Below are 108,198 nucleotides of genomic sequence, written 5' to 3'. Positions count from 1 at the left end.
AGTTCAATCCTAGCCAGGAGTTCACCATGATCTTTAATACTGAGAAGAATTAGATTGCTTGTGGTAGAAATCAGTGCGTTCTTTAACTTCTTCAATTCTAACTGAGGTGAGTCTCTTGTCTTCTCTCTGGCTGTTAAATTTAAATCTTTCCACTTCTCTCTGGCTGAAATTTTTCCTCTATTCTCTGGCATTCCACCTATTCTTTTTAAATAAAGCATTTCATTATATAGGAGACGAGGGCTGGTGTGTGGAGGAATCTGGCTTGGCCTACACAGAGAACATCTCTGCTAGGTAAAAATTCTGCTTCAAACAGAAGGTATATATTTTATTTACCACTGTCCTGGTAAGCAGTACAGTGTGTTCTTGAAAATAAATTAGTACAGTGTATTTTTCTTTCTTTGAATATATTTCTTCTTATATGTATAAACTATTTTAATAAAATCTAAAGAAAAATTGCCAACAGCTCCTTACATGACTTCTTACATTCTGGACCTTATGGACACTTAGAGCAAGTAAAGAATGTTGCTAGAGTAATTTAGCTAGTTTCCACAGTGTTTCAATCTTATAGCAATACAGAACTGGAGCAAAACAAATGTAGAGCAAGTTACAACTTGCTACGTACTACTTTCCGTACTCAGTGTCCACATCATTTTGAAAATAGTTTTTCAGATGTTTTGTTCATTATTATTTGGCACCAAACTTTTATTTTAGAAACTGTAATAACTTTTGAGTGGTATATAATAAAACAATTACCATATTTTTCCATCTATAACACACCTCCATATATAGGACGCTCCCCTACTTTTTTTTAACCCCAAATTCAGAAATTCAGCGAAAAGTGTCTCAAGGGATGGGGCGGAGCCTGCACATAAAGGCGGCAGCCTAGGGCCAAAGTGCCAGTGGAATGCCAGATGGTCAGAAAGGGTGCTGAAGCAAACAGGTGTCCTGCCTGCAGTGCCTATGCCGGATGCCCCTTCCCCGCCAGAGCTGGAATGCTGTCGTGTTTAAGTGCCGGTAGATGCCAGCCTTCCCTCCGGTGGGCCTCAGCAATTGCTGGATAGAGACGGGCCTGTTTCAGCATCTGGTGCCCAGAGGCCCTCACTTGCTCCAAGCATTTCTTTGCCTATTTGATTTCCAGCTCCATCGCATTTCTTGCCATCATGTGCAAGGAAACAAAAGTTCATGGGACTAAAAAAAATAATTCCAACTTCGCAAGATCTTTTTTTTCACGAGAATTTGGAATTGATTGAACTTTTTTTCTAGTCCCACAAACTTATTTCTCTGCACACAACGGCAAGAAATGCAATGAAAAAATGCGACAGAGCTGGAAATCAGGGAGGGAAAGAAATGTTTCAGAGAAGTGAGGGCATCTGCAGCATGGCACTGTGCTGCAATGGAAAAATGGGAAACCAAGTAGCTGGCGCAAGGGAAGGAGGCTGCTTTCCCTCTTCTCCCTCCTACTTCCCTCATGCCGGCCACTCCATTTCCCATTTCTCCATTGCAGTGCAGCACACCAGATCTACTTTCATAGCTGGGGGTGGGGTGGGTGTAATTTAACAACTGGGTCAGGTTGGTCACGGTGGGAGACTCGTCCCACATGTGTGGCAGAGCTGGAAGATGGGGATGGGCCATGCCTCCCACAATGGCCAACCTGACCCTGGACAAGTGGTTGTTCTCTCAGCCCCCCCCCCCGTGTATAAGACATCCTTCCATTTTTAGGTAAACTTTTTTTTTAAAGTATTGTCATATACACAGAAACATACGGTAAAAGACAATAAAACATACAGGGCCACCAGCCACTCTAATGTAAGGCCTGGAGAAAAATCCAAGTTTTCAAACTCTTGAACATATCCTGAGGAAGAGTCAGTTATATTTGAGGAGGAGGTAGAGCAGGATGTTGTTCCAAAAGAGAATGTCTCAACCCACTTCCTAGATCCCATCAGGTGACATTGTTAAATAGATGTAAAGGGTAATAATTCAAATGATTTAAAGGTAATAACCAAAAACACAATTACCTCTTCCTAAAAGAAGACTGTGGAACAATTATGTTTTAAACCTCTAAGAGAAAAAAAACAACCAGTACCTAGACTGCAGCAAAAGGACTACTGGTGTTTGAAACATAAAACAAGCCTTTTAATTTTTATATATTCTTAAAATTCTTGCATTTTTGGTAAGACAGTTCAAAGTAAGGTGAGACTATTGTATGGTTATGAGTACTATTTAGCATTTAGTATTAATTTAGTATACTTTTCTCTCAATGGCTGATATTTCATTCTAAATCACAGAGCTGAAAGAATAAAAGGCAGACAAATATTCTTCAAATTTCAGGTTATTTGGAAAACATGGCAAAGAATAAATGGAATGAAAGTTAAGATAGAAAACGGAATAAAAAGCACAATTATGTCCCTATAAGAGGGTTGTGGAACAAATATATATCTTTTAAATGTTTAAGAGAGGGAAAACATTTAAAGGAAAAAAGAAATGCTCTTTAAAATATAGGAAACAAAACTCAAAAGTGGTAACAAATCTGCAAATACATTTGATTTGTTATGGACCCTGAGGACTTATATTAAAAAACACACTTCATTTTTTAGGATTAAAAGACAGTGCTTCAGGGCATAATGAGAGACAACTCTCGAATCATCAATGCATGCACGTGATCACTTTCAGGTGATATGTATCCCAGGTATTGGTTGAAACCCATACATACAAAGCTGGCCAGTAGAATTTCTTGGATTTCCTGCTCCTCACTATTCCTCTTCTTGCAAAGGATCTCATACCTCCCCAGCTCTTTGGGCAATGATATGACAATAACAATTTGACAATAATTTAAAGTGGGAACTAGGAAGGTGGTAAAAAGTGGCAAGGAGATGGGTCCATGTAGGATCGTTTTAAGTAGAACAGCGCCCTCAAGATGAAGCTGTTATCCTCTAGAGTCTAGAGAACCGGGGGGTATGTCTCACGGAGAGGTTGCCATAATCAAACTCTGGATGGAACTCATCCTGTACTTGGAAGGAAAGTTAAAGGGGGGAGGGAAATGGAGCGATGCAGTTACGGTATAAAGAGGGGGGGGTGTCCTTCCAATAAAGGAAAAAAACGGGGTGAACCGAAAAGACGAGGAAATAGAAGGGCCCAAAGAAATAGTAATAGGCGAACGTTTCCATAGAAGAAAGATGGAAACCCCTCCTGACGGGAACGCTACTCTCTGGGTACCGAAGAAAGAACCGACAGAGGAACGGCCTTGATCTCCTCGTACATCGCTCCACCCCTCAGACATCCACCCGCAAAGGATCACGTCATCCTTTTTGCTCACTGCACATGTGCAGCATTGCGGTTCTTGCTTCCATTCCTAACCCCCCCTCCTCGAAACATCTGGGCAGGGAGGGAAGGAGGGAGGGCGAGCGGGAGGGGAGGGGGCGGCGGCGAGGGAGCGTCCTGTTATGCGTGTTTGTCCGCTGGTCTGTCGGGCCTGCTTCACAGCCCGGCGCGCGGCCCTGGCCGCTCCGTCATGGAGGCAGCAGCGGCGGCGCCGGCGGCAGAAGCGAGGGCCGTTGAAGCAGGCACAGCCAACGGAGCGAGCGCCGCGGCGGTGGCGGCGTCCCCTAATCTCTTCTTTCCCCGCCGGACGACTTGAGCTGTCCCGCCTCGCGGGGGCTTCTCCAGCATGAGCGGAGGAGGGGGAGGAAGCGACGGGGTCGGTGGCGGCGGCAGCAGCTCCTCTCCATCTGCTCCCGGCCGGTTCGCCGACTACTTCGTGATCTGTGGGTTGGACACCGAGACTGGCCTGGAACCGGACGAGCTCTCCGGTGAGTTACTCAGCCCCGCAGTCTCTGGAAGCGCAGCAGCTTGGACGGACCCGGGAATTTGCTGCCGCCGGATGCATGGCGTCGTTTGGATGCCCTGGAGGAAGGGAGGAGCGGGGACGACTGTAGATGGTGCTTTGCCCCTCTTAGGGCCCGGGCAGATAACGCGCACTTTCTCTCTCCCCCTCCCCGTACATCTCTTTCTCTCGGTCTCTCTTATACGGACATACCGTACACACACACACGCACACACAGTGAGAGAGAGTGAGAGAGACAGAGGGAGAGGAGAAACACGCACGGGGAGGGGGGAGAGAAAAAGAGTGTGTGGAGAAACACACACACACACACACACACAGAGAGAGAAATACATACACACGGAGAAACAGAGAGAAGGGGAGAGGGGGAAAGAGAGGGAGGGAGGGACACACACACACATTCGCTTTTGACAACCACACTAACGGAAAAAGCTTCACAAATGCCTTGGGTGTGCTGCGTTGACCCCGCCAAGGGCGGCTTAGTTTAACATAACGGAGCTCGAACTTCTTTTGAGCATCGATCCACCCTCCCTCGGGCTGCCTAAGAGGACAGTGACAGATGTGGGTGGGTGGGGAGTATGGGGGTTCCCCCTGCTTGGTGCGGAAAGCGAAGGGTGCTCTCTGGGATGAGGCTGAAAACAGCTGCTGCTTTGTTTTGGCCACAACAGGAGCTTATTTTTTCCTCTCCTTGAGCTATCAGAACTCCCTAATTGCTCCAGTTGGTACTTTGGAGGGCAGAGCCTGCTTTTTAAGATTGTGGCAGTCACCACATAAGATACAGGAAACACTTTTCTTGGTTTTTCCTGTTTTCAGATTAACAGTCTTTGATTTGTGTATTTTTGACTTAACATCCATTTCTGTGGAGAGTGGTGTTATACTTAAACATATTAACTTGACACATTTTTTAAAAGAAATGATTAAATTGCATGCAGAAGAGAAAGAAGAAGTAGAAGAAGTTACAGAAGTATTGCAAAACTATTATGGCTTTTGGGGCATCTGCCAATATTTTAAATTATTTTCTATCTTCTGCACATATTCAAGAATGGCTGGATAAACTAATCTCCCAGTTGAGAGAGTAACACTTATGTAGTTAGGAAATGGATTCAGTATATAACCATAATATTTTCTAAGCTAGCATAAGAATTACTAAAAATATATTTTAATTTTGTTCCATTGTTATGTGTGAAGTACTTCCAGGATTTAATTACTTTGTATAATCATATTATATTTTTTAAAGTGAAATATAAAGGATTGGGAATATAACTTTCCATTATAATGCAATCAACTTTATATATACTGCCTTTAATAATGTTCTATATTAAAATGATAGGCTTGTGAAATCATTTACTTTTTACAACCCCAGGATCTATCATAACAGCATAAAACTAAACTAAAATGTGGTATAAACATTTATTGTTTAATACAATATTTAATTAAGCAAACCATAATGTGGCATTTTAAGAAGACAACCATATAGTCAACATTTCTCCAGTTTGAAGTAGTATGCCATTTACCATCCTATCTGGATCAGGATGCTTTGATCACAATACCACTTCAACCTGATTAAATACTGTTCTATATGGGTTATAATTGTAGAGAACATGGAATCTACTACTGGCACAAAATTTAATAGCTAAAAGAACATGCCATGTAAAATAATAATAATCCCTTTAATAAAGTTACAGTGTAATATATCAGTAGTTTTTGGGACCCAATTTAAAGCGCTGATCGCTGATAGTCACACAGAGGTTTTTTTAGTATTGGTATGGGTTATGAAAATTGTTAAATATGTAAACAAGTGTAAAGAATCCTAACCCATATAGTTTATTTCAAAAACAGTTTAAATAAGTATTTACTGTTTATAAAACTGAGTGGAGCTGACAACCCTGAACATACTCTCATATTCCTGGTTATAACAGTCTTATTTTTATCAGCAGCATACAGTACTGTATAGATTATGGAAGCATTTCATTATGGATCCTATCTGGAGTTGAATATCCTTGCTAATGTACTTCAAATCACCCAGAGCTTGTCAAATGAATACCAATCTGACTTTATTCTTTGTTCATACTTATGAATAACTTAAATTACTGTAATTTCTGAAATATTATGTGGAATAACACTGTTAGTTCCTTTATGTTAATTTTTTATTATAAAGTATTCTTGTTTAACATAAAGGATATTTTTTTCATTTACTGTTAGCAATATTTTAAATTTTGGTTCTCTTGTTAAAATGATATGTATGTTTATCTGTCAGGTTCATGCAGTGATAGAATTATTTTCAAAATATTTTGATAAAATTCATGAAAGTCAGGTGTTATTTTCTTCCTGTGCTTTCAAAGATTATATGTAATTATATTATATTTCCCTTAAAATGTTTAAAGTGTCTAGGACAGTGGTTCTTAACCTGTGGGTCGGGACCCCTTTGGGGGTTGAATGACTCTTTCACAGGGGTCGCCTAAGACCATCGGAAAACACATATATTTGAAAAAATACGGAAAAATAAAATAATTTTATGGTTGGGGGTCACCACAACATGAGGAACTGTATTAAAGGGTCACAGCATTAGGAAGATTGAGACAAACTGGTCTAGGAGAAAAAAAATCACAAACTGTAAAGATATCAGTGTGCATGCCAAGCTGAATCACTTAGTATTTCTTGCTTCAATACACTTGAAATTTTTGATTGTCAGTATACTGAATTAATTGAATGTATGCAGTAAGATCCCATTGGATCTCAAACCATATGCAGCATTATATTATAGATCGGGGGTTCCCAACCTTTTCTATATCCCGCACCCCTAGAATGCTTCTGATATATTCTCGCACCCCTTACAAAAGTAAAAAATTATATGCATATACTTATGCATATACACTACAATTTTGAAACTTCTAAACCCAAGTTTTTTCATCTCGCGCTCCCAGTTGAATTCCCCTGCTATAGATACTCTCATTCTGTGAGCTGAAGCTAGCACAATCTGTAATTCAGATATTAATTGGAATCCAAGGAGAGTGGGAAAGGGCCAACGTAATATGAAAATAATCAGTCATTGCTTATGTAACATCATTTACTATTTATATTAAAATTTATCATACATTTCATGTTTTTGTGTTCCATATAATTGCTTTGCAAATCATTGTATCCTTACAGTACATGAGCTTATATGGTGATGTAATGAAGGCATAGCTTCTAAAGAGATACTATATAACACTTGCCCCAATCCCTTTAAAATCTTTATGAATACATTACCTTGCACCCTTCAGTTCTCATAAATAGACCTTTCTAGAGAGTGCCTCATCTAATAATTAGCCTAAGTTTGAATTAGCCTGTTTTTGTTTCTATATATAGTGTACGTTCAATAGAGTGTACATACAAAAAATTGAGAAGAAAATGTATTATAAGAACCCTGTGGTCTAATGTATTGCTGTCTTGTCTGAAAATATTTGTCTTTATTAGTTCTTAAAGCAAAGACTACTTTTATGCCACTTGCAAATGTTGCATTTTGTTCATATTTCAATAAGCTAAAATAAAGGGGTGCAGTAACATATTTTGGTTTTGCACAGTTACTTAGATTGGAGTATTAATTGTTGTTCACTGTATTTATGTTTTGTGTTTCTTTCCTCTTGCCATTACTTTACCATTGACAACTTACTACTGAATAGGCATTTAAAATTGCATGTCCATACTGTTAGTACTATCAGATTTGGCCTTAATGAAAATATAAAATGAGTTAGTACCTAGAAGATCTGATTAATTTCTTTAACCTGTTTTATTTTATCCAGGGATATTTTGTGAAAATGATTAAGACGTAAACTTTCTGTAACCTATCATAGATGAAATATTATCCTAGACACCCTTATCCTCAAATTTTAATATAATTACTAGGAATTTTTTTTGCAAATTAATCTTAAATGTAGAAATCATTGCTTTATTACCCAAGAGTTTTTGTAGTTCAAACAAAGTGATCATTTCTACAACTTCTGCTTTTAATTTCCTTTTGAATTTCATGTTTAGAAATCTTCTGTTGACTCAACCATGAGTGAATATTCTCAGTGCATTGTAGCGCATAGTAAGAATGTCATGTACTTATACAGTGAAGTAGACTGATTGACTATTTGTACATAAATGTAGTTCTTGGGTTACAACTGCAATTATAACACTAATTTACATTGTTAAGCAATGCGGCCACAAAGTGTGTCATCACACTTTACCACCATAACTCCAGGATTATGTAGTTCGGTAATCAGGAAGAGGCGGAAATTCCAAGCAAAGAGTGCACGGGTGTGCTTAGGGCTGCGGGGCGGAGGGCTGGTACACACAGGTGCTATAGAGTGAGATGGGAATTGAATTGAATTAAATACTTTCTTTGGCCAAATGTGATTAGATACACAAGGAATTTGTCCATGGTGCAGAAGCTCTAAGTGTACATGCAAAGCAATAGAATAATGATAATCATAATAATAATACCAATAAGAGGGGGAGTGAAGATAACAGAAGGATAAATAAAGATATTTATTTTATAAAAGATAAAGGTCTGCAGGTGATGTGAGATGATGTCGTGCAGTGACTTCTAAGAGCAAGCTAGGTGGCGAGGGCCTCTACAGAGTGCAGATAGCAATAGCAATAGCCAGGGATGTAGGGTTACAATAACGTATGAGATCCTCAAGATCTCATTCTCCATAATGGAGCTCCCTGGGAGAAAAACCAGCAGGGTCAACTTATAGGAGAACTTGCAACCTTCCCTGCTGGTTTCCCCATTGACCTTCCTTGTTGGAAGCTAGCAGGTAATGTTACAAATGATGATCATGTGATCAGGCAGGCTACAATGTTGTAGTCACGAGCTGGATAACTGAGCACCCAGATCATAATCATGATAATGTGGGAATACTCCAATAGCTAAAACTACATACCACTGTAAGTCTACCCCCCAGGAAATTAAATCCACTTGAATTTTAAACAATAAATTGTTTAAATACTGAGTGCTCATAACGATTACTAGCATTCCATGATTTCTTGATTAATGATCCTGAAATTAGCTACAGTTAGGTCTATATAAAGTGCTGTATCACAACTATGCAAAGTAAATTTTGTATTAGTATGAAGTAGGAAGGGAAAAATGAAAATAAGCAGAATATTTCCTTGTGTTTTTTTTAAAGGATATTTATGTGTACTAAATATTAAAACAGTTTGTCTATTTATGCTTATGCTTTAGATTTAAGAGTTATATGGATTTCTGCTCAAATTTGTTCCAAAATCCGTTCTTTGTTCAGTAGACGCTCAGGCTTCTTGAAATATATCCTACTGGATATATTGTGTAGCTTTTCCTCCACTGTTTGTATTTTTAATTATAGAAAGTTCTCTGTGCTATTCAAACAGTTTATCTTTTAAGTGGCAATTATTGAAGTAAAAGTTGGCATTTCAGTGGAAAAAGGCGGAGGGAAATAGTGTTCTAAATAAAGCAAAATGACTCCTAAGTATAAACAGTAATCTGACATACATAGTAGGCAGTTTTGGGTTAAGTGTAACGTAATGTTCTCAGAATAACTAAATTTGACTGTGGGAACGTTGTCATTTATTGCTAGGATCACTAACAATGATAAAAGACATTTGTTGTTGCAAAGTTGTAATAGAATACTGTGCCTTCCTAGATGCCAGTTGGTTTAAACTGTTTTTATTCATTGATTTGTTAGATATTACATTCTGTCTTTTGTTCAGAGGCAAAATGTAACATACATAGCTCAGTTTTCTCTCATGTTTTCCCAGCCAGAAAGGGATGGTTTCTGAACTTCCAGTTGGCCTGTTGGGCCTGTTTTTCGCCCTCCCCAAGCTCTGAAAGCCTTTTCTGAAACCTAGGGAGGGTGAAAACGGCCTCCCCAGGACCTCCAGAGGTATTCCAGAAGCTGGAAAAGGATCACTTCTGAACTTCCGGTTGACCCATTGGGCCTGTAGAAAATACAGGTTGTGGTTGCAGCTCAATTAATCAATAATTTAAAAAGAATTTAATTCCAACTTGTGTGGCTGGTTCCAATGTAACCAATCATGAGGTATACATTTTAATAAAATGTTAATTTTATTTTTCCTTTAAGAATTTAATTTTAATTGTTTTTTATATCTAGTAATAAAATACAATTGTTTTTCAGTAATCCACAACAAAATAATGCTGTAATTCCATCAGCAGCTCCACCAGCTGTACCACTATTTAATATAATCTTAATAATTCATAAACCACATACAAGCAATTAAATTTTTCCTAAGTAAAGCTATGAACATCACAAGAACATGATTTTAAATTGAGCATCTGTGTCACATGCTTTAATTTCATGTGCTGCATATACTCGTATACAGCCCATCTGTAGATAAGCTGATCCATAAATTTTTAACCAAAATACTCTATAAAATGTACCACCACAAATAAGCTGACTCTTGAAATATTTGTAGTTTAAATTTTCACAATTGACTTCTTTGTGGGTAATTAATGGATAATCCATTTTTCATGGCATTTTTTTTAAAGTATTATCATATACATTTGGAATATAGGTAGTCCTCAGTTTATGGAACCAGAATTTGTGTTGCTAAGCATGAGAGTTGTTAAATGATTTATGCTCCCTTCAACAACCCTTTTTTGTCACAGTTGTTAAGCGAATCACTGTCATTGTTATAGGAAACACACAGTCATTAAGTAAATCCAGCTCCCCTATTGATGTAGTTTATGAAAAGCAGGCTAGAAAATTGCAAATAGCGAGTACATGATCTGAGATGCTGCAACTACCTTGAATACATATTGTTTGCCAAGCACCTAAATTTTGATCACATGCCTATAGGGCGGCTGCAAAGATTGTAAGTACAAAGAGCAGTCTTTAGGCACTTCTTTCAGTGTCCTTGTAACCTTTAATGGTCACTAAATGAATGGTTGTAAGTCAAGAATTACCTGTATTACTTTTTTAAAAGTATACTAATGGATAAGCCCACCTGCAGGTTTTTTGGATGTATTTTGACACCTAAAATTCTTGGCTTACTTACAAGTATTGGCAGTCTTTGACTTACAACACATTTTTTCACACTTACGACCATTGCAGCATTCCCATGGTCACCTGATCAAAATTGGGATGCTTGACAACTGGTTCATATTTGTGACAGTTGCTGTGTCCTGGGTCATGTGATCACTTTTTGCAACCTTCTGACAAGCAAAGTCAATGGGGAAACCAGATTCACTTAACAAACTGCTTACTAATTTAACAAGTGCATTGATTCATTTAACTGTGGTAAGAAAAGTCATAAAATGGGGCAAAACTCACTTAAATGTCTCACTTAGCAACATAAATTTTGAGCTCAATTGTGGTCATAGGTTGAGGACTACCTGTATCAAGAATTACATACTAGGAAATAATTAGCTTCTATATTATAGAGAAGAAAGAAAGGACATTTTGCTCTGGAAACTTCATCTGAATCAGAATGGTGTTACTGAGTTTTTGGAAATCTTTTATTATGAAGATGGAATTCTTTTGTTACAGCAGTTTTCTTCATTTCCCCTTTTTTAATTTCAGTTTAGTGAAGTCATCTGTTCTCTCTCATTTACTGTATCTGATAGAGACTCACCTCTGGAAGTCCAAACCTCTGGGCTGTTATTTTAGGCAACAGTTTGTAACTGCACAGAAGTACTGGTGCTACCATACCAGTTATATGGCTGCCTTCTTTCCTTTGATTTGTTTCTATCACTATAAAAATATTCCTTTTTGTTGAATAAATCACTTTAGTTTCCCTTTTTTTGTTTTTTATATATCTCTATATTTATTGTTTTTCTTTTCCTACTATATTTGCTGTTATATATGTTCTTAATGGTACATGCTGAAAGCTACATTTCATTTTTTAGTGAAAAACAGGATTTAGGACTAGAAACTTCTATTCATAATTTAGTTTATCTATTTAAAAATAGTAGCACAGATTGCTTCCAGCAAAAATGGATTTTTTAAGTTTTAAAAGAACTTATCCATTGCATATCCCTGTAAAACATGAAGTCCACCCTATTAGAAGAGGCGTATCAGTTAAGTACCAACGCCCTATTTCTAAGCATAAACATTTGAACATGCATTTCTCACATTCATGACAAATTTCTCTAGTTGTAATCTGGCTTTGGTGGAAGAGACAATATTTTCCTGTAACAGGTTATGAGCTCATTCCTCCAAAAATCAGTAATGTAAGATATTTCCATGGGCAATTTAGCTAATAACTCAGTAGAAGTCTGTATCTTAGTATCTTATCAGAACTTCATAAAAGTTCACATATTAGTACATTTCTCTACTGAGTCAATTTTTCCACTGTTTTTAAGGGTACATTACTGGTAGGAGTGTTTTGTGTAAGTGTTAAAATTTGTTTCAGTAATATTAAAAATTACTGGGTAGTTTTTGTATAAACTGGAGTAGTTTTATTTTGGTAGCGTTGCAAGAAAATGAGATTAGAATCGTAATGACATTTAAAAATGAATTTGTTGTAGATCGTTTATTCTCTCTCTCTCTCTCTCTCTCTCTCTCTCTCTCTCTCTCTCTCTCTCTCTCTCAAGAACGTTGTGTTGTATACCATGTTCTGAACACCAATGAGTTCTTTTGTTTTAGAAGTAACTGAGACGGACGTGATATGGTAGCTGATACATTGGGGAAGAATGGTGTAGCTGATGTAACAACAGCTGTGCTCAGTTAAAGTGTTTTGGAGCTGCAGTACAGTATGAGAGTGTTGTTTATGGCTAACATGACAAAACAATTGTGTGCATGGTTGTATTTATAATCCCAAAGGGAGATCAAGATTTTTAAGAATTACATGATTCCTTTAATTCTCTAAGAAACTTTTATAAATCTGTTTTTATTCATATGTATATTGTTGACTAAATTTTGTAATAAACTGTCCTTTTTGGGGAGGGATTCTTCCCCATTCCCCCCTCTGCATAAGCAGAGCGGCCTGCATATTCTAATTACATCTAGAAATATGTTTTATTGGCCTCCTATACTAGGGGACGCTGCAAGCTCAGGGTAGTTAAACTAATAAAAAATGGTAAGCACAAAAAGTTAACTCAGATTGAGAAATGGTATAGAATTATTAAATATCGCTCATCAGTCTTCATTCACAATTCTCTAATAGTGTTCCTATGCCTGACCTCTGTTTCCCCAGAGAAGGAGGAGGATTTTTATTCCTCTCCATGTGCGGAAGAGAACTGCTCTGGTAGCCTCAGGAATGGAGCTACATTTTCTTCACACTGCCAGAGTTCAGCTCTGCTCAGTAGACAGCTCTTTCAGCCAGCCTCCAGAAATGAGAGGGAGTCATTTCAACAGACAGCAGCACTTTGCAACCTTCCATACTGGCTTCCCCATTGACTTTCTGGGAAAGCTGGCAGAGAAGATTACAAATAGCAATCACATCATTGTGGGACACTTGGCCACAGGTCTACATGTAACAGGTTGCCAAGCTGTGATTGCAGGGGGGGGGGAGCCACATGATGTTTTATGATGGCTGGAAGTGCTTTATGGGCTGTTTAGTTCCCTTCCGGAGGTTGTTGTAACTTTGAGTGATTTTTAAATGACCAAATGTAAATCAGATAAATCTATACCTTTAACACGATCAAACAAAACATCTGTCTATCCTAGATTCTTGGGAAGTACTCAATAGGTGAATAAATATGCAAATTCCAATGTAAACATCTGGGTGATTTTGTGATCAACCATAATAATAATTAGTTATGCAATAATCATTCAGAATGTTCACCAAAGTTACTTCTTGATCAAAAATGTATGTTCATTCTCTCAGATTTGTTAAGATCTAAGTGTTCTTCCATATTTTCTTTTACAAAAGTCCTGATACTATTTCAACAAGAAAACACATTGAATCTCTATAATGGCTACTCCTGCTAGTTTTATCAGTGTTAGTTATATAGTTTACCAGTATTATAAATATTAAAATAAATTTAACAAATAATTATTAATGGACTAACGCTGAATTTATATTTAATCTTTCTTGTAATGTTCACGTTATGATTTTGTCATTGTTTGCATAAAAGAATACATGCACTAAAATATGAACAAAAATATTATTCTGAACACCTGTAACTGGTTCTCAGACTGTGAAGGATTTAAAGAGCAGTTGCATAAATAATTCAGTTTGAAGATTTATCTTGTATAAGTGAAAGGAACAGACTATAAGGAAAAGGAAGAAGGCTGAGAGGAAAAGATTGAGGAATTCTCTATCTCTCACTTGGTTCAAACATTGCACTTTGCAACAAACCACACAATGACTTTCTCTTTCCTTTTATATATACAAGTCAATTAAAGCTTTAGTGCATTTGAGAAGCTGTTCAGTTTTTGATTTTTAAAATATTTCATTGAATTATAATTTTAGATATTAGTGATAAAGTGCTATCATTTCATGTTTTAAATATTGCATGCTTTGAACTACGTCATTGGCTAATACAAATTAAAATGTATATGTCTATGGAGATTCTCAGTCATCCAGGTTGTCCCAAAAGTGCTTTTTCAAAAGGCAACTAGACTTATTTTTTTCCTTGAAACTTATATGTTATCAATATAAGTATATATAAACACATTTCATTCTTTCGGGCACTATTTCATGTATACAGAGTTATCTCATTTAATGTTTCATTTTTCATAATCAGTTTTATGTTTGTGAAGTTGTATGTTCTTATGATAATTGAACATTTTTGTATAAATAATATAAGGTTTTCCAAGCAATTTGAATAAGGATATAAGCTGAAACTGAAATCATTTTAACTAATTAAAGACTCTAACAGCAACTGTTCCAAAATCAGCACTGCTTGCCCCTTAATCAGAATGCATTGGACAATAAATGGTTCCTCCACAGTCCCACTATGCAGATGGTGATAAAAGCTTTAAGCTTTTTGAAACATGCTTCATGTATTCCTCCTCTATTGTTTTAACAGCTGTCACACTTGGCATACTCATTGCCTATTCAATTTGTGAAGGTGACAACTTTTATTTTTGGAGTTAAAAATCCCTTCCTTTTAAGATTTCATTCCTAGGAAATAAAGTGTGACAAATATTGCTGTAAAAATATTGGCTTTATTAAATTCTCTTAGTATGTTTCTGGTTTAAGTTTCTTCAGTGGTATTTAAGATTACTGTACTGTTTTTCTTGTAAAATTTGCCGATGCAGTATAGCTATATAATGAGGAGCTGTTTTACCAATAAAGCATTTTTAGATAATATAACTATATGATATTATTTATAATATGTCATTTCAATTTTGACATAGTAGAATTCTTTGGAAGTCAGATTCGTGTTATCTTTTGAAACCCATATTGCCAGTAGGGTGTTCCTTCTGTTAGTTTGAGGGATTGCTGGACCTGTTATTCCTCCTCTTTGCTATTAGTACTTATTTATATGCCTTTTAAAATGCTAACTACTTGGTTTTATAGTTGCAAAAGAAATCATGATTTGGTTCAGGTTAATCCAGAAGAAGGTACAAACAAACGAGCAGTTGCAACAACGTTGAAAAGAAGAGATGTGTGCATTCTGAATTCTAGAGAATTAATTAATTCTGTTAATAATAGCTGTATGAGTATTTATTTGGACAGTTAATCTAGATCAAGGGTGGTCTACTTGTGGCTTTTAATGTCAACATTTTTTCAGAAGTTATTTACTATTGCCTACTTCTAGGACTGAGAGAATGAGTGATTGGCCCAAGGTCACCCAACTGACTTTGGGCCCAATGTTGGACTAGAACTCACGGTCTCCTGGTTTCTAATTTGGTATCTTAACCAGTGGTGGAATTCAATTTTTTTTACTACTGGTTCTGTGGGCGTGGCTTGGTGGGCATGGCTTGGACATGGCAGGGGAAGGATACTGTAAAATCTCTATTCCCTCCCCACTCCAGGAAAAGGTTACTGCAAAATCCCAATTTCTTCCTGATCAGCTTTGACTCAGGAGCCAGAGAATAGATGGGGGTGGGGCCAGTCAGAGGTGGTATTTACTGGTTCTCCAAACCACACAAAATTTTCGCTAGCAATTCTCCAGAACTGGTCAGAACCTGCTGAATACCACCTCTGATCTTAACCACAACATCAAACTGGCTCTCTATAAAAAACTGCAGGGATTATTCAGGCCAGGAGTCAACACTTACTAGAAGGCACATACATATATAGCAAAGATGGGTTCCTACCAGTTCAGATTGGTTCGGTCGAACCAGTAGTGGTTTGGCGATCTGGGTCGCTGGAAGCAGCAGCAACCCAGGCCTGCCTCACCCCCAAACCAGTTTTCCTACAGGGCTGCCATCTTTATTTTTGGTTCTGCGCGTGTGCAGAACAATTGTAATTGTACAAATGTATTTTTTTTCTTTTTTTAACATGCACATGCACAGAGCAAAATTTTTGTGTGCACTGAACCGGCAGTAATTCCGGAAGCAACCCATCCCTGATATATAGCTTTCCTTTCCCCATTATATATGAAATTACATTGATTGCACAAAACCATACATTCCTAAGGAGTATATTCCTTTAGTAATTTTAATAACCAATTAATTATAGCTGGGAGAACGAATGAGTTTTTATTTATGAGTTATCCTAGAACAAGGGTGTCTACTTTTGGCCTTTAAATGTCAATGAGCTATAGGCTCCCAATACCACATGCTAGCCATAACTGCAGGGAGATGAAACTCGGCAAAAAGAGCAACAGGTTGCCCACACCTGACCTAGAATGAATTTTATAGTTAATGATCTAAAGTTATTACTCCATATTTAAAGTGAGTGTTTCTGTTACATAGCTTGCTGTAAAGAATGCAGCTGATTCTTTTGTAAAATATGTAGAAATTACAGTATCTCTTCTTTTAGATATTACTTTGTCTAAACATATTCAGCAGACATAGACAAAATACAGTGGAATTAGATAATAATAATGATTATTTTTCAATAATTTTTAAGAAATAGATTTGTAGACATATTAAGTATTGACGCTATTAAATTATAACACAGTGTTCTTTTTATTTGTTATATAGCTTTATGCCAGTATATACAGGCCTCTAAAGCCCAAGATGGTGGTGGCCGTTTCATTTCAAGTTCAGCAGAAGGTAAAAACCAGGAGGAAAAATAATCAAAACTCTGGTTCATATTTCTTTTCTAGTATTTCTGTCCCTTGACCATCTGTGCCTTCTTGATTTTTCTTCACAGAATTGTTTTATAACGGATGATGGATTCCAGCCTTATAAAAACCAAATAAAATTAAAATTGATGCTATGTATATTTAAAGTTTTTATTTAAGTTTTGCATCTTTTATCAATATGTGCTTTTCCTAACTAATTTGAAAGTGGGAATTGGTTTTAAAGTACAAATAAATATTTAAAATAAATGAAGTAGCTTGTGTTACATTTATATAAGGAAAAGCGCAATGAGATAATTATATGCAAGGCACTAGCAATACTATAATTTCATTCTGCTTCCTCTTTCTTGCTAATAACTACTTTGCACTTCCTGCTTCTATTAAAAGGACTAAATTCAAATATTTCTTTACTTCCTAATTATGTTCTTTCTAGCATCTACATTAATAACGTTTGAATGAAAATACTGTGACTGATCACTTCTTTTTCAATTTTTCAGGTGAAAATTTTGAACAAACTCCATTAAGACGCACATTCAAATCCAAAGTTCTGGCTCGTTATCCAGAAAATGTAGAATGGAATCCCTTTGATCAGGATGCCGTGGGAATGGTTGGTAATTTATATTTTACACCCCATTTTTGCTCTTGAATCAATATGGTGTGATGATGAATATATATATATATATATATATATATATATATATATATATATATATATATATATATATATATATATATATATATATATATATATATATATATATATACTTAAAGTCACAACCCCTGGTATGCCCAAGTGTGGGAGGAAGGTCACACTTCCACTCTCTGTCATTAGGCTCGTCACAAGAGTCCATCCAGACAGAAACCCAATATTTTTACTGTTGCCTTTGTTATATTTGTGTTTTTATTTGTGCTGATAAATAAATAAAGGAAGACTAGTATATGGCTAGCTGATGAGAGCTAAATAGCTTGAAATAGATCTATACTAGTCTTCCTTTATTTATTTATCAGCACAAATAAAAACATATATATATATATATATGTCTGTTAAACAATCACTACATTTTTCAGAATTGTATGCACCTCTGTATCATTTTCTGGATTCTGCTTCCATCCACATATACGTATATGCAATAAAACAAAATATAGCACATGTCTGATGTTGAACATAAACTTCAAACTACCTTCTATACCTACTTATCCAGTACTTAAACTACAACTGAGGTACAGAACATGTACCCTTTCGATTGCATATAGATTGTCAGCAATTATTTTTCATCCCTTTGGGTTCCCCAAGAATTAGAACAGGACCAAAAATTCCTAGGAGTATTTAAGATATTTATTTTAAAGTTATTTATTTTAACTTTAATCTGTTAAATAACTTAAGAATGAACACTATTCCATAAAATAAAGTGAAACGAAATAAAGATTTGTCTCCCAAATGATAGAAAAAGGAGGAAAAGTCAATTTAGAGATGCAAAATGTCATATAGATAAAATCTTTTTATCTCGTCCCAACTCTGTCATTTCCCCATGATCTATTTTAAAGGTTTTTCTTCTTACCTGTTTAAATGATAGAGAACTACTTTAGGGCACAACTATAGGTTTATAGTTGGTTTATAAGTTCCTTAAATACAAATGAGATAGTTTTGTCTGGGTGCATGTCTGTGTAGCATGCTCATCATGTTTATTTTTAATCTGTGGGAAAGAATTACAGTTTTTAGAGGGTTTTTTTAGTGTTATAGCTAAGACAAGATGAGCACTTTGGTATTTTTACCAATATTTTAAAAATTGAAGCTTATTTTATTTGCAGAGGAAAAAATGGAAAATGTGAAAAAAAGCTTAAAATTAATATTTGTAAATTTGGGGTGGGGTTAAGACACTAATGTGAATAGAATTCAGAATAAGAATTTTCAGAGCAGTTATAAAGTTAAATCCACTTGTTCTAATATGTGGCAAATTAAATAGTACTAATAAATATGTTGACCACAAATCTGTCTCTCTATTTTAAGAGGAACAAGTGCCCATTTACATTTCTGTCTATTTAATGATGGTTTGGAGGCATTTTTAAAAATAATAGGAATGATTTTGGATTCAAGATTTTATTTCCCTGTTTGACATTTTAAGGAATATATAAGGCTGTAGATTTGATCAAAAGAGGTTGTTCATGGGAATATGAATGCACTATTTGTCTACAACTCATTAAATCAGCCACTTCTCACTGATGAAACACAGTCCTAATACAGTGCAGCATTTGTGCCCTTGTATGTTCCAAAGCACCTCTCCTGAATTGAATCTAGAGCATTGTGCAGTCTTATTCCAAATGAAATCTGATGGTTTTGAACCTGAGCTGTTCCTTTACTTATTTGAATTATATTGGGTGTGGTTTTTATAACTTCTTCAGTATCTTTACTCCTCTTGCACTATATCTCACAGTATTTTGAAAGGTTTGGCTAATAATTTTTTTTGGGGGGGGGGATGTTGGGAGACTGCAAATGGGAATGAGGACAAAGGAAAGGTTTCTTCTATAAATATGAACCGTAGGAAGAAACATAAGATTCAAATCAATTTTAATACTGAGAGTTAAAAATGTATTCAAGTAAGTGGTATATAATTTTTTCTCTCCAATTTTTCTTTCTCTCTTACCTAGCTATGTATGCCTAAAGGTCTGTCTTTCAAGACACAAGCTGATGCCAGAGAACCTCAGTTTCATTCATTCATCATTACACGTGAAGATGGATCACGGACATTTGGATTTTCTCTAACGTTTTATGAGGAAGTTACCAGTAAACAAATCTGTAGCGCAATGCAGACATTGTATCTCATGCACAATGCGGAATATGATATTCTTCATGCTCCATCCACCAATGATAAAGATAACCTTAGCACTATAGAGGATTGTAATGGTACTTCTGTATCGAAACTACAGCGATTTAACTCATACGACATTAGTAGAGACACGCTCTATGTCTCTAAGTGTATTTGTCTGATCACTCCAATGTCTTTCATGAAGGCATGTAGGAAAGTGCTTGAACAACTCCATCAAGCTGTAACTTCACCTCAGCCACCACCATTACCATTGGAAAGCTTTATCTACAACATTCTGTATGAAGTTCCTCTCCCTCCAGCAGGAAGATCTCTAAGGTTTTCAGGAGTTTATGGACCTATAATCTGCCAGAGGCCAAGCACCAATGAATTGCCATTATTTGATTTTCCAGTCAAAGATGTTTTTGAGTTACTCGGAGTGGAGAATATGCTTCAACTCTTCACCTGTGCTCTTTTGGAATTTCAGATATTGCTTTATTCACAACGTGAGTATAGCTGTTTTAAATCTCAAATGATGGGCAAGTTCATTAAAATACTACATTGTTGTTGTTGTTGTGTAGTCAGATGTTTAGACCGGATTTGGCATTTTTATTTGCCTGTCAAGCCCTTCCCAAAGACCTAGGATAGGCAGATGTTGTTTGATGATGTTAAAGGCATCATTACAGGAAGTGAACTATTTTGTAATTGACTGGTGATAATTATTGTTGATCAGACAGTCAGCCAGATGTTTAGACTGGATTTGGCAATTTTATTCACCTTTTAAATTCTTCCCAAGGACTTGGGATAGGCAGATGTTATTGTTTGATGGTGTTAAATGTATTGTCATAGAATGTAAGCTGTACCAAGTAAAGCTGCCTTTTGTAATTCACCAATAATGATTTTGTCAATGCCAATTGTGTTCAAGTGATGCTACAGATGTTTTGGGATTTCACCCAAGGTATCTATTACCATTGGTACTATCTTTGCTCTTTTGCTACAGACATTCTTCTATTTACAGTTTGTTTGGTTTTTTGCTCCAGTTCTTTGTCTTCTCTTCTGATGTCTCCAGGTACTACAGGATTCACTATCCTGACTTTTTAATCTTTCTTATCGATAATTGTTAAGTCTGGGATGCTTTTGCCAGCTACTTGTCTGTTGGAGTGCTAAAGTCCCAGGGTACTTTAGTTTCTTCATTTAGTTCACTTTGTCTATTTGGTAGTCCCACCAGTTTTCTATTTCTTAGTTTTGTTTTATTGGCTTTCAATAAATGAGTGGTCCCGAATGAGAAAATGTAATTGGTCGTTTTATTTTTTGCCTTTTCTTACCAAACACAGAATAAAGACTTGAACTTAACTCTGAGCAGCTACTTAGAATATGTATATTTTATCATGCTTCACTTGTTTTAAAATCTTTTGAAAGGGAAAAGGCTGTTTTCCATGAATATCTAAAATAATCCAATAAAGTTTCAAAGACACAAGATATGGCTTTATTCCTTGCCCTGCTTCATGCTGAAGCAGAAAAAAATAAAACGGAAAAGTCTACCAAACCAATATAGTCATAATTTAAAAGCATGCAAACTAATTTTCTACACAAACATTTGCATAATAATGTGTTCATTTTGCTAGATTCTGTAATGAAAAAGTATTTGACCAAATATATATTGCACGATTGGTAACCTGTGCAAAATGTCTTCAGGTAATATTTGGCTGTTGTTATAATGTTGCACTGCTTTATCAAAGTCTCAGCCAGTAGCAACACCTGGGAGATCCCCAGGGGACACCAGGGCTATAGCTCTGTTGGGAAGCTTAAGAAACATCTCAGAAGAAAGTTATGTCTACATATCATTATTAATAAACATGTTCTTAAAAGTGATGTTGAGAATGCTACATCAGAGATGTTGCTGCTAGCCTTATGCAGTACAAACTGATTGTCTAGTTTGCAGTTTAGTATGTTGTATGAACCTAATGAATAGGTTTATTCTACTCCTCACATAGGCATGGATGTTGGATGACTTTTCCTGTCCTACTTTCCCTGTCTTAGATTGGGGAATTGAAAAACTCCTCTTTACTAAACTGCACTGGATTTAGTATATTGGACTTTGGTCCATAACCACAATGAAGAGGCATTTATCCTGCAGTGAATTGATTCAGTCTGATTCCAATAATTGTAAAAATTTTGGAATCCAGCAATAATTGTAAAAATTTTGGAATTGGCTTAGAGATAGAACGGGGAGAATTAATTGCCACTTTGATTCTGAGTACAATTCAAGGTTCTGGTTTTGACCTTTAAATCCCATAATGACATGCTGATGTTCAGAAAGTCCCTCAAGATCTGGCTTCATCATCAGACTTGGGGATTCCAGGGAACTGATAAAATCCTTTGACGGTTGTATCACGCTCTCCTGTGCCTTGTGATTTTTTTTTTTAATGACGACTGCTTTATACTTCTAATATTGATTGTTTTATGTATTTATTATTTTAATTGATTGTTCTACACTGGCAGCCCCTAACCTCTCCAACTTTGTGGACTGACAGGGGGGAGGGGATGGTTCCATGTGAGCAACAGGTGCACATATCAGCAGCACACGCAAATCCATGAAATTTCGTACACGAGCATGAGCACCTGCTGCTCGCACAAATGGAGATGTGCACACAAGTGGGAACACCTGCTGCTTGTGCAAGCAGAGCTGCGCACACCTCTTCTCTTGCCCACCACTTGCACAGCCTGGTTTCCACGACCCGGGGGTTGGAAACTCCTATTATACACTCCCCAGGGACACTTTTTGTGAGATGGGAAACCATATAAATGTGATAAATAAATAAGCTCTTTCCCTCTGCCCCCCAATAATTGTAATATATAGTAACTTGTGCTATTGAAATCATGTTGTATTATGAGGTATATGGTTAGTTGCTATAGAAATAGAACTAGCCAAATAGTCATTTGGTTTGATACAGTATAATAGAGAAAATCTATGTGGTAGCTAAGAGTCAATTTAGTGGGACATAATCAATGAAATAAAATGTGATAAGGCATGATTTTTTGGTGTTCTCTCTGTACGGTGGGTTGCAGGTGGGACACCTCGGTACGCTCGTACCGGTGCCTGCCAGAAGCAGCAGCCACCGTACCGGAACGGTGCTTTGGAGGGCCCGCCCTCATTCCTTACCTGTATTTGGAGGAAATGGGCCATCTGCGCATGCATGTGCAGTGTACAGCGCCTGTGCGACGCTCTGAGTAAAGAGCTTGTCAGCTTGAACGTTCAAGACCAAAATACAGTTTGGCCTAGTACAATAGGCCTGAACCAACTGAAACCTGTAGGAGTACAGAACTATTTTCTACATCCAGACCTAAGCAGCATGTACTACCCAACAGATATTTTACATTCTTTTTTGCATCAATTTGAAGGTGTATCATTTAATACTATTAATAATAATACTTTCATTATAATAATTATAATTATAACAATATTTCATTATTTATATATTTTACATATATACATTACCTTATATACTTTTATTATTTTATTACTAATACATGCACACACATACCGTATTTTTCGGAGTATAAGACGCACCTTTTTCCCTCAAAAAAGGGGCTAAAAATCTGGGTGCTTCTTATACACTGAATACAGCATTTTTTTGCCTCTTGAAACCCCGCCCCTTCACCAAAATGGCTGTGCATAGCTTGTAGGAGGCTTTCAGAGAGCTCCTGGGGGCTGGGGAGGGCAGTAATGAGCAAAAAAATGGGCCGTTTTTTGCTCAATTTTGCTCCCCCAGCCCCAGGGAGCACTCTATAAGCTTCCTAATGCCCTTTTTTGAGAAAAAACGGACCATTTTTTGCTCGTTTTTGCCCCCCCCCATCCCCCAGGAACACTCTACAAGCCTCCTAAGAGTTATTCATGCCCTTAAAAAAAAAACGGCCTGTTTTCACGAAAAACAGGTTGTTTTTGGGAGGTTTGCAGAGTGCAAAAACTTCAAAATCTTGGTGCATCTTATACTCCAGTGCATCTTATACTACGAAAAATATGGTACATACATTTTGTCATAGAGCTTACACACTACCATTACAAGACTAGACAAAAGAAATATATGGTAAATAAATTTCTGAACCAGGCTTCAAAGTTAATAATAATGGTACTATTGATTAATGACTTGTATTAAAACGGAACATGAAACTTATAGGAGAATATTTTAAATGTGATGTTTTATTATTTATACTCATTACTTATTAAGATTGGAGTTTGTTAGCTTTATTTGGATTGTGTAGCATAAAAATTATATTAAAGTTAAGCTTTAGGAGCTAAAGGTAGTTAGTTAAAGTATAGTCAGGGCTGATTACTGAGCTTACAATTACTAAAGACATACAGTGCTTCAGTGTTGAATGAAAGTTCCTGCTAAACTCAGGAATATTTTGCAAAATTCTGTATATTTAAATATTTTAACTGTTCGGTTTTCAATGTCTTCTGAATAAAGCAGATGATTTTTAATGGTTGTTTTTAAAAACTACCTTGATAAAATTTCTCAGGTATTCAGGTATTAGATAATACCTGAATAGAAGTGTACAATGCTTACTAAAAATTAAATCCCACCAAGTTCATTAGATACTGAATTAATAACCTTTAGTGAAAAAAATATTGATAGAAGTCACTGAGTTTTCCAATTATCTCATTATTAAAATATTCAAATTGAGCTTAGTATGATTTTTGGAGGGTTTTCAAAGCAAAATGTGGTTGTTTTTTTTCAGATTTCTTCTTCTATATATGCTAAATATATATTAAGATTTGAGAATAATATTTCTGGGGCAGGAGTTGCATCAGGACCAGGGTTTATTGGTGAATCTGCTATGGCTGTATTTGTTCTAAATTGTTATCCAGGGAATGCATAATGACAAACGTAGTGTAGTGACGATGTATCAGCAAGGTGCATGTATTCAAGTACTGCATAGCAGTAGTTTGGGAGGAAAGAGGTGCCTCAGCGGTCACATATATTCCATAGCTACAATACTATAATTGTGAGTGCCAATTCCTTCTGTGTTTTTTGCATTAATTAATGTAAGCTTTCAAATATGCATTTGACCTAAATCTAAATATTAATTGTATTAATAGTTTCACATCTATGTGTATATGTATTAGGATTGTTTTTAATCACTTACTTCCTCTCCCAGTTTAGAGCACAGTATGCAGCTTTCTGGCAGTTCTGAGAAATAACTGTTGAGCTAGGTGAAGGAATTGTTTTTATCTTAAAATTTCTCAAATTTCTTGTCTCAACAGTGTTCTCCTCTTTTATAGTGCTTATCAGAGTTTTAGCTGCTCCAACCATGATTTCCAACAATCAGATTCTTTCCCCCAGGTTATATAGGATCCAAGCCAATGAAATAGTTTCACCAGTAGACTGATAATACTATAGATTTCAAACATATTATGCTGGGTAGCAACAGAAAGTATAGTTGTTTCCTCCGTCAAGATCATACTTCTATGTATATTGAACTCAAATAATGTCATTGGGACCTATGATACATTCATTGTGATTGATCACATTTCTGAGTGGTAAGATAAAATAAATCTGTGGCTTAGCCTACAGCAGTGGTTCCCAAACTTGGCAGAGCTGGCTGGAGAATTCTGGGAGTTGAAGTCCACAAGTCTTAAAGTTGCCAAGTTTAGGAACCACTGGCCTACAGTAGTTAAGCTATGTGAACATATGCTGATTATGCGGATTAAAATAAAGGATGTTCTTAAGATTAGTACAATGATATTATGAATAGGCTTTATGAATATTGTAATTGAAACAATTATTTCATGTAGTATTAAAAAACCCCAGGGGGTATGACTTAATCCATTGAAATTACAATACCACATAGCAGATTCCGTGGATTTGACAGAACCTCTATCCCTTCACCCTGCTGGTATACTTACAATACAATAGATCAGTGGTGGGTTCTGGATCCCGTCGCAACTGGTACGCTGTGACGGGGCCGGGCGTCCACCACAGGCACGCGCGCTGTGCACGCCTGCACATCCAGTGCCCTGCAACGCTCCAGCTGCTCAGTGAAGATCTCACAGGTGTCGTATGCTCTGTAAGGAACAAGGGCGGGCAGGTGGGCCCTCCATAGCACTGTTCCGGTACCGTGATGGCTGCTCCCAGCTGCCACTGGTACATCCATACTGGGGCGTACCGGCCAGAACCCACCACTGCAATAGATGTTAAGAGAAATAAAAAATTACCTGTCTCCATTCAATCAAGTTAATATAAAAATGGCATCCTTAAAAAAATACTTATTTTCTTATTTATAATTTGGATTGTACAATAATATGTATATTATACATACATACATACATACATACATAGTACATAGACATAAAATACACATTTTATTTCATATTGAGTCCCTATTCTTTAACAACTTTAATATTTAATTTTTAAGATGCAAATAATTCAATCTATCTTTTTTGCATTTTCATTCAATCTATTTGTTTCCTAGAAGTCAGTGAATAAATGCTCTGTTTGTGCCAATCAAATTTTGAGGATAATTTTCAAAGGATTGTTTTCAATTGATCTGCTTTTTTAGATTACCAGAGACTGATGACTGTGGCAGAGACAATCACAGCACTGATGTTTCCATTCCAATGGCAGCATGTCTATGTTCCCATCCTTCCGGCCTCTCTCCTACATTTTCTAGATGCTCCTGTCCCATATTTAATGGGATTGCACTCTAATGGGCTTGATGACCGGTCTAAACTCGAGCTCCCTCAAGAGGTGAGAAATTTTTTATCAAGCTTAATTTCACTGCTTGTTCAAAGTTAGAAAAAAAGAATGCTGAATACATTTCAAATGTATTTTTGCTGTGCGCATGAGTCCTTAGAAGAAGAGTGATAGTTTACTAAGGGAGGAAATGCCTTGTAACCAGAATCATCACTCATCTATTCTTTCCTCAACCTCTTCAAACCCTCATTATTTGCTTAATAGGACAACCGCTCCTATGATTAGCCTATGGCTTATCAATATATCAGGAGGAATTAAAATTTCTTCTGCTTTCTGTTGCTCTGTTGAGGGGAAAAACAGCCAGATAGTATATTGCTGCCATTGGAAATCACTGTGGAGAGAGTGAAGTGGGAATACTTAAATGTTTTTGCAACAAGGGAAATAACTATTTTTATATTGAGTATGGAATACTTGTGATCCTTTAGATCAGTGGTCCTCAATGTGGGCTATATTTTTAGATATAATTATAATAATCATATCAGCAACAGAGATATTACAGAGATATATTAGATGGGGGGGCATAAGAAAAAAAAAGGTTGCATTGTTTTACATTATTTTTGTTCTTAAATTTCCATGTCTTTCACTAAATAAAGAGCATATTTCAAACAGATGCTGCTAAATGTTTAACCTCTGCTTATGATTACTTACCTCTCTTCCTACTTTAATTTTTAGGCAAATTTATGTTTTGTGGATATAGACAACCATTATGTTGAGTTGCCAGAAGACTTGCCTCAATTTCCAAATAAGCTTGAATTCATTCAGGAAGTCTCTGAAGTACTTATGGCTTTTGGGATTCCACCTGAGGGAAACCTACATTGTAATGAAAGTGCCTCCAAGATGATGAAAAGTCTCAGGACCTGTGACATAGTATCTGATAAGAGAAATGGCAACATAGGAGGACCAACTATGAATTCTTACGAACTACTGAAAGAAAATGAAACCCTAGCAAGACTGCAAGCGCTTGTTAAAAGAACAGGAGTTAGTCTAGAAAAGGTAAATTGCATAATAGTTACAGGGGTTCTGCAACAGTACATGCATGATTAATGTAGGATTGTTCGGAAATGTTATCTTGAACTAACAGCGCCATCCTTGGTGGTCACATGAATGTTTTAAATCAGTCAGTCCCTGGACAGGGAGTCAGAAAAGCAAGTTGATTATGGTGACAATGGAGACCTGCTCATGTTGTTTATGTGTTGACATCGCACATGTGCACAAAGAGGCAAAGCTTTGATCACCCAGCTGCAATTGCTGCCTTGCTCCCCCATGCCCCCCCCCCCCGGACATTGCTGGCTAATTAGCTTTATTCCCAGTCTACCTATATACTGTCTACTAAACTTAAAAGCTTGCTACCTATAAAGATAATAATGAGATTGTTTCATTAATTTGGTAAGCATTTTCTCACCGAATTTTCAGGATGTTTTCCTCCTAATTTTTTCTTCCAATTTGTCAGTGGCTAGGTACCAGTTAACTATTTCTTAGATGTTGACACAAAAAAGAGTGCTTTTCTGATATGTCAATTTTTCCCTTTTATTTCTTCATTATACTATTAAGGAGTAAGGACAACCTGTTTAACACTCATAACAGCACATTTTGGTACTAAATAACATGTGATATATTTGATAATGTATACTGTAAATAGACTATGCATTCTCTTCTATTAGAAGGTTTATGTGGAATAATGAATGGAAACTGGCTACTAAATATATCAAATATGACTGTTTTCATCTTTTTTAAAGACAAATAAGTAAAATCTAATTGTGAGGTGGGGGGAAGTATCACAGAATCTCAAAAAAGAAGTATGTACTGTGTTTCCCCGAAAATACGACATGTCCTGCTATTAAGGACAGGCCTGGTTTTCGAGGTGGGTGTAAATATACACCCTCCTCCCAAAATAAGCCCTAGTGAAAGGGTGCCATGGCAAGTACAGGAGGAAGCCCTTTCCATCCCCGGTCACCTCAGCGTTTCTTGGCTCCTTAATCGGATCAGCAGCGGGTGCTGCTCAGGCCGTGGCCTCTGGCAAGTGCGGCTGCTTTTGCCATTAATTGCGGCCACAAAAGCAGCAGGAGGCCAAGTGATGCACTCCACGTGCCTTGCAGTGGCCTTTCGAAGGGTACTGTAGCAGCAGCTATCCACAATTTTTTTGATCATTATTTCATCCCGACCCACATGGCCCAGTGAGCCACATGGATTGGGACAAAATATGGGTAAAAAAATTGTGGATAGCTGCTGCTACAGTACCCTTCGGAAGGCCGGCTTGAGTCTCCTGCTGCAAAAGTGGCTGCCCCCGAGACTGCTTTTGGGAGAGGAGGCAAAGGGGAAGCAATCAGCTTCATCTCACCCTTGCCCTCAGCCCCCCCTTCGGCTGAGCTCAAGCAGGGAAGTGGCCCGCAGGGTTTCAGGAGCAAAGTTGAGGCTGACAGGAGTCAGGGCAGGGCGGAAAGTCCAGTGCGGCCCCAGTGCTCTTCTTTCCTTGGGAGTGGGAAATGGCATTCCCAGGAAGGATGGGTATGTCGGTATGTGTATAAAAAATACAAAGCGAGGGATCCAGCAGCTACGCATTAAGGAATTTTTGTGAAACGTTATGCCTACACGCAAAGTTTGGCAAGGGAGGGAGAAGAGATACTTCCCTCTCTTGGCAGTGTTTTGCTTGAAAATATTTGAGAATCAGACCAGAGAGAAGGAAGAATGAGCCCTGCGAGGAGATGCTGCCGCCTGCAGAGACACAGACAGAGCGAAGTTCATTGAAGACCTCTCCAGTCAGCCCACAAGACCATCTGAAGGTGGAGGGGGGGAGATTTCATGCACAGCAGCAGCAGCGTCTTCTCACAAGGCTTCTTCCGACATCCCCAGTTGTATGGATTTCCATGCTTTCCTTTACAGGATGTTGCTTCGCACCTGGGACATAGGGAGAAGCCCTGTGAGGAGACGCCACTGCTAATATGCAGCAAATCCCCCCCCCAACTGCAGATCATCCTTTAAAAACGTAGTTCCACCAGGATGAAGAGGTGGTTGGAGGCGGCGTTTGCATTGGGTTGGGCTTTCTTTGCAAGGTGGATGATCTGGAGAGCAAGAGATTTAGGAAGCCTGGGATGGTGTGGGGCTGTTTCTCTAGTGAAGCATCTGATTCATCCCCAGGGGCGAAAGTTTTGCCCTTCGTCATCTCTCTGCCCTGGCTTGGAAGCTGCATAGGAAGCCTGTCATGCCTGGCGACGGGAGGGGGGGGAGAAGAAGTGACAGCAAGAGGAGCCATGTCTTGCTCCACGCCTCTCACTTCTCCCCCACCTCACCTGCCACCCGTCTCGCTAAAGAGACGATGGGGAAGGGAAGCAGCCTGGATTCTGTAAGCATTGGGGCGAGGACACGTGTCCTACCCAAGACTTTCAGCTACATCATGTTCCTCACTGTTTTGTGCAGGGGAGTTGAACTTGCAAGATTTTTTTTTACAGGGTGCTTCCCTAGACAAAACAGCGAGAAACGCAATGGAGCTGCAAGTCTTGGGTAGAACACATGTTTCGCAGCCCAACTCCTCCCACCCCACCCCAATGCTAACAGAATCCAGGCTGCTTTCCTTCACCATCACTTTAGTGAGAGGAGTGGCAGGTGGGGTGGAGGAGAAATGAGAGGTATGGAGTGAGACGTGGCTTCTCTTGCTGTCTCTTCTCCCCCCCTCACTGGGCATGGCAGGCTTCCTCTGCAGCTTCCAAGCCAGGGCAGAGAGAAGGCAAAACACTCACCCCTGGGGATGAATCAGACGCTTCACTGGAGAAACTGCCTCACGCCAGCCCAGGCTTCCTAAATCTCTCGCTCCCCAGATTGTCCCCCTCACAAAGAAAGCCCAACCCGACGCAGGGCAGTGATGGGACACATCAGAGCAGTGCCGGCCAGCTGCTTGGCCATGCAAAGAACAGGGAGGTAGGTGATGGGTGCGACAGGACATGCAGTCCCATACTTGCCACCTCCTGCATCCCCAAAATAACAAGACACCCCCCAATAATAAGGGCAAGGCCATATTTCATGTGTCAAAAGAAAATAAGACCCTGTCTTATTTTCAGGGAAACATGGTAGGATAAAAACATTTTAATAGAAAAATATAATTCAAAATTTAAGATGACCACCCTCCCTCCAAAGGAAAAGAAATAAAAAAATAGAGACAGTATATACCAGTTTGTCCATCTTGTTAGTCTAATGTTTCCAAATCCTGCTGAAATTTATCTTGGAGATTTTCCTCCACACAGTACATCTTACTTTTATATTTGTGGGGATATCCATGGATAAAAGGTAGAGGGGCAAACAACAATGCACATGTCATGTTATCATGCATATGCCACCATTTACATTCTTGGATCAGTTATCAGGATAATTTAAAGAAGGGGGCCAGGCCGGGACAAAAATTTGAATTGATGCTACTGATTAAAATTGCTTGCATATAATATGTAGTCCCTGATATCAACTTACCTCTGTCACATATTCTCACATACTCAAACATAGACTCATTTTTCTTCCCTCCTCCTAGCAGGAATATGAGTATGAAGATATAAATAATTTGTAAAGACAATTTCCCTTGGACTCTATTTTTAATCATGTATATAAAGTGCTAATCTATTGTATATAGATGCAGTTACTTTATATTTTGCCTAGCAGTGTATAAGACAATGGAATACTATCTGGTAAAGCTCTTGTCATTTCAGTTTAAGTAGCATTTATACATTTTGATTCCTCAAGATAGTAAAGTTGAACCACTATATGAGCATTTCTTTCCTTAAAGGTTGAACTTCGAGAAGAGATGAGTAGCAAGAAGGATCTGAAAATGCAGTGTGATGAAGAAGAATTGAAGATTTACCAGCTCAACATTCAAATACGGGAAGTTTTTGCAAATCGTTTCACTCAGATGTTTGCAGATTATGAAGTATTTGTTATTCAGCCCAGTCAGGACAAAGAGTCGTGGTTTACTAATAGAGAACAGATGCAGAACTTTGATAAAGTGAGTATGAAAATATATATTCTTAAAATGAGGAAGATTTATACAGGTTCACAGCAAATGTCTATACTATAGCTTGTAAAAGTGGAAATAGGATATCTGAAATGGGGCACAGAAAGATTATTTTAAAAATTCTTGAGAACAACCATTGATATATTTAAGTTTCATTAGAATCGTGTGATAAATTGTGGGTGGCTATGCCTTATGAACAATAAGAAATGGTATTGTTCAGATGAATCACAATATATTTCTACAAATTATAGCTCAATGTTTTGTTTCTTTCAGATACTACTCATGTTAGTAGATATATTATTAAGATTTGAGGAAAACATTTAATGGCTATATCTGCTATAATATATTTGCTGTATTAGTTGTCATGGCCACATCCAGAAGGCTTATATGAGAACATGATGGCTTAAAGTATTTTTCATCCAATAGTAATTCCCTTCTTCTTTGTATATTGTTGATACAATTCCTGAAATGTCACAACATTTTAAAGGAAAATATGCTTTCACTTACTGCTTGAATATCTTCTGATCAAGGATGTATATAAGATCCATGTTTGAAATCTTTGACTGTTTACTAACTAAATGACTACATCTGATTTCATTTGAAGCAGTTTTCTTGTATGTACAGTTTGGTACAGGAATTCTTCCAGCAAAATAGAAAAGTGCAGATGTTATAATTTCCATTAATTAAAAATTGATCAAGTACAGTAATTGAATCCTAGTGTAAGTTGTTTTCAAATGTTTATGATTGTTGTCACTTCCTTTGTATGCATTCCATTTTTTTCTTAGAATTATGCAATTTTAGCAGTTGGAAAAACATAGAATCTTTAATGTTTTTCAGAGTGCATTGTATTTAGAATATGATAAAATAGAAAATAACTTCAGATGAATGAAAGCATTCATGTCATTTTTAAAAAAGCAATTACAATTTAAAGAAACATAAATACCGCTTCTTTCATTTTATTAGGCATCCTTCTTGTCTGATCAGCCTGAACCTTATTTGCCTTTCCTCTCAAGATTTTTGGAAACGCAGATGTTTGCTTCTTTTATTGACAACAAGATTATGTGTCATGATGGAGAAGATAAAGATCCTATCTTGAGAGTGTTTGATTTTAGAGTTGATAAAATAAGATTGTTAAATGTTCGAACACCAACTTTGCGCACATCCATGTATCAAAAATGCAGTACCATTGATGAAGCTGGTAAGAGTTGCAAATTTGAATTCTATTTAAATAAATGTAAGAGGTACAGGACACTAATAATGTACTAATAAAACTTAGCTACTACTCACTTATGTGTATTTAAAATACAACTGCAGCAACATTTTTAAATGATAAATTGGGTAAGCAAGACATGAGTTTAGAAGATTAAAAAAAACAGGTAAGAAAAGAAAATGTACCTACAACTAATTTACATCTATATCATTTATTATATCGTTCTAGTCATTCTGCTGGAGGTTCCTTGAATAGCCGTCTTTATCCACTTATAGAACAATTATTAATTTTATCAAAATTGTTATCACAGCCTCTCATTATTTATTGTTTGCATACAGTACTTGTACTTTCTCTTCCTGCAGTCACTATACATTCACTAGTTTATTTCATTATTTCCTTTCTAAGATACATTTTAATTATCCATTACCATCATATAGTTGTCCCATATCCAGAAGCCATCACAGCCCTTATATTGTTCAGTAAAACTCTCAATATTTCATCATAAATAATGAACTCAGTCATGCTTTTAAATTTATTTCTTTTCCATATAGAGACATCAATGGGCTAATTATTAAACCATCTATTTGAAACAAGTAGACTTTGTCTAAGCAACTATTCACAAAAATCACTATTCTCATTTGTTCTTAAGTCTCAGCACAGTCAATTTTTTTGTACTCTCTTGCCTAATCACTAAATAAAGTATTTTTTTCTCCTGGATAATATTCATTCAGAATGTTGCATAGTTTCCTCCAAAAGCTTACTCTGGATCTACCATTATCACTATTTTGGGGGATGTAACATGTAGGTTTCACAAGCTTATGGATTTCTACTCTCTTATGCACCCACAACATCCTAGAGGACACCAGTTCATACTGGTGGAGTCCCTTTTAGGGAATAGAGCGGCATATAAATAAAATGAAACTTCAAACTTTATGACTTTGTGAAAACTTTATGAAAAAGTTTCCCTTCTCATTGAAGAAGCTTCTTCAGTTCAAGTTCAGTTAGAACTGAAGAAGCTTCTTTGATGAGAAGCAAAACGTTATCAAAGAAAAAAAAACAAGAAAATCCAGTTGCCTTTTAATCAAAGCACTTTTGGGACATGCATTCCAAATCATAATTTTCAATAAAATAAGCATGCAATTATTACCAGTATGCTCACATTATGATAAACTATGTCAGAAACTGTAATTTGTAATCTGTGTAATCCAACTTTCTGTTGCTCGTATTCTACTAATAATACATAGTGTAATGACATAAAGTCAGGATGCAAGCAAATTACATTATCAAACAGTTGAGAAAAATGATGTAGGGTCAATGTGTTTTAACGAACTACTGCATGCAATATAATTGTATTGAGACACTCCTTTTTATGTATTTGTGCAGAATATGTATTTCTAGCAGTAATGTCCTAATTCATATTTTAGGATTTAGATTTTCATTCTTTTATTTCACAATTTAACATCAGCTATGCTAAATAATAATATGATTCAATGTTTTATTTCCCCCTGCCTCCCAGAAAAAGCTATCGAGTTAAGACTGGCAAAAATAGACCATACTGCAGTCCTTCCTCATTTATTAGATATGAAGATTGGACAAGGAAAATATGAACCTGGCTTTTTCCCCAAGCTACAATCCGATGTACTTTCAACGGGACCAGCAAGCAATAAGTGAGTATTGTATTGCTGTATTAATATGACATAGGTGACTGAATCGGCTTCTGCTGATTGACTTGCAGTAATTCAGTGTGTTGATGTGGTGGGATCAGAGGTGGTATTCAGCCAATTCTGACAGGTTCTGGAGAACTGGTAGCAGAAATTTTGAGTAGTTCGGAGAACCAGCAAATATCACCTCTGGCTGGCCCCGCCCCCAATCTATTTGTTGCCTCCCAAGTCCCAGCTGATCGACTCTATTTAAGTATTAAGTATTTAATAAATTTATAGGCCGCCCAATCCCGAAGGACTCCGGGCGGCTTACAGAAATACAATTTTTTAAAAAATAGAGAAAAAAACAGATTAAAACAGATTAAAAGATCACTTCATGCACTCAATCTAGGTGGGGCTGGACCTCATTCATGAGGTCAACAGCCCCAGGCCTGCCAGAATAGCCAGGTTTTGGTAGCCTTTCGGAAGGCCTTGAGAGTGGGAAGGGTCTGGATCTCGGGGGGTAGATCATTCCATAGGGTTGGAGCGGCCACAGAGAAAGCCCTCCCCCGGGGAGCCACCAGATGGCATTGTCTGGTCGACGGCACCTGCAGAAGGCCCACCCTGTGTGATCTTATCGGCCGTTGGGAGGTATGCAGCAGAAGACGGTCTCGCAGATATCCGGGTCCTAGGCCATGTAGGGCTTTAAAGGTAATAACCAGCACCTTGAAACGCATTTGGAGACCGATAGGAAGCCAGTGCAGCTCGCGGAGGATAGGTGTAACATGGGTGTATCTTGGTACACCCAATATCGCTCGCACGGCTGCATTCTGGACCAATTGTAGTCTCCGAACACTTTTCAGGGGCAGCCCCATGTAGAGCGCGTTACAGTAGTCAGGTCTTGAGGTGACGAGGGCGTGAGTGACCGTTTGAAGTGCTTCCCGGTCCAGGTAGGGCCGCAACTGGTGCACCAGGCAGACCTGGGCAAAGGCCCCCCTGGTCACAGCTGACAAGTGATGTTCCAATGTCAGCTGCGGGTCCAGGAGGACACCCAAGTTGCGGACCCTCTCTGAGGGGTGTAGAGTTTCACCCCCCAGGCTTAGGGATGGAATATCTGGACTGTACTTGGGGGGCAACATCCACAGCCACTCGGTCTTGTCAGGATTGAGTGCAAGTTTGTTCACTCCCATCCAGACCCTGACAGCTTCCAGGCACTGGCACATCACTTCCACCACTACACTGAGTTGGCACGGGGCGGAGAGATACAATTGAGTATCATCCGCATATTGATGGTATTTAATCCCGTGCCGGTGAATGATCTCACCCAGTGGCTTCATGTAGATATTGAATAGGAGGGGGGACAAGACCGAGCCCTGCGGCACTCCATATTTAAGGGGCCTAGGTGTCGACCTTTGTCCTCCAACCAACATGGACTGAGACCTGCCAGAGAGGTAAGAGGAGAACCACCGTAAAACAGTGCCTCCCACTCCCACCTCTTCCAGCCGTCGCAGAAGGATACCATGGTCGATGGTATCGAAGGCCGCTGAGAGGTCAAGGAGCACCAGGATAGAGGAATGTCCTCTATCCCTGGCCCGCCAGAGATCATCGGTCAACGCGACCAAGGTGATTTCGGTGCAGTATCCAGGCCTGAAACCAGACTGAAAGGAGTCTAGAAAGGAGTCTGGGTCTTCTTTTGTTGCCCTGCACAGGAGAATAGAGCTGGAAAGCAAGTTGGTGTGGTGGGGAGAGAATGGGGATGTTACAATATCCTTCCCCTGCCACGCCCACCAAGCCACGCCCACAGAACCGGTAGTAAAAAAAATTGAATCCCACCATTGGGTGGGATGTAGTCTGGATTCCCAGGAGGGATGGTCTACATTCCAGAGGGCAAAGAGGCAGTAAAGCATGAAAAATTTGGTTAGGAGAAAGACTAACGATTCCCAGAGTACATCTATAGTGTTGCAAATAGTAGCTTTAGTTTGGCAAGTCTATAAGTGAGAAACAATAAAAGAAACTTCCCAGAACTAGCTCCACAATAAAGGAAACTCCCGAGTTTCCATGTGTCTTTTTTTATTCTTACGACCCGACAATCAATAGCATATGATCATCTGTATCCAGGTGAAAAGGAGGAGCAGCCAATTATGAAACCCTGTGGTCACTGCAAAAGTGCCTGGGGAATGCTGATTTCCTTCTATGTTTTTCTCTTCTCAGACGACCTTTAATATTTTCACAAGGTGCAAAAAATAAAGAACAGAGAGAAAGAGAGAGTACCTGTTCTTCTGGAGTCTATAGAATTTTAGTTGCTGTTTCACAGCTGCATAAAAGAGTTTTTTCTCTGTCAACCGGCTTTGATACAGCTGATGAGGGAAAGTTTCACCCTAAGTCAGTTTTGGAATAAAATCAACTCTCCTATTCTGTTGCCCTGCTGTCACAACATACCATCACAACTCATTTGACCCAGTTAAGTGTGTTATGCAAATGCAGACATTGTCTAGAAAATGAAATGTTTATTAATTAAAATGTAAACATTTAGGAATTGTAATTAAAGTAGATTTTTAAAAAGTTTAGGTTTTCACTGGGGGAAAAGCAAACAAAGCAAACAAGCAAGTCTCATTCCCTTTAAAAGTTAAACAACAGCAAGCATCTCACAGTCAAACATAGTTCCATTTTATATGGATGAACAAAAAAAAAGATACCTTAATTATTTTCTCCTGTGTTTGACTCCTGTAGTTCCACATCATAGTTTTCACTCTTATTAGCATACTTGGTGCTGACGACATGTTGACAGTTAAACTGTATTATTATTAGCACTTCCAGATAGGGATGAATATATTTGTATCTAATGTACCTAAAGAATACCACTTTTGATTTTCTAGATGGACCAAACGCAATGCACCTGCACAGTGGAGGAGGAAAGACAGACAGAAACAGCACACAGAACACCTGCGTCTTGACAACGATCAGAGAGAGGTAAAAACTGTTCTGTTACATTATCCAGCTATAGAATCAACATTTTCTATAAATAGTAATGTAATTTTCCTGATTTTGTTCTACCAAAAAAAAAAAAAAAAGGAAAATACATTCCAAAGCTTTAAAGCTATGTTTATTTAGTCAGGAGAATGATTGATATATGGCTTTGATTCCTTCAGGGTGGGCTTTAAATTTTTTAGCAACGGGTTCTCTGCCCAGTTCCTGGATGGACGTGGCCATGGTGGGCATAGCCTAGTCTGCCTCCTGCACAATGGTAGAGGGGTGTTTTCACCCTCTCCGGGCTCCAGAGGCTTTTCTTGAGCCTCTGGGAGGGCAAAAATTGTCTCCACTGGGCTCCAGAGGCCTATTTTTTCCTCTCACTGAGCCTCCGTTTGGGCCCTGTACTTACCTGGCATCTCAAACGGGCCGCATGGGGACTCCTGGGAGGGGAGGGGCAGGGTGGGATAAATCATATAAGATAGATATGAAGAGAGCAAGAGAATGTAAAGAGGTTTCCCTTTGCTTTGCTATGTTCAGCCAGCCCTTGATTGTATAAATCATATCAGAATGTGGTTTATACTATATACAAGAAGTTACAGGAAAAACAGACTGAAGAAACAGAGTGGTTCAGAAGGAAAGGGAACTAGAGAAATAAGTGTATGATCCTTATTTCTACTTATGCAATGTAGATTAATACAATCAGTAATCTACAGGTGGTTACTAACAAACTGGAGGCTATGTTCATTCTGAATGCTCTCTGAAGCAATGATCACTAACCATATACTTACATATTTTGGACATTTTTTTTACCAGCAGGATGATGGACTAGAAAAAATATTGTGCTTGGTAAGGTTAAGTAGAAAAGAATAACAGAATGAATAAGGTGAATGAATATATCAAAGAAATAATTGGAATTCTTTGGAGAACTATAGATTATTATCAGAAATAAATCAAGAAGGAGGTATTTTGTCCATACTGTTACTAGGAGTCAAACCCGCCACGATACCTAACTGAATTATGAGATGGGATATTCTTTTACCTAAATGTTTGGGCTAAAAATTGCCTATATTAGTTGTCAAAAATCAGTCATGTGGCTACTTTCCATTAAACAATTATTATCTATCATGAAAATACATTGAAACTCAATTTACCAAACCATGATACAATAAACTTTGTAGGCAATACATCAAATTTCACAAACATTTTTAACAATTGCTCAATCATGTCAATTTAAATCATTTGTAAAATGACACCATCATACAAATGATACAACTACATAACTTTTATTAGTCTTAGATTGTAATGGTTAATTTGTATCATGACATCATTACACTTGCAGATGATATAAATTGTTGTGATCACATGTTATAATTTAGCAGACAACTGAGAATAATGGATATCCAATCCGCTACCTGGTCTATTAAATCAAGGTTTCACTGTACTCTAAAGGTACTGAGGAAAAGAAAAAGAAAAAAAATCAATGTGATATAATTGATAATAGTTTTAAAGGAAAATAATAATTTCTGGAGTATAATTATTCATAAAACTGTGATTTACATTTCTGATTTTCAATTTTTTAACTGTGCTATACATTCATGTAACAATTATATTCCTTTATCTTGTTAAACTTCTGTTAATTGTACATTATATTGCATCATTCTTTTTTACTACAAAGACATGAAGTATCGTAAATCACCTCTATCCTGTTCTTGCATATGAATATTTAAAATTTTATTCTGATCCATCATGCTTCTACTTAATATCCGTTATTTGATTTTTGATTTATATAGTAGTGTGTTATTTTGCTATCTTTTTTAATCTCATCAGCAGCTAGATTTTCTTTTGAAAATGTCAGCTGCTATTATATTTAAACATAAACCTGCAAAATTGGTTTTAGGTACTCTATTAAATCTGTGTCACTATTTATTCTGGTTTGTTTATGTCTGTATTCATATAGCAAAATACTGAATATATATGTGTACTAGACAAAATTACATACACACAAACACTGTTTCATAAGAATTCCAATATTTATAGAAACTGGTTTAAAAAAAATTCTTTCTTTAATCCAAATACATTATGTATATAGCATAAATTTAGCATAATTTGGTCATGTTATCTGTCTATCTCACAAATGAGTACTGTGCAGTGTATTATTTAGGACATTCTGGCTGAGCTCTTTTGGGTGATAGGATATCCTACACCTCTGCTTGTGTGTATGCCCTATCTCCTGATTTAAGACAGTTTCCTTTGACAATGCATTTTGCTAGAAGACATTGTGGATTACATTAATCATACTACTATGGAAGATACTATAGAAACTTCAGTTTTTACAACATGCAGTAGCTCGGGTAGTTATAGGTAGATATGCTAATTCATCCTTGTAACATTAATGCTACTGGAGTTACATTGATTGCTAGTTACCTTCCAGGTACAATTGTCACCTTCTTGCCAACCTTTAAAGCCTTACATGGATGGAGCCTGAAGTGCATTGTTGTGGTCCCTTCAAATAGTGATACAATTATGAATCACTGTTGCCAGAGCCTCTCACTATAGGTAGGGCCTCAATTGGTTCAGCAGGTGACGGTAATGTTGGAGAAAAGCTTCCCTACTCATGGTTCAAATTGCACATCCTGTAGTGAGTCAGAACTTCCAGTGAGTCAGGAACAACTGCTCCATCAAGGGGAATGCCCCCTCACCAAGGTTAAAATTAGAAGCTCACAAGACAGATAATTTCTGGACAGAGCAACTCATATTTCGTAGGATACCATCTCAGCCTTTTCCAATCCATTTCAGCACTTACAGTCTCAGGACTTCTGTGACACCTCCAATTAGTGTCAAGTGGAGATACACTACTGGATAACATCTGCATATTGACAGTATCTAATCCAAAACTGATATACATATACATATTAAATTTATATACATTTTAAATAGTAGAGATGATTAAGCCTTTTGACATCTTGCAGGAGAGCCCCCACAAATATTTTTTGTCAGCACTATGAAAACATCATAAAAGCATGTTCCGAATTCCCAGCACTCACAAGCATTACAGAAGGAAATGAAGATGCTGAAGATCATCATGAGGTCCAAAAGGATTAGAGGATCACAGTACCTCTCTCCAAGTTTTGATGAATTTTATCTTCCAGAATTATCAAAGTTATTTCCATCTCTGAACTTTGACTGAAGAGGGTTAAATTTATTTATTAATCAAATTTATATAGCTGAAAGCTGACTTGGGCAGCATGCTACAAACAGATAAAGTCATATATAAAAAACAAGAAACAAAAAAATATCCTCCCTCTATGGCTCTGTGTAACTGAAGCCCCACCACCTTCTCAACAACCCCTTATGAAGGTGTTGCACCACTGCCATCTTCAATTCATGAAGCATAATTCTCTTTTATGAAATGCTGACCACTTACCCAATCAAGCTACTCAGATCTCTTCCTCAAGTCACAAAAGAGAAGCATTTCGCAAGGGGCAATGTTCATGCTAGAAAGTACTGTGCTCACTTCACCAGAGTCCACAAGCTGAAATAAATCCAATACCACATTAAACAGCATCAGTCCAGTCACCCCTTTGAATGCAATTCATGCAGCCGAAAGAGGTGAGACCTAAGACCTTTTGCCATATTTGTAACATGTGCACATGCATCACAGTGCCCCTATGACAATTCTGTGAACACCTTTTGCAACCTTCTGACAAACAAAATCAATGAGGAAGCCAGATTTACTTAACAACCATGTTATTAACTTAACCTCTATAGTGATTCACTTAACAACTGTGGCAAGAAAGTTCATAAAATGGGACAAAGCTCACTTAACAATTGTTTTACGTAACAATGAAAATGTTGGGCTCAATTGTGGTTTTAAGTTAGGGACAACCTGTATTAATAAAGCACCTTAAAGGTACAAAGGTTAAGATGCTGGGCTTGTTGGCTGGTATACAGCATCTTAACTAAATCTTAATCAGCCCTACCACTTTATGAATATCCTAGGTGGCATTCACACCAGGAAATGATCTGACCATAGCAAAGGACTCACCAGCAACATCCTCATATTCAGATCACATATCAAATTATTCTGAGGTTAAACCAAAATCCAAGTTGAACTAACTATTGGTGTCAGACCAGCAATGGTGGGGCGAGCATGAGGTTACCATGGAAGCCATGGATTCCAGGCCTTCCTAGAACCTCATCTCAGAGCATAGAGATTTATATCTTCAAGCGCAATAGTAGGAGAATTACATCAAAAATCAGGAAGCCCATCAGCATGAAGAACAATACACAAGTAGAATCTTTCAACTTATACCAGCTTACACATTATCATCAGAAAAGTAGCAATTCTGATAACTGTAAATCTATCATTCATTGCCCAACACTAAGTTGGCTTCACAACTGTTATGCTACCCAAAACCTAGCATGACAGATCTCTGAGAGTGTTAAATTTCAACCTTCACCTAACAATCTTTTAGTAATATATGCTAGCTCAGTCTATCCACTACTACTTTGTGGATAAATGTAGATAAATTACAGGTAAACCTAGAATTCACTAACAACTGATTTTGAGTTAAATTGAGGCCAAAATCAACAGCAATCTATCCTTAAGGCTCTAGGAATGAGGCAGCTGGGCTACAAATAGGGACCAGCACCAGACTGCAGGACTCTCCTTCCTTCTAATGGCTCATTCAGTGATCTCTACTCTATCTCTCCTACCATATCTTGCCTGACTCCATCTACTTTGGAGCCCTGGCCAAGCTGCGCAGCCTCTTTGACCCCATATACAGATATCTCCTGTAATAGTGCCTCTTGGTTTCTGCAGCATTTTTTGACTTGCCCTTTGTGATTTTTCCCTCAAGCAAGAGCAGAGAATTTCATTTCAATAGCTTGTTCTTTGGGTGGCAGCTACTACCCATCTAGAATGCTAGCTGACAAGTCTACCCTCATCAAAAAGAGCTAGGTCTTACTATTTTACAGCTTTGTGACTTAGACATTTCTGTTACCAAATATTTACTAAACTGCAACATGATCACAATATTTTTCAACAATAAGCTGGAAATCAGGGTAAGAATTAGTGAAGCCTTTGGAAGTAGAAAACTGTCTTTTAGTTTCTATTTTTTACTTACTTGCCCTCTATAAGTGTAACTTGTTAGTCACCCATTTGTGTGATGCACAGCATCATTGCATAGAAGAACATGTTGCTTACTGCAATTGTACTTTGTTGACACATTATCTGCGCATTCACACAACCCACCCTCTATCCTCTCACAGGCAATCATTCCCTTAAGGGTCTACATCAGCTAATGAAAGGCATGAGGTACCTTCTTAGCATTTTCATACATATAGGGGTAGAATATCCTTCCTCTAAAAACAGCTCAGCTCTCAATGATACATTGCACAGAAGGCCACTGGAAGAACCTCAGTTACAGGTGTGTAACACCTTACTGTGCTATTTCAAAAACATAAGAAAACATGATTCTGTAACAGTGAGAAAGTATTACTTTTGCAGTGAAATGTACCATAATTACAGTCAGGCTATTTAAAACTGAGTGGGAACATTAATTAAAAATATTATTTGCAATCCATCATAAAATGTAGTCTTGTTTTATGAGATATATTTTGCTTTCTTGTTAAATTAAGAATTATATCTTTATATCTCTTTTGTGCTCTTTTCTTTCTACAGAAATACATCCAAGAAGCTCGAAATTTGGGCAGCACTATCCGCCAGCCCAAATTGTCTAATCTGTCACCATCAGTAATTGCCCAGACCAATTGGAAATTTGTTGAAGGATTGCTGAAAGAATGTCGAAATAAGGTATGATATCTTTCTTGACAATATTGTTCTAGTTTCTGCTATTCAGAGCAGTCAAATTAGCTGGATCATTATAGTATATTATTTCTCATAATACTGATATCCTTTGATGTAAACATCTTCACACCAATGAGGTAGAACTGATCATTTAAATGAATACAAAATGTCCCCTTGATTGGGATGGAAATAAGTCTGTGGATTAGGACATTCTGCTAATGTGATTATTCTAATCATGGAATTATTCTAATAACATACAGTTTTCTCCATATTTTAACTTCAATTTTTTAGACTCAAATGCACAAGTAGTATAATACTACTAACGTGATATGATGAATAGGAACAACTTCAGAAAAAGACCACCTAATTTAATGTTCAGTTTTTACTGACAATGCCAAAATCAGATACCACTATATATATATACTATCCATTTCTGTTGTCCTATTTCTGACTCTACAAAATACAATGAGCCTTCCAGAATAAAATTAATGTGAAATATCTTCTGCCTAAACAAAAGAAGCATTATGAAACATAGCTATATCTTATGATTTAAAGTCACATTTTCTGTTCTATATGAAGCAGTGATCATAAAAAGACTTGGAGTGGTTTAGTGATTGCTATTTTTGTTAATCATGATTTTAAATCTAGAATTATAATACGTAACTGCCCCAAATATGTTCCATTAATATTGTGTATTATATATTACAGTTCCTTATTCCATATATCCCTATAATCTTGAATATTTAATTTGGTTTATTCCAACAACCTTTTATAATAATAATTATAAGCTTTTTAGCAAACAATTGTTGCATTCATCTTCTCCAGTAACAAAAATTCACCATGTGAACATGTCCCAAAGGTGCTTTTCAAAAGGCAACTGAACTTCCTTTGTTTTTGTTTTTTTTAAAAAAACATTTTGCTTCTCACCCAGAAATTTTCTTTGGCTTTGACTGAATGGTGGGAATGGAAGGATTTATATTCTTTGTAGTCATCCGTGCTAACCTTCAGAGTGCTAACACCAGTTGACTACAAAAAATATAAATCCTTCCATTCCCCATCATTCAGTCAGAATTGAAGATTTTCAAGAAAAAGTTCAGTTGCCTTTTGAAAAACACATCTGAGATAACCATTGACCTGGATGATTGAGAATCTCCATAGGTACCATGTGAACATCTGCAGTCCACTCAGGATTTCGACAAAAAGCTTCATTTGTTTCAAATGTGAATTCCCATAATGTACATTCATTTAAGTCATCATCATCAAGGCAGTATTGTGCTATTTGTACTATTCCATATTTTGTCTGTTTATAGGCTAATATAGGTAGGTTAAGAATAGTATAGTAATTAAATCTGTTACCAAACATTTCTGCTTCCTGGGGCAACTGCAAAATATTCTGCAGGGTCAGATTTTTCTTAGGCTCTTTTTATTGGCATTCTCTGATAAAACATGAAACTGGAAAAGCATATTCATGAATCCTAAAAAAAAGGAAGATTTGTTTAACAATTTCTGAGTGAAAAAATGTTTCATTGTAGAATGCTAGCAACGGGATTACCTTAAAAAGTGAAGTATCAGAAAGCATCCAGCTCTTCTATTTTTGCTGCAGTGAAATTTTATTCTCTTGGTATTTTGATGTAACAACAGTTTCAGGTATATCTCCACATGTTAACTCCTCCACAGACAGTTCATAACTAGCCCTCCATAATCAGTGTAATAAATGATTCCTATGGAAAATCTAGGAACAACAACAGCAGCAACCACAAAACCCCTTTAAACTGTAGAACAGCAGGCATCAAACCCGACCTGACCTTAGCCTCAGATTTCTATTCTAGCAGTCTGTTAAAATTCACTGTTAGGAAAAAAAATCCTTAGTGTGTTGGCTGCTCCTCTCTTTCACCAAGAGTATCTCTGGCTACCCGATTTTCTAAATGAAGAGTGGATAATTCAGCTTTTATCAAGTGAAGAAGGTATTGTTCCATTTAGAGTTACTTTTGAGATAATGATCCATGCAAATAGACAAAGACTAGCTTGCCCAATGGAAAATTCTAGGACAAAAAGGTGTTTCAAATTAGAAAAATGAAACACATTGTTCATATTGTTTGATATATTGTTTGTCTATCTAAGGGTTTGATATGTTGCAGAAATTCAGAGGTAATATAATTCTCTTTTCTGAATTCATGTACATCAGATGAACTTATAGCTTAGGCATTTCAAAGATAGCGTGCTAATGTTTTAGATTCCTCTACTTTTCCTTTACAAATGATCATACTTTTTAACATTTATGGATAAAAAGGGAGAATCTTCCAATATGTAAGCACATTATTTTAACCTACCGGTATTGAGCAGGATGTAGGAAAGTTTCTTATATAAATGAAAACTTTTTCCCTTTGATTTCCCTTTTTGGAAACACATACCAATCATGATATTCTATGGATTTCCTAGTGCTCAAGAGTGGCTTTTAGCAGATATTGAAATACAACAGGAAGAGTATATACTTCCTCCTTGTTTGAGATTCAGCTCCCTATGTATTATACTTAGCAATTTTCTTGCTTGTTATTCAAATAATGCAGAACGGATGATGTGGGTTAGCACACATACCAAATGAAAGCAGATATAAATGATAAATCATAGCAGAAAAAATACTGAGTCAATCAAATATTTTAATTTTTCTTTTGGCAGATGAATGTTTACAGCAGATAAGTAATCAGTACTGGCAGAGTGTGATAATGGAAAAAAAACCTTGGTGATTTTTTATCTATGAAATATAGTATATTTCATACTGTAATCAGTTCAACAACTAATTGTATTGCTGCTTATTTAGCTCATTTGAGGTAATAGATGATTCTGACTTTTTCCAAAAGCAGTCATAACTTTTGCATGTGCTTTCTATTTTAAAAGACAAAAAGGATGCTTGTGGAAAAAATGGGCCGAGAAGCAGTAGAACTTGGTCATGGTGAGGTGAACATTACAGGGGTGGAAGAAAACACATTGATAGCCAGTCTCTGTGATCTTTTGGAAAGAATATGGAGCCACGGACTTCAAGTGAAGCAGGTAAGAAATGTACTTTTAGGGATATTTAATGCTGATTACACTTTTTATAGGCTTTGAGATATTAATATAAATGAGAACTATTTATATAGAGTTGGATCCAGAAGAGGCTGCCATGAACAAAAAAGATATAGTCAATCAATACTTGCAGATTTTCCATTACTCTTCCACCTTCCAATATCACTGACTTATTCTTTCAATGAGTTCCCTAAATATTCAGTGCAGATTTTTTAGAGCATTCACAATGCACAGAGAAAAGGCTGAACTGATAAAAATGTGTTTGTAAGACCCTTTTATTGACCAGAAATCTACTTGTAGTAATTCTGGATCCAACTCTATCATTCCTAATTGTTTTTTTTCTGACAACTTTACTGTGAGCTTTAACTAGAAGATGATAAAATGAATTTGTTTCAGAAATACCTGTTTTAGAGAAAGAAACTGACAGATTTTCTCTGTAAACACCTTGTTGATTATGCATGAATACAAAGTGAGAGCAATACATTTGAAATTAAAAAAAAACATTTTTAAAAAAATATTTTTGGTCATTCAAGTAGGGCTCCCTTTGTCTGAATCCACTTCTAAATTGTAATAGTTTCTGTGTGTGAAGGATATGCTGTCTGACTTTTCCCTTCCGTTTATATGCTGCATAGGATAGAAGCTGTACTACTTTCATCCTAGAAGATAGAGCATCAGTATACTCTGCTACAACTCAGATTTGGGCTTTTCAGACCACCAAGCGGCCAACCATACATAAGGTTAATTCTTTGAACTGATTGACAATGTTGGCAAACAGTGCTGAACGGTCTGTTGTGGTAGAGTATTCAGGAATCTGATGGAAGATTCAACAGATCCAGTATTCTTTGCAAAACCAGTTTTGGTTTATACCATATTAACCTAATTCTAAAAATATTTTTCCAGAAAGCTATGCCTTTTATAAATACTCATGAGGATAGCTTCTTTTAACACCTCATACCATATACAGCTTTTTCCTATTCCCTTGCTAACTGGATCCTTTTTGTTACCTAATTATCAATTTTCTTCATCATTTGTCATTTTTATTTATTAATCAAATTAATTTTGAGGTGTTTGATCATTTGTCAGTTCTGGGATCATTTTCTTTGTTATTATTTCCCATGTACATACATATCATTCTTCTCCCTAGGCTTTGAAAATGTGCTCTTAATCATAATTCCATATAATGTGGCATTCATTTGTTTTCACCTCACACAGTTTTTTGTGCTCTTTTCATGACCCCCGTTCCAGCACTGGGAGTCAGCATACCTGTTGTTCATTGTGTAGGTGTTACATGGAGATGTATTGTTCTCAGGGATATTTGCCCTTATTATATAAAACATATTTTGTATTACTTGCAGTGGTATAATAGCAATTGTAATTATAGAACCATCAATATTTAAATTAGAATTAAAAACTTGTCCTACCTTGGATTTAAGGCAAGATTGTGAAATCTGGGTTGTAGTGTACCTTAAATAGAAGTATACTAACATCTCATACTTCATTAAGTCAAAATATGCATGAGCCTTTAGTTCACACATACAAGATGGATTAGCAGTAATTAAATTAGAGAATCTCCAGCTATGATGTCTACTTTGGTTTGAATTTAGAAATATTGTTATGCATTACATACAATGCCTACAATATACATACATACAATAAATATAGCTTGGAAGTTTGATTAAGATCCTTACTAATTCTGAACTGGTAGCTATTGTTTTAAAATTTGTATAAAATATGAGATTTCAATTAGCTAGACATTTCTGAAATATCTATATGTGTAATGAAGAGCTTCCAAGCCTGAACCAAAGGCTTTTGCATAATTTGACTTTTACATTGGACAGAAGTAAGCTACATAAATGTATATGTGACTCTGCCAGCTTCTCATAGTCCTACTTTAAAGATAAATACATATAATTAAACTTACGATATAGATGGTATTGCCAAAATTTAAATAGATTCTTAAAATCACTGTACTATCGAACTGTTGTGGAACATGATATTAGATAACAAAGCACATTTAATGAAAACAAAACACATTTTGTATTGACATTAAGCCACAAATTAAAACAATGCAGTATAATACTAGATATGTATCCAACTCCCAGGAAAAAAATTTGTGGATATCCATATTCACTCTACCTACTTCTCTTTCTCAGTTGACACCAAGAAGCTGAACATGAATCTTATCATCATCTAAATTAAATTTGAGATTATCAGCTTTTTGGGGAAAGCTTCTGTCTTTGAATTGTTTCCCCAAAATTTTATAACTGTAACAATTGGTACCTGAGCATTTTAAAAAATTATCTTCTTTGTGGTTCCTGTGTATGAATAATGCACCTGCACAGAATCCTTTGTTGGAATTTTCTAGAAAAGAAGCATATTTTTCAGCAGGAGGTGCTCTATTAAGGACTCTACTTCTAGGCATACTTAATCCCTTATTTCCAATTCCTGTTCAATTGTTGTAGAAGCTTGGTTAGGATTTTTCTCTAATATTGTAAATTCTAATGGTTTACTTTTTCTTCTTTTTTTCAAAGAAAAACCCTCTCTTAGAGTAAGAGTTGGGGACTATGCCTTCCTCACTGAATTTCCAATATAAATCCACTCAAATACCATGTTTCCTCAAAAATAAGACAGGGTCTTATTTTCCTTTGACCCCCCCAAATGTTGCTTGGGTCTTATTATTGGGGGGGAGGGTTATTGGTTTGAGGTTACTGGGTGGCTGCTCTCTTGCAAGCGGGTGCCCGAAGAGCCTGGCACAGCCTCAGGGGCAAATGGCTGTGTTCTGCTGTCACAGCAGTGCAACACAGCACCCATGAGGTGAACACGCTCATGAGCAGCTGCCTGGCAACCCCCCTTTCCAACCGGGCAGAACGCCACTCACCAACCCAGCAATATCCCAAAGGTGCTAAGCCGCGTGGTGCTCTGCCCAGCTGGAAAGGGAGCTTGCACGAGTGCCTGTTCCACCCCAGCTCGTGTGCCTCCCAGCCTCACCATGCTCTGCCAACCTCTCCCTGCAGAGCCAGGGCGCCACCAGGGCTGTGCTGCCGCCACTGGCGCCACACTCCAAGCATAACCGGCTTCCAAACTCCGGAGATCTGCTGCCAAGTCTTCCGGCAGTGGCCGCTCTGGGACTAAGCTCTATGGTTGTGGGCTGACTGAGTCTTCCTGCACGGAATATCTGGATTCCAGGCCACTCTTCAGCTCTGGCCAGATATCATGACTGAGCAACAGTTGTCTCTGCTCTCAGTTCCCTTGTTTCTAGAGCACAAATAGCAGTCATTTCCATTTTTGTGGGTGTTTGAAGGCATGTAACTTTCCACTAAGAAATCCCCCATTGACTCTCTTTTGTACTTGAACAGAAAGGTGAAAAGCCAACAATAGCAATTTACCTGTGACTTAGATGAAAACAGGAAACTGGCAGAACTCTTGTCAATTCACCTACTTAAACAAAGAAAGATAATCATTTTACTAGTTCACTTGTAAACTGTGTTTTTAAAGGCCTTATGTTTCGTGTGTGTGTGTGTGTGTGTGTGTGTTTGTGTGTAAGAGAGAGAGAGGAGTCCTGTACTTTATTGGTCCCTTCTGATCAGCTCTCAACATACAGTGGGTGCACAGGTGAATAAGAACCAGTGAAACATTGCTTTGACACCTGTCCACAAGGACAGAGAGGACCAGGTTTTACATGGTCATGTTTATCTCCTTAGATGGGGTCTACCACAATGTGATTGAAAGCAGTGAGCAGAGAGGAGGAGGCATTCTGGCAACTCTGTACCAGGGGTGGGTTCTGGCAGTTACTACTGCCTGTTTGCTCGTGGCCACACTGCACACGTACTTGTTGCGCGCTGGGTCCGCATTTTTGGGCTGAAAACTAAATACAAGGAGTTTTAGAAAACCATACAATAAATGATAAATATATGTTCAAATTGTCCATTATTTTTTAGCTATATTAGCACAATTTTTCTAACAAGATAAAATTATACCTACAAAAATATTCAAATACAAATACTAAATGTTTAAAAGTTTAAATCAAAAGTTTGATTTAAAAGTTTCTCTTTAACATAAAAGTTTCTCCTTATGATATGTGTGTTCATTGAACAAAAAAGTATCAAGGCAAAAAATTCAATTCAATTCAATTCAATTTATTAGATTTATAGGCCACCGAATCCCGGAGGACTCCGGGCGGCTTACAAAGAACAAGAAAAGAAAAGCAAAATAAAAAATAATAATTTAAAAATTCTCCAACACGCATATGTTCTGATCGGGGCTGGAACTCACATAATAAGGTCAACGGCCCCAGGCCTGCCAGAACAGACAGGTTTTAACAGCTTTTCTGAAGGCCATGAGGGTGGGTGAGGTCCGGACCTCTGGGGATAGCAGCCACAGAGAAGGCTCTCCTCCGGGGCCCCGCCAGCCGACACTGTCTGGCTGACGGCGTCCTAAGGAGGCCCACCCTGTGGGATCTTATAGGCCGTTGGGAGGTATGTGGCAGTAGGCGGTCTCACAAATACGCTGGTCCTGAGCCATGTAGGGCTTTAAAGGTAATGACCAACACCTTGAATTGCGTCCGGAGACCAATTGGCAGCCAGTGCAGCTCGCGGAGGACAAGTGTGATATGGGTGTATCTCGGTACACCCAATATCGCTCGCGCGGCTGCATTCTGCACTAGCTGTAGTCTCCAAATGCTTTTCAGGGGTAGCCCCCATGTAGAGCCCATTGCAATAATCAAACAAAAAAGTACAGAAAAAAAACCAAGAATAAATTAAAAAGAGGAAAAAAATAGAGGTATTTTCATTTGTGGATGTGTAATAAGATTTGTTTTTGTTCTTGGTGTTATTTTTATTCTTAACTGTATTTTTATCTTGCTATTTTGTTGAAGAATAACAGTTTTCTATATAAACAAACAAGGAAATATATAAGCTTTTCTCATTTGGCCATATATCTGAGACATTTGCCTTATGGTTGTTCATCTCCTGCTTCCATAAAGATTGGACAGACAATTGGATTGATATAAAATTTCTTTCTGTGAATGGATGCTCTACCTTTTCTCTTTTGTTATTAGAAACTGGCTAGGAAAGTTTTGCTTCCATGATTATTATTAAGTGCTTGATGTTTTTAGTATAATGGCAGAAATAGGCAGAAGAATAATTCACCCATTTGTAAATCAAGTATTTTCTCCACACGTTGAACACTTTTTCTTATGTGATTATTTTGTGTCCCATTACATTATGTTTTAGCTATCTATAGTGATTAGGGCACTCACTTCCAAGTTTTTATTCCTGTCTTAATAGAACTTTCTGGGTGGAATTATGACAATGTTCCATATAATTTTATGGAATTACCTTTTATAAAACTATATTACAGTGTGCTCTCTGTATTATATTACAGGAAACCCAAAAATCTAGTAAAGGCTTTGAGATTAACTCAGGACTCTGAACAACCTGAGCATATTGTATAAGGACTTTGGACCAAAATAAAATTTTGTAAACTAAAATTGTAATGATGTCCCTGTCCTAGGACAGAGATAATATTATTGACAAATTTCAAATAGGCATCCTTTCCCCCCTCAAATAATATGCCGAGAATTGTTGTGTTTGTATTACAAAGAATAATAATCCATACTGTCATGTGAAATGTGAATTTACAGTATGTATTATAAAATGACCCCATCACATAGTGTTTAAAAGATTGAGATTGAGAATGAGAATGAATGATTGAGAAAATCACTTTTTTAATAAATTGAATCAGACTTGCTCCTTACATTAATTTCCCTTTGCCAAAAGAAAAAAGATAATAAAAGGTGATAATCCATTTTGTTTGTTTTAAAATGAAGAACAACTTTCTGTATAAAATATGTTATGTGTGTCTGTAGGCTTATAATTCATAGTTTTCATAGTCTTGGTACCGAGTTATCATTTTCATGTTTATACGTTTATAAACCACTAAAAATCTCTTCACTTTGTTAGAGAATATAGACTACTCCCCAAAATATCAGAACAAACATCCCATCAAGATGTCCATTCTGACCACATAGATAAACCATCTCCAGGATGATCTGTCCTCATCTTGGCCCTTCAAGGTTCCCAAACATGCACACATCATGCAACTAAGTCAATCTGTCTTCCTGACCATCCTCTTCTTTCCTTTCACTTTTCCCACCATTGTGGACTTCTTGAGGGAATTGGTGTTTTTGCATCTCAGTCTATAGAATTATTCAAATTGATCTCGAATATGAGCATGGGAATTTTCATAATAGTCTGAAAATCTTTTGAAGTTTATTCCAAAATATGCACACTTGACTTAGAATATATTTTTTCCTCTATAACTGAACTTTATTATCTCGGTTGAATACAGTGGATACTTTTTATGTGATCTTTTTTATAATAAAGTACAGGATATACAATGTGCTCTGTATTAGTAATTTATTTTATATTTGACAATGAACCTTTTTTTTTAATCTAAGGGGAAATCTGCTTTGTGGTCACACTTGTTACATTACCAAGAAAACAGACAGCGAAAACCTACATCTGGAAGCTTCAGTACCTCAGGTACAGTTGTCTTCCATAAAAATTATGTTGCCATTTTGTACAAGAAAAAAACAAAACAAATATATTTCTTAATTCTAATAAAAACAGAGGTACATAGAAGATATAATTATGTATTTACTTATTGAAAGCTTAATTCTGATGTAAATTCTATTCTCAGGGTAATATTAATTATTCTAGAACAGTGGTTCTAAAACATTTTAGTTTCAAGACTTCTTTACATTCTTAAAAATTACAGAGGACACCAAAGAGCTTTGGTTGTGTGAGTTACATCTACTCACATTTACTGAAATTACAACATTTTTAAAATATTTGTTTTTCTTTGTGAACCCTGTAAGGAGGTGCACAGGAGTCTCTGGACCTTACTTCGAGAACTGTTCTGAAATATAAATATTCTATAATTTATCACCTATAATTATTATTTTAAAATAAATAATTCTTTATGAGAAAGGCACCATCATTGTATTTGAAGTAATATGTTTATATTTTCACTGCATTGTACCTGTTACAAGTTCATTTTAGGATTTTAAAAGTCAAATATATTGGGATGAGTTCAATTATTGGACTAATTGTGGAACATAGAGTTTTAAATGTTAGTAAAAAAAACCTGGAGTTACTAAAGATGTGGTTTGAGTCAAACTGCCTTTCTAGTTCCCTTAAACTATTTAATTGGCTTGTTTAATTTGTCCAAAAGACTATAATGGTAACCAGTGAAAAGAATATCATAGCATTTGGTACAACCCAAGAGCTAGTTTCTTATGTATAAAATATAGCTTATTTTGAGTCAAGAAAAGTATATATCCTGCATTTCTGCAGTGCCTTTGGTTAATCAGACTTGATTAGCTCATTGTACACATTTGAAATCATACCATAGTATGCACTGGAACTGCACTTCAAAGCCTGCAAACAATTTCAGCTAGCCTCATCACTTATATTGTGACCTCTGCCCCCATTCTCCCAAACTATTGATCTATGGCTATGCAGATCCAACTGCATTTTGGAAACCTAATTTAATTGTTCTAAAAGCAAAGTCTGTACAGTATTCATTTTCAAAGAATAGTTTTGAAGATTTTTTATGTGATAGATTTCAGATCTACTAACTTCCATTCTTAATATTTTTTACCATGTTTTCTTGTATCTACCAGCTCTCAGTAGAAGAAACTCAAGGTAGAACAGATTTTTTCAGAAAATATGTCAAATAAGGAAACACAGATCTCTGTTGATCAAGCTATAGGTCTTTTAGAAAAAAAAAACATGCCTTAATATGAGCATTACAACTAATGTAAAATGTGACTATAGGAGCCTATATAAGAATGACTTCAAATGTTCAGAATCAAAGCATTTGCATTTTTTAAACTTTTAATCAAATGTTGGGTAATCTTTACTTTAGGAATTCTTCTAGATGCTGAAAGAAGGAAGTCAGATGCCAATCCAGGAATGTCTCCTTTAAGAGTATCCCTTATCCAGGACATGAGGTTGGATTTTTGAAATCCTAAAGCTCTGATAAAAGTTTTGATCATATTTTTAGGACAGCTAAGTTTAAAATATTTCATTTTATTATTTAATTTCACTCTTATTATTTTGATTATATGTTATCATTTTGTATTTAGGCAAGAACCAGAATCTTAAGGCAGTTTATTAAAAAGTATGTACCAGGTATATTCAGGGGAATATAACATTTAGTAAATCAGGTAAAGATTGAAATCTAAACTTCAGCTAATTTTGAAAAATGATCTCACTCCAGTTTTGTTAAAATTTCTGCTCTTATTTAAGATCGCTACCTCAGGATCTATTTGTTGTTAGCTTCCTATTGAAGACAATAGCTACTTTAAATAAAATATTTGTTGAATCGTTGAAAAATTCAAACTTTCAAAAGACAGTATGAAAATATAGTTTGCTTTTAATGTAATATACTCTACGTAATATTTAAAATTTCAGTACAGTTTCAGAAGATATATTATTAAACATTTTAAGCTTTTGTTAACGTTATCAGGCTAAGACTCACAAATAGAACAATTTGCTTTCATCTGCTGGATCCCGTTGACAATACATGAAGATAATAATACGTCTATAGTCAACCTTAGAGTGACAATGAAATGTAGATTTTGATTTTGTATACCTTTAAGAGACTGAAGAATAAAATAATTACCAAAAATAAAAAATAAATAAAATAAATAATTAAACACACACTATATTTATTGGCTAGATTTGGTGGGGCAGATTAATTCAAAGTTCTACTAACTAATGCATAATACAAAACTGGAGTAACCAAGCAAGACAGCTTGTTAGAAGCATCTGCTCTCAGGTCATGTAGGAGTACAGGAATACACAAGGACATGTTTTTACTGGATCAGTGTTACATCCCAGTTCTAAGCTTTAAAGAAGGAATTCTTTTTTCTAATTTCCAGGCATTCTAGCCATGTCAGTATGAACTTCTAGATAGAAACTACATAATTTCTAAGTACATAATATTTATACACTTTCTAGAACATACTTTATTTTCAATATTAAAAACTTGTCTTATCGTGTAGAATTCAAAATTCTAACTCACGAATATTCTACAAAAAGAAATCAAAACCCATTTTTTTTAGTATAATTAGCTAAAATCTTAATTTTTAAGAAACAATTCAAAAATTGTCTTAGGTGCAGACACCACTGCCCAAATTTCTCTGGACTATGAAGTTCAGGGGATTGGAAGTTAGAAAAACTTCTTGCAGAAAATGCAAGTCATAGGTGAATTTGGGAAATCTACATGTCACTTAAGTAGAAAAAAAATCCTTTTTTTCTTGGTATGTATTTTTGTTGTATGCATCTTTTATATTCCTTTTACACTTATACATTTCCTATTTTATCTTTATGCTAGAAGAGAAACTACATTTTCTTAATTGATACTATATTATTAATGAATCTATTTCTGTTGCTCAGTAAAAGGTTTGGCAATAATAACAGTATGATCTATTTTGCTTTTCTTTCAGGCATATTCAGAATATAAGTGAGATCAAAACGGATGTTGGTAAAGCTAGAGCTTGGGTTAGGCTCTCCATGGAAAAGAAATTACTTTCCAGACATCTGAAACACCTTCTTTCTGATTATGAACTCACAAAGTACGTTGAAACAATCATTTGCTTAATGGACATGAATCGATTCTTATTTCCTTTTATATTCACTTATCATGCCTTATAACAAAACTAATAGAAACTTAAGGTATACGGTGTGAATTTCATAGTTATATTAAAAGATAATTTTCAAATTAAGATATGAGTTCAAAAATTTAATCTAAGAATTCTATGCCATTATGTATTTCTAAGAATATCTTTTGCAGGCTTAAAGTTTCTTTCTGCTGTTGAAATTGTGCTATTATCTCCAGCTAACAAACACTGCTGCTCTAACTTGGAAGGTTTTTACAAGATTAAGCATAGATTCACAATAAAGTTTATTTTCACTTTTCTCTGGTTGAAGATATACTTCAAAGGGACATCTGTATGCTTTTCTTCTTATCACTCTCTATAAACAAGCAGTGAGACCTTGGAGTGCCAAGCCAGGATAATCAGTAAGAAAAGTAAAAGTGTTTCGTTTCAAATACACAAACCTCCAGCCTCTGAGTAGCAGTGTTATTGTTGCAATTTTCTTTGTTTCTTTTTGTATCTTTTTTGTATTTCAAGTTAAAAAAGGGTCTGATTCTTGAATGAGTTAGAAAAACACCCACAGTAATGAAAGAGGAGAATTTTAGTCCATAGGTTACAAAGAATAATAAAAGGGAAAAAATAGAAGAAGAAAACTTAATCCATTCATTTTAAAAGGCTTGCATAAATTCCATCCGTGAACATAGCATTTAAAAAGTAAGATAACCCACTGTCCAAAACCATTCCAAACTTAATTCAGCTGCTTATTTCTTCTGTTCTCCAATTTAAATCAATTTTAAGTTTTTTTATAGGCAGTCTCTTTTAAAACGGTAAAAATTCCTCACCAGCTGGAAACACTTTCTCTTTCCGTATCCTTCCATTTTGGAGCCGCCCCAACCTCATCAGCCTTGGCTGGATTTTTTGTCACCGGCTTGAAGAACTTCTCTTGCATCAATCAGGGACTTTGCAATGTCCCTGAGATCAGCAAGACGTATTCTTCCTGTTCACCATCTCTGCAGGACAGTTTAGGTCCGATTGGACCACCCAGCAGCAAAAGTATCAGCTGCGAACTTGGAGCATCGAGACCGCACGTCTGTAGCATTGCGATGTTGGTCCCCCTCCAATTCTATGCCATTATGAATTGGCATGAGAGGAAAAAAAAAAGAAAGCTAAATATAACTTATACCAATCCATTCATTATATCATTTAACCTTGCAACTCATCTTTTCTTCCACCATATCCATACATTGTTCATACTTTGTCTTCTCTTCTTTAAACTTCTCACTTCTCTTCATGACAATCTCATTAATTCTCTCCAGACCTGGCTTTCTTGGTCTTCTCATTCTTTGCTCCAATCTCCCTTCCTTCGTATATTTGTTTTTCAGCTTGATGTTCCTTTTCTATATATGACCAAATAACTTCAAGTATTTCTTTCTCACGATTCAATTTGCATTCAATCCACTTTCATTTAGCATTCATTCATTCTTATCCCAACTCTTCTTTTACCATGCACATCTTTTAGTAACCTAGTTCCACTTTCAACTTTCTCCTGATCTATGCAACTCTCATTTTAATATCTTAAAGTGGGCAGAGTGGACATTTAATATGCAACTATCTTACACATTCATATGTAAATAATTTACACAACCAAGAATTATTTTACATACTTGTGTTGTCCACTGTTGAACCATTTTCTGAGTATTTTATTTATTGTTAAAGTATAATTTTTCCTGGGTAGTATATGACAGAGGTAAAGCATGAATGATTTACCTCTGTCATATACTACCCAGGCAAAATTCATACTTTCACAAAATCTATAAGCCTATTAATTTTATTTTAGTTTTCTAAATCAACATATAATGGTTTTGGAAATGTTGAGAAATATTGCAAAAAAAACCTCTTTTTAATGTCTTTTTCCAGTTTTGGAGGGAATAAAAATATTTTCTGAGATAGATTTATCTAAGAAAAAATATTAATTAGAAGATTTTTTTAAATGAAACTATTCCAGAAAAGGACATATAGATTAGGGCAGAGCAGCGAAATAATTATGGTTAAGTTTAGAACTAGGAACAAAAAGATTCAATGTATTGAGTATCCTAAGCTACAAAACTCAATGAGTGACCTTTGCCTAGCCCCTTTCAGTCCAATCTATTTCTCAGGATAGTTGATGTTATGAAAAAAAATAGGAAGAGAAAGCATTAAATATACTACTTTGAATTCTTGAGTGAAGGCATTCTTTAAATCTACTAAATAAATATTTACTAATATTCAGCACTTTCTTCTCCCATTCTTTTCAGGTAATAGAGGATAAAATTAATTGTGCTTAGCCAAGAGAGTAAATCAATCTACAACTTTCTTGTTCTATTAATTACTATTTCTATTTTCTTTTAAATGGTAGTCTATACATCCTACACCTAGTTAATTCCATTAAATACAACTCTTAAATCTGAATAGAGCATTAATACACTTGCATTGTACATTCCAAATAGTTTCTGATGATACTAAATCTAGGATTGAAATATTTAATGGTTCAAAAGTTCTCAGTATTTAATTTCTTTATCTGGATTTTTACTCTTCAACAATCACATTTGTTCATATTTCTAAAATAGTTTCCATTCTTTAAAAAGAAATATGGATCAAAATTCATATAAAGCATTCACAAAATCTAAAAGACTCTAAAACAGAAATCCATTGGTTTAGTTTTTGTCAGTGCAATCTTCAGAACAAAACTTCTATTATAATTATAAAGTGTTTATTTTCTTTGCCAGAAAACTCTACAAGCGTTATGCTTTCCTCCGTTGCGATGATGAAAAAGAACAGTTTCTTTATCATCTCTTGTCATTCAATGCTGTAGATTACTTCTGTTTCACCAATGTTTTTACAACAATTTGTAAGTATAACTTTTTATTATTGGAAAAAATTTCAAATTATCTTGTGGTTCCCAGTTTTCTACAGTAAGCTTTTGTAGTTCAGACTCCACTTTGTCAGATCCATGGAATACTATTTTCATGTGACTTGTACATATATACCACTGTAGAGAGCTAAACGTTTTAGGAGAAAAGTCACAGGAAAATGAAATTCAAGAAATGCAGCTTCTAAAAATTATCTTATAATAAAAATAAGCCTATTATTCATAAAGCAATATTAATCTCAAGACATTATTCAAATTCTAAACTTTGGATTTCTCAAGCCAGCGAGGCTATAATTATATTTATTTTGAGATGTGATAGAAAATATATTTAACTACTGTAATTGATTTTTATCACTAAGCTAGAAAGAGAGCATTTTCTCTCCCTATGCAGATACTCATATATCCTCAAAGTTTGTTATAGAAAGTCATGACTTTTTGTGGGAAATGAAAAAAAGGAAAACTACCAAAATGCTTCAGGATACTTAAAATGAAAATTGCTCAGTACAAGACACAGAATGCAATTCAGTAGCTATAGGGTCGTGATGGCGAACCTGTAGCACATGTGCCAGGTAGCACGCAGAAGCCTCACTGTGGGCACTCGTGTCATTGTCAGCTGCTATTCTGGTTTCTAGCATGCATGCTGATCTTCACATGTGCCGGAACCCCGAAGACAGGTAGCCGTTGTGTGCATGCACACCAGCCAGCTGGTCTTTGGGGTTCCAGGGTTTTGGCATGCACGAAGATCAGCTGGCCGGTGAACGTGTGCGCATCAGAAACCAGAAGATCAGCTGGCCGGCATGCACATGCACACCGGCATGTGCAAATGCAGAGGTGCCCATTCCAGTTTGGGCACTCTGAGCTGAAAAGGTTCACCATCACTGCTATAGAGCATGCAGTTGTCTTACATAGAGTGGGTTTTTGGAAGAGTAATTTTCAAAAGGCAGTTTATAGATATAAATATTTTTAATTGTGAGACAGGTATTTGTATGCGCATATTTGGGTACCTACTGTGTCTGCTTCTGCCTTGGGTCAAAAATATTAGTGTAATTATGTAAATAGGTTTTCTAGAAGCAGTGATTTTTAAAAGCATTTTGAAACTGCCTCATTTATAAACAGAGAATAAAACCATATCCATAAATTTGCTAAACACAGTTGTAACTGGTTTATATAATTCATACCTAGTACTTTAGTAAAATACTAAAATTGTATAAGGGATAGAATTAAGATCTGTTCTCATCTTCCTATATGCTGTTGCTTTTTTTTCATTTGGCTCATGGGGCCAGTATTGGGCTGATACTGGAAGTTAAAAGTATTAAAGAAGAAAGATGATTTTACACACATTTCCTTAAAACCTTATTTAACTTGTTCATGATTTGTAAAGATTTCAGTTACTAAATACAGCTTTGCTAAGCAATACTTTTAAAAAGAGATTTAAGAAGTGTATGTATGTATGTATGTATGTATGTATGTATGTATGTATTTCAAAATTTGCTGAATTACTCTTCAAATATATCCCCAGCAAACGTATAAAACTCTAAATTATTACTTACTTTTTTAAATATAATTTATAACATAAATCAATAAAAGTTAAGCAGATGTGCTTGGCTTCAGAACTCAATTGAAACATAAAATTAAAAAGCTTAATGCATTAATGCCTAAAAGGTGACAAAATGATGTGGGAAAAATTTCAGTGGAAAAGTTTCTTACTGGGAGTTTTTCACTGGGGAAATATACATTTCAGGAGTAGCAGATTCTACTGAATAAGCTCAGTAAAGTTCCCCCTGCATTTATTTTTGGAGACAATTACCCAGCTGTATGTGTGTTTTCTTTTTTACAGTGATTCCATACCATATATTGATTGTTCCTAGCAAAAAACTTGGTGGCTCAATGTTTACAGCCAACCCATGGATATGCATTTCAGGAGAATTGGGTGAAACAGGAATCCTGCAGATTCCAAGAAATATGCTGGAGATGACATTTGAGGTATCTCTCATGTTGTTGAACAGAAGAAAGCAACTTTACAATCACTAAGCCTTGTGCTTTGTTTCAAAGAAATATTTTTCAATGATCAAGGGCTACATTGTAATAATCTAAAATAAGTAGCGGAGGCTGGTTAAGAGTCCGTCAATGTTTTTTTTAAAAAAACAGGGAATAGCTTACAAACCTTTTACAGTTGGCCTTTAAATTTTCATCAGCTTTATATTTCAAAACTACAAGTATCTGAGCCATGGGATATCTACCTCAAGTTAAAGGGAACACAAAATAAAAAAAGCATGGAGATTGTGGGGGAGGGCAGGAAGGAGAGAGAGAGAGAATGAATTTAATAGATTGGCCTTTGAAAATATTTATTTTTGTGGATTCCAGCAAACCTTGATAACTATGATCACAAAAGAAAGTTTACTAAAGGAGAAACTAAATTTCCCTTATCTGCATTTAATTTGAAGTTTTGAGAAAGTTCTACTATAATCTACTATGTCCTTAGTAAAAAATTGGCAGATTTATAGAATAGATTCAAGCTTTTTATAAAGTAAAAATTAATTTACCATGGAACAAAAAGGGGGCAAAGATGGTCATCCAAAACGAAAAATTCATCATCATAAATAATTAGTCATTGATGGTTTGTCACAGGAGTGTTAAACTCAAAGCCCGGGGGCCTGCAGAGTGCTTAGATCTGGCCTATGGGGCCATCCTGGAAACAGCGAAGGACTTGCCCGCGGGGTCTCTGCCAGTGAAAATAGAGCTCGGGAGGGCTGCATGTGGCCCCCTCGAGCTCTGTTTCCACTGGCAAAGAGTTGCAGGAAGCAGTTGCAGCCAAAAACTGAGCTTGTGAGGGCCACAGGGGGTACTCTCAAGCTCCATTTTCACTGGCAGAGGGTCGCATGAGGTTGTTTCAGACAAATGAGAGCTTGGGAGCCCGTTTTTGCTGGCACAGCGCTTGGGCCACCAGAGGTGTCCCTGACACGAGTGACATAGAGCTGGCCATGCTACTCTGGCCACCCGAGGTCAAACACAACTCTGATGTGGCCCTTAATGAAATCGAGTTTGACACTCCTGGTCTAATGAAAATAACTTTCAATGATTTATGGAAAATCAGCAAGGAAGGAACTGGTACCTCTCTAGGATTAGTGTACAAAGAACAGATTCCTAACAGATTAACAGAGTTGGAAGGGATCTTATAGGTTATCTAGTCCAACCCCACCCACCCCCACTCAAGTAGGAGACCCTACACCATTTTTGACAAATGGCTGTCCAATCTCTTCTTGAAAGTTTCAAGTGATGGAGCTCCCACAATTTCTGAAGGGAAGCTGTTCCATTGGTTGATTGTTCTCATTGTCAGAAAGTTCCTCCTTATTTCTAGGTTGAATCTCTCCTTGGTCAGTTTCCATCCATTATTCCTTGTCTGGCCTTCAGGTGCTTTGGAAAATAGCTTGACCCCCATCCTCTCTGTGGCTGCCCCTGAAATATTGGAACACTGCTATCATGTCTCCCCTGGTCCTTGTCTTCACTAGACTAGCCATGCCCAGTTCCTGTAAAAGGAAGGAGGAACTGCTGCATACATTCCCCTTAGTGGTCTTTTGATCTGTCATGGAAATAACACCCTAAGCAAAACTTCCCTTTTACAATGCATGTATCATCAAAGTCCACTTGAAGGGGACAATCTTAAAGTAACCTGGAGTTTATTCCCATAGAGCTTTATAAGTAATAAAGAATTTTGATTGGACTTGGAAACTAATTGGTAGCTTGAGCAATAAGTAGATAAAATCTAGTGCTAATTGTCAGCTATTGATATCCCAATCATTGCAAAGTGCACCATCTGCAAATTTTGGATCATTTTGAAGGCAATAAAGAGCATGTTAGAGTGGTGTTTGGGACATAAATAAATGTTGCCATAACTTTATAATCAAGAAAGGGGTGCAGCTGGCAGATTAGCCAATGCTGGACATGCGTTCTCTGCCCATGGCTTTCCTCTGATATCCTGAAGCAGGCATATGTTTCCAGGTTATGGACCTGTTCCTTCAGAGCGGGAGGATCCCATCAACAATTACTGAGTCATATTGGAGCAAATAGCAACTATCATATTATCTTTTTAACCAATATTAATATTCCAAGCTTCTGAGAGTATCAGCTGCCTTCTCCCCCTTACATTTCTGTTGCTTTCCAATTGCAGAGCAAAACAGAGTTGACTTTGAAACTTTAACCAGATCTTTGTCTTTGTGCATCTCCAATGTCTGCCTAAAGTCCAGTTATATCTTCCCTCTTCTAATGTACATTAATAAAGGCATCTTGTTTTTTTTTTACTCAATGTATTTTATTTTTCCTAATTTTTAGTGTCAGAATTTGGGAAAACTTACTACGGTACAAATAGGACATGATAATTCTGGATTGTATGCCAAGTGGCTAGTGGAATATGTTATGGTCAGAAATGAAGTGACGGGTCACACTTACAAGTAAGGTTCCTTTCAATTTATGCATTGTACAAATAATATTTGAATTCTTGAGTAACTCATTTATAGTACAATAAATACGATGGCCTCATTCTGTAACTGTTCCAAACAATAAAGATTTCATCTGGTCAGATAGGAATCATTTTGTTTTCTTATTTTATGAAAATAAATCAGCTACTAATGCAGATGACCTGTAATATTGTTACATATAATAATCTACAAATGGCATAAAATTCAGTTCTAAATAGTAATCCTATATGTGCAGAAGGTATTTGGTGTCTCTTCAAGGATGTATCAATCATCATAATCTTTTATCAACAGAATGTGCAAATGTTGCAAGTTGATTTATTTGGAATTTTCTACTTCACATATAGTAGATAATATTTTATCTATTACAGTAACTTCTTATTAGTTTCAGTCTTACACAAAAAAAGTGCATTGACTTCTGTATAAATTGGAATCTAATGGAAGAATGGAGCTTATATAGTACACATCCTGATTGTTTACATTAGTATTTGCCAGCCTAAATTGTTCTACTGTATTACACCCCATTCGTAGTCCATTCTAAATATTTGTATGCTTAAATCCACAATTTTCAATTATTTTTATTTCCAAAAGGTAGGCTATGTGTTCCTGTGATACAGAAACAGTTATATCAGAGATAGGCAACCCAATGAGTTTATTTGAAACTCTTGTTATCCTAAACCCGCATTGCCAAAATGTAGCAACAAAATAGTCAAAATTATAGTAGATCAATTAAATCTTATTGCTAAGTTTGTGGTCTAAGTTAAGGGTTCCTTGTGGAAATTCGCTGTCTTCTGTTTCTTCCCTCCCCCACAAAAGAGCTAGGGGGGCCTGGTATGCCTCTTCCAATGGAAACATTGCATCCTCAAATAGCCTTCAATGATCTTTCAAAACTCAAGACGGTCAGTTGTAGCTCTCAATACCCCAAGAATTGTCTATTTTCAAGTGCATGAACACAATTCTGCTGGCTCAGTTATACAGTCATTGGAAATATTTACAATGGAGCACACTCAGCTTACAGAGGAAAATCAAATCTGTTGTGTGCTGTCTTTTAAAAAGTACAGTATGAGCACAATGACCTTACAGTACTTTCTTTTCTTTATTTTTTCCCCTCAGGTTTCCATGTGGAAGATGGCTTGGAAAAGGTGTAGATGATGGCAGCTTAGAAAGGATCCTAGTGGGTGAATTGCTGACATCTCATTCTGAGGCAGATGAAAGACAATGCAGAACCCCCCCATTGCAGCAGTCCCCCAGCATGATCAGAAGATTTGTCACCATATCACCCAACAACAAGCCAAGTAAGCTGGGTAGATTGTAGTTACTTCCACTCATAGTGTCTATGGAGATTCTCAGTCTTCAAAGAAAAACCAGAAAGTCCAGTTGCCTCTTGAAAAAAGCACCTTTGGGTTCCCTCACTGTATTGATGGAATGAGCTACCTGAAAAATGGCATAGAATACTCAGGGGGACTCAGTATCCTAACAGTTGCATGACCCACTCATTTGATCTCAAAACTGCTGATATGTTCTCTGTAATTATCAGTTGTAAATAATTCTAAACTTCATACTATTAAAACTAAACTGTGCATTATAATTGGTTATTATGTCAAATATACGTGAGAGTTCATAAATATTGCTGTGAATGAATTGCGTATTGATTTATTTACTGACTGAGGTAAGAAAGACAACATTTATTGATTAAATGTATAATATAAAGCTGAAAACATAAATGGTTACAAGCTGGATAGATAACAACTTGTTAGAGGTTTTCTTGTTTAAGTTATGAAGATTGCACTTAGCCAGTTGATGGTAACTACTATCATCATTTGCCAAATACCAATTTTTCCAATATACAGGTATCTGCTTTATAACTATAAAGGAATTATCGTTGGGAAAGAGGGGAAGAGATGCTGCCTAGGAAACAATCAGACAAGAGAGGCAGGAGCCCCCCAGTGGCTAATGGTCAGAGAAAGTCATTTAGGAAGGGCCCATCCTGATGGGTGAAACATTTAAAAATGATGTTGGGAAGTTTGTGCCTTCAGATTTGCAAGATTCTGTTAATGTAGCTTTACAATAAAGTAGAATTGATTCATCTAGTCCTGTTTCTTATCTGATTTGCCTGGGAAGGCTGACATCAATCTTGCAAATCTCCTATTCTCTTCCAAAGAGAGGGATTTTGAGAATGGCTTCCCATCGTCCAAGAATACTAGTAGCCTTTGAGCATCTGGTAGCCACATTGTTACAATATCAATATCAGGTAGATGCAGCCAGTCCTGTTTGGTTTACCTGGAAGGGCTGATAGTAACAAATATGGGCATCTTGATGCTTTAACTTTGTGTGCATTACAAACAAGTATATACAGGTAGTCCTTGATTAATGACAGTCTTGTTTAACGGTCATTTGAACTTACAACAGTACTGAAAAAGTATGTTTCTGTTTTACTAGAGAAAACTGCAGAATGCACAAGTATATTATTATTGATCACTAACTGAATCAGAATCTACAATGTGACCTAACTGCAAAAAAAGGCCAAAAAAAGAGACAAATGCAGTTTTAGGCCCCATTGATAGAAGTATAATTTCTACATCATGAAAAGTCATTAGATTCTGCTGGTCTGCATTGGTCAGCCACCATCCAGTGTATCCAGTTCTTTATTAGAAGCTAAATCCTACAGGAGTGATTAAAAAAACTGAGAATGTTTAAACATGAGAAGGCTGAGAGAGGATAGTGTACCATTTTTGTATAATATTTGAAAGATACAAAAAAGATAATCTCTTCTATACTGCTGCACAGCATAAGGCATGGGTGTCAAACTCACCATGTCACATTGCTGTCATGTGATGTTTCGCGATATTATTCCCCTTCACAGAGCTGGGGTGGGCGTAGCCTATGCATGACGCATCTAGCCCGCGTGCCACCAGTTTGACACCCCTGGCATAAGGCAGAAGTAATAGGAAAGAGTTAGTATTTAATGTTTGGGGGAGAGGGAATCAAACTTCCTAATAGGAAGAACAGATTTACAGGAGAACCAATTATTGAGAGAGCTAGATGGCTTCCCATCAGTAGATGTGTTCAAGCAGAAGCTTGTCAATTATTTGCTGGGGATATTTCACTTCCTGCAGTAAACAGGATTTGTCCTTAAGGTTAAGGTGCTCTCTTCGGACCTTTGATTCAAAACTAGGACAAAGCTACAAAGTTAATTTTTTAACCTATTACACAGATAGTTCAATATATTTTATTACGTTATTGCTGTTTATTATAGAAGTATTATTTGTGGTATGCTGCTCTGAAATTAAAAAGTTATATAAAAGAGAGAGAATATGTTCTCCATTATTATTTTTAAAAGGACTTGACTTATCTGTGTATAATCTAGATATCGGATTAGATTTTTTAAATATATATATATTTCCTTTTGCAGAGTTAAATACAGGTCAGATACAAGAATCTATTGGTGAAGCAGTAAATGGAATTGTCAAACATTTCCACAAGCCAGAGAAAGAGGTAAGCAATACATGGCAATAATGGGAGTTGATAATTTCTTCCTTGATTGATATCTGCCTAGAATTGACTAATATAATTGCTAATTAATATAAAGGTATGGATTATCAAATACATAATATTGTATATAATTTCATATTGTGACATCTTTTATTAGGACTTTCAAGTGTGTTTGGAAGCTGTTATTAAGTTCATTTGATCAGTATTAGCAGAGGTGAAATATAAATTTACATCTAATTTATGTTTTACTGTAATTCTTTTAATTGTTATGTCAGGCAACATACAAATTTGGTAAATTGTTGTTATCTGATCAGAAGGGGCTAGGTCTCTGATGGCGAACCTATGGCACACATGCCACAGGTGGCACGCAGCAACCTCTTTGTGGGCATGTGTGTTGTGATCCATCGGTGGACTGAGGAGCTAGCAGCAGAGTTAGACAGCGAGGAGATTGGAGAAGAACATGGGCTAGTTCTGGACTCTGGAGAAGTCTCAGATGAGGGCTCTGCGTCGGAGGCAGAGAGGGGACCAGCACCATCTGGAAGTTATGTGCTGCCTCTGGAGTCTCCAGAGTTGGACAGCAGCAAGGCAGAGGAATACGTTCCACCTGTTCCCAGTGCGCACATGCACAGGGCTGCCAGAAGGCAAGAACAGTTAAAACAGAAGGGATGACTCGGGAGTAAGGTTTGGAGGTGATTGGCCCCCTCCCATAGGACATAAAGGAGGAGCAAAGGCACATGAGCCTTTGCAGGGAGCGATTTGGTTCATGCTGGTCAGTTTACCTTCTGAAAATCTGTTGGACTCTTTGCTCCATGTGGCCTTGCCAAGCTAATTGCCAATTAAGTCTTTGGCAGACTTAAGAAAGATAAAGGTGGGTGCTTATCAGCCTTATCCTGAAGGACTTTGGCAGTCTGCTGTAGAACTCTTTACTATTATTTGGAACTCATTACGGGCTGTGAATGAATATAATTCACAGCCTTTGAAATAAAGGAGCTGTGTGCATTTTACTGTATCAGGAAGCCTAGGTTAGAACAACAAGAGCTGTCACTCTAGTTCAACTGCCGGCCAGCTGCTCATCGGATATCTGCCACACATACACGGGGGTAGGGCGTGTGCGGGGGGGAGGCGCACATGTGTGGGAGGAGCACATACAGGGGGATGTGTACATAGGCGCAAGGGGTGGGGCATGTGCGGGGATGACATGCGCATTGCATTTTGGGGGGTTGGGTGCGTGTGCGCACACTTTGGGCACTCGCTCCAGAAAAGGTTAGCCATCACTGGGCTGGGTGAACCACACTGTGGAAATAGAGGCAATTTTGATTTTGATTTGTTTGAATCTGGATCAACAATACTTTCCTTCATTTTCATGCACATCTTGAGATTTTTTACTAGTTTTCCTATTTTGAAGTAGTACACATATCCTGTGGTGCTTCAGTCTTTGTAGGTCTGGCCTTTCAAGACAAACAGGAAACATGATCAAATGAACTAATTCTATTTTATTGTAAAGCTACATTAAGAGAATCTGACAAGTTAAAGTTCAAATTCAAATTCCATCTCCTTTACAATCTAAGAAGCTAGGGAGGATTCCTTTTGAGCTTCTTGCTTGCGCTCTTTCCAGTTGCAGGCTATATCCTCTCATATCTGAGCATTCCTTTGGTGATATTTCTTCTGTCCTTTCCCAAGGTGTTTCCTACATGCTATTACAGATACCCAGTAGCATGCATCCATAGCAAACAGAAGTTGTCTACTATTCTCCCTACAGTTTCAATTGCCTGCTAGTATTTTGCCTATTTTGTCCTTTCTTGACGATATATGGTAGAGGTCCCCAACCCCCAGCCCATGGTCCGGCACTGGTCCGCAGCATGTCAGAAACTGGGCTGTGCAAACAAATAAAGCCCCATCCACAGGATGCAGGCAGCACATGAAACCAAGCCCCCTCTGGTCCATGGAAAAACCTCTCTCCATGGTCCCTGGTGCCCAAAAAGTTGGAGGCCGCTATTGTATGGTAAAAGTTGATTGTTTTCTTGCTGATACAATCTGGGGGTCTCCATTGATACAGTAAAAGGGCTGTTGTTATATATAAGTTATAGATTATCTATCCCTGTTCTAGTGTGTTATTCATTCAGTAGTTCTCATTTTGCTACCTTTTAAGTAAATTTAATCTGTATTAAAAAAAATTCAATTTCTGTTGTGGCCTTACTCCTGAATCTTTTTAATATAATAAGTGGAATCAACATGAAATATAGGTAGCTTATGGCAAATGTATATAGTGTTCAGTTAGTTATCACAGGCTATAGTGGTTTATGGTTAGATAGATATATAAACAACTTAAAATATGTTTGTTTGATTTTCCATTGGCAGAGAGGCAGTTTAACACTTTTGCTTTGTGGAGAAGGTGGACTTGTTTCAGCTCTAGAGCAAGTGTTTCAGCATGGATTTAAATCTCCTAGGCTCTTCAAAAATGTTTTTATTTGGGATTTTCTAGGTAAGTACAGAACACTTGCTTGGAAATATAATCCTATAGTATCTACTTTGTCTTCTTAAATGAGCCTGTAATTTGAATTATTGGTTATTGTGGTAAACACTATTTAGTACTAGAAACAACTTTTAACACCCATTCTTAAATGAAAATGAAATGAAGCAATTATTCTAGATAATATTTGAAGAAACAAGGCAATATGGAAGAAAGTCATCAAATAATATTTCATACGAAGAACACTAAGCCAAAATATGAGTGATATTTTATCAGTTGCTTGAATGTCAAAATTTAAATTTGAAAGTGCAGTGATATTTGCTTTTTTATGTATTATATACATTCTCTACTAATTCTCATTATAACAAAGTTGAAAACAATAATATACTACAGGTAGTTCTCAGCTTACGACAGTTCATTTAATGATCGTTCAAAATTACAATAGCACTGAAAGAAGCGACTTATGACCATTTTTCAGTCTGACAATCCTTGCAGTATTCCCATGGTCTCATGATCAAAATTCAGACACTTGTCAACTGACTCATCTTTATGACAGTTTCAGTGTCCTGGGGTCATGTGATCCCCTTGAGTGATCTTCTGACAAGCTTATTCAATGAGGAAGCCAGATTCACTTAACAGTCATGTCACCAACTTAACAACTGCAGCCATTCACTTAACAACTGTAGCAAGAAAGATAATAAAATGGGGCAAAATTCACTTAACAAATGTCTCTTAGCAACAGAAACTTTGGGCTCAGTTGTAGTTGTAAGTCAAGGACTATTTGTACTTCATAGATATTAGGTGATAAGAGTAAAATTTGTATGTTTGTATTTAGAAACACAAAAATAAATCAGTTACAATCCGATATGGTTAGATGACCATTTTTTTGTGTGTTTTATGTCTAACTTCAGAAAAAGCACAAGGATTTTATGAAGCTCTTGATCAGAATGAACTGGTCCCAGAAGAAAACTGGCAGAAAAGGGCGAGGAGTTTTTGTCGCTTTGTAACAGCCATCAACAACACTCCTAGAAACATTGGGAAAGATGGCAAATTTCAGATGTTAGTTTGCCTTGGAGCTAGGTATGACTCTATGGCTATTGCTTTATATGTAAGCTGCTTGCTAGAATGTTTCCCTAATTATTTTGTTTCCTTGTTCTGTGAAGAAGTATTTGGTCACTTAATTAGCTTTTAGAAGCTTAAAATAAAAGCTTAAAATAGAAGATGATGTAACAATTTATTTTTTGACAAGGGACCTTTTTAAAATAGTATGGTTAAAGAAAAAAAATACAATACAATAGCAGAGGTGGAAGGGACCTTGGAGGTCTTCTAGTCCAACCCCCTGCCTAGGCAGGAAACCCTATACCTTTCCAGACAAATGGCTATCCAACATCTTCTTAAAGACTTCCAGTGTTGGGCATTCACAACTTCTGGAGGCAAGCTGTTCCACTGATTAATTGTTCTAACTGTCAGGAAATTTCTCCTCAGTTCTAAATTGTTTCTCTCCTTGATTAATTTCCATCAATTGCTTCTTCTAGCCTCAGGTGCCTTGGAGAATATTTTGACTCACTCTTCTTTGTGGCAACCCCTAAGATGTTGGAACACTGCTATCATGTCTCCCCTAGTCCTTTTCATTAAACTAGACATACCCAGTTCCTGCAACCGTTCTTCATATGTTTTAGTCTCCTGTCCCTTAATCATCTTGGTTGCTCTTCTCTGCACTTTTTCTAGAGTCTCCACATCTTTTCTACATCGTGGTGACCAAAACTGAATGCAGTATTCCAAGTGTGGCCTTACCAAGGCATTATAAAGTGGTATTAACACTTCACATGATCTTGTTTCTATCTCTCTGTTTATGTAGCTTAGAACTGTGTTGGCTTTTTTGGCAACTGCTGCACACTGCTGGCTCATATTTAAATGGTTGTCCACTAGGACTCCAAGATCCCTCTCACAGTTACTACTATTGAGGAAGGTACCACCTATACTGTATTGTGCATTTTGTTTTTCTTGCCTAAATGTAGAACCTTACTCTTTTCACCATTGAATTTCATTTTATTAGATAGTGCCCAAATAACGAGAGATGGTGTTCATGTATATATAAATGCTCATAATTATAGATTAAAAGACTGAAAATATAAGAAACCCTAGATATGAAAAGGAAATTAATGTGTTGGAAAAAGAAATGTTAGAGTTTTTGTTTTTGAGCATTCACCAGTTCTAATCTTTGTACCTTATGCTATAATAAAAGTACTGTATTTGAGCTCCTCAAATGTTATAATGGGATTGTAACTGAATGAAAAAAATCCTTTTAGTTCTTTCATTAATAGTTTTCTTCACAATCAAGTTCCAGTCATCCTCAGAACTGCTAGCATCTGGAACTATTTTAGCTTATGGGTTTATTGAGAGAAGTAAATAGTTTTTTTTAACTTGAGAACTAAGTCCTGTTAGTGAAAAATATTTAAGCTGTAGCCAATTTTAGATAATAATAGAGTAAAAACCCACAGTAAATAGGTACATAATCTGCCAGTATTGATTAAAACCCCAAATCATTGAGAGATGACAGACAGACACACATGCACAAATTACATACATGTATACATATGCATGGCCTTTGAAAAAATTAATATTTGAGTAACCATATGAATCTTCTGGAAAGTATTATTATCCCAGAATCCCCCCCCCTCCAAAAAAAAGATAAACCTCTTCTTGCTTCCAGTCCTATGTCTCAGAATTCTAAATATTCAGAGGAGGAAATTTTTTCAGCTACACCCCATATTTTATTTTATTTTATTTGTTTGTGAGGGTAAGAATTGCACAAACTAAAGCAATAATTCTATCCAAGTATTATATATACTTTTTAAGAGAGTTGTTTCTACTTAAAATAGTTAAACTTAATACATGTTAAAGGAAACAAAGATTTTGGAATTCTTTTTTATTGTCTTCAGAATTTTGGTTGGAACTCTGAAGCAAGGTATCAGCATGAAATCTACAAATTGCTCTCACCATGCAATTACTTTCTGTTAAAGTTGTGATTGCTAACATTCGGGACTTGTGAGAGTTATAGTTCTAAAAAAAAATGAGCTTCAAGTTAGCTTGTCCATACCAAAGCTAGGTAGTAGATATGTGATTGCTAAATTTGAGTTAAGGAGTGATAATATAAGAAAATTTAGTATTTTTCTTACAAAAGAAGATAATATTTCATGCTTGTTTTCAACCTCTAAAACTTTCCCTTACAGAGATCATCTGTTACACCATTGGATTGCTCTGTTGGCAGACTGCCCCATCACTGCTCAGATGTATGAGGATACAGCATTGATAAAAGATCACACGCTTGTGAATTCTTTGATCCGTGTGTTGCAAACATTACAAGAGTTCAATATCACACTGGAAGCATCCCTTGTCAAAGGAATTGACATCTGATTTTGCTTCATGAAACAAGCACTGTTTAATAAAAGCAACAAGGAACAAACTATTGTTAGTATGCAAAGATATATCTGCTAATACATTGCATCCAGAATATTCATGTGACTCAATGCAACTCTTCTGGAATGAAGATCCAAATGGTGTGCAAAAATATAACAAAAATTCTACATCCGGTGTGTAAAAGGAAAAAGGATACTTATAAATTACTTTTAGAGTTTATTTGCTGATTTGCTTTTACACGCTTTCATGTGAAAGAGTTAGATGAGTATTGTGCAGCTTATTTTAAAGCTGTAATATTTCTTTGCCATAGATAATGGTGCAGTGAGAAGCTTTTAGCATTCTCTCAACTTGCCTTCAGACTGTATCCTGAAAAATTGTAATTAACACATTCCAATTTCTGCTAAGTCACTAAGCAATTAAAAACTAATATTTTATTACGTAAGTTACGCTATTTAGCATTTCAATGTTGAGTCACTGCTGTGCTGCAAGAAACTTAGAAATGTACGTAAATGTTTTTAATAGGCTCAAAGCACTGAATTCATTAGCAATTTTTCTTTTTTTATCAGTATTATTTTTAGCAGATTTTTCAGGAGTGAAACATGCAGTTTGATGTTCAGAAATCAGTAGTATTTTTTCATACATGAAATTGCACAGAGAAAATTATAAGTGTGTTTTAACTGGCATTTATTTATTTAACTTTTTTGTCATGATCTGGTCTTTGCCTTTAAAAAAAGAATGCTATATACTTGAGTGCAGTCCCTTAGACCGAAGCTCCAAAATAAGTATGCAGAAAAATATGTCTCAGCATGGACATGCCTTTCAAGTTCAATCAGTTTATTAATGATATTTCAGAACATAAAATACAAATGTGATTATTTTAAGGTCGCATATCCCCTATGTAATGGCTAACAGTGTAAAGATGTGACACTTGCTGGAATAGCATATAATATGCAGAGTCACATAGAACAAAATTTCACACTTGTGTGACATTTATGATACTGGCACAATTTTATTACAGCATTATAAGCACACATTTTGGTCAAATATTTGGGATGAGTATGAGTGAGGTCAGTATTACTGTGACTTACTTATGCTGTTACTCAACCTATTAACATGTAAAGGTTTTCAGATCTTGGTTAACCCTATTTCATAGGCAGAAAATAACAAACATTTTCTTTTCATATGCCGAATGTTATGTTCTAATTTTGCTTTGTTAAATGCAAGATTTCTTGGATACTTGTGAACATTGTGTAAAAATATTAGCCTATTCTAATAAAGTTCAGATGTGGATTCTTATAAATAGCAAAATTCCAATCAAGAAAAAAATCTAGTGAATGCCTAGAAACAACTGTTATTATTAGCTGAGAATTTAAAATCCTTAGAAAATGCATACCTAATAGAGATAATACTGAGATACATAGGACAAGGGTTGAAATCTCTGTACTTTAGTAGGAGACCTTTTCTGTATGAACACTAGGCTTTAACATATGGAGCTGTGAAAAAGGAGTCTTCAGTTGTCAGTTTACTCAAGTAGCATTATTCTTAATTCCTACATTTTGTTGTCATTTTTCCAGTAACTTAAAGTACAGCACATGTATTAAATTTTACTATTTTTACTTACCTTGTGTTTTTCATTATTATCTTGATAAGTGTTCATTATTGCCTTCTTTCACTTCATTTTTAATCTATTTACTCTTATCCTAAGGGGTCTATGCTTGATTCTCAAAGGAGCACCTTTACTCTTATTTTATTTGTTGTGTATTGAGCTACACTGAAATCTCTCTGTGCATTCATCTAAACATATATTTTTTTCCAAAATTTTATCAGGAAAAGTCTTAGCTAACTGCACACAAAACTTGTCAAGATAAAAACACCTGTTACATATTCTTTTAGGCACTTTCTTTTGAAATGCCATATTCCTTAAACTTTTTTGTATAAAATGTCTTCTGATAACAACTTAATAGAAGGTTTGTACAATGGTAGCTAATGCAGAGTGTGACTAAAGAATTGTATGAATGTATATCACACTTGACTTAATCCCAATTATCACCAGCATCTATACAGAGAAAATATTGGAAAGTTGTATTATCATTGTTTTTGTTTGCATTATGCAAGAATGCAAAAATCACTCTCTACTGTTGAAGGATTATTGGTGCTGCCCTATCATATTTCAAACATATGTGGTATTTAAATTTATTAAATTTCTTCCCATTGCACATACAAAACTCTTAATTTTAGGTGGTTCCTGGGCCTAATATGCAGTGGGACAAATTGCTCCTGGTAAAAGAATGTAAAGCAACACATTTGTCAAGCATGATGTATTTAAGAACCATGTTACTGGTTCTATGAACATCAATTATAGATTTGTAATCTTTCAATATCCACCTTATCTCCCATAATCTTGCAATACATGACAGACCTCTTCAGTCTGAGGGCACATATAGTGATAAATTTAGGAAAATATTTTAAACATTGTGTGCAATTGCATTTATGAAAACACAAGAAATAAAGGTCTAGGAAATCACTGTCTCATAACTATACATCTTCAGATAAAACACAGTAGATACTCATTTCCAAACAAAATATCTCAAAATGCCTCAATTATAGAGGCAATATCAATATAGTTCAGTTATTCTTTTATGCTAAACGGAGGGCACCAAAGCACTTTTATATTCAAACCGTGCACACAAAATGATATATATCTTGCAAAACTAGAGAAATACTCAATTCTCAACATGGCACTGATGACCTAATTCTCATAGAATGCTGTTTCAACAACTCAAAAGATTATTGTTGTTAAAGCATAACAGTTAACAGAATTCTTCCTTTAAGCTGTATGATTTAAATACTTTCATGTGGTTAAGAAAATAACAAGGACTGCATTGTATTTATTTGATAGGCAACTATACCATTTGTCATCAAAATTGAAATTCATCATGAGAAGTATAGCTTTTTCCATTTACTAACAAGTCAGTTGCAGCCCATTCCTTTCAATGGAATTTTCTTCTATACCAGCACATAAACTTTTAAATCATGTTTCTATCTAGAGGAGAAATACTTTTCCACTGTGAAGAATTTTAAGTTTCAGACTAGTACTTCAGAACTGTGCTTGCGCTTTGTGTATTTCCAACAATATAGACAATGCATCTATGTTGATCTCTACAAGAATGAATTTCATTGTCTTTTAGTATTCTCATTGTCATAGTTAAAATTATCGGAAAACATGAAACATCTTGAAAGTTACATGGTTTTAATTTTCATTTTATACTTAGGGTTCTTTACTTTCCTCAAAATGCAGTTGTAATTTTAATAAAATATGAAGAAATTTGGCACATTTTAGTCATTTTTATAGAACAGAAACTTCAAGTATTTAATTCCTTTTCTAATTGTAATTTGTATTTTTAAACACTGTATAGATATAGCTTACTTGAACTGCAATAAAGCTTTTTTCTAACATGATAAACAAGATTAATTTAATATGCCATCTGTGGTATTGGCTTGAATTATGTAGAGGTATTTCATCACACATTGATACTTCCAATAAAATTCAATAAATGAAATACTTCTTGCATGCAGCAAGCTCTGCTAGAAACCTGTTTTATTCATTCATAAGTTGCCGTTTCACAGCTACTTCATTTTCCACAGGATTTGTTCTGTGATGAGGATGCAAACCACACAGATTCAAATTCAATATCCAATTATGTATAAACTAGATAAGTATAAGGTGACCAGATTTTCAGATTGGTAAAGAGGGACACCTTTGACCTGGGGGGGGGGCGATTAAAAATTTTATACGGAGCAACAAAAATTTTCATATAACGCAAAAATAGTATTGTAATATTTTTTTTATTTCAACATAACTACAATTTACAAATATAAATTGTAACTGTTGCCAAACATCACAATTTTGATCGCGTGACCATGAGGATGCTGCAACGGTCGCTAAGTGTGAAAAATGGTCATCAGTCACTTTTTTCAATGCCATTGTAACTTTGGTCACTATACCACCTTTCTTGCCACAGTTCTTAAGTGAATAACTGCAGCTGATAAGTTAGTAACATAAGTGAATCTGGTTTCCCCATTTGACTTTGTCAAAAGGTGATTATATGACCCCAGGACACTGAAACCATCATAAATACGAATCTGTTGCCAAACATCAAAATTTTGATCGCGTGACCATGAGGATGCTGCAACGGTCGCTAAGTGTGAAAATGGTAGCTAAGTGTGATGGTCATCAGTCACTTTTTTCAATGCTATTGTAACTTTGGTCACTAAGCCTATTATACCACCTTTCTTGCCACAGTTCTTAAGTGAATAACTGTAGCTGGTATTTTGTATTTTGGATAGAATCTTTTTTTAAATAGTCTAAGACAATTTAAAAAAAGAATCCACACAGAATAAATTGAAATAAAACATTTCAAACTATTCTTTCTATGCACAATATATTTCAAAGTATTGTGCATAGAATTTTTAAAAATGGTTTCACTTCAATTTATTTTGGATAGAATCTTTTTTTAAATAGTCTAAGACAATTTAAAAAAAGAATCCACACAGAATAAATTTTAAAAAATCCTATGCACAATAAATAAAATATTATTTTAAAATACATTAAAAAAATAAAAGAAAAAAACCCAGCTCACTTACCAGCAGGCACAAGTGAGCACTCCAAATCAATCCAGAATGATGTAGATGTTAATACAAAGAACTGAGCAAATTAAAATTGTGAAATTAGTCAGGGAAATATTTTTCAAAGAAACTTTGCCACCATTTTTCCCACACGAGCCGACCTCCAACCTCCATGCGGCTCCCTTCCGGAAAATCCAGGAAGTAACACTCGCGGCTTCTCTAGCCAAGTAATTTCTGGAGCTCTATGGTACTTGGTCATTTTTTCTTATAAAATGAGGTAAAAGGGGTGCGGGGGGTCCTTTTTCTTGCTTTAATGTTTTAATATCTTCAATGAAAGTACTGAGACAGAGAGAGGGATTAGACAGGGTGTCTTTTGTCTTACCCCGGTTAGGATTTTTAAGCAAATCCACTGGGCTTTCAACATGAAGCCAGAAAATCAGGACTTTTTTTAAACGCCCCGGGACACGGGACAAATTGTTATAAATCGTGACTGTCCCGCTGAAATTGGGATGTCTGGTCACCTTAATTATAGTCTGATTCTTTATTACTACAATAAGAAAATCCTTGGGAATGTTTTCACTGGCTACCATGCAGATGCACAGCCTATATCCATGAATTCAGAAATGACCATTTGAAAATCACAATTCCTGTAAGGATTTTTAAAAAAAACATTTTAAGTAGTGTAGGGTTTCCTGCAGAGGTGGATTGCTGCCAGTTTGGCCCAGTTTGGCTGAACCAGTAGTGGTGGTGGCGGGAGGCTCCGCCTACCCACCCGGATGCTTGTGCACACAAGCACATGCCTGAGCGAACCGGTAGTAAACCGGTTAGCAACCCACCACTAGTTTCCTGCCTAAGTAGGGAGTTGGACTAAAAGATCTCTTCAAACTCTGTTATTCTGTTCTGTTCAAATATGTTAGTGTAATTTAATAAATGAACAGAAAAACTAATAAAACACTGGTAGTGCAAACACACACCAACACACACGTGACTAAAATAAATTAGAGTTTAAGAGGAGAAGCAAAAAATCTAAATAATATTAATATGTAAGTAGATCACTGTTTTAACCAATAATTAAATCTAGAACATAAAGACACTTTCCATTGTGTTGCATCACTGTTCAATGAATATACAATGAGAACAGCGCTGCTAACATCTGCATACAATAATTACAATAGGTAACTTGCTCTTCCTGTTGACCCCTTTGGCTGTTACAGTTTCAAGTTTCAAGTTTATTAGAATTTGTATGCCGCCCACCCCCATAGGGACTGGGCGGCTCACAACAGACAAGAAACAGTGTGCTCTATTCTCAGGAAAAACATATTTGAATTCAGTAGAGTCCTCAGGAGGAGTAAGGTGGATGGTCAGAATGGTGAAAACCAGAGTTGCATTGTTTTTTATTGATTTTTTATGTTTTATTTAAAACAAACACAATATCCTTCTTTACATGCTGTAGAAAGTGGTTACAAAAAGACTTTCGTGCATCTCTTCCACAGTCAGCAAACATAATTCATATTAACTCAAGCATTTTAACTCAAATATTTGTACATGTCACCATGTACAAATATAATTGTTTAAGTGTCCATCATAAAATATACCAAGATTTAATACATATCCACATACTGGCCTTTCAATTACTATTTCTAAAATCCTCCAGTAACACTAAATCCTTATGTCCTAGCTAAACATCCATAATATTTAATAACAAAGTTTTCTAATCCTCCTTTCCAAATCACTGCTTAAAATTTATATCCAGTTTCCTTATGTTATACCTATATCTATATATACGTTGTTACTCTTATCCCTCCTTTATTTAATTATATCCTGTATCATAACATTTTCCCCCTAATAATCAAAACTTTAACTGTATCTAACTTGGTTCCTTTTTTTTATAATCCAAAGGGATTTCTAATCTTCCTTACATGGGTACCATTCAATATTCATATCCAATTATACTCATCGTAACACTATATATTGTATACATTAGTAACATTATCAATTATTTATTTAAACTATATCTATTGTCAATAAATTTCACTAAGTTTAACTAGTTTTAAATTATATTCTTCCATCTATCAACCTGTATCTTTCCAATAGCAAAACAGTCTCATATCTTCTGCCATTTGTAGTGCCAGTCCTTTAATCATCTCCTTGATCAACTTTGTATGGACTCCTCTTAGCAACTCCTTGCTTATAAGATGCCTCGTGTAATCTTGATGCCCTTCTTCTGTTTCCTTAGTCACCTTATCTTTGATTGTCAGTAGTGTTATCAATGTTATTGCTTATAAATTTTCTATCTTTAAATCCATAGATCCTTTGGTTTTTTCTTCTTCTGTATCTTGCCCTCTGGAATAAATTTCCCCTCCATTTAATTCCTCTTTCAGTATTCCACTATTTCCATTTTCAGAGACAAACCAATCACCATAAATATCAGCAAATTTAATCTCTTTATATTCATTTTCCACTTCAACTTTTTGGACTTTAACCACCACGTTTTCCATTTGATAGACATCCTCAACTTCTTCATCATATTTTGCCGTTATATGTTCTACGTCTTCCAGCTTCTTCTCTATCCTCTCATATGTATTTGATAATTTCTGTATTTCTGAAAATATCTTTTGCAAGCTTAAATTTTCTGTTTGCTTTTGAAATTGTGCCATTATCTCCACCTAACAAACACAGCTGCTCTAGCTTGGAAGGTTAATAAAATTAAGCATAGATTCACAAAAAACAGTTTGTTTTCACTTTTCTCTCTTTAGAGATATACTTCAAAGGGACATCTGCGTGCTTCCCTTCTTATCACTCTCTATAACCAAGCAGTAAGACCTTGTAATGCCAAGCCAAAACAATCAGTGAAGGAAAAAAAATGTTCCATTTCCACTACACAAACCCTCCAGCCTCTGAGTAGCAGTGTTATTGTTGCAAATTTCCTTATTTCTTTTTGTATCTTTTTTGTATTTCAAGTTAGAAAAAAGAGTCCAGTTTTTAAATGGGTTAGAACAACACCTACAGTGATGAAAGAGGAAAATTTTAGACCATGGGTTACAGAAAATAATAAAAGAAAAAATAGAAGAAAACTTAATCCATCCGTTTCAAAAGGCTTGCATAAATTCCATCCATGAAGATAGCATTTAAAAAGTAAGATAACCACTGTCCAAAACCATTCCAAATTTAATTCCGCCGCTTGATTCTTCTGTTCTCCAATTTAAATTAATTTTAAGTTTTTTATAGGTAGTCTCTTTTTAAAATAGTAAAAGTTCCTCACCAGCTGGAAACACTTTCTCTTTCTGTGTCCTTCCGTTTTGGAGCCGCCCCGACTTTGTCAGCCTTGGCTGGATTTTTTATTGCCGGCTTGAAGAACTTCTCTTGCATCGATCAGGGACTTTGCGATGTCCCTGAGGTCAGCAAGATGTATTCTTCCTGTTCACTGTCTCTTCGGGACGGTTTAGGTCCTATTGGACCACCCAGCAGCAAAAGTATAGGCCGCGGTCTCGGAGCATTGAGACCGCATGTCTGTATTGTCACAACATTGGCGCCTCCTCTCAATGTAAGAGTTACATTGTTAACATAAGCTCCACATCATTTCTATACAAATTGCAACTTTGCATGCATGCTCACAAGGTCATGATGATGTGACACTGTTTGTCATTTAAAAGAACAAGATCCTGTGGACCCTGCTATTTGAATTTTATTGAACTAGCACCATAATTTACACAATTCCAGTGTCTTTCATAAAGTTCCAAGTAAGTTTGTCACTTTGTAGCAAGAGCAAATTAAAAGGTACTCAAGTCCAGGAGATGATGGTCTTCTCAGTTTAAAATAGATACTTGTTGCTGAGTATGGAGATGAGACATAAAGAAATGGCAAGGTAAAAAGGTCTGACAAAAAGCAGGAATTAATATTTCTGTGCCATGGACTCTATTGAGAATCTGGTGAAAACTACATACCATTTCTCAGAAAAATGAATTTAAATGCCAAAAATAGCATAAATGCAATGTATTATATATGTGTTTCTTTATAAACCCATGTGATAATTTCAGGTAGTGAGGTTTGTTAAAGTTAACAAGTATTTTTGGCATCTAGTGGCCCTGCATTACTTTATTTCCTACAACTGGTATTGAATGAAAAGCTAGATCTAAGTTTCAATAGTGAAAATATAATTCTATTTTTTCCCATCCTGAAGGCCTTCCCTCATGAAAGCTGCAAGCTGGCGTAAGCTACCCTGCTGCTGCTGCCGCTACCAACCTCACTGCCACCCCTGCCACATGCCAGCTCACCCCCGGCTGCCGCCGCCCCTGCCACACGCCAGTTTAGCGCTGCTGCTGCCGCCGCCACTAGCTCAACACCCCCTGATGCCTCAGCATGCCAGCTCGTGCCCCCGCCGCCGCCACCCACCTCCGTTTGGCCGCGTGCTGGCATAAGCTAGCCTCCCGCCGCCGCCCACCTCCTCCTTTCACCTCCTCTTTTCGGCCACGCAGCATACGCCAGCTTGTGGCTTTCATGAGGCAAGGCCTGAAGACTTTCCCTTGAGAAAGCCATGAGCTGGGGCAGTGTTGCTGCCATTTCTGTGTGCTAAAGTTTCTGTTCCCTTCTTCACACAGGATCCCCCATGCAGCGGGATCGGAGAGGGGAAAGGGACATTGACGGTCATTAGCATTGATGGGAAAGTGCTACACCGAAACAGCAGCACGCAGGAATTCCGCCCCCTTCTCCCTCTCCATTCCCATTGCTGGGCGATCCCATGTGAAGAAGTGGGCTAGCAGAGAGGGGGACTTGGACTTGGGAAGCATCTGGGTCTGGATCACCCAGCTTCTCTTCCTCTCTCAGCCAGCTTTCCTAGTCTAGCTTGACGCAGGCTTCCTTCCTAGGCCCCCATTCGTTTTCCCCACAACAGCTAATAAAGCTAGGCAAAAAGGAACCCCTCACTGGCACCCAGCTTCACCAACAGCGGGCTTAGAAAGGACAATCTGAGCTGCACTGCCACATGCACCAAGCTAGACTGGGCAGGGAGAACCTGAACTAGCACAGAGGCGACCTTGGAGGAGGAAAGCCAGGCAAAGGAGTGAGCGAGCATGCCAGGCATGGCAAACTTTCTAAGCCTCCCTAAGGGAAGTTGGATCTTTCTTTCTTCCCATTCCCCATCCCACCCCACACACCAGAGACCTCTGGATTCACTCCTCAACCCTGCCTGTCTCATACAGCCACCACCCATATGAGTGATGTAGAGTTGGCCATGCCTACTCAGTCACATGACCATCCCCCAGCCATGCCCACCAGGTCATTAGGAGGAATCAGCTATTAAATTATTTGAATCCCAACACTGGTAGTAAAATCCTATTCAGGTTAAATTGCCTTGTTTGCACTTTGCAATAAATAAGTGGGTTTTGGGTTGCAGTTTGGGCACTCAGTCCCTAAAAGGTTCACTATCACTGACCTATTCTATACCAGTGCATTTGTTTTTCTACTTCCACTAAGAAGAGATTTTATGCAATTGTAGTTTTTACTATTTTTATGATGTTTTGGAGTGGAGGGGAGAGCAGGGAGTGATAGTTTGCCTATCCTACAGACTTCATCTAGCTCAGGGGTGTCAAACGCAAGGCCAGTGGGCTGGCGGGGTGCTTAAATGTGGCCACTGGGGCCTGCCTGGAAATAATAAAGGACCGGCCTACAGTGCCTCTGCTGGTCAAAATGGGGTGTGCATGCACCACTACCCCGTGCTCCATTTTCAGCCTGAGCGGCCTCCTGCAACACTCTGCCAGAAAAAATGGGGCAGGGGACTGTACATACCCCAATGCCCCGTTTTTGGCCTGGATAGCCTGTAACACTCTGCCAGACAAAATGGGGAATGGGGGATCGTGCAACCTCCGTGCACCCGGTCTTTCCCGTCTCCCCAGCCGGCCAGCAGAGAACTACAATGTTGATCCAGCCCTCAAAGAAATTGAGTTGTCAGGCCGGCAGCTGGTTCCTTTTGCGATCTTTGGCCTGCCACACTAATATTCTATTCTACTATGATATTTCATTAGTGGGGAATCTGGAGGGGGAATAGTAAAGAGTAGAATGTGATGTTGTCAGAATAAAATTCCTTTCTAGAATCCAAGGTCATCCTTTGTCTCTACACCTCTGCACCCGACCAGAACTGGATGGGTGGAACTGCTAGCATGGCAGTGGAAGATTGGACCATGTGATGGATTTGTGGGGGCAGGATCTTGAACTTTCAACTGGGTGGGGAAAACCCAGAAGCTTTCAGATTTGGGTTTTCCCAGGTGTGCCAACATGACTCTCTTAATAAATGGGAACTTTGAGCAATACTTTGCCTTGGATTCTGATTTAATTTTGGATGTTATTTGGAACCCTGACATCAGTTTGACACACCTGTTCTAGATTCTACCAACTACAGCCACCCATTGCCAGCCAGCGCTGCCATTGTCTTACAGCTTACTGTTTATCTATATTAAGAATAATTTGCAATATTTTCTATTTGTTTGCTTTTTTCTTTTAAAAGTTATATCAGTACATACATTTATGTAACTTAGAAATCTGCATCTTATTTTTGAACACAATTAATATACAGCCCAAGATCAATTGTGTGTGCCTTCGACGCAAAAGTATTGATTTAAACTGTTAAACCAATAATGAGCCTGCTAAATGAATCCAATGTCATGCTTTAATTTCCTATCCAAATACATAAATATAAAAATGTTTATTGTTGACAAATATGATACTCACACTGATACTTCCTCTTCCTGAGAAATCGTGTGTGCACAGCTGTTCAAACAAAGAACATTTTAAAATGCCTCATAGTGAATAAAAAGATTAAACACTTCACAGATATTTGTTTTATGATGCACTGGCTATAGGCGTACATAAATCTGAAAGACAATGATACATTCTCAGCTATATGAGAACCTAGCATGTAGTGACAAGTCTGAAGCATTTGACATGCGAAAAAGCTTCTCCTCAGATTCCTATCTGCTATTTAAATGAATGGCAAAGCAGCTTCCAGGTATTTAGCATACTCTTTTCTAATAGTGCACCACTTGAACATTTTCTATGGTCTCTTGCTTGCTCTTTTTCAGTAAATATTTGGGATATCCTCCGGGGGGGGGGAACTAGATGAGGTTGGGATTGGAGGGTGGGGAGCTGGGTCACATTTTTAAACATACCAATTTATTTGGCTCCTTTGTTTCAAGAGTATATAACATGTTTCTTTAGTGTACAGACTCCCTGAAAGAATCTCATCCTTGTACTAACAAGGCCTAATCCTTATTGGTTTATTTATTTAAAATATTCTGCCCATCTTCTAATCAATTCTGGGTGGCTCCCAATCAAAAGTTAAAAAACATTAAAAATAACAGAGACATGGCACCAAGTCAACCTTGCTTAGTCTTGATCTTAAGTATATGAGAATTCTGCCACAGAGCTGATCTTTGGGTTTTGACTAGTTTGGAAGTGCATTTTCAATCAGGGAATTTTCTAGGATGAGTCTTCATAAATGTGTCCTTTGAAGGAAGACACATTTAGAAATACTGATTCTATCAAACATCTATCAGGCATTTAACTATTTTTTCCAAGGCCTCCGTGTCTTCTCTAACAAATGCTAATCTGCACCCTGTTTGACTGCTTGTTCCTCTAATGTTAATGGTTGATTCTAAAAAGCAGAACCATTTCAATACCTTCATTGCTAATTCTCAGTTTCATTGTTCTAACTGTTGTCACTAGTGCAGTCTCCTTTATATTTAATTTTAGTTTCATTTGTTCATTCTGCTCCTTCACTTTTATTACTACAGTTTGAAAATCCTTTGCATTTTGGCTATTAGGATATTTTAGCTATCCATCATTAGAAAATGTAAAATTGTTCCCACAAGGATTTTTTAACATTTCAATTTAGTTTTTTTTTTAATATTGTGAGACAGAGAAAAACTGTACATGAATCAGACTGAAGCGATCCTACTTGATTAGACAGATTTAAGCAATCATACATAATTTGGCCTCAATTTTATTTAGAGTAATGCTTTGCTCCATATAAATTTCAAAATGCATCCTGAGAAAGTAGCAAAGTAGGTGAAAGTGTGCTTGTCCAGAAAAGAAAAGAAACATTGGGGGAGGAGGGGCCCTGCTTGGGTATGATAGAGAGCAACCTTGCTAGTGTGCTTCCAGATTATGAGTGTTTTGGTCATACAGCAGCCATTTTGTACACATAACCATAACTAACTCTCTAAATTTGAAATATATCCATTAGCCTAAAAAGCCCTTTGTAGCATTTTTCAGGTTTATTTAACAACCTTGTAAAATAAACATGGTTGTTAAATATATTTATATCTGTAGTGTACAGTGATTATATATGTATTTGAGCCCAAATGCTGTAAATAAATAATGGGGTGAAATATATTGAGCTATCCAAATATGTTGCTGTTTAGCAGTATGACTCCCTGGATGATTTCATTGCAAAGACAGCAAATTCAAATGCATGCATGTAGGAACATTCCCAGGGACGCACACCGAGGATTAAACTAAAGGCAATGCAAGACCATGGTTACCAGATTTTCAGATTGGTAAAGAGGGACACCTTTGACTGGGGGGGGGGGGTTGATTAAAAATTTTATACAGAGCAACAAAAATTTTCATACAACGCAAAAATAGTATTGTAATGTTTTTTTATTTCAACATAACTACAATTTACAAATATAAATTGTAACTGTTGCCAAACATCCAAATTTTGATCACGTGACCATGAGGATGCTACAACGGTCGCTAAGTGTGAAAATGGTCACTAAGTGTGAAAATGGTCATCAGTCACTTTTTTCAATGCCATTGTAACTTTGGTCACTATATCACCTTTCTTGCCACAGTTCTTAAGTGAATAAATGCAGCTGATAAATTAGTAACATAAGTGAATCTGGTTTCCCCATTTGACTTTGTCAAAAGGTGATTATATGACCCCAGGACACTGAAACCATCATAAATATGAATCTGTTGCCAAACATCAAAATTTTGATCGTGTGACCATGAGGATGCTGCAATGGTCGCTAAGTGTGAAAATGGTCGCTAAGTGTGAAAAATGGTCATCAGTCACTTTTTTCAATGTCATTATATCTTAAGTGAATCTTAAGTCTTAAATGAAGATGTTATACGGTAGAACCTCTGGTCATGAACGCTTCTGACCAAAATATTCACATTCTCCTCCCCCCCCCCCTGCTGCTGATTTCCCCTTCTGCACCATTTTTTTTGTAAGTGCCAAATTTCCAAAATTAGGTTTGATTCATGACCAAATCAGTTTGCGACCAATGTTATGGAACGAATTATGGTTGTGACCAGAGGTTCTACTGTATTCATGCCTTTACATACTCTATATCACCTCAAAATGTTGCACAGCCTTCATAAGTTTCTAATACAGATAAAATTAAATACAACATCAAAACCATAAAAAAGTAAAATTAACCTGGCTGGAAAATCCTATGCCTGTCTTGCTATTATTACTGACACACTTGCTGCAGTATTTGATGGCTAAAAGAAAAAAAAATACTGTTAAAGTGTGTATTATGTTCACTCCCATGTCTTGTCTGCTGCGTTGATTTTGAATTCATTAAAAGAGCTTATTTTACATCAAATCCCTCTCATATTATTCTCCTATGTTCAATAAACCCTAAGAGACAGCATACTATACATGAAATTCCTGTAACTGTATATTTAGTAAATTGTGGAGCTGAGTTTATCCAATTAACTCAGTTTTTGGACTTGAGTAATCACATACAATAAAGGAAATAAAACTATTTAGAATGAAGTGTAGTTGGCTATTTGTGATTAAGGGTGTCATGCAGAAATAATTATAGTTTTGATCAGGAAAATACCCTAAAAAAACCCTTTTGTTCTTTCAGGGTTTTTTTAAAATAATTTTTCCATGGCACATCATAGTGTTAAACATATTGTTTTGAATAAAAAAACAGCAGCTGCACATTTTTAAAAACCTACATTATTTTAAAATGCATTAAAAAATAAAAGAAAAAAAACCAGCACACTTACCAGAACTGAGCAAATTGAAACTTTCCCACCATTTTGGAGAGTCCTCCAACCTCCGTGCCCCTCCCCTCTGGAAAATCCAGGAAGTAACACTGGCGACCTCTCTAGCCATTTCCTGCAGCTCTATGGTACTAGATCATTTTTTTCTTATAAAATGAGGTGAACGCAACCAGCGTGCGGGGGGGGGGGTGTCCGTTTTGTTGCTTTAACGTTTTAATATCTTCAATGAAAGTACTGAGACAGAGAGAGAGGGGGGTTAGACAGGATGTCTTTTGTCTTGCCCCGGTTAGGATTTCTTAAGCAAATCCACTGGGCTTTCAACATGAAGCCAGAAAATCGGGACTTTTTTAAAAGGCGGAGGGACGCGGGAAAAATTGTTAAAAATCGTGCTTGTCACGCTGAAATCGGTACGTCTGGTCACCCTATGCAAGACAGCAAGGAGAGGGGAGGCTTAGCATTACCAAATTGGGATTTATACGCATCTGCAGTAACAATAACAATGGTGAAGGACTGGATAGAGCTAAAGAATAAAATAATTCTGATCTTGGAAGGCCATGACCTGCAGGCAGGCTGGCATATTTTCTTATGGGATGACAAAAATAAAACGCACAAATACTTTCAAAATCATTTAATTAGAAGAGCCTTACTGCAACAATGGTTCAAAATCAAAAAAATCCACTATGTGAAAATCCCAAATTGGCTATCACCAACAGAAAGGACGACACACCCAAATTTACAGATTGGAACAAAATCCTAAGATACAGAGACTTAATTGACAGACATGGAAACTTAAAAACAATTGAAGAATTGGCAGATCAGAATATGAAAGTTGATTGGCTAATTTATCTCCAAATTAAAACTAAATACAATAACGATACTAAAATATATGGCATTGAAACAGAACCACACGAATTGGATAAAATTATTCAAAGTCTGGATAGAAAGATGATAGGGAAAATATACAAATTCCTCCTGAAATATCAAATGGAAGAGGAAATTGTGAAAGAACCAATGATAAAATGGGCGCAGAACTTTGGCTATAACATTGAACTAGACAAAAGGGAAAAATTTTGGAGAATAAATTTAAGAATGACACTATCAATTCCATACAAGGAAAACCAGTACAAAATGCTTTATAGATGGCATCTGGCACCATCAAGGTTGGCTAAAATTTCAACAAACACCTCCCCAAAATGCTGGAAATGTGATTCGATACATGGAACATATTATCATTTATGGTGGACCTGTGAAGAGGCAAAAAAATTCTGGAAAAGGATCAAAAATTGGCTGGAGGCAATAACAAGGGTTAAATTAGATTGGAAACCTGAAGTTTTTCTATTAGGAATTATGTCGGTGAAATACAAAAAAGAAATACAATATCTAATACTAAATATACTTACAGCAGCAAGGATCGCTTTTGCCCAGAAGTGGAAAAACAAACTAACCCCAAATGAAGATGAAATAATAAGAAAAATTATGGACTATGCCGAAATGGATAAATTAACGAAGGAAATACAGGGAAAGGAAGAATCAGAATTCTACCAGATATGGGATAATTGGTATTGATGGATGGAGCAAAGAAATAAAAAGCAATGAAAGAATAGAACAACACTCACAAATAATAGTTATGAGTAAAACAAGGGGGTCATGATTGGTGAAATCAAATCAGGACGATAGTTGGCATATAGACTGTAGAATGATAAAGAAAAAAGGAAATGATATGAAACAAAAATGGGCTTGTGGAAATACCATCCCCAAGAAAACATAAACTGGGATTTGAAAGAGACACCTATAACAATAGAAAAAGAAAGGAAGGGAAGAAGGAAGGAAAGGAGGGGAGGAAGGAAGTAGAGAATGGAGGGACGAAGGAATGGAAAGGAGTGGAGGGTGGAAGAGAGAGAAAGAGAAGGAGAGATAGTAGGAGAGGAAGAAGAAGTGTGGAGGAGAGGTAGGGGAAGAAGAAAGAGGTAAGGAGAGGTGGGTGGAAGGGAGAGAAAGAGAAGGAGAGAGGGTAGGAAGGAGAAGAAAAAGGGTAGGAGTAGGGGAGAGGTAAGGGAAGGAAGAAGGGGAAGGAGAGGAGGAAGGAAGGAAGTAGAGAAGGAAGGGAGGGAGAAAAGAAAAGAAAGAGAAAATAAGGTGGTGTCATAGCAGGTGCGAAGGATGGTAAACAAAGCATTCCAAACTATACCTTATAACCTTTTAAATAGAATAATAATAATATAAGAATGGCAAAGAAAAAGAATAACTATGTGAATGTATACCTATAACTGTATGTAAGAGAATAAATGACTGTAAAAATATAAAGCACAATATAGGTAAATAATATTTGGTCATAAGTATAAATAAATAAAGAATTGTACATAAAAATGGATAACGAATAAGGAGATTATGAATGCAAGATAGAAATGTATAGAAGGGAAAACACTAACTGCAAAGAAACCGATTCAGAACTGCTGTACGATGGAACTTATTGTTCTTATGTTGTTTTTAAGTCATGTGTTTGTTTCTGTTGATGTGCTTATGTGTTTAAAATAAAAATTTATAAATAAAAAAAACAAATGCATGCATGTAATACACTAGGCATAATATTCAACATGCTGTAGATATGTAGAACTAAAAGAAGAAATGAAGAAATTGTGAAAGGCATCAACTTCAGTGATCCAATCATTATTAGATAAATTTATGGAAGGAACTCTATCTTCCAACTACCATAGAATACATATAGTTACACTCTGAAGTAGTTATCCCAAATTTAAGTCCTCTAGATACAGTATGTTGGACTTCTATCATTTCTAAACATGTTTTTGGTTTTGTTTGATAGAAATATGAAAACTAAATCTAAATTATGTAGAGGACACTAAGCTGAGCTAAATACTAAAGCAAGTGATGGCAAATTCAGATATTCTTCATAAAAAATGATTTTCTAAATCCATCTGAAGCAGGATTTATTTCTGGTTTTAATATTGAAATACTCTGTCACTCAAGTCAGACATGGGGGAACACAATCATTGATTCTCCTGGATCTTTCAGTGGCTTTTAATATCAGAACATTTTTCAGGAAGGTCTCGATTAAGTGTAGGTGAACACATTTGTCATATGTGTATAGCTTTCTCCCTACTGAGGGACTTTCACTTTTATTTATCCCCCAACTAGTTTTAAATGCTACAGGATGCTATTGTGTGAGATCGTTCCGACTGTTAAAATAGTCATCATTATGCCAACAGCACTTAACATTATCTTGCCTCCTCATCACATTCATCAAAGTGCTTAATCAGTGCCTGACTGCAATAATAGGATCAGAGCCAAGACTGAGACTTAGTCAATGTTAGAATGTTGGTAGTGAATATGCTATGGGAAACAGTTGTTTAACCTGTTCTGGAAGGTGATGCAGTGCCTGAAGACTGCGGGATGGCTTCCAGATTCATCTCTGACAATAAATAAATGAATGACTGTGTGAAATATCTTTTAATAACTAAAGTGTGCCCATACTTGGATATAGATAAGTTTAGTATGAAATCTAAAGTATAGCAACTTCTTATTTAAAGTATAGTATTGCATTGGCTTATATGTTGGGCTGCCTTTATGTGGTTTATAAACTACAGATAGTACAAAAAAAAAAAATCAATTCCAGACTTAAATGCAGTAATGTAAAATAGAAGTTACCAGCGCATGGACTATGCAATCACGTTTTTTGTCTCTTAACTATTTCAGTGAAGCTATCCAAAACCATTTCGAGTGACCAAAGTTACGAAATCTCCACTGACAAGAATAGATTAAAGAATATCCCTAAGATGCATGCCTTCTTCTTCCGTGGAAGTGCAACATCCTCCACTGCATGCTACGTATCACATTCCCAGAGCAAGGAGCTTCTAGTCCATAAAACCTTCAGTTAGATTTTTATATTATATTATGTTGAAATCCCTGTACTTCTATTCTGATCTTTTCTCTTCCCCTCTGAGCAGGCTGAAGAAGCTACAGTCCTTCAGGTTTTGGCTATTAAAACAGTATTCATTCCATTTTTTTTTTATCATTCAACCCACTTGATGATGGATGTTTAGTAACATATTTGATTCCTATGCTAAAAGTCTCTTTTGAAATAAACTCAAATCCTGTTGATTTCATGATTTCAAGTAGTTTTCTTGGAAAGAATGAGAAAATGTCAAGGAAGTAAGAAAAGATAATTTCAAAGGCATGCTCATCATAAATACATATTTTAAATTCTCATTACTTTGCTCCATAGCATAAGTCATTTTATCCAGGAAGTAACACTTCGTGCTTGTCACGCTGAAATCGGTACGTCTGGTCACCCTAGGTTTGCCACCACTGGTATAGGGTCTCCTGCTTGAGCATGGGGCTGGACTAGAAGACCTCCAAGCTCCCTTCCAGCTCTATTCTGATTGACTGATATTCTAAGGTTCTAAACTCCAGATGATAAAAACCTAAAGACCTGTGTGGAGCACCATGAATTCTAGCAAGGGGATGATGCCATGCTCTATGTGCAAATGGTAGAAAAGGCCTGGCAATGTCCAGGAAGAGGGTCATGAGAGACCTTTGTGAGATGGGTTTGGCATGGTGCTGCAGGAGGCCTTTATGATGCGCTCAGAAGACATCATATTAAAGCCCTGTTCATGTTTGAAACCAGCCTGAGCTATTCGGGTTTTCTCCCAAGATGGAGCTGTCAGCTCCATGTCTTGGGTTTTTGGCTCTTGAGAAGTATTTTCTACGTCTCAGCAAAAATGCCCCCTTGATCTTCGTCTTCTTCATTATCTGGAAGATCCTGAAAACATTCACAGTGTTGCAGGTGACTTTCAGATGGCTACAAAGAAGCTTGAGTTACCTCTTCAACCCCTTTAAATGGTTCTCCAAGACAGAACCGGTAAGTTTTTGAGACTCCTATCCCAGAGGGAACAAATCATAGGGAGGAAAAATGTGAGTTTTCTTTCTTCTTTTAAAAAAAGGTTTTTATTAGGTAGACATTAAAAACGTTGGACATAGTGCAACATTTCTAGCATAGTCATTTCCATAGAGTTTTTTGATCTTACAACAATAACAAGTTATATCTGATACATAGGTATGTGTAATCAGTCAAATTACCTACCCATTAATCCCTTTCATTATATAGTTACTACCAGTACATATAGATATCCAATTCCTACCTATCGTACAATATTAATCCCATATTTTCCAGTTCTTAACTTATCCATGTTTTTCTGTCCCAAACTTTTTCCCTCCTTTCTAACCATCGGTATCCTTTTGTCCTGCCAGGAAACCCAAGTCTCCACCACCACATCACACCAGGACCGAAAGACACGGGACAGTTTCTCTGGGGATCTGGATGATTCTATGGAAACGGTCTTAAGTTGGTCATCCACCACGTCTGAGACCTCTTCCATCAGTTCCTGGACGGACTCTTCTGGTCCCCCGTTGCTCCAGAGGTGGATGGATGTCATCCGGATGAAGCTGAAGCTTCACCTGGCAAAGAAGTGCCTCCAAATACAAGCAGGGGCATTTCCAGAGGTGGTCCTCCGCTCCTGGAGGCGCTCGGTCTGGTTGGCCAAGCAGCCTCTGCCCAAGCTGGCATCTTGTGCGGACAAACCTTCCCAAGCTCGCCTGGCCTTCCTCCCCTTCGTGCTCCCCCAGGACACTAAGAAGATGGAGCTGGCGGTGCACAGACGGCGCCCGAGTTCCTGTTGGGACCTGGGAAAGCGGTACGTAGAGTCCCTGGCTGGAATGGCTCCTCCTCCAGTTTCCGCCAAGGCCCTCCCAGACGGGAAGGCAGATTCCGAATTCTCAGGGGCGCAGACCCCGTTTCTCCAGCAAGTGGGGCGAGAAACCTTGGAAGCCCACGTGAGAAGAAAGAGGATGGAGCAGGAGTGGGGCCTCCCCAGTGTGGTCAGGAGATCTCTAAAGGCTTTCCTGCCGAGCGTGGCCGCACGGGGTTCCGTAATCTGGCAGAGGAAGAGCCGTGTCGAAACTCTGCCGCGGAAACTTGGCTTTTTCCCTGAGGACACCTGCCTTCTCCTGGAATTCCACCTTCAGAGGATGAAGCTCCAGCAGAGGTGGGGCTTGCCCAGGAGAGTCCTCGAGACCTACCAACAGCTGTTTCCAGAACTTCCTTATAAGGGGAAGAGAGGGGCAGTGAAGGGGATAAGACCACTGCTGGGATGGCCAAAGCAGGAAGAGGAGAAGGCTAGAGAATGTCCAGCTCAACCACCCTTGGTGTTAAAAACGAAGGTCCTGAAGACGGTGCAGACCCACCTGACTAAGAAACATCTGGAGGTGTCCTTGCAAAGCTTTCCTGCTGCCCCAGAAACGTCCTGGAGATCTTCTCAGTGGTCTCAGAGGAGACCTCTCCCCAAGGTCATCCTCGCGGGTCAGAAGACCCCCCAAATCCGCGTCTCCTGCTCCATGTGTGGATCGGCAGGAGAAGACCATGCTGTTGGGGAAACACAACTCTTGGAAGCCCGGTCTGGGGATAAAAACACAGGCGGAGGGTCTTGTAGGGCCTCAACTGGGTGTTCAGACGTGGCAAGGTGTCGGATTACATCCCCCTCAGTCACTTCGCAGGTTAAGCGTTCAGGCCTTGAAGAAGTTGGAGGTCCACCTGACCAGGAAGCACCTGGAGGTCTGCTTGGAAACCTTTCCTGCTGCCCCCCATTTCTCTTGGCGAAAGCCTCTTCCGAAGATAATCCTTCCTGGCCTCACGGCCCCGCAGAGGCATAGGTCCTGCCTCTCCCTTGACTTGGCAGCCATGGGACGGATCGAAATCGCTTTGCAGCGAGGTCGCTTGGTGTCCCTCTGGGACCTGGGGCTGAAATACGTGGAGACGTTAGCAGCTATGAGTCCCGGAGGACCTTCAGCCAGGTTCAAAGCCGCCCACTTTGAGTTCTCAGAAGCAGAATCCCCGTTTGTCAAAAACGGGGTGAAAGAAAACTTAGAAATGCACATTAGGAAGAAGAGGCTACAGCACGCGTGGGGCTCTTCTGCCCTGGTTCAGAGGTCCCTTAGAAGCTTGATTGGCGAAGCACCCCAAAGGCACGTTGATCTCCTCAAGGCGGTGACTCAGCCTTCCTTGCTTCACCTAGAGTTGCATTTCCTTTCTGAACCGGTCATACAAAACCTGGAGCTCCACATTCAACGGATGAAGCTGCAGCAAAGGTGGGGCGTCCCTCAGAAAGTCCACCGGTCTGCAAAGCTTTTTCACTCGCTACTTCTGGAGGAGAAACCTCGAGCCAAGTTTGGCCTCGGAGAAACTGTGATGGGCAGCGCGAGGCAGGAAGAAACCAGTGCTCTCCTGCCAAAGAACGTGGGATGCCTGGAAGATCTCCTTGGATCTAATATGGAGACCCATCTCAAGAAAAAATCCCTGGAGATTAGATTCCAGTTATTAGGATATGAGATGTTTTCTGGGCCCACCAAATGTGTTTTTCTTCCTAAATTTCCTTCTGTCCCCTCGGAAATCAAACCCAGAATATCTTGTTTGTATTTTGTGGAACAGGGCATTGTGGAAAAGATTAACTTGAACATTAAACGCAAGCATTTAACGCATCTTTGGGGTCTTCCAAGTATCTACACTAAATCCTTGAACAAGATGTTTGGCAAGGTTGTTACAGGAGGACCGCCACTAGAGATGGCCAGGATCAAGAGGCAGACTCTGGAGAAGGACATTGGCCGGGAGAGTCAACCAGCCGATGCAATGGGTTCCAGAGAACAGAGATTCTCAAGGAAAGGTCCGTATGGAGATTCTGGATCTTCTGGAGATGCATGTCCAGCGCAAGAAACTACAGCATGAATGGGGCTTACCATCCATGGTTCAAAGATCTCTTCGGGCCTTTGCCCCACTCTCTTCAGAACCAGAACGGCTCTTGGAGGGGCTTGGCATGGCCACCCCCAGCTCATGGGGTGTGTTCGAGGTGGCAATTAAAATAACCAAGTGCTTGTTCTTCTTGGACCTTGAGACCCAAAAGCTTCTGGAGGCTCACGTGACAAGCCGAACTGCAGCCCATCGATGGGGTCTCCCCAAACGTGTCCAGGCATCATTGGAAATGTTTCTGCCCCCTGGAACTTCCCACGTTGAGGGCGACCAGGGTGAAGCCGAAACCCCGTGGAACGCCTACAACCGACTCTTCCAGGCTGCCTCACAGCAAAGGCCCGAAGCAGATAACGTACGTCTTGTAACCATAGCCAAGGGGGCTCTGCCCAAAGCTGGCCTTCTAGGACCAGTGTCCCAAGGAAAAATCTCGAGGTCTGGAAGAGAGACTCCGAAGATGCCACCTGGCCAAGAGACCATCCTGGTGTTCCTTAAACAAGAAGAGTTGGAATTTGTGGGATTCCATGTACGGCACAAGAGGATGCAGCATGAGTGGGGATTGCCAACTCTTGTGCAGAGATCTCTGCAGGCTTTTGCGCCAGTCCCTCCTGAGCCTCCGAGAAGGTCCTTGACAGGTCTGGCTCTGGAGACGTCGGGAGAGGGAAGAAAAGCGAGTAGGGTGGTGCATGCGCCACAGACTACGGTGAGAGTGGTGGTCCATTACCCGTACTTTCTAAGTCAAGAGGCAAAGGACCGCCTGGAGTATCATGTGAGCCGTCAAATCCAGGATCACACATGGGGCCTTTCTCTACTGATCCAAGATTCGTTGAGAGCAATGGCCCCTCCACATCAGGTCCCTGTCGAAAAAGCCTACCGTAAACGTCATGTGGGTTTCCACCTGAAAGAAGGAGTTCATGCTTCCCGTTCCAGAAGAGAAGGGCCACCCTGGTGGACCTCATCCTGGAAAGAAGCCACCGCCAAGCCGATGAAGAACATCCACCAGAGGAAACCAGAGGCAGGATCTAGTTCCACCTTCCTGGCAGCTGCCGTCAGATCCCCCGAGGTCAGGCTGCTTCCCTACGTCCATACGTCCTGGGACCTTCTGGAGTTTCACGTCATCCACAAGAAGATCCAGCACGCCTGGGGCCTGCCATCTGCCATCTTGAAATCTCTTGGCATTTTTGCTCCCTTTCCACTCAACCTAGAGAAGCAGACTGGAAGGAGGCACCAGAGGCGTCCAGGAGACAAGGCAGATGTGGAAACGAAGGCCCAGCAGCTTTGGTTCCTCGACACAAACACACGGCAACATCTGGAGACCAGTGTGAGGACCATGGTCACAAAGCATAGATGGGAGAGTCCAAAACGGATTCAACCCCTGCTTCATCCATTCCCTTTCCAGGATCCACAACGACTTCTCTGGTCTCGCAGGTACAGACGGCCTCAAGACACATCACTTGCTCCCCAAATTTTGGCACCATTGCCCATCAGTCTCTCCTACCCTTCATCAGCCCCAAAGAAAAGTTCCTTGGCCTCACCAAAATGGCCAGAGGAGAAGAAGAAAAAGAAGAAGAAGGAAGTCCGATGGAAGCTAGAGAAAGATCTGGTAGATGATTCCTCTCTGCTAGCAGAAGACAACGAAGCCCAGGATTCTTCTTGGTCCTCAGGAGACGACACGGAAGGGTCAGAAGGGTCCTCAGGAGATGTTACGAGCTGTTCTTCTCTCCAAGAGCCAGAAGCTGCCAAGATGTCTTGCAGGCTTTTGGAGGGCCAACCATGTTATGCTTCCATCCCTCAACAAACCTCCTATTTCTTCCCACACCGTGTTCATGTTCCCAATTCCTCCTATGAGGATGTTGTAATCAGACATTACGGGCAAGTCAAGGGGGAGCATCATGCAACATGGAGCAGCAGGCTACAAAGGAGAGAAAGGAGGCTTATGTGGAGAGAGTTCCTTGGTCACTCTCCAGGAGAAGCAACCAGGTGCCAAGCCTTTTGTAGAACCCAACTGCTGGAACAGTGGTCTTCTGAATGCGAGAGGTTCCTCTGCCTGCCACATCCTTCATCCTCTAGACGAAGAAGGTCCCCTACGGGAGGCCACGATGTTCAATCTCCCAAGAAGAATAGAAAGACCCCCCTTCCAAAGCAAGAGGCCATAAGGACAGATGTTGAACTTCAGGTCCATCATGAAAGTTGTACCTTGACCCTGAAGACGGACAGTGAGGAAGAGGGGAGAAAGGAGAGCGTCACCTTCTCCATCGCTAAGGAGCAGAGCCTTTTGTCCCTGGAGACCAAGTCCCAAGGCGGCCCAGAAGGCATGAGGGGAGAGGATTGGGACCAGGGGAGAAGGTTGGAGGTGAAGTGGGAAGACCAGAACAAGGGGGCAGGAGAGTCCCTCAGAGAAGAGATGGGCAGCTGCAGATGGGCTAACTCCTCAGCAACGAGAAAACCCCCAAATTTGGCTGAGGGTCCTGCCTTTTCCTTGGTGGCCCCCTTGGAAAAACCAAGTGATCCGGTCTACCGCACAGTGGTGGGATCATTTGGAGGTCATGGCATCCTAAAGCCAAGTGAGATCCCAGACCGTAAGGACATGAAAAGACAGACTCCAGTAGACCTCATGCAAGCAGGAGATAAGGGGCAGGGCGGTGGGGCTCAACATGCTCATCCTAGAGGGAGGAGGCCTAGCGGCCGTTCCCCAGAAAGGCCCCCAGAAGCTGGGATGAAGAAACAGGTGAAGGTCAGCAGGTCTTCCACGGAGACTCGCCAAGAACTCCTCAACCTCCTGAGCCTGGCCTTTGACTCGAAGCTCAGCCAGGATTTGGAGATTCCTAGACAGGGGTTCCACAGGACGCCCCAGGAACAGAGGTCTCCAGAGAGCAAGAAGATAGCCATTATAGGTAGCATCTTGGAGAAGAAATTGAACCTGGAACAGGGACTGGTCATTTGGAATCAGAGCCAGAGACCAAAGGAAAAAGAAGGAAGGGGGCAAAAGAGAGACCAAAGGGGAGCAGGAGGAGGACAGGCAGGGAGACTACCACAACCATCGTCCTCACCCATGGACAAGCAGAGCTCCACCCTCTGCACCATCCTGCAGGGGAAGCTCCATCTCTGCAGGGAAATCCTGAAAGGAAAGCTTTGTTTCTGGAAGAGGAGCCAGGAAAAGCCAGCAGGGGGAATTCCCAAAACCAGGAGAACTGGGAAATCCGGTGGGGCGAATGGAACAAAATCAGGGGCGGTGAAGTAGCAGATCTGTATTCTGCAGCACCTTTTCACCAATAAATCTTTGTTTTTGGCAGCGTTGCATCTAGGGTCTGCCTGAAAGAACATAGAATAGCAGGATTGGGACCTTGGAGGTCTTCTAGCCCAACCCCCTGCGCGAGGAGGAGATCTTATACTATTCTGACAAACAGCTGTCCAGTTTGTTTTTGAAAGACGAGCCATTCCACTGATTAATTAACAGAATAGCAGAATTGGAAGGGACCTTAGAGGTCCTCTAGTCCAGCCCCCTGCTCAAGCAAGAAACATGGGCTGGAGCATCCATGACTTCTGGAGGCAAGCTGTTCCCCATATCAATTAACAGAATAGCGGAATTGGAAGGGTCCATAGAGGTCCTCTAGTCCAACCCCCTGCCTGAACAGGAGACCTTATACTAATGATGGCGAACCTTTTCGGTCAGTGAACGCATGCCTGTTTTTTGGCCATTTTCGAGCCTTTTCCAGGCCGTTTTTGGGCTCTTCGGGGGGCATTTTCAGGCAGTTTTTCGGCTTGAAAACAGCCCCCCAAAGGCCCCCAAACGGCCTGTTTTTTTGAAAGCAGAAGAGCAGCTGGCGACAGCATGCGTGCCCCCAGAGAGTGCCCTGAGTGCCATAGGTTCGCCATCACAGCGTTATGCCACTCTGGAGGAAGGCCCGCCCAGCCTCCTCTTGAAAAACCTCCAGAGATGAGCAACTGGTCTGCTGCTCAAAAAAGGGAGGTCGGGTTTTTTACCGCTGGTTGGGGCTGGTTTAGGTAGTCCTCGACTTACGACCACAACTGGGCCCAGAGTTTAGTTGCTAAGCAAGGTGGTTGTTAAGGGAATCACACCCAATGTTGTAACCTTGTTTGCCAGAGGAGTTAAGCATTGTGGTTGTTAAGGGAATCATGAGGTCAAACACAATCCTGATGCAGCCCTCAATGAAATCGAGTTTGAGACTCCTGCACTAGATAGATTCAACCGAAACAGACCATCAACTCCAAGAGATCCAGAAACATCTCTTTATGGAGAGTAACTAAAATAGCTCAATCATGACCACTGGGCCAAAGTTTATGAAAACTGAGACGTCACCCAAGAAACTTCCATCAAAATGAAAATTTGGGAAGCCGAAAGGCATTGGAAAGACTCAGGCCATACTGACCCCGGGGTGTGTCTCCCCCCCCCCAAATTAAGATCGGCTACTATAACAACATAATCGTGCAAATCTGATTGTGCTGGATCTCTTCCTCCTCCTCCTTACAATCCAGTGAAGTGTTACTCAATCTCAGCAACTTTTAAGATCTGGGGAACTCTCAGAATTCTGCAGCCAGCAAAGCTGGGAGTTGTAGTCCACACACACTTTAAAGTTGCTGAGCTTAACAAGCATTGATTCGAGTAATAATGGAGGTGTTTGCATGACCGATGGAGTCCATGCCATGCCCCTTCTGCTAGAAAGAGGGGGGCAGGCCGATGCTGTTGGGGTGAGATGGCTCCCCATAATTTTGCCTAGTATACCAGCTTCATTCCTATAGGTCCAAAAAACCTTGGCAAGAGTAACTAACGGTTTGAGCGGCCCACAAGCTGGATTACTGCAATGTATTCTACATAGCAATAGACTTTATCACTTTTCAATGCTTTACAGCCCTCTCTAAGCAGTTTACAGAGTGGTCATATTGCCCCCAACAATTTGGAGTCCCATTTTAATGACCTTGGAAGGATGAAAAGCTGAGTCAACTTTGAGCCTGGTGAGATTCGAACTGCCTAATTTCAGGCAGCCAGCAGTAAGCAGAAGTAGCTTGCAATACTGCACTCTAACTGTTGTGTTCTGAGCATGCGCTGAGTTAGAGTTTAAGCGGGAAGCGCTCGACAGCTGATTGGCTGATCGTTTGACAGCTCCTGTATAAATAGGGAGCTGTCCAAACGAGCAGCGCGTGTTCCTATCTAAGCCGGTTCTGAAATGTTAGCTTGTACTTAAGGGAATAAACTTGTTAGCCTTTTATTCCTGCCTCCGCCTCAGTTCTTCTGGCTACCCACAGGTCCTTGGTACACACCACTGGCGACGAGGGTGGGATCGCCAAACTGAGGTGCGAGAAGCTGAAGTCACTTACTGCTGAAGTCACTCGCTGAGTCACTAGAACCGCGCTTAAATCCACCGCGACGAGACGTCGCTGGTTCTGACAGGAATGGCCACGTTAAATTTCGCGCCATTCAACTATGGAGCTGAGACATGGGAGTCTTACACGGCTCGGTTTGAATGTTTTTTGGTCGCACACGACCTCACCGAGCTGACGGACGAGCGGAAATGTGCGTTTTTCTTGTCCGTGTGTGGCTCAGACGTTTTCCACACAGCCAGGGCTCTGACAGCCCCTGAACCTATCAAGGCCGTCCCGTGGCCTGAGCTAATGGCAAAACTGACGAGCCATTATGCTCCGTCCCCGTCCAAAATAGCCCGCCGGCACGCGTTTCATCAGCGCAGCCAAGCTGAGGGGGAGTCCGTGAGCACATACGTTGCTGCCCTACGATCCGCCGCTCTGCACTGCGAGTTCAGGGATTTGGATGAAGCTCTTCTCGACCGCCTGGTGTGTGGCCTCCGAGACTTAAAGCTACAGAAGCGGCTACTAACTAAACCAGATCTGTCGTTCCAAACAGCATTTGACGAAGTTCGGGCTTCCGAGATGGCTGCTGCCTCCCTAGCCACCATCGCGAAGGCCCGTTCCGCCAATACCGCGCAGGCTGCCAACGCTTTTAAAACACTGACCAGTCAGCCAGACTCGGAAAGTGAAGATTCCGATGCTGAAACCTTTAATGAGGACATTAACCGCCTTGATGAGGCGAACAGAAAGAGCTGGCAACGGCAGAAGGGCAAACCTAAATCTGCATGTAGTGGTTGCGGAGGTAACCACGAAAGAGCTGAGTGCAGATTCAGGCAAGCCCTCTGCCAGCGTTGTGGCAGAAAGGGCCACATCGCTCGGGTGTGCCGAGCAGCGCAGCCCATGTCCTCTTCCGAGTCACAAGCTGAGCGATCGCGGCAATATCGAACCCGGACAGAGGGCCCCAAGAAAGCTAAAATGGACTGCCATGCCATTCTCCGAAACGCTCACCATGGTGTCTCTTGCCACCAACTTCAAAAGAAAATCCAACTGACGGTTACGATAGAAGGAAAGCCCTGCGTGATGGAGCTCGACACCGGTTCCGCAACGTCTATAGTGTCGTGGAGCACAATCAAACGCCTCTTGCCGCAGCTTTCCAAACGTCAGCTACAAGACTGTCATCTCACATTGAGAGACTATCAGGGCAACCTGATTCCAATAATGGGCACCCGTAAGGTCCGAGTGCAGTTCAAGGGGTTTGACGGCAGGCTACCCCTCATCATAGTTGAAGGACAGCTGCCCAGCCTTCTTGGTCTTGACTGGTTCCAGTCCCTAGGTCTGCAGGTCAGCGGAATCCACCACCTCAGCGCAAATGCACTCGATTGCCTGGTTAACGAGTTCCCAGCGGTATTTGATGGCAACCTAGGCAAGTATACGGGCACACCAGTTTCCTTTAACCTCGACCCGTCTGTACAGCCGGTGCGAATGAAGCCTCGCCGAGTGCCCATCGCACTCAAACCTAAAGTGGACGCTGAATTGGACAGACTGGTGGCTCAAAGGCGTTCTGGAGCCAGTGGACCATGCCAGGTGGGAAACACCAATTGTGTTACCCATCAAGCCAGATGGCAGCGTAAGAATTTGCGCTGAATACCGCTGCTCGATCAACCGTGCCTTGCCGTCCAATGCATACCCGGTGCCAGTTGTTCAACATTTACTGCACACCTTGGGCGAGGGGACTGTGTTTGCGAAGCTCGACCTCGCCCAAGCCTATCAACAGCTGGTAGTGGACGATGAAGCAGCGGAAGCACAGACAATTATCACACACCGGGGCGCCTTCCGTTGCCACAGACTGCAGTTTGGGGTCAGCATTGCCCCAGGACTGTTCCAGAGTTTAATGGAGCGGTTGCTCCAAGGACTCCGAGGCGTCGTCCCCTATTTTGACGACGTCCTCGTGTCAGCCACCTCCATGGACGAACTCATGGCCCGTTTGCGCATGGTTCTCCAACGATTCCAACAAGTGGGACTGAAGGTTAAGAGAGACAAGTGCCAGGTTGCGGTATCCCAGATAGAATTCCTTGGGTTCCTTATCGATGGCAGTGGCATCCACCCCACGGCTGCCAAAACCAAAGCCATCGTGGAGGCCCCCGCTCCAACTAACAGAGCTGAATTACAGGCCTTTTTAGGCCTACTTAATTTTTACGCTGTCTTCCTTCCCCACAAGGCAACGGTTGCTGAGCCACTTCATCGCCTCCTAGACTCGGGTGCCCCCTGGGTGTGGGGCCGCCGGGAGGCCTCCGCGTTCCTAGCTGTCAAACACCTGCTCATCTCCAACGATGTCCTAGTGCAGTACAGCGAACACTTGCCCCTTGTGCTCGCTTGTGACGCTTCACCCTATGGGGTGGGCGCCGTTCTCTGTCACCAGCTACCCAGTGGGGCAGAGGTGCCAGTCGCCTATTTTTCCCGCACGCTCTCTGCCTCTGAACGCAACTACGCGCAAATTGACAAAGAGGCTCTAGCCATTGTGGCCGGGGTGCGCCGGTTCCATCACTATTTGTATGGCCGCCCCTTCCAAATTGTCACTGACCATAAACCCCTACTGGGTTTGCTGGCAGGAGATCGGCCTGCCCCACAGGTCCTATCTCCACGCATGACTTGTTGGTTCGTGTTCCTGGCTTCCTATGAATATCAATTGCACCACCGCCCAGGGAAGCAGATCGCTCATGCCGACGCACTCAGCCGCTGCCCCCTGCCAGAAGCTGATGAAGATCCTGCTGCTGTGGCTCCAGTATTCCTTATCGACGACCTCAACCTTCCAATCTCTGCCGCTGACATCGCCCGGTCGTCCGCAAGGGATCAGGTAATATCCCGGGTGCTAGATTGGGTTAGGCGAGGGTGGCCAAAAGACCCCGTAGACACCATATTCATTCCCTTCAAAACACGCCTGGCGGAGCTCTCCGTCCAGCGCGGCTGTTTATTATGGGGCCATAGAGTAATCGTACCTGCCTCGCTGAGGACTACTGTCTTGCGGCAGCTGCATTCCGCACATCCCGGAATTGTCCGGATGAAAGCCCTAGGCAGAAGCTACGTCTGGTGGCCCAAGCTTGACCAAGACATAGCCGACCATGTCGCCGGGTGCTCGCAATGCCAGAGCGCCCAAGCGTTGCCGCCAAAAGCCGAGCCGCGTTCATGGGATCCCCCGTCCACTCCCTGGTCCCGGGTTCATGTTGATTTCGCAGGCCCCATTCAGGGCCGGATGCTGTTCATTGCTGTGGACGCCTTCTCGAAATGGGTCGAGGTCGTCCACATGTCCTCCACAACGGCAAACGCGCTCATCGCAACTCTGCGCCACCTGTTTGCCACCCATGGCCTGCCCGACGTGGTGGTCTCGGATAACGGGCCACAGCTAACAGCCACAAAGTTTGAGGCTTTCCTTGCGTCCCTAGGCATTCGACATGCCCTTACCTCCCCGTTCCACCCCTCTAGCAATGGCCTGGCGGAGCGCGCCGTGCAGTCAGTTAAAGAAGCCCTATCCAAAATGGACCACCTCCCCTGGCAAGAACGCATTGACGCCTTCTTGCTGGCCCATCACTCCTCGCCATCACCGGAATCCAATACGAGCCCAGCCGAGCTCCTCATGGGACGCCGGTTGCGAACCACCCTTGACCGGTTGCACCCTGCCTATTCAACCCCAAAACCTCTGGATTCCCAGGGTGGGTCGCGCTCCTTCGTCCAGGGGGAGGCAGTGTACGCCCGAAATTATGGGGGACATCCCTTGTGGCTGCCGGGCGTGATAACTGACCAGACCGGGCCCTGCTCCTACAGGGTCAGGCTCCTTGACGGCAGAGTCTGGAAACGACACTGCGACCAGTTGCGGGGCAGGCGCCAACCACTAACAAGCCCAACGAGCCAGCAGCCGTCAACCGACCTACCCACTCTGACAGCTCCGACGGACAACGAAGGGGCCAGAAACGAGGAGGCCAACGGAGGTCAAGCAGCAGGAGCCCAAAACGGAAGCGGCGACTTACTTGGTGGGCCAGCTCCGTCCTTCGCTCTCCACCCGCCAGGGCGATCTCTGTCCTCCAATGCAGAATCCTCGGCCGAACAATCAGAGTCTCCAAGCGGGGCAGAAGGGCCTAGGGCATCCGGCCGTATCAGGCGGCGTCCAGCATACTTACAAGATTACGCCTGCGCAAACTTAGGGGGGAGGAGTGTTGTGTTCTGAGCATGCGCTGAGTTAGAGTTTAAGCGGGAAGCGCTCGACAGCTGATTGGCTGATCTTAAGAGACTAGAGTAGGGACTAGAATGTGCATTGTATGGTCTACAGAAACATATTAGAATTTCTTTTAATCTAGCCAGTGTGCTATTTATCTATATAGGTGCTTCTTATATTTTTCAAGGGCATAGAATTGCTTTTTAAAAAAAGAGAAATGTTATGCCCTCTTCTTAAATGTTTTAAGAGAATAAAACTGCAGTTTTAAAGCAATCTGGAGCCCTTTCTCCCTTGCACCTAAATCATGGCAGAAATATACCCTAGTAACACTTTTTCTGCTTTGTCAATTTTCCTTCATCAATTACAACTGAAGAACAAGAAACTCCTTGGATGAAAAGCAAAACATTTTAAATGAAAAAAACCTCAAGAAAGTCCAGTTGCCTTTTGAAAAGTACCCTTAGGACAACTCCAGCAGTATTAAAGATGTATTCATCATCTTATTTCGACACTGTCCAAGGACATTCTCAAAGGTGTAGAATGGGTTTTGTCACTATTTCCTTGGAAATCAGATGGTCAACTTGGACTGGGAATGGAACAGCAGAAACAGGAAAAAGATCGGTAACAAATGTAATATAGTAGTCTTCTCTTGACTCAAAGTTAAGTGGATAGTTGAGAAAGCTCTACAACTCTTTTTTTAAAAAGGAAATACAATATTTTCCTTCATCTTCAATACACTAATGTCTAGTGATTTTTCAATTCTCCAACATATCTAAGGAAAACTGTTGAAAAAAATTTAAAATACGAATCTGGAACAAGTAATGTATACAAATTGTATGTTGGAACCTATTACTTAAAAATAATATTTTCCTTTTTTTGATAAAACTGAGCTGTATATGTGCAGTAGATAAACATTTTATTTTATGCTTTCCCCCCAAAATATCCTGATAGCAGTTAATTTAGATTAACTGTATATAAACAAAAGATTGCATAAAAACAATGTTTAAATGTTTTTATTTAGCTAAGCAATCAATTACCGAATAGAAACCTGGAATGTTTCATACCATCCCTTTATCAAGAGCATTATGCTTACCAGTATGGTTAGAAGTCATCCCCCCCCCCCAGCTGATTTTTCTCAAAAGTAAATTTGCTAGTGACTTTTACTTGGCATGTCTGAAATGTGTTGGCAGATAGTTTGGATTCTAAAGAAATAATCCAGTTGCTGAGATTTCTGTCACTTTATCTTATCCTTTTTCAGTGAATTTTGTTAAAGAAAGTCTGGAAGAATTTTGCTTTCTATCGAAGCAGGGAAGCCAAGAACTTGATATTATCCCTTCTCCTGCAATGAGTTAGTGTCTTACGGTAGTAGTTCCCGGAATGAGTTTCTCCCTGAGATGCAGATGGCTCCCACTCTACCATTGTTTGAAGGATCTCTGAGGAGCTTTTTACCCAGGCCTTTGGTAAGGGAGAAGAATATCATTTTATTGTGCTTAGCATATTTTAATCTTCTATTAATTTTATTCTAATTTCTTTGATTGTTGTAAGATGCCCTGAGTCATTGAGCGTTGAGTGGCATACATTATTAATATTATTATTACAACACCTTGCAGTTCTCATTTTTCCTTACTTGCTAGAAGAAAGGTGCTTATGTATTTCCAGTTAAAGTTTACAAAAATATTTATTGTTAACTTTAAAAAATAGTTAGGCTACAGCTTAAAAATCTTTATTTCCTGTCTTTAAGATGTTAATTTAAAAAGCTGAAAAAAAGCTTCATAAGGTCTTTAATAAACTAAGTGCTTTTTGTATTTACTGAAATCCCCTGCACAAAAAAGGAACCAAATTGTGATATAGTGACAAAATATTTGTAGCTTGGGGCTGAATTGTGGGATCCTTGGTGCTCTCTGAACTTGGTTGTTTTCTTGCAGATGTTTCATTACCAAACATCTAGCATTGATGATGTTGCTTAGTTTGGAAATGAAACTAGCTCTGGAAGGAAATAACCAACTTCAGAAGGCACCAAGGACCCCACAATTGTGATATATATAAGTGTTATTGCTGTTGTGGAGAAAATAGTAGGAAGAAAATGTTTTGGATGTGTTCACTGCCTTGAGATTGTAAAAATAATAAAGGTGACATATAAATGAATACAAAATTATTGATGGTATGCCGTTTCTGTATAGATCCATGTGTATTTCTCCAATATTTCAAATCATACTGTACTACTGTACTAAGATTCAGTCCAGAAGATATTTCCATACAGTCAATTTTACCATTTTATGGAGCACCTTGATAACATATCTAGCCCTTGTGACCCAACAATATCTGCTAAAAATGTGGCATATTCAAAATTCAGAGAGATGTGAATTCAGCTTTGGTTTTAAAACAACCTGCCTCATCCATAGCAGAAATAAAGAAAACTAGGCTTAGCTTTTCTCATGCACCACCAAGCCTCATTAGGAAAATAGGCTGAACCTCTGGATAGTTTTTGATTTGCTGGCTATACTATACACAGGGCCTCAGAGACAGCATTGATCAGGTAAAGTCCTTGCAAAGAGACTGACTTTCAATTATTCTCCAAATTCTCTAAAGCTGAGGATAATGCTGAGACACAAAACTGTACAAGGCAGAAGAAAAAATGCAGAGAATGTGCCTAATGTCATCCAAACAAAATATACTTATGTCCAATCTCCATTGTTTTTTTCTGCAATGAACATGCCTTGAATTGAGGGCTTGAACTTATCATAAATCATTCAGCTAGGCTGACTAGTTATTTCGATTGTATTTATTTTTGTCCTATAAACTCCTTTTTTATATTGAGATCTCCATTGTTTTGTTCCCATCATAATGGAACGTCTCATTAAAATTTTCCCCACTGAGCAAAAATGCACCATGGCACAGAAATCAAGCTTTGCTAGCTTAGAATCTGTGCACTTTGAGTAGGAAGATCCCCAAGTCTTTTTTTTTTTTTTTTTTTTGAGCTGGGTTGAAGTGAAGTCTTGGCTGGGAGAACTAGAAAATCGTTGATGTGTCAAGATAATCAAGCTCTGATGTCTTACCTATCAGAAGATTTGCTTAGGGCTTGAAACTTTGTTAGAGACCCCACAAACCAGTGGGGGGTTGCAAGCGGTACGCCCCAATTTCGGTACGGTGCTTAGGAGGGGCCCCCTGCCAGCCCGCCCGAGCTCCTTCCTTGTATTTGAGCTCTTTGGCGAGGAGCTGGTGAGATGCAGAGGTATCACGGAGGTATGGGCGCATGGGCACGCTGTGCATGCGTGCACATGTGCATGTTGGAGACACCGGGCCCCATTGCACCGTACCGGTTGCAATGGGATCCGGAACCCAGCACTGCCACAAAACCACTTCATAGTCTGTTTCTGCTGCTCCCCTCTGGGAGGAGGTTTCAAAGTATTTATAAGCAGGACTGCTAGATCCTGCAACAGCTTTGTTTCTTATGTCATCTATCTCCTACATTTGCAGGATTCTCTTTTTTAATTCTACGTATATGTATACATTCGAACTAAACTGTTTTGTTTCCCTGTCATATATGCATAATGGTTGTCCTTTGAGAGCTGAATACAACGAACATGTATGCTGATTAGTGTACATCTAAAA

The 108,198-nt window shown here is 38.5% G+C and overlaps 1 protein-coding gene across 8 annotated transcripts; it reads left to right on the top strand.

Moving 5' to 3' along the window:
• Window positions 1-3,412: 3,412 nt before the first annotated feature.
• DENND5A (DENN domain containing 5A) lies at window positions 3,413-74,227 on the top strand. 8 transcript variants are annotated; one of them, XM_087717829.1, is made up of 24 exons: window positions 3,413-3,806; window positions 16,846-16,917; window positions 17,444-17,553; window positions 19,593-20,253; window positions 26,309-26,496; window positions 27,175-27,495; window positions 31,268-31,483; window positions 32,456-32,690; window positions 34,219-34,369; window positions 37,219-37,312; window positions 42,996-43,127; window positions 46,017-46,169; window positions 46,817-46,921; window positions 52,642-52,726; window positions 54,114-54,198; window positions 55,699-55,827; window positions 58,614-58,735; window positions 60,594-60,739; window positions 63,086-63,204; window positions 64,342-64,523; window positions 66,641-66,723; window positions 69,079-69,202; window positions 70,102-70,270; window positions 71,049-71,307. In XM_087717829.1, exons 1-24 carry the CDS (start codon window positions 3,665-3,667, stop codon window positions 71,152-71,154), a joined length of 3,930 nt encoding a protein of 1,309 aa, XP_087573955.1. In that variant the 5' UTR covers window positions 3,413-3,664; the 3' UTR covers window positions 71,155-71,307. The 8 variants fall into 8 exon arrangements, with proteins under 8 accessions (XP_087573955.1, XP_087573977.1, XP_087573945.1 ...); XM_087717819.1 differs by lacking the exon at window positions 71,049-71,307 and adding an exon at window positions 72,424-74,227 and having other exon boundaries at window positions 3,416-3,806; window positions 54,126-54,198; XM_087717810.1 differs by lacking the exon at window positions 71,049-71,307 and adding an exon at window positions 72,424-74,227 and having other exon boundaries at window positions 3,417-3,806.
• Window positions 74,228-108,198: the final 33,971 nt, after the last annotated feature.

This window comes from Thamnophis sirtalis, unplaced genomic scaffold (genome assembly GCF_051295495.1).
Source record: "Thamnophis sirtalis isolate CommonGarterSnake01/CBP01778 unplaced genomic scaffold, rThaSir2_p1.2 scaffold_1, whole genome shotgun sequence".
In the NCBI taxonomy this organism is placed as follows: Eukaryota; Metazoa; Chordata; class Lepidosauria; order Squamata; family Natricidae; genus Thamnophis; species Thamnophis sirtalis.
Note: the sequence above shows the minus strand (reverse complement) of the source record. Positions and strands in the feature narration are given on the sequence as shown.

What these genes read in the sequence shown, in the direction of transcription:
- DENND5A (XM_087717810.1), top strand. Translation starts at nt 3,665, where the DNA reads ATGAGCGGAGGAGGGGGAGGAAGCGACGGGGTCGGTGGCGGCGGCAGC. An exon ending in TCCCTTATCCAGGACATGAG is followed by an intron (nt 54,199 to 55,698) that starts GTTGGATTTTTG and finishes CTTTTCTTTCAG; the next exon opens with GCATATTCAGAATATAAGTG. An exon ending in CAATGTTTTTACAACAATTT is followed by an intron (nt 58,736 to 60,593) that starts GTAAGTATAACT and finishes TCTTTTTTACAG; the next exon opens with TGATTCCATACCATATATTG.